At 40.4% G+C, this 118673-nt stretch overlaps 3 protein-coding genes across 3 annotated transcripts; 1 reads left to right on the top strand and 2 right to left on the bottom strand.

Annotated features, from left to right (window-relative positions):
- Nucleotides 1–2105: 2105 nt before the first annotated feature.
- ankrd11 (ankyrin repeat domain 11) lies at nt 2106–98156 on the bottom strand. The gene is made up of 13 exons (XM_079461537.1): nt 97276–98156; nt 66426–66507; nt 22554–22699; nt 20773–20911; nt 15742–15915; nt 14709–14909; nt 14404–14546; nt 14178–14325; nt 7024–14069; nt 6837–6935; nt 6440–6583; nt 6266–6358; nt 2106–5919 (listed from the first exon to the last, which is right to left on the bottom strand). The coding sequence occupies exons 3-13, from the start codon at nt 22638–22640 to the stop codon at nt 5734–5736; spliced, it is 8460 nt and encodes a 2819-aa protein (XP_079317663.1). The 5' UTR covers nt 22641–22699; nt 66426–66507; nt 97276–98156; the 3' UTR covers nt 2106–5733.
- Nucleotides 97793–106091, top strand: spg7 (SPG7 matrix AAA peptidase subunit, paraplegin). The gene is made up of 17 exons (XM_079461547.1): nt 97793–99340; nt 99581–99674; nt 99819–99902; nt 100169–100410; nt 100844–100983; nt 101093–101195; nt 101285–101410; nt 101500–101662; nt 101749–101922; nt 101991–102115; nt 102206–102308; nt 103199–103309; nt 103399–103514; nt 103610–103766; nt 104032–104195; nt 104379–104456; nt 105057–106091. Exons 1-17 carry the CDS (start codon nt 99203–99205, stop codon nt 105276–105278), a joined length of 2340 nt encoding a protein of 779 aa, XP_079317673.1. The 5' UTR covers nt 97793–99202; the 3' UTR covers nt 105279–106091.
- Nucleotides 106092–106253: 162 nt separating this feature from the next.
- cdh15 (cadherin 15, type 1, M-cadherin (myotubule)) lies at nt 106254–113303 on the bottom strand. The gene is made up of 13 exons (XM_079456525.1): nt 113142–113303; nt 112684–112839; nt 112277–112421; nt 111449–111630; nt 111199–111327; nt 110931–111116; nt 110594–110832; nt 109587–109729; nt 109264–109497; nt 108933–109172; nt 108683–108828; nt 108093–108287; nt 106254–107548 (listed from the first exon to the last, which is right to left on the bottom strand). The coding sequence occupies exons 2-13, from the start codon at nt 112798–112800 to the stop codon at nt 107348–107350; spliced, it is 2157 nt and encodes a 718-aa protein (XP_079312651.1). The 5' UTR covers nt 112801–112839; nt 113142–113303; the 3' UTR covers nt 106254–107347.
- Between the last annotated feature and the right edge of the window lie 5370 nt (nt 113304–118673).

Genomic DNA, 118673 nt, shown 5'->3' with positions numbered 1-118673 from the left:
AGAATCATCCTTCGCGAATCGGACCTCAGCGTAGCGAAGTCCTGCCTAGTGACGTAAGAAGAGAAACAGATGACACACTGATCCAATAACAGCGCGTCATTATGTATTCAGGTCCAGTATGACAGTTCCAGTAAAGCTGGTCTCTTACATTATAGGTTTGAGTTATTTTGGACCGGTTGCTCGTAACTAGTTGTCGTAGATTATTGGACTGTGTGGTTCTATATATAAGGTTTAACATTCACAGAACCTTTCTGTTGCTTAAAGGTTTGTCAGACTACAAAAAGGTAAGAATTGAATGAAAATGTTCGAACGATTATGTTGAATAATGTAGGAAATATCAAAGACAAGACCCCTGGTTATATAGGCTGCTATAAGAATACCATCTTTATTAGAATACAACCAGAAAATACAGGAAATGTGGGCAAAAGAAAAAAAACGCTTTTGTAGTGTTTAGCAAGACGTCCACTTACACTTGAACAATAGCGGAAAGCCGACTCTTCTAAACCTAAAAGGACCCGCATTTTAATTCTGATCCCTGCTGGAAAAAACCCCAATAGATGAAATCCAATAAAAATGGATTTACTGGTTATAATGGAAATTATAATGGTATGTGGTGGATTGGGTTGGATATGAAATTCTGCTAGAATAATCCCCAAAACGCTACAAAAACGAATTTTGTGGTGGTTCAAATGTGAAAAAAATATAACGGGTTGTTTTTCATGAGAATATCTGTGATGGTTTTACGGTTTTTAAGCGGTGCTTAGTGCCAAGCAAGGTCACACTAAATATGACGCAAATGCATGAAGAAGCATTTTGGCTTGATGTTAAAAAACTTTTTTTATAAAGAAACTACATTTATTCATTTGGCAGACGCCTTTATACAAAGCGACTTATGAGAAGGCGAGTTTATAAACATTTTGTTGTATAAGGCCATGCTGCTAGGAGGATTAAAGCTGGAGAAGGCAAAGGCGAGAATGAACAAGATTTTGTTTGACATATGGATGGTCTTGGATGGGCAAGGCAATCCTGTCAATTTGCCTTATTTAACATTAGAAAGGTAAGACCCTTCCTCACTGAGCATGTGGCACAACTCCTTGTCCAGGCCCTGGTCATCTCAAGGTTGGACTACTACAATGCTCTCCTTGCAAATGCTATCAAACCACTTAAGCTGGTTCAAAACGCAGCAGCACGCTTCATCTTTAAACAGCCCAAAAGGGCTCATGTGACACCCCTCTTCATCTCTCTCCACTGGCTACCGGTCGAAGCCTGGATCAGATTCAAGTCACTGATGTTTGCCTACAGGACTATCACTGGATCTGCGGAGGCATACTTTCACACCCCATCAAGAACCCTGCGTTCAGCAAACCAGCGGCGTCTGTGTTGCATTCTCATAAGGGCACTAAATCCCTTTCCCGCTCATTCTCCTTCACTGCTCCTTACTGGTGGAACATTCTTCCCAATGCGATCCGGTCAACCACATCTCTCACAACCTTCAAAAAACTACGTAAAACACAAATCTTCTGTGAATACTTGACTGACAAATGAAAAAAAAAACACTAACCCTCTCTCTTCTCTCAACAGGTAGTGGTCTAGCTCTTGAAGAAACTAGCAACTCCGTATTAGCAGTTCTCGCACTATTGCTCTTGTATGACTTATTTCTCATTGCTCCCCGAACTCTTTGTAAATCGCTTTGGATAAAAGCGTCTGCTAAATGACTAAATGTAAATGTAGGTCATGTTGCCACATTAGATTCTTCGTAATCTCATCCGTTTAGAAAACTGTAACTCTTTACAGTTTATTATTATTTATGGCCACAGCAATCTCATTATTTTTTTCACTTATATTTCATACATTGCTTTTTGGCCTCATTGTATTTTGATGTGCCGTTTATATTATTGCTAGAAAACAATGCCAATGTCGTGGGTTCTCGATCCCGGGGATTGCACATACTCAGAAACAAATGTATAGGATAATGCAATGTAAGTCGCTGTGGATAAAAGGTGTGATAACTTGCCCCTGCAAACAAAGCTTATTTTTTTGTGTACATTGATATTATGAACATGTAATATTGTTAGTGCTTGTCCCAAAAAGAATCACAAAACAAGTCATTTCAAAAATTTATTTACGAACATAATCTCTGAAGAACAACAGCAGTTCTCGCGCTCTCTGTACATGCAAGTGTAGAAAATAACAATTTTGAATTTCTCCTCTCCGTTTTCTTTTCATTTTCAGTTTCAGTTTCAGGATATCAACACAGCTAAAGGTGAAAGTACTGGATCTTTGACAGCACTGACGATAGCATCAACAACCCCTCCCCTCCCATAGCTGCTCCAACAATATGTACACAATTGAACTACATTGTACAAATAAAAAAGATACATTGTTACATCACCGGCAGCGAGCGCGACGCGTCTCGTTGCTGTAAGAACCTCACTTTCTACGCAAGTTTAGACTAGTACAAAGAGGAGGGTGCAAAACGTCCTGGAATATTATTTACAGTTATATACAACGTCTCGTTTACGCATTACAAGAGGAAAATATACACAGCGGAGACCTTCAACTCAAACATACCACAGGTGTCAGAAAGATAATAAATAGGTCATTATGACGTATTCTACATGACTTATGAGTTCAGTTCCATTGCAAGAAATATCTGTCGCTGAGGAAAACCAACAAATGTTAAAACGAGGCTTGAAATTGTGGCGTGATGCAAAAACCAAAAGTGAACAGCATGATCTGTAGTAAGAGGTAACGTGTTGCAGACGGAGATCAGTGAATCACAGACAAGCTTATGTGAAAAGATAACTACCATCCAATTTCATGGTTAGTAGAATTCCAATACAGTATATTTAGCCCAGAAGAACATCAGTTTGGACACAATTTCAAGCCTTTTAAAAATGGGATCCAAACAGCTTTCACCAAATCAAAAGGACATCAAATCTTGTAAACAATATCGGGGCTTCGTGATGATACATGCATACAACAAGCCATTATTTCGTTATCATGGTAAATAAAATGCACCAGATAACATCAAATGTACTTATAAAATCAAGGGTACGTGTCAGAGGATACTACACAACACGAAAAAAAACCAGAAAGCACTCAAAGAAAAATGTCATTTAAACACAAAGCCATTGATGTTGTGCAGACATTTCTTTTAGCACCGTACGGTACTCGCACGATACCAGGACATTGGTCATCCGAAACAACTAACCTGCGAACCTAGTGACACCTGTTGCACCCAGACTCAATGCACACATACAGAACTGCGTCATGTGGGATTTTCAGACTCACAACCACACACGAAACGGCTAAAGAAAAACAAAACTCAACAAAGCGCTAGCCTGGATGATTGCGCAAACGTCACACAACCACACTGAAGCACAGGCAGGTCATGAAGAAGGGTAAAAAAAATCTAACATTTTCAAGCCCCCCGCCCCGAAAAAAAATAAACAAATTTAATCATTAGAAACAAAAGCTCTTTTCTCTTTCTTTAAAACACAGAACAATCTTTAAAACAACTTGCACTAGTCCCCTCTGTGTTGATGGATCAATTCAAACGTCTAAATGCACTGTAAATGTTTACTGGGATAGTAAAGGGGAAAACATTGGTGCACTTTACTCAAAAAAACAACAACAACAAAGGATGATGTACAAGGACGAAAAAACAGTCAGAGAGCCCATGAATACAAACAGCGAGTCCAAAAACTGAGTTGTGTGATTTTAAAGGTCCACATCGGTACGCTTCTGAGAACGGAGGGCGGCGAGACAATCACTGCAAAGTGTCCTACAGTAAAAGTCACCTTGGAGCATTTTTTATTAAAACCTAATTGCTTTGGATTTCGTGAGAGAACAAACTGAAAAACATCCGATGCAATTCCTTTAGTTTGCATAAGATTCATCATGCTAGTTCACAATCTTACTCCGTAAAAAGAACAAAATAAACAGAATACTGAGAACTTGAACAGAAAGAAGAAGCCTTTACCCAATGAGAGGTCATACTCTTTACGGATATATAATGTAGAAAAGAGGGTAAAACAACAGTTAAAATCAAACGATGAATCATTTTAATAATGAACATGACCAGAGGGCAGCTGGAGCTGGATGGGGAAAAAGCCCTCCTATAATCACAATTGTACAATGTGTAATAAATTCAAATACTTCGGCTGTTCGTGTGGTGGCGTTACGTTTGGACAGACTTAAATGAAGTAGTTATCGTCTTCAATCCTATGACTTGTGCAGCTTTAGAAGAAAATAATCAGAGACGTAAAAATGTATAAAGGCATTTTCTTGGTTTATACTTTTAAAGATATATACTCGTGTAATAAAATGATGAATAATATACCTCTACTATTCTTTAAATAAATCCATAATCGCTCTGCTACATCTGAAAACTATAGTGGTGGCCCTGACAGGAGGGAAATGGTGTTCGCTAACAATGACAATCTACATATTAACTTTGACTAGCCTTGGACAAAAACCTTTAGGACCTTCGCGTGGAAGTCTTGAAAATACTGACGATGTGTACACCTATTTGGCCCGTGGGTATGAGGGGGGGAAAGTGCTGCCCGAGAGTGAACTGTACATACAATGATAACTTTTATTCATTTATTCTTTACACTTAACTGAGTGATGTTACAGTACATAAGTTATTTACAACTGTGCAGTAATGTGTGGCAAAATAAATTATCTAGAAGGCAGCGAGAATACATTGGTTAATGATTATAAAAACTGTACATCATTTACGGAATACATTTTTTTTTCGGTTTTGTATTTTTTTCCATTAAACTAATGTTGGCTCTGTAGTGTTTCAAGTCACTTCCTCAGAAAGGGAACAATGAAATGCCCGAGTAAAGAAAGACATAAACCAAAAAACATTAAAAGAAAAGGAAAAACTCTAGAGACCATCTTGTAAGTCCTCGCCTCGTGATTTAAGATGGCAACGTTCGCTCTTAACATCAGTCCTTTTCCTTACGCAATCCTTTGAAGGCAGGCTTGTTGGGCCTGGCTAAGGGACCATCCCGGACCGACAGATTCAGCATGTGGGACCAGATGCACCCCATTGGCCCGTATTGAGGGCGATCGAGGTGTCAAGCCCTGGCACTCCACTGTGTACTCTCTCCTCTCCGCTGTGTACACAGCTCCCCGCGCCCATGTTCTGGGGGTGCTGTACAGCAGGAATGCCGCTTTCTCCACCGCTGTAGTCGTGACAGACTCGGGTCCATTTAACAAGAGGGTTAGCAAAGCACTCCGTATCGCGCCCTACTGGGTCTTTTTGTTGTTTGTGCCGGCACATCGAGGTGTTGTTGGGGTTTTGCATCCACCGCTGTGCTGACTGTCCCCGGGTTCTGGAGCACATCGGTGGAAGAACCTGTCTTAAGCTCCTTGTTGTTATTTCGTTTGGGGGAGAGAAGAATCCTGTGCCCTGCGGTCACCCGAATCACAGAAGGGTTAAGTTTCAAGCACTGTCGCTTTTTAAATCCCAAACAAAACCATAAAAACTTGAAGGATGAAAGTGCAAGTCGTGTTCTTCTCCCGTAAAAAGACAGCCCCTCCTCAGGTAGAAAAGGACGAGTTGAATGTCATTTACCTTTTTTCTATAGAATATATATTTTTTCTCCTCAAAGAAATCTCCTCAAACCGGCTAGCCCTTACCGAACTTTCTGTTTGATGTCTCTTTGATAGATGATTAATATTAGACTCAAACTCTCAGAGTCTGAATGTGTGTCTGTGTCACGCGGGCAAAAGTACGAAGTCGTCGTTCACGTCGACCATTGGCACGTAGAAAGACGGGACCTCGTTCACGCACAGAGATTTGTGTCCGGCGGGGTCCAGCTCCTGTACCTTCAGTTGCCACTCCATCCTCTGCACGGCGTTGAGAGCGGCGGCCTCATGCTGCTGCCGCATTAACAAACACGTCTGTTGGAGGAAAATACCACTGATTAGACGATGCTACTTCTTACAGTACTTACCAGCTTCAATCTTTCAAAATATTATTTCATTTACCGTTTAAAACCGTTTTAGTTTTCACATTTTTGAATTATAGTAAACTCATCAAAACTATGAAATAACCCAAATTTAACTTTGGAAATTATGTTGTAGAAAAATAATAACATTTTAGGATCTTCAGTGTACTCACCCTTTACAAAAATTTTGTCTTGTCAAAACTTCTTTCAGACATTGAAGCACACGCCTCATTTTAAACACGTTTATGCAAGTGACCTTTTAAGATGGTCTATTAGGAATGGTGCAGGATATTTCTTACCTTCATGCGGTCGTACTTGTCATCCACATCTTGAATCCAGGATATAAACTGGCGAGCGTTGAAGCGATCCCTCACAGACTTGTTTTCATCCCCCTGTAGGTCAATGTTTATTACAGTTTAAATGCAGTCAAAAGACAATTTGACCCAAATATAAAAGTAAAAACGAGGACTTGCCTGGCTTTCAGAAGGCATGTTGTAGACTTCTGAATCCAGCAGCATAGTGCAGGCACTAAACGGAACGGCTTGATTTGCAATTGTTCTTGCTGCCCTGCAATGAACACGTAGCACCTCCTGTTCACAAGATACAATCAGCTTCTCCTGTAAAGAGACGTGACAATCAGTGTGAGGCTGGACGTCTGCTCCAAAGACACCCCATCAGCTTGATTCGACTGGAATATGCTAATTTTGTAATTTCTACGCAGATAATTCGTTTGTTTACGACACAAAGGCTTTGATGATTCTTCAAAGGTTTTGTGTTGTGTGATCGCTGAATTTGGAGCAAGGCTGATGTCTGAAATGATCCGAGGAGAAGAGAGGACAGAATTATTACAGGCAAAGAGAAAAAGTTTACCCTCTCAATGCTGTGCTGCAGTCTGAGTTTTCCCCGAACCGCCTCTTGCTGTCTGAAAAGCTCCTTCAGGGGCTCGGACAAAGATGGGGGTGGAGCAATCTATGAAAACAGAAGCAAAACGTAAGATCAATAAGATAAGATTGTGTCATCGTGAAAACGTTTGGCATCTTTCCGGATCAATTCTTACCACAGGGATATGAAGCTTGCTCAGAGGCTTGCCATCAAGCAAGTAGGAGCCCGTGTACGTCACATATTCTGCATAACACTGGGGAGCTTGAGGTGTTATGTAACACAAAATCTTCCTCTTCTCCTCGATTTTCTTACGGATCTGTAGGTACTCGAAATAAGGGTTGGAGCGGTCACTGTGGTAAGGCTCGATCTCATCCAGTTTGATGGCATTGACTATGACGGCAAGAGTCTGCTGGATCATCTCCCGGGTCTGTTTCATGGCCGTGTTGACAAGCTGCACCTGCACGTGCTGCTGGGACGATTTGGTAAACTTCCTTTTGCGTGGATGCTGTGTCTGGCCGCCTTCGTCGTCCTCGATGGGCCTGCCTTTCGTTTTGGTGATGAGTGCAGGTGCAGGAGTGGAGGCTTGAGCTGTGCTTGAGCTGATGAGCTCTTTCTCCTTCTCAACGCTGACATTGGAGGTGGTGAGACTTATGGTAATGGGCGAGGAGGATGCAGAGCTAGTGAGGCTCGATGAGCTGGACGCAGCGCTCAGCTTGTTTTGATTGGCTAGCATTTGAGCCATTTTCCTGGTCATCCTCTGAGGTATATCCTCTATTTTCTTGGGTGTCTCGGGCACCGGGACGGTCAGCGATAACTTGGCGGTTGTCACAAGGGCCTCTGACACTTGTGTGGTGGTAGTCAACGAGACAGTCGGAAGTGGAACAGTTGGAAGGGCAACAGAATGATGCGGGCTACAAGAGGGACCCAACGCTACCACTGGATTCTGTACTAACGGATATGGTTTTGCGGCAGCGAGTGGTTCCAGAGCTTGTGTTATAACAGGTGGCATCAGTGTTTCCAGTGTTGTTTCTTTTTGCATGTATTCAAGGTCCTTTTCAACATCGTTAGAAAACAAACTGCCACCGTTTCCACTGTCCATTTCTTCAAACGTCCCCTTCACCTCTGGAATGGTTTCTTTATTTGCAGCAACCTCTGGGATGCTCTGTGGTTCAGGCTGCAGTTCACACGGCGGTCTGTAGTCCTCCTCCACGCATATGGGAGTGACCAAATCCTGAGCGGGTTCATGAGGAGGCACAATTGCAGGTGAACAATTAACTTTGGACAAAGTTGCCAAGTCAACGTCCATCATTTCAACATCCTCGCTTGGCTCACTGACCAGAGGTCTTGTCTGAATTGGATGCTTGATCTCTACGATCTCTGGGGCTGTCATATCAGGCTCCTGCATCTCCTTCTCTTGGAAGGGAAGTTCTGGTATCGAGAAGGGACCCATGTCATCCAATTCATCAGCTGCACCTGAAAACGGATCTACCCAAGAAACGACAGGATCCTGGCTGACCGGCAGGGCTAAGGACATAGCGCTCTCAGCCACATAACCGGGACTCTCTTGCCTATCATCGTGCATCATACATGGGGCCTCCAGGTCCATGTGCGTCTCCTCGGGATTGGGTTTGCAGTCAGTGAAGAATGTGTCAAGCTGAGGTGATTCCGACTCCATTTGTTCTGACAGAGGTCTCTCTGGGGATGAAATGTCCTCCACTCCATCTTTGAAGACGTCGTAATGAGATCCAGAGTACGCTGTGGAGTAGGTCGAGTGAGGAGGTGTTGCAGGAATGACATTGGAGATATGTGACAGATCACAATCGGAGTGATGAGAATATGGACTGCTTATCTTCGAAACGGCAGCCTCCACTTCTCCATAACTGTCATGAGGCGATTTTGTGAGCTCTTCTGTATTCCAGCCAAGAGACTGATCACATGAGTTCTCCATGAAGCTGTCCTGTGGATGTGGGGGTGTGACAGGAACGATGTCAGGTTCTCTCCTGATATCCGGACACTCGAGCCAAGACTTTTTATCAGACTCGTCAATTTCAAGAGAATACGGAGTATCGTCTCTTGCCTGGATGGCTTTTTCCACAGCTCTTTGAACTTCTGCAGCATCCGCCCCGAAAACATCTTCCTCCTCTTCCTCCTCCTCCTCTTCTTCTTCTTCTTGCTCCTCAGCAACGGGAGGCAAGTAGTCACTCACGCTGCCAGGATGAGCGGGCATCAGACCAGGTCCACTTTGGTGGGGTTCTGAGAGATCATCAATATCCATGGGTGGCAGGGCAGCAGGAGCTGGAGTCGGGGGAGCAGCTATATCCAGACAAGGCTCTTGGGGGTCATGTCTGTGAACGGGAGTGGAAGGCTTCATAAGATAAGAGTTATAAATACTTCCTGAAGGATGTTCAAACTCATCATTGATGGAATTGACAGCGGAAGCTTCCTCTGGAATCCTGTCATGTTGTGACAGGTCAGGCCTGGGAGACATCATGTCAATAGTAGGTGAAAAGTAAGCTGGAGAAAGACAATTAAGTCTGTCGGCTGCCATCTTGTCCTCGCTGATCTGAGAGGCTGAAGACTCGAAGGGCGTGATTTCTGGTACGTGTTGCTGTCGCAGAAACTTCTCCGCCTCTGCTTTGAACTCCACCTCGAGAGGTCTTCTGCATTCGGAGGTGACAGAGCGACTCACAAGGGGTAACTGCATGTTCTTTGCGGGTGTTAAGCACGTTCCTTCTTGGAAGTTGTGGGAGGAGTTGGAATATCTGTCGAAGAAGGATGGGGAGCAGGCGTTCATGGTGGCTGAGGAATTTTGACACTCGAGACCATCGAACATGATATCAGGATAATCCTCAGCACTGCAGGATGGAGTGCGTGGCGTTTGCATGACTTCCTCATAACTCGGACATGATATTACAGAAGTCGGCGTTGGGACACCTGTTGGTCTGTTCTGATCGGGTCTAGGAGAAGCAGGAAGACTTTCCTTCATTTGATGTCCAGCAAGCCAGTCTTTTGAGTTCTGACTGTCTAAAGGTTGTGACTTTCTATCAGGAGACATAATTTGAGCTGGGGTAGCGATTTCTTTCTTTTTCTCCTTCAACACAGTTTCTACTGAAGCAGATTTTTTGGATGAGAGTTCACTGTGGTTCTTCTTCAACTCCTCGTTTGACTTGGTTTTTTCTTTGAGTTTTGGGTCGGCTGACCGGTGTCTCAGTTTTTCCATCTGTTTCATCTTCTCTTTGCGTCTCTTAAGGATCTCTTTTGTTTCCTGATCTTTTAAACTTAGCATTTGGCCGAAACTTGTGAGTCTGAGATCACCATCGACCAGAAGCTTCTCACGAGGCCGGGTGTCTTTTCGGGTTGTGTCTTTTGACTGGCTGAATTTGTCATTTTCGTCTTTGACCTTTGCCTTGTTAATGTCTTTATCTGTGATATCCTTGCTTCTGTCCTTATTTTTCCCATCAAATTTAGAGCAGTCCTCTTTAGATTTCTCTTTGAGGCTTGCGACTTGTGCGTTTTCTTTTAATCCAGACTTTTGTTCATCTTTGGAGTGCCTGAAGGAGCCAAACCCATCTGAATACTTATGCTTTTCCTCCTTCACCTTTTCCTTGTGTTTCTCTTTCTTCTTTTTGTCTTTTATTTTCTCGCTGTTCATGATGCTGTTTGTCTTGTCCTTTTTGGACATCTCCTTCTCAAACTCAAGTGTCTTGTCCAAGTCATCCTCTCCATCAGCTTTGGAACCGAATGGGAAAGTGTAAGGGTCCGCCTCCAATGGCATGGGCTCTTTTTCAAAGGGCAAGCTTTCTCTGCGGCCATAAGACTCTCTGATCTCCTCCGACTTTTCCTTTTTATCAGCCTTTTCTTTCTTGACTTTCTCCTTATCTTTGTCATGACTCTTTTTGGACGATGAGGATGAAGAATGTCTATGTCTCTCTTTCTCTCTGAACTTGTCCTGTGGAGTAGAGATGGTTATTGACTCTCTTCTCTCCTCTGACACATCGGGTATGCTGATGTTGGGGGAATCATAGAAGCTGCTGAGGACAGGCTCGTGACCTCTGTCTGTGAAACTGTCTGATGAAATTTCGCTGTGTCTGTCATTGGAATCATCTTTATAATCATTCATGGCCTCCTCCTCAAGTTTCTCCAATAAGGATTTCTCATTTTCACCGCTGCCCTTTAAAGGTTTTTTCTCTCTGAAGTGCTCTGGCTTGTCTTTGTATTTGCTTTTGCACTTTTCTTCGCTGGCATCTCTCTTGTCAAGAAGTTTCTGCTTGCTTTTCTTGTCCTGGTTAGAATCCAAAGATGCTCGGTCTTTACGTTCCTTGTGTTTCATGTCCGTCAAATCTTTGTCTTTTTTATCTTTGTGTTTATCCATGGAGCCTTTTCTCTCCTTTCCAGCATCAAATGTGGCCTTTTCTTTTTTCTTCTCTTTATGTTCCTTTTCTTTTTGTTTATCGGTGGAATGCGTTTTCACATCTGCAGAATACTTCTTGTGTTTGTCTGTTTGGAAATGATCCATTTCATCTCTGTCAGGTGTGGAATCTTTCCTGTGAGACTCTGAGAGTCCGAGAGAATCGCTTAATTTTGCCACACCTCCATTGTAATTGTCATCTTCATCTTCACTCTCGTCTGTAAAGATATCAGCGATCTTGTACCACGTCTTCTCTCTGCCCTTTTCAGGCTTTCTCTCCTCTTTTTTGAATTCCATGAAATCTTTTTCCCTGTCAGCATGTTTGTCCTGGGACGTCTTGTCTTTCTTCTCTTTATTCTGCTCAGATGATGTTGTCTTCCTGTCTTTGTCTTTGCTATGAGAATCTTTATGCTTTTCTTTAGCCACATCCCGCTTGTCTTTGGATGTTCTGTCCGGGTCTTTATCTTTTATTGATCGCTCAACCGAGTTCTTCTCAGGTTTCTCTTTTTCTTGATCTTTAGGTTTGTCCTTGTGTTTGTCGCCTTTGGATTTCTCTTTCTTCTCTACACCATCCATTTTCTTCTCCCTTTCTTTTCCAGAGTGGTTCCTCTCTCTTGAATCAGACTTGCAGGTGGTTTCATTTTCGGCTTTGTCTTTAAAAAATCCTTCACTACCATAGTCGTCTCTCAAGGATTCTTGCTTTATTTTTGAGTCTTTTCTTTCTTTAGTGAACTCATAAGAATCTTTTCTGTCTCTGCTACCATCCACAGCATCCTTCTCTTTCTTCTCTTTGACACCCTCTGCTGACTCCTTCCGTTTCTTCTCCTTCTCCACAGGCAGACCAGAATTGAATTTTTGTTTGTCCGTCCAGTCTTTTTTCTTGTCTGCATTCTTATCAGATGATTCTTTGTCTTTCTTCTTAGATGCATTGTCTTTTTCAGGACGCTTTTCCCCATGATCTGGCTTTTTATCTTTAACTTTATTTTCTTTTTTCCGCTCCCTGCTTTCCTCTTTTACGGTTTCCACAATTAACTTAACGGCGTTGTTTGCTTTGTATTCTTTCACCGGTACGTCCCAGCTATCATCTCCGTAAAGCGAACTGTCAGAAGACACATCTGATTGCCAGCGATCGTGGGGGTCCTCTGATGGACTTATCTTAGTATCCTCTAATAAGTGATTTTTGCTGTCGTAGTCATCATAATCCAGCTCCTCCTTAACAGCTTTATCCCTTTTGGACTTCTCTTCTTTTATACTTTTTTCAGATTTAAAATGTTTTTCCTCTTTCTGCTCGTTCTTTTTGTCTGTTTTAAGAGATCTATCCTTGGATTTTTTCTTTTTCTCATCTTTATGGGTTTTCAGTTTCTCCTCCTTGGCCTTGTCTTTGTCTTTTATGCTTCTCTCCTTCTCAGTCTTCAAAGGTTTGTCCCTCTCTTCTTTGCTCACCTTGTCCTTGTTTGACGCTTTTGTTTTCTTTGACTTCTCTTCCTTCGTTGCCCTTAGAGCCTCCTTACCAGGCCAGTCCTTGTCCTCAGACTTCCCTTTGGACAGTCTGTCTTCCTTCTTAAAATGATCTTTGTCATGTTTGGAAAGTTTGACTCTATTTTCAGAAGGCGACTCTGTCTCCACAATGAGTGACTTCTGCCGCGAATCGTCAAAGTCGAAAGAAAAGCTCTTGACAAATTTTTCGTTCATGTCTTGACTCAACACCACACTTGGAGCCTTATCTTTTTCCTTGCTTTTGTGTTTGTGTTTCACCTTGTGTTTCTTTAACACCTTGCCCTCTTTGTCCGTTTTGGAAATGGCTCCTTCCGTGCTGGAGTTCTTGTAAAACTCAGAGTTCTTTTTGTCTATTGCGTTGGCATGTGTGTTGTTTTTCTTTCGGTTGTCTTGCACCTTCTTTTTAACTTGCTTCACGGATTCAAGGCTGGAATCGGCAGAGGAGTAGTCGGACTCGCTGGATAGCCTTGTTCTGACAGAGTCTGAGAGGGAGCTGACATCAGACCACGCTGGGGAGGACACCGTTTTCCATCCATCTGTCCGCCACTGCTTTGGGTGCTGCTCTGCCAGAGACTGGGTGTGCTTCTGTGAGCTTAGACTCCCGTGTGAGGACGATGAAGAGGAGGCAGACAGAGAGCTAAAGACAGAGGGCTCTTTAAGGCTCAATGTTGAAGAGTCCTTAATACAGTTCGAGCTCTGCATGGAGCCTTTATCGTCCTCGCTTTCAAGGTCCGCGATTTCAGAGTCAGAGGTGCAGAACTTGTCGTTGACTTTACCGAAGCGCACCTCCTTACTGACGTTATTTTTTGTCTCCTTTTTCCTCTTCTTTTTCACTTTACTTTTCTCTTTTTGCTGTTTGGAGCTCGCTGACGTCGAGTCTCGGCTCTTGACATTCGTCTGAGGTGCAGGTTGTCTTGGTGTTGGCGTGGGCGTGAAACACAATGTTCTGTCGTCTTCGTCCGAGCTGTTGCTGTCTGACACGATCCGACGCACAGCCTTCTTTGGTGTTAGCGAGTTGCTTTTGGAATAGGTTTTAACCTCCATCTTGGGTACGGAGATGAAGTTGTTGGGCTTGCTGACGGGATCCTTGCGAAACTCTTTCTTGAGCAGATGCTTGTCATCCACGGGTGGGACCCGCTCCTCCTCGTCGTCCTCGTCGAACTCGTACTCGTCCTTGACAGGAGTGGTCATGGATTTGGGTGGGTCCATGACCTTCCCTTTAAGCTTCAAGCCCTTCTCGAACTCTGAGTCTGTATTATTGCCATCAACCGAGCTGGATGGGGCGAAGGATGGTGCATCTTCCTCTTCTGAAGAATCTGTTGACATAGACAAGAAGAATTAACCTACTTATTAATGCTGAGAAATGATACATATTTTGTCCAGTTAGTATTACATCATTTACACAAACAATGTACAAAACACACCTGAAGAACTCTCTTCGCTAGAGGTGTAAGTGCCTTTTCCCAGCAACAGATTAAGCATTGTTTGGGAGTTTGCCACATTTAACGGCGTCTCTCCTCTTCTGTTGCTTTGATGAGGATCTCCCCCATATCGTAACAGCAGCTTCACAACCTACAAAACAAGAATCACAGAGTCAGTGTCAGGAAAATGTGCAATATAGAAAAACAATATAATGTGTCGTCATCTTACTTTGAGGTGGCCATTGTTAGATGCATCATGTAGAGGCGTGTCATCATCCAGGCCTTTGGTGTTAACCTCAGCCCCGGCTGCCAGCAGCTGCTTGGCCACGTCATAATACCCTCTGTTGCAAGCCTCATGCAGTGCAGTCCAGCCTAAATAGGAACAGAATTCTACTTTTAGGTGCATGCTTATTATCCAAGGTTATGGAGAGAACTGCCACATCTATCCAATCATTTATATGTCACACTGTTTATTTTAGCTCTAAAAAAAACTAAGCAAGTTTTAAAGAAATTAGAAAATGAAACAGGCCTTACCTGCAAAGTCTTTTACATTCACATCAGCCCCCTCGTTGATGAGCTCTTTAATGCGGCGTGCCTCCCCGCGTATGGCCGCCCGGTGCAGCCGTGTCTCACCCCTCTCGTTTCTCTTGTTCACTTTGTCTTTGGTTTTTGAGGCAGAGTTTGGTGTTCCTTTCTGACCCAGACTTGACTGTGACTGGTGCTTTGGTGTTGTGTCTAAACAGAAACGTCAACAATAGCCAATATTTCAAACCAAGACAGACAATATTCATTCACCACTGTCTGATCTGACCCCTAGGTGGCGATCTTGCACAACACAAAAAATGATAGATTCACACAAGATCTTCCACTGCATTTTACCCTTTGGATGTGTGTTATTTATTATGATCAACGCTCACTATATTCATGTACAGGCCTCTCAAAGTAAACAAGAAAGTTTATTAGTGACCACAGGGAAGATAAACCACAGCTAAAACAATATTTTTTAAACCGTTAAATTCAGCACAAAGTAAAAACAAACACAAATATGCACAATGGCTGGCATGCTAAAATGCTCCACGGGGGGCTCAGTTTCCTGTAGCTTTGTTTTGGAAAAATTAATCTGTAGATCCATTTGAAGAGTCATTGCTAAATCTGATTAATGCAACAGAGAGATGCATCGTTGAGATAAACACAATAAACACAAACTTCGACCGTGAGATTTTGTGTGGTCTGGTTAAGACACCCAACAGAACTCGGGTAATTTCTCCAAAACTCCCTATAAAATCAAATGTGAATTGAAAACAACTCATTTGGGAACTTTAAGACTGCGTCCCTCGTTGCTCTATCAACAATACTGGCCTGATGAACAATGGTGGATTAAGATCACAGAGGTTCATTTCTCTGAAGTAATGGGAATTGATGAGGGTTATCTTGTTTAATTGAATTGTAATTAAGTGCGCTGGTGTGTGCTTGAAGCGCATCGCTCGTAGAAGCTATTGACTGGAGCCACAGAGTCCCTTTTTTCGTTTAAGCCCCCCGAGACGTGGCACCCATGACAAATACGCACCTGGACTGTGTACGGACTCCTCCGCCGTCATCTGCATGAGAAGAGCCACCTGCTGTCGCTCTGAGAGGGGGTACCCGGCCCGGATCCCTGGCATGCCCATCCCGAACGCCAAGCCTGACTTCCTGGTGTTGGTGGGCTCCTTTTTAATGCGCTTCCGCTCAGGACCTTGTTTTTCTGTTGTGTGAGAAAACGAGACAACATTAAACCACAAACCAGGCTCTAATAGACAGACAACATAACTTTTGTGGCCTTTGCAAATCATTCTAGGTTTAAGTTAATGTGCATTGAGTGCATTTCCCACTGTTGGTAACTTCTGAAGGTCAAGTGAAACCTACAACTCTCGGGTGAATTCCCGAACCCGTCTCCCCATGTCTACAGTTTGAAACCTTGCTGGTAGTTTGAGATTTCCCAGAGGCCCCACGGGGAGGGGGTGAGCGAGCCCTCTGTTGTAGCGTGTATGTTTCTTTAAGAGTATGACTTGGCAGGCTGTCGCCGATTACAAAATGGCTGGTGTTCACATTTCAATGTGGCTGAAGCAAGGTCACCGATGCAAACGGACAAAGGCAGCTGCTCTTCACAGAAATGCCCATCAATTACTTCAGTATGTCAGTGTCAACATATCGGCTTCACAATGCAGCCGTCCAGTTCATTGCTCAAGCTATCAACTCTGGCAAACACTAAGACGGCTCCCCACTGTATGAACCCGTGCTTCAACCAGTGCAAACATGCACAAATGTCACACACACCAATAAAACCAATTAAAACACACATCAACTCTTTCATCTAGAGATCTGTCAACACAATCTCACGTTGGGATGCTGTTTAACGAAGCAACTATTTGTATTAATACAACCATTTACGAGGTGGCTTTTGATTTCATTCATACATTGTAGAACGAATGAGTGAAAGGGGTGGTCAAATATTTTAAAAGTTGAATTCATATCTTACGAATTCGTCACCCCGTAAAATAGTTACGAGGTCAGGCTGGATCTGCTCTTGATCTCTCTCTATATATATATATAAACTTGCTTGTTTTTCCCAACGTAGCATCAATTAAACCCAGAAAGCCAGACAGTAGTCTTCACTCTTCATGGTTGTGGCTAACACCTGTAAACACTTAGGCCTAATGTACCCAAACCCCTCGAACACACGCATTTGCCATTTAGTCACATTCCTCAGTTTCAAACCTCGAAGTGCATGAACAGCAGAAGCAGTCTAAACATGTTTTCAATGGGTGGATGAGAAAAGAAAAATGCAGCGCTTGCTCTTTTAGCCTTAACCTAAAATAGACCAAACTGAAGTAACAACACTGGCACAGTTATAAGAGGACCAAACTTAAGATATTTGATGTTCTTGCTAGGGTGTAGTCCAAAACGAGCCATTGATGCACATGAGGCATGTCATGAACAATCCCTCGCTGTGGTCCCAAATAAACCCTGCGACCCGCACAACCTTCAACACGTCCTTCACTTGTTTATGTAACTTGCGAATAACTACCCATGGAAACTCACCATTTGAACCCATTGCATTGCATTTCCGAAAAGATCAGGGCATCTAAAAAACGAAATGTTTGCTTCTCAATACAAACGTGACATTAAAGAAAAGCTTCACCACTTTCACCAGTGACCATAACATGCATCTTCTGTATTGTCACAAAACACCACACAGTTAACAGATCTACTTCAGATAAGCGACAGGTACACAAACAGCACTGCACATGTTTGGGATTCAATTGCTAAAACAATTAATCTGCTTTTACCATCTCAACAAAATATTTTCAGCTTTTTGGGACGGGGGTGGCCGAACAAGTTTTTCATGACCTTTTACAACTTAAACCAGAAGAGCTGGCTGAGTGTTAGGTGTGTAATATTTTTAATCATCTAAGAGGGCAGGTTTTTGTTTAGCAGGTTGATCGGTCCTACTAGAGTTCGACTGATTTAAACTAATACGGTGCAGTGGAGTAGAGTTTCTTGGTATGCTTTCTGAGAGAGCTGCGTACTGTGTGTCCTTTGAGACAGAAGGCTGAAGGGAATCTAGGTCAGGGGCCGAGGGTGCAGGGACCATAGACTTAAAGCCGAGTGAAATGGTTAATTGATAAGTATGATACTTGCTTTAGCACAAACAACAAATAAAGCCAAAAGCTTCATCCTTTTTATAGTTACAGAATCACTAGAACAGCAAAACTACAACGTAGAAAAGTCTGCCCAGAAAAAACAGGAAATGAATGCAGAAGAGACAGGAAGTGCCCACGGGAAGTTGTGTCAATGCTTTGTGCAAAGCAATCGAAAGGACATTATGGGGGAGGACGTTTAAAAACAAAAAAAGGGGAAAAAGGCCTTTTGTCAGCCATGATGACAGGAAAGTCATCAACAGAGCACTTGAAGATTTTTCTAGAAGCGATTGTATAACGTCAATGAAACAGGCTCTTTAATCAGAGCAAACAAGATATGTTGGGTAAAAGCAGGCCACGCTTCACCTCTTCAGAATTCCAGGCCAGCTGCACACAGTAATAAAGACTAAAACAGACGCCTGGTGCAATTCAGGCACCACCAGATCTGATACATACAGTAAAAATCACATGAATAATTTATACGATCGCTGCATGAGAGAAAATGAAATACTATAAAAACATTCCTCCCTGCAGGAATACCAGCAACGCTCCAATGCAGGAGACCGCACCAAGGCCAAAAAAACATTGCCGGTCCGCTCCGACACACAATCTTCTCTCTCTGCCTAAAGCGAGCGGACGCATCTTAAATGCAATTATGTACAAATGTTAGCCGGAGACCGGCTGCGTGTGCAAGCGCACCAGCGCTCATGCCTGCCAGTGTAAGCAAGGCGTGGGCAGCAGCGGAGCAGCAAATATTGCCGTCTCTTATCAGCCAACCCACTCTCTCTCCACCCTTATCCCGTTCGTTCCCACGTCTACCGTTTCCCAAACGGCCAAAGATGGCAAATCACACATCGCAAACCACAAAAAACACCTCTGAAGCTATTTAACTGCAGTAATATCCTCTGGAAACGCATTGCTATTTGCAAGCGAAATGCATCGGCACAAGCAAACGCTGTGTTTCTCCAGAGCAAATGGCACTGCATCCGATTTCCATGCCAAGTTGTCTCGCTAATACATATTGCAGCAAAGATGTCTGTGGCCGGAGAAAGCGCAGCAGAGGTAAGCAAACGCAGAGAAGATGGAGGCCGGAAGATAGTAAGGAAATATCCTGAGTGCTCCTGGGCATTGTGGGTTTCTCCTGAGCTACAGCGAAGTGGTACAGATGATCGCCCAGGCTCCCTGACTGCACAATGCCCCACGAGAGAGATGCTGCAAAAATATACACTAAATAAATTATGCATTTCAAATTGAATCTTCCAGAAATCAACAGAGAGAAAACACTGAGGCTGGCTCTGTTTTACATGTGCTTATACACAGACATTACATATATCTCTGCATTTCTTTTAATTATCTCAGGCCCGTGTGAAATCTGCTGACTGTTTATGCATTAACTGCATGGGTTATTGTGGGAAACAAAGGGAACGAATTGTTTGAATACATGAAATGAGCAAAGAGCACTATCCTCTTACTGGCAGCAGAATTAAATTAAATAAAGTAAACGGATATGCTGAACTCAAAATTACAATTCTTTCCCATTCTGTATAAATCTGCTGATCTGCGCAGATTCTGTGTCAGTCTGTTTACTGATATATGCCTGGCGTTGGTGGCGGATCATATACCAAGATATAGGTTGTGCCAATTTAAACAACAACCCTTCTTTGCAGGTCAGATTTCCATTCATCTACTGGTTTAATCCATGCAATTTCATTTGATGTGAACAGTATTTCTGTTAACAAACAGAATGGATTTGATGGTTAATATAGCCTAAAGCAATTATTCACTACCAGGCAAAATTCCCTCTTTCAACCGTTCTTCTCCAGTCGTTCCTCCTTCTCTCTTATTTATCTTCAGCTATTTAAAACCCAAAACAACCCCAGTTCTCTACCTGCAATGGCTTTTTCCATTTCAATCGCATGAGAACTAAGTCGATAATGGTTTTCTTAGCATCTGCTAACGCTTCATAATTAAAACCCCCACAGCAGTAAAACATTAAACGTCAACTTTTAGCTGAAAGGGTATTTTGTACAAGCTGAATGCAGTAATGGAACAGTAATGGGGATCTAACTAGTCCAATATTGGAAATTTTGGGAGAGGAGTCCAACTACATCAAAAAGTCCCAGTAAGGAGGCGCAGAGCCATATGTTGAAGAAACACGGACACTATGATGCAGCAGAAAAACGTGAAGCAACCTTAACAGAGACTGCAACAGCATGTCTTCGAATAAAAATAAAAACTGAACTGGGGGAGTATTGTTTTCACTTCTGAGCTTAAAAAAGCTCATCTGACAGAGGAAGAAACACAAATACACTGAAACAGGCCAGTCAAAGAATGGCTGTGACCACACCCCCTATTAGCATCACAATGAGCCCTTGAGGCTGTCTCTCATGAGAAGGAAAACGGGCAAGATTTCACGCCTTACAGCCACGTCTCAAGAGGAGGAGGAGGGGGGGTTCTGCCAACGGCTTGATAAAAGATTACAGAGAGGCTGCGCTTCGGCTGCAAAAACATGCAGAAATTGCAGCCATAAATGTAAGTACTGCGTTTGTGTCCACCAGATACACAAACAGAGTTTAGTAGTTAACTGAACATACAATGTTTAGGCCTCAAAGTCTTTTAAATGCAAAAATCCTGACAATCTGGGCTAGAGGGAGAAAGCTAGTGTGCAGTTCTCAAAAATGAAGCTCGTGATAAATACGAGTCTGGTTGAACAAGCTAAACAATAAACAGAACAATAAAGCTCACCTTTCTGTGCATTTCATATCCAAGAAAATATCCAATAAACAAAGTAATAGTTTCTTCTGTTATTCCAACACACAGCACTGAAGTAAAACAGCATTGCTGCTCACAAACACACACAAAATCATTCTACTTCCTGTTACCCAGAGTGCTCTCCTGAGAGCTGGCCCCGCCCCCCTTACCCGAATCAGAATCTTTCTGATCTCCATTGGCTCCGACGGTGAAGGGCAGCTTCCTCTTAGGAGCCTTCTCTTTCATCTCTTTGACACCATCGCTGCGGTCCAATTTAGGAGTCTTGTTTGACGAGCCTTTGTCTTTATCCTGGAGGAACATGGGAAGTGTAAGTTTAGCAGGAAAGGCCATCATATAATTCGCCTCATAGCAGATGCGATGAAGGCCTGAGAAACTCTTATATAACGTTTTATACAAATGGAGATGTTTTAATTTTTTTAACATCTACCTGCAACCAGATACCGTTTTTTGTGATACTTTAGTGAACAAAAGACACTTTGGAGAAAGTAAGGAGAGGAGTCTGTAACAATGCCAAGACCCTTCACTTCAACAACTGGAAACCATCAGACACCCCAGAAACTATACATGTGAATATGTCTTTGTTTAAAACCATTAAAGTGCAATTCTCAAACACAACCCATTATGAACCAATCAAAAACTACGAACGACTCAGCTTTGTTTAAGGAAAATGCATATAAATACTGTAAATGCATACTTTTGAATAAAACACTTTTTTAAGATAATTTTAACCAAACAGAGAATTGATCAAGATTTCATCAGTAAAAAATCTAGTTGGGTCCAAAAGCCAGTTTTTTACCCATTATTAGTAAAACAATTCAAATAAAAAATATTCAAAAATGTCATCACGTCTTTGAACCTTAAATCTTACAGTTTTACTTATTCGCAAAGAAAGATTTTGTTGTCATTTTTAAATCCTGAATTAAGAATCTCATATTTTTAATACAAACACACAACACGTACGGTCGTCTTTATAAAATAACAAAGGTAAGGCACATGCTGATCAGTGATGGAGGAAGTGATACCGGATCATCTGTGTCTGGCTGCTGGCAGCGCTAATGAAACTGAATTAAAGAGCTCTTAGTGCCTAAATGCAGCGTATAGATGTTTCCACTGTGAGAGCCTTTCTGTCCTGCCCACATCCCTGTCATGAGACTATGATGTCATCCACGTGCAAACACGCACACACAGCTCGAGGGAGAGAAAGAGAGAGAGAGATGGTAGAGCAGGACTTCAAGCGGCAAGTAGAGAAAAACAAGCGAAATCAAGTAAAAAGTATTTCGCTGCTTTTCTTCAAAACCATCTGTGTGAGCGCTCTGTTTACTGACTGGTCTCCTAGCAATGCTTTCACTCTCATCCCTCTCTCTCTCTCTCTCCCTCCCCTTTGAAAAGTCTGATGCAATCCAACACAGAATGATGTACATACACACACACACCATCTGGACTATAAAGTCTAGCTGCTCTTACATCAAAACACTGACCACCAGACCCAAAAACAGTTATTATGATGAACAGAAAATAACTTTCATGCACATACATGTTATTTTGCCGTCCCATACTGCGTTTCTGTACAGCCATCCTCTTTACAGTAGCACTACAGCTTTATTTAACCTAAAGTACAGCTTCATTTACTTTTAGGAATTTCGAGTTTTCTTTGGTTTACCCGAAACGCAGGCCAAAGCTGTGATTACTTCAAAAAATAACTCCACTTTGGGATTAAAGGTTAAAACCTGAGCTTGACGTACAGTGTGTGCATATATTAAATATTGTAATTAATGATCTTCTCTTTTTCCTGTTCAAAAGAACGGCATAAGAGTTCGGCGAAATGTGAAGGCGAGTAATCGCCAATGTTGTGGTTTGGGTGAATTCACTCTTATCTGCTCTGAATCATCATTTGGGTTTGTGTGTTTAGATACGGGATTCGTTTTCTCACCTTCTTCCCACCCTGTTTCTCCACCATGTCGGTGTTGAGTGGGAAGTCCTCCAGCTGGGGGGTTTTAGAACCCCCACCCTTGGGCATCGTTCAGCTACTGCCACGCCAAACCTCATTCACGCTTCCATCGCATCGTCATCGACCGTCTGTAATCCAAAGAGAGAGCGAGAGAGACATTAGCACCTCAGTGTGCTCAAAAGACATTTTACTATGCACAAATCTCTTCATCTACCACCATTCTGCTTGAACCCAAGAAACCAGATTAAACAGAAAAGTAGAATAAATATTTACATAATGTCACGAGTTGGGAGTTGGTTTCGAAGACCTATTACTAGTTCCCAAACCCAAAATCATCCGAGATATATTTTATAAAACAACTACATTATCAATGAAAAGAAAAATACTTCAATTTCACACCTTTATTGCAAAAAGAAAAACTCAATATAAAAATGTTGATCTGCAATTCATTGTTACGCAATCTATATTTACATGCAGGTCAAATGCCACTGAAATCCCAGACCACGGACATAGTCCTGCTATAAATGCAATAATACACGTTTTTAGTATTTGGATCACTCCCCAGAAGGCATTTGATGCATTCAAGCAAGAACTCAAAAACACCAGCCAAGATTTATTTTTGGTCTCGTATCGGCCAGTTTCAAAGATTCCCATGAAAGCAAAGTGCTTGGAAAAAACTCTTAGCAGAAAGGTTGGAGTTAGTTGACTATTCTTAATCACAAACATGTACAAAAATCTGCTGATTATATAATGACATGAAGTCTTGGGGAATTGTATTATTTTCAGGTCAAAAGAGCACTTTGAGAAGTAACAGCACACCTCTTCTAAACATGCCACACAATATAAAATATCATGAATGTCTGTAGAGGAAGCGGCGCAAGAAAAATTACAAACCAAAGTATAACAGGTTTATATAAACCCATAACCTTAAGTACGAGCTAAAGTAATATGAATGCTTGTCTTCGCAAAAACACAAAACACTCCCACAAAACAACAATATAAAGATTTCATTTAAAACACATGAGGCAACACAAAGTACAGTTCAGTGGCGTGTGAAAACTACATTGGGCTGGACAAAATGATGTGCACATATCAGCGCTATAGGATGAACAAAAAGATGAACGAACAGACAAAAAAATTGATTAGCACCGCAGGGTGGAGATGACTGCTGTCAGAGATAAGAAAAAGATCTATACTGTAATATTGTAATACTGTCAACTTACTGAATTAACGTACAGAAAACGTGTAGGTCATTCTGCATTAAAGCTTTAAAAATGTAGAGTATTCAGAGCAAAAAGGAGTGGTTGCATGTCTACAAGACACCACAATCATCCTTTTCTTCCGACATGGGAGCAATTGGTATGCTGAACGTTCCCACAGCACGCCTGCAGTTTCAAGTCACCCAGTTGCAATTTAAATTGAGCATGTGGGTTCACTTCAGAGAAGCAGGAGATTTATACGACATGCAATTTGCCGGCGGTGCCATATAAACATTTCTTTCGCAACATATCGCAAGACTTATGGGCTAGGACACGCGTTACATCAAAAGCAAATATTGCGCAAAGGCATCGCATGGAAATTATTCACTTCCACAAGATCTAGAGTTTACCCACGATCTGTACAGGTATTACTTTGAAGATCATATCGACTCTGCCCATGATCAAATATTTACATATGTAGAACAACAATGCATCACATGAGGGCAGTTTCACTATAATCCTTCTCCATAATTCATGCGTTTTGGTTTAGTGAGCAGAGCTGGCTGGCTCGTTCCCTGCTCCTTTGCCTTCGTTCTGTATCGCCCCAGTATTGCTGGCGCTCTCCCGTACCACAGCGCCCTTCTCTATACCGCCCTCCGATTCAAAGACTGTTATTTATAACCCCAGCTAACTCACCGCATGCACACAGGCAGTGTGTAATATTGCTCTTCTGATATGCAGACGTATGAAATGAAATGTCCCTTACACGCACTTGGCCTATTCACACTAGGGCTGTGCAAAATTATCGATACAGCTAACTATTGCGACAATTTTTTTCACGATAGTGTATCGATAGTCCAACCTATAGTACCGATACCTTATATAAGTCATGTTTTGAATGGATTCAAAATGACGTTTCATCGCATAACCATTTTTTCCGTTCCTGTTGATGTCGCTGTGATTCGCTGTCATACGGACAATGTCTCAAAAGTAAGCGGGTGCGAGAAAGCAAATGGCGTAAAGTAGATTCATTCATATAATATCACCAACAAGCTTCCGTATATCTTAGCTCGTGCAAAGAAAATAACAGAGTCGGTGGTGTATTTTATTTGTAAGGATTTGCGACAGTGTGGTTGAAAACCCCGGCTTCGGGCATATGGTGAACACTAGCTGTGTTATGTGATTCCGATTCGCAGGCACATAACGGACGTAGAAGTACCGAGGATTTACGAAGAGGTAAAAAAATCCCTTAGCTCGGTAGAGCGAGTGACCCTGACTTGCAATGCATCGTATGTTAGGATTACATCACAACCACAGACACGTGCAATGCATGAGACGAGCCATACTGGCATAAACATTGCGGCGCTACTGAAAACTGCACTGGTGGAGTGGGATATAAAAGAGAGTCATACTGACAATTTCAGTTTTATGAATAGATTTTAATGTACTTAGTTTTTTATTAACAACATACTGAAAAAAATAAGTTTTTTGTGGCATTTGCATTTAAATGTTTAATGACTAAATATGCACTTTAAACATTATATGTTCGCTGTTCAGTAAAACTGTGTAAGCAAGATGACAAATACCTCTTATAAATAGCTTTGTTAATAAAATTGAATGGAATCTTTTGTGTCTGCAGAGTTATCACTATAATGTGATGAACATACCAGAATACCATAGATTGTACACACCAACATGTATTTTTAGCTCACTCTTAATTTGTATTTATTTAAAACAAATTATTGCAATATATCGAACGTTTGTATCGTATCGAATGTATTGTGATATATTGTATAGGGACCCATCTATCGTGATATGTATCGTATCGTGAGGCCCTTGCCAATACACAGCCCTAATTCACACCCAACATTTTAACGCCACACTTTAAAGTGGCTGAAAGGACAGGCTGATGGGTATACACAGAAATCTGACTTGCCGGCACTGTAAATGAGGTCAAAGCATGTTCCAGAAGAATACACAACCAAACCAGGCCTATTTTGAGATCAAAACAACCACAGGCCATTATACATCTATACATACACTGAGATGCTGTTTTTACATTAGGCACATGGAACCGTTCCCAAATGATCAAAACAAGGCATCGTGCAGTATATTCAGTGTCACTAAACTCATTCCCAATCACCTTTTTTAGATTTAGAAAGATACATAACATACACAGAGCATTTAATGCGTTTGGATCGGTATATGCTGTACTGTTTAAAAGGTGGACAACAAGACCACCTACTGCATTACATGGATTGCCGTAAAATCTCGCCCCTGCATTGACCAGATAACTCGTAATTTGTGGTAATTGAGTTTGCGTAAAACACAATCGCAAAATAAAACAGGACCATAAAGAACATTCTATTGCTTTCTATCGCTGCACATAGAAACAAATAAAGTGTGGTCAGATTTATAAACTGAACCAGTACTTTACAAAACTCAGGGGTTAAGGGGGTGTTTGCACTATTGATCGAAAATTTTGAGAATAGCACCACAAACTTTAAAATAACGGTACAACAGAACAGAATCGTTGGGATCACTTTCAGAGAGACAGTCAAAAAAAATAAAACATTAAACGCAGCGATGTGTCAAACAATATGCTTTTAATCCTATAATTTACATATTTACACACATAATACATCAATGTTTTTCTAATAGCAGTGAATGTGAATGATCATGAACAGAAAGACAGTACTGTACTGTATTATAACTTGGGTTAAACCACTTTAGCTGCATGCTGCTCAGAGGAAATAACAAATCTGTCTGGCCCTTACTTCTTTCTTCCTTGCATTTCCCTTACATTAACAACCCAGACATTTGATAATTCATTGAAACTGAAAAATTTGCAGTTTCTCTTTAAAAGCAGCATCACATTAAAACCTTGTGTTGAAATGAACAGCCGAGAGAACCTTTTTGCTCTTGCACATAGAGCTTTAACCAATAATTGGTTCAGCACTGGACGTATCGACTTCATTTCTGTTTCTATGCCTTTATTTTGTAGTAACAAATGCTTAGGGGAAATGTAGGAGAGCAAAAGTATACATTTTGTAGTATGGATGGAGTAAAAGTCTGCAGAAATATAGACTCAAGTAAAGTAGAGATACTAAAATCCTTAAGTATTTTGACTTTCTTACTTTACAACACTGATGTGTACGCTAATAGTTTTCAATATACTTATCGTTCTTCGCGTCAACGGACCTTTACTGGTTTACATCCGTATTAAGAATTACTCAGTCAAATCACATTCACTACCTGTAAGCTATGTAATGGAAACATTGTGGGAATTGTGCACGTCCTGCACGCTTTCATCTGATTGCTAGAAACTAAACGCAACTAGATAGGAAGCCCAACAAGATACATTCCAAAAACATGCATCACTTCCTCTGCCTTCCACCCCAATCAAAAGCTGCAGTACATCTGCCATCAGTGTGGGTGCTTATGTCAGACATAGCGCTTCTTGCCTGCAGCCAGCTGTAATTCATCACATATGAGATCTACTTTTAGCACTGTACTCTACTGTAGCTGCAGCAGACGGTGCATGGCCCAGGCTTCATCCTGAAAACTCCATGCATCAGACACAACCACACAACACGTGAAGAGTCGGTACACATTCACTGCAAGAGTCTTACACACTGATGGATTTTGGGCGAAAGCGCAAGATGTCATTCCCTATCCAGGCACAATGTGAGAAAGAACCAAGCAAAAAATCTACAGATACAAATGGAATCTCATTATTACAAACATTAATGTTGCCTTCTACACAACTCCAACTTACCACATGTGAAAAAGGTTGCCGGTTTGAATCTCAGTGCCAGCAGGTCATGACTGAAGTGCCCTTGAGCAAGACACCTTACCCCTGATTGCTCTTCAGTAATGTGCCACTGTAAAAATACTACTTGTAAGTCGCTTTGGATAAAAGCAAATGCAAACTTGGACTTCCATCTCCAATGTATGTGAACACAACAGCACCGGAGGAGCAGGTACACAAATAAACCTCATTTTAAACAAACATCTGAAGAGACATGGAAAATAATACTCAAATGTTGTTTATATCTGAGCAATATAACGCAAGAATCATACGTTTATATTTATGTATAGACCACTTTGGAGGATGTAAACGGGAGGTCCAGAAGCACTTCATGTTCAATTTGATTAAACCTTACATATATGACTAAATCTTAAAGATATTTATTTAAAATTTCATTTTGATTTGAAACGTTCTTTTGGTTGTATATTGTTTAAACATTTGTGTAGTGTTAAAAAAGGAAACAGGAAGTTCTTTTGGATCAGTTTTCCAAAACGATCTATATGTGATGCTAGCATTTAACACTGTAATGGTGTTCACGGTTTGTTTCTTTAATATATTTGTACTACATATAATCTATATAGTCCATTTCAATATTTTGTATAAATCAATAATATTCTTTCTATACATGCATACATTCCTTCTCCTGCTATATTTATTGATATATATACTCTCAATATCCAACATTAGCCTTTGAAATGCAGCTTAAACGGTCACGTTCCAAATGCAAAAAAAGACCCATAGCCCAGTCATCACATGTTGTACATACAGGTTCAACAGGCTGCAGTTTTCACGCTACCTGACGGCTGGCTTTGAGCCATGGGATTAATGCGAGTAGGAATGTAGGCCTCTTAGTTTGCAGAGGCCGGTGCTTATACAGCTTCCTCCCGCCTGCTGACGGTGCAGGCCTGCTTGTGCTCAACCGGGGACACAAAGCTCTCTCTAATCTCCAGCTTCCACCAGCCCCGGTCACACGCACACGTGCATACTACACGGATTGGGATATAACGTGGCTATTCTCCCTGGGAAAGAAAAAGCTAAATACAAATGCTGCTAAAAAAAGCAATCGCAACAAACAATTGCTTGTTAAATATCCCTGGGGTCGGTCACGCCATCGACAGAGGCCTGGTATGACAACCGCTCACGCCAAGGCAGTATCGGCAGATAGCGTTTGTCCTAAAATGAAATGAAAAGCAGGCTTGTTATATGTTCCAACAAGTCAGTGTTCCTCACATGTTTGAGACGGTTGTGTGAGCTTGGCTGTGTCATGTCCAGGCCTGCAGGGTATTTGAAGCAGGTACACATGTGGCACATATGAGTTCATGGGCGTTCACACAGACGCAGATTACATTTCAGCAGGTCTCTGAGATGTTGGTAGGCGTTTCTACATGACATCAGTACCAGGAGGTGGATCAGCGTTTGCCTTTCCATCAGAGGTTGCTGTTCATCTGCATTTAGAGTTGAACACAATGGTAAAACTTACAAAACATCAGTGTGAGAGGTAAGACTTCACTGTACCTGAACTCTCAGCACGAACACACATTAGTCGATCGATAGTAACTCACACCTTCTTTACACTCTTCTCTCTCTCTCTCTCTCTCTCTCTGCGGTCAAACAGGGGCCACTGCTATATTGTGCTTCAATCACCCCGGCACTGTATGACTACTATGGGGTGCTTTGGTAACAGTGCCCCCTGCTGAGATAAAAGGGGCCACAACCCCCAGCTCGGCACCAAGGTAACGTGTGGTGCTGTCGTCACATCCTGTGATATTTAGTCCAGATGTCTCTCACGGTTGAAGTGGAAGCGTTGATACTGCACAACATCAGTGCTTAAGTTCATCAAACAAATAGCTGTGAGTTTGATTCTTTAAAATACCAATGCTGCGAGTTATTTCACAGATTTCAAAATACACAGACAAAATATAAGCTGTGTTTCAGCAATGCTGTAAATATAATAGTTCAACACACATTTAAACGCAGTACATCACAGACCTTCCTCAGATCGGGTCTGAGCTGTAATCTAGCTGCATCAGGAACACGGAGATGTGTGGGCCATAATGAGGGCCATGATGGTTCCCAGGTGCAGCTGAGAGAGGCTTAATGAACAGAGCTCTGAGGCGTGGTGCGCTCGCCCTCCGCCGCGGTACTGTAACAGCCTATTTACATTTCATATGAGGAGGAACGCGGCGGCGAGCCCTGTTTGGTGTGCTAAAAGAACGCTGCAGAGGCCCCGCTGCCGTTTCCAGGCAACGGAGGGATGAGGTTGGCTGAGCAGCCCCTGACCCACACCAATTCACTTGATTAGAGGCTTTTGTGCCGAGAGGAAAGACGACAAACAAGCAGAGGAGTGAGGCGGCAGGCCACAATCTTTTTCCTGCAGTCACCCTTTATTATTATTCAACGGTGACGCAGGGACGCTGCATATACAGTATGTTTGTGTGCGTCCTGCTGTTTTTCCTCTGTGATTAAGAAGGTTGCGCTGCTAAAACAGTGGTGATATTCTGGGAAAGTGTGTTGCTGTTAATAAATGCAACAAAATAGAAGCTATTCCCACAGAATTGTGCGGAAAGCTGTGACTATATCCACAGAATGCCTCATTAAACAAAATGCTAATTATCCAACTATATATTCTAGCTAAAGGATGCCATTTATTGTTTTTAAAAAATAATAGACTGTACTGAACATTTTGTGAAAGCAATAAGAGATTTCATTGTTGTATACTGAGAATACAGTCATGGTGGGGGCTATAAACACAATAAAACTGGATTGTTTGGGCTAATTTGATCAATCTATTAATTGCCAATATGACCGTAGCATTCTGAGGTCCGTTGAACACATCTGAACATATTTTAAATCACAAAACTATGCAGATTTTCTCCAATCATCAAAAATTACACACAGGCGCACTAATACGCCGACTGACCGACTAAACAAGCTTTTGTACATTCAATGCTACTCGCTGACAGCGAAGTCAAAGTGTAATCTGTTCTAGAAAACCACGCTGACATCATTCACACTTCACTTTCTGGATATTCTCCTCTAACCACCATACAGACATTTCTTCATCTGTCGCTATCACTCCTCCCATTTTTCACAAGCAGAATTCTCTCGGGGAAGATCACAGTGCGCCAGCTGACACGCATACACACATGATATGCACACAAGGCCTGTTGCCTAGCAACACAAGGATGGGGCACGTGTTTTTGAGCAGAGAGAGAGGGAGAGAGAGAGAGAAACGGCAAGGTAAAGAGAGGAGGTGGACGCGAATGCTAATGAAGGTGTGGAAATACATGCAAGTGTGGAAAACCATCCGTGCCCTTTCACCTTCTGCCAGGATAACAAGAGTTTCCCACTGAATCGGCCATCTTAGGCTTTGCTTACACCAGGTATTAACATCCATCTCACAATTGGTCCGCATCACAATTGGAGACTGTTGGTTTTTACCTGCTGTCAACAGAACATCTTACATGCGTCTAAAATGATTTAAACTGGCATTTCGAAATGGCTTAAGAGATTGTTTAAACTCTGAATACACCGGACCAAATTAGTACTGGATGAATTTGAACCAACAGAAAAATGTGCATTTCATTTAGTTTAAAAAAGTATTTATTTTATTGTTTATAGTGTAAACAAAAGGGCTCGTCTTAATACGTTCTTATGATGATTTTATTGTGTACTAAGGACACTTTTATCATGTTCACAACACAATGTAAATGTATCTTTACATGAATCAATGACAAGCGAATGCTCTTGTTAAACGGATTGCAAATGAATTTAGTCGCAGTCTGGACCCCTGCGACAAGATTTGGGACGCTGTAGTAACATATTGGTAAATCAAGGACTTGACGAACTGACTATTAACATTTCTCTCCATTGATATTCAAGTCAAATGCGTGTGACGGCTTCGGTACGCATGATACAGGTTCATCCACGATTTATACATGACTGAAGATCAACCGGTGCAATTGCTCGGATCTAATCTACTAACACAAACAGGCCACAGTAGAGGTGATCCAAACCACGTTGTGGGATGTTGCAAAACAGAATCTCTCTCATCACTTAAGCCTGCCTGTAAAACCAATCAACAAACAGCAAACATGGCTTCCTTGTGACAAAAGCACAAATAACGGCAGTTAATAATGACAAACTGCTCATTTTTAGGTGAACTATTCCTTTATTGCTACTAAAAGAGCTCTTATCCAATCAGAAAAGCATGTAATTGAAGGATTATTGTTGTATAGCGAGAAAAGCCAGTAATAATTCAGCCCTGATGCTAAATTCAGAAGGGACTTCCCCCGTGTCGATCAAATCTGCTTATTAAAGAGGGAACATTAATCTTGCTGCAGTAATACTTGGCCCACAAGCTATAATCTGCAATGTAAAAACTGTGAATTCCCTTCCTATACAACGGTGATGGAGCACCTGGACGGATAAGGTGTCATATAATCTAGATTCTGAAGACAGGGTGATTTCAAGAGTCCTCAGAACAGAATCAAACTACACCTCATAGCCCAACCAGAAAGCCAGACCACAAATACAAAATGAGCTATTTTCACCTCTTAAGCACACGTGTCTATATAATACACAGTACAGAATCAACTGTAACGGCAAATGATAAAAAAAGTATTTCATTACAGCATATGGGAACCTGGACCACAAACCCAAAGGAATTTTTTTACACGGAGATTTATACAAAAAATACAATTATAAGAAAATTAAGCTTTCCATTGATGTATGGACTGTTATTTGGGTGAGATCAAGAACTATTTGAAAATCTGGAATCCGAGGGTGAAAAAAAACACTTTAAAGTTGCCCATCATATATTTTGGCCCTATGACGTACCAGTATTTGACTAGAAAATGTGTGTCCACTGGGCATGAAAACACAAACTCATTTTCATAAGTTTTGTTCCTTATAATGGGTGAATAAATGCCAAGCATGTCTCACCACAGAGGTCTAGAGCTATGACAAAATAAAACACTTATGGGTTAGCTTTTGTTAAATAAACTGTCTTTAATCTTTAACATGTTGCTTATGTCAGTGAGGAACAAACTAATGCTGTTATATTATGATGTAAAACACACTTTACTACAACTCCTAAAAATATTACAGTAAAGCGGCCAAACATTCGTTTTTACCATTTTATACATCCACTTATTGCTGAAAACTAATTTGCCGTAAACGTTAGTTCTGTCCCTGTATACACAGTAAACAGCTTTAATCTGATCTGAGTTATGACTGAAGTTTGACTGAAACATGCCTAGAATCAGTGAACCTACTTTAAATCCTGCAGAAATTTCTGCATCAGAACAAACTGATTTTATTGCAACATGAGAACATGTTATGCATTTAAACAGGGCTGCTGGCAGTCGTGTAACCACGCACAACATATTTAACAACATCCACTGCAGGCGGATGAAAGACCCTTTCTGAGCACGAGAGCACGTCACTACAGCAGCAAAAACAACTGCGTGCCGTGCCAGAGCAGCCATGCAACGCCGCAGCCCCTGCCAAGCCAAATCATGTCACTTGCTCTTAAGAGAACGAGAGGGTGGGCGAGTGGAAGGAGCATGTTCACTCAGCTACTCATTCAGTTACTTTTACCAAAAGAGCATTGAGTTGAGTCTCATCAATATGCAGCTCTATTTGGTAATATTTGTTAGACGTGCCTTTTTGTTTACAAAACGTATGTGGGTCCGTTGTGTATAATAGGCTGGGTGATATATATCGCGATTCACACTTATTATAACTAACATTTAAAAAAAAAAAGTATTAATAAAGATATTGAACACACCAATAACCCCGCATTGCCGCTCTTTTAATTTTTTAAGTTAAATACGTCATGCGCATGGCCACATCTTTGACCACTCCACAGCAAACCCCGGTGTCACATCGATTAACAGGTGAGAAAATGTCATCACCGCATCACCTAAGAAGTACTGCTCGATCTAAAATCACAACGAGGCTCAGTAGTTTACAATGTGCATTTGAATATGCACACGGGCCTAGTGTATAATAATTATGTCTATATAAATACACACACATGCATGTATATATAAATCTTTTTATTATTAATTATATATAAATATATAATATAAAACAAAATCCTTACAATTACACATGCACGTGTGTTTATGTATACGTAATTATTATAAACAATGCACCCATATATATTATGCAAAAGATTAATCACGATAATCGTCTTTAAAGTACTTGCGGAATACGTTTAACTTGAGAAAATGGGAAATTAAATATTTCAAATTGTTAGCTCTAGTCCTAAAGCTTCAGTGCAAATGAAGAAGCCACGCTGTGTGTTCTGATGAAGGAGGCTTGTAAGCTGAAGACATATTTGAGGTGAAGGCATCGGGTACACGAGAGGCGCAGCACAGGCCCACAGGTGCGGAGAGCTCCTGTCATGTGTGCCCTGAGGCTGGGCCGCAGGCACCACGGTCAGACTTTAACACAAAGACTCCAAAACAACCAATCACTCCAACACTGGAGACCAAACAACATGCACTCCGTTCTTTTATTTAACATTGCAGTGCCTCTGAAAAGAAACATGCCTCCTGTAGGGAACTTACAACAACCATCTAGGAGAATGTCCGCCACCAATCAAAACTCGATTAATCGAAAAGAAATCGCACGTGATTTGGCGGATGGCTGCAATGTTTTATGTGCAGCTTGTGAAGTACAGTTAAATGCAGCTGCATCCGAGAGCCAGCCGGCGCTCTTGCGCAGAAACTCCAATACTCCATAGAAGTACCACAAGTATAACCAGGAAATGCAGTCTTCCAATCATATTTTTCAAGCCTCCTCGGGTATTTTCATGATAATAAAGTATATGTATAATACTAACGTTTGACAGGTGTTGCTTTTTTAAATGCAGGTTTGAAATCTGAAGATGAAAATCATGATATTATGATACTATTTTGATGAAAAACACTCAAATCTATTTGTGCATCCCTAAAAAACATAATAAGAATATCACATCAACTATACAGTCATACAGAAACAAACATTATTTAAATTCACATTCTAATGCCTGAACGTTCCCAATCAATTTCAGGTCAAAATTAGGCTACAGTGTGTCCGTTGGTCCCGGACTCCAGACGATGCGGACATAGATCCTAGCCCCTGGCTAACAGAGAGCAGTTGGCGTAGATGCCAGAGGCGCGGGTGTAAACAGCAGGGGGGGTGTAACCTGAACCCCTCGAGTGGAAAAAATGCACATGCAGACGGAATGGTTGAGCAAACACCACCCTTTATTCCAAAGCACTCCTGATGGAGCCTCTTTGGCGGGGGGCACAGAATGGCAGGAATTACTGCACATGCACACGTGGTGGGTGTTGGTGGGCAAACAGGCTACGTAGTGGAAACTGACCGGAGCAGTTGTGTGAATTATCAGGAGGGGGAGTGAAATAACCCGGCTCACAGATAGCAGGGCGGTGCCGATGCTAGTTGCTCAAGAGATACATCGTACAAAGGAACATCTGTGAGGATGTTAGTCCTTGAAAGGAAATGCTATATGAATGCTACAACGCTCAAAAACATTCCAGTCAACAAAATGTCTGTCATACCTTCTCACACGGTATGTTCGGAATGACATACTAACATATACATAGAACATAGTAGCACTATTTCTGCAGTATAGAGTATGTATACAATACACAGTATATATCACAGTATATATCAGTATTCTGAATGCATGGCATGCCTAGAAACGTATGCTCACATGCAACTGTATACAACCTGAGCATATATATATTACTGAGTTCTAAAATTACTATTGAAAACTGAACACTAAACAATATGCATTTGATACATGACCGAAAGTCATTATTTAACTCAAAATTATGCTATCCCAGGTGCAAATAATTATATGGCTTCAAGATATATTGTAATATTACAAATATGCATTTGGCAACATAATATAATATATTTTAAAGGTCCAGTGTGTCATTTTTTGGAGGATCTATTGACAGAAATGCAATATGATATACATAACTATGAGTTGTATAACTATATTTTTTATATGTTTTTATTACCTTAGAATGAGCTATTTCTTTGTACATACACCGTGGGTCCCCTTACACAGAATTTGTCATGTTGTTTCTACAGTAGCCCTAAACGGACAAACTGCTCTACACAACGTGGAAATGGGGAGTGGAGGAGTGAGTCATTGGCTGCAAATTTCATACACTGGACCTTTAAATATACTTCAATTGAGCAGAAGCATTATATTTCACATATATGGTAAATAAATATTGCATCATCTTCAATATTACGCAGCACTACCGCCTTTCTAAGATTGAAAAAAGTGCCAACTGTAAGTCCAAAGCCGGTGAATCTATCTATCTATCTATCTATCTATCTATCTATCTATCTATCTATCTATCTATCTATCTATCTATCTATCTATCTATCTATCTATCTATCTATCTATCTATCTATCTATCTATCTATCTATCTATCTATCTATCTATCTATCTATCTATCTATCTATCTATCTATCTATCTATCTATCTATCTATCTATCTATCTATCTATCTATCTATCTATCTATCTATCTATCTATCTATCTATCTATCTATCTATCTATCTATCTATCTATCTATCTATCTATATCTGTAACAGCACAAGGGTGTGTAAATTTCTGAATTTTCGTTTGGATAAACTGTTCCTTTAAATGGGCAACAGTAAGGGCATATGACAATGTAGCACACCACTGTTCAAAATGTTAACTGTTGCATATAAGCCAACAATACAAAGAAACGTACAATATTGCATAACACATGCAGACAGCAGTGCTGAATGTAGTCGTAGGCCGCTGAGACAGAAGCTCACTGTGTCAACAGATGGCCAGCTTCTCATCATGATAATCAATATTCTCATTAGGCAAAGTAGAACTGCACCAATTAGCGGTTTGGACCGGTGCCTTCCAGTAACAGGGACACTGTATTCGTAACACCAGTGTGTGTAATCAATGAATACCTGGCTGGAGATCTGGAGGCCCAAAAACCCTGAAGCTCCAGTCCTGATGTGCCCAGGATATATTGCAAAATATGGACTGTGTGTTTGCGAAGGCGGCAAATAAAACTAACATGCTTCGACGCTATTTTAAAGTCAATGAGAAAACCCGTATTGTAACAACTGTTTACACATTGTTTTTCTATCCACTTCTCAAATGAAGCCCATACAAATAAACACCGGGCGATTATTAGATGCTTTACGGTGAGATCCATGGTGACCTTCTCTAATCCTGCAGCTCGGGGTCATGGGTGCGCGTGTATTTTAGCAGTGAGAGCACATGTCTCAGGCATCCAGAGTGCAGTATGATGCAGAGAGTGGCACGCTGTGAAGTAAACATCACTATATGGAGACAGCGACGGGTGCTTTAAAAACCCTTAGGTACGCCTGTCTCACACATACTCTGCAAATGGCGACAGGCCTGAGTGCCTCACCTATTTAATTTACAGCACGAGTTTACATAATATCCTGCGGTCCTCATTCAACCCAATCAACCTCTATGATGTACTAGCAAGACCTGGAAACTGGATGCTGTTTAAATGTGACTCTGGGGCCAAATGTGTTTCTTTAGCTTCTGTGTTTACGTTTGTCCTTAACAGAAAGGATGTGGCATGGTTCAGGTTCTGTTTTATCTGTTTAAGTACTGCTAAAATAATTAGGTTATTATGCAACCGCAATGTCCCAAGTGTAACACTTCAACAGCATCTGCATTTCTCCTGAAATCAAAATTCCACCAACTGTTCATGGACCTTGGATTCTGTCTCTACGTAGATCCCTTACAGACTGTTCCCTGATCATCCGATGCACACAGTACTCTCTTGATCTGGCAAGCGCTTATCTGATTGGCTGAGTTTGTGACTTCCTGGAGTGATCTCAAAGGGTATCCAACATACATTCAACAATGACTCATTTAACAGTAGCTCGAGCTGATATATATATATATATTGCAACGTCCAACATATTTGATCCTGTGTCAAAATATAATTTTAAAACTAAACAAACATTCACTACTGGATATTTATTATAAGTATTACACAATGTTTTATTTAAACTACTAAGACTAATCAGACCTCATTGTGCATTCTTTTAACAGCCAATGAGGCGCTATTACCTACAGCAAACATGAATAGATAAGACTGCCGGCCTTTTGGTTTTATCAGGTTTTAAACAGATGGGTGAACATGTATCATGCTACAACAATGGTCACTTTGTCTTTAGGCTGGCTGTGCTGTGCAGTGTTAGGCTGAGGGCTCATGGGTAACACGGGTGATTTTTGTTTGAAAAAGGCCAGGAGATGACCTCTGGGGGAAGGGAGGGTCAGCCATCTCAACTCAAATCAATATGTAACGGGTTCATTTTAAAGCCACTTCCATTACGCCGGTTCCTCCAAGAACAAACAATGGCAGACTGTGGATCTGGAGGCTTAATGACATGAATGCAGCAAGGTCTGCTAAACTCCACAATACAAAATCTTTGACATTTAGCTGAAACGTGACAAGATTCAACACGTTATACGTTTTAACTGTGGCAACAAATGGGCCTTTTCAAAACAATGTAAATGCAGTGCAAACAATACGCGTCGGTTGTGGAGACGCCCTACACGTCTGTGAAAATATATTTTTGGATGTTTTTACATCAACGTCAGTAAATGAGAGCCAGGCCGAGCTGAAGGGGATTGTTGTTCGACTCCTTCACAGGGTGCATCAAAGCCATTCAACACCTCCAGACTTCAAAACAAAGCATATGCATGCAATTTACGCAATTAAGCCCCGTCCCATCCAGCAGCCCAACTGCAATGCAACCGTGGCCAACAGAGCTCCAGCTCACATGAGCCCACGTTTTACTGACCAGTAGTTTAATCCAGAAGGATTTTTTCCTGCTGGCTGTCAAAAGACAAGCAGAAAGCCTTACGCAGCAGTGCTTATGCGGTCAACAACGCTCCGTTCTCTTTCCCCCTTTCGGTTTGGAATTTCCTTTAGATGGCCCACTGCAAACACCCCACACTCTGGTGGAAAAATGTGCAGCCAATAAAATTGTGGAAAAAGCAGGTATGTTAACATTTGAGGGTGCTAAAGCACCATGTGTTCAGATCCCTGTATGTCTCTATATCCTAACTTTCAAAATGGTCTACCAGTGCTGGGACAGACTGGTATCAAATGCACGCAATATGATATCAATGAGCACTGAATTACCATCAGGCAGGACTGACAACAGAATAATGGAGGTTGTTGAGCACCCAGAGGGACAGCAAAACAATTTCTTAACTAGGCCAGATTGCACGCGTTGGTGTACTTGCTAAAAGCCGGGTGGTGTAAAGAGAGCCCTTGGTCTCACAGAAGGAACAGCAGGGACGTGGAAGCCACAATAGCATGAACATTCAAGAACACAAGGACTGCTTTGAGCTTTGGGAGAAGGAAAGATGATCACCACATGTGTGAGATGCACATATAATGTTCGCTCCAGTTGCATTTCGCTCCCATGTTGAGTATCTGATCTCCCTATAGCATGTCTTTCCTGTAAACGCTGCTATTTTTGCTGTTGGCCGTGTTGCACGATAACCTTAGACTCAAATGGATTGTTTCCATACTGGAGAGAGGTCTCAATATTAAAATATTTGTGGCTAAAGGGGAGATGGGATGTTAGTTGATGTCTTCCAGTTCAGGGTTTGCAACTGTCTGATTACGACCTAACAAATGGTATAACAAATCTGTGGCGTCATGGAAAAAAAAGGAAAAGCCAAGGCTTTATGCAAATAATAAAATGAACCTAACAACATAATAGTGGATCTAGACGGCTAAATAAATACCTAATAGTACTTAAAAGCTAGCCAAAGTGGGCAGACGTCAACATTGACATACAGACAAGACAAATAATGTGTGGGGTCGCTACTAGATCTCCAAGGATTGAGTCCTGAAGCACAACCAGTTCTTATAATCCAGTGGCATCTTATATTAGAGTGACTCATCAGAATTACGCTCTGACCAATAAACACTCTGCTATGCTTACAAACTGACATGCTAGTAAACAATAGCCAAAGTAGGTCACAGTGTGCCGTGCACAGTCTCTCTTAAACATTCCTATATGTCTAACAGTGATAGCCCATCCCTTTTCTCTAAACCCAGCCCTCAACAGACCCTCCCCTTTCACCAGGACCCCATTTTAGCAGTGCCTCGCGCACAGGCACACACGTATTCCCGCTACAGAGAGGGGGATTGCATAACATTGAAAGGGCAGCGAGGGGCCCTACCGAGTTCTAGGGGACAATAGCAGAGTCAGGGCGCCTCTCTCCATGAGCAGAAGGTCTCTTTCATATGCAGATCCCCAACCATGTGTGCAGAGAAAAAACTTAGCTGGCTTTCCACACTGGGACCAATCAGCCCTTAACACTCATTGTGCACAAGAGAAAAATACCAGTTTTTGAAAGCGAAATTGTTACAAAACAAGATGACGCAGCGTTTTAATAACTCCTGTGGATTAGACTGAAGAAAACATTGTGCACAGGGTATGAACGTAAGATATATCAAAGATCTTACTGGCATCGACCATCAATTATTGATCTAAGCAGATAATCGAGAAAATATAGACAGATGTAAACACAGAACCTTGACGGTTTTAGCCATTAGACAGATAAAATATCAAATAAAATGCTGTTATTTCGTTACTAGAAGCAGATATTAGAGAGAGAAGAACCGTTACTTGGCTAAACTCGTTTCTCCAATATTTTGAATTTATACTGCGATACTAAGCTCAACCGCTAGATGTCAATGTACCAGACGGTTTGTTTAAATGCGACCAAACTACAGGACCCATTAAACAAATCGCTTATTTAATCAAATTAACACAAATTGTTTAGGTAATACAATCATTATAGAATAAAATAATAATACAAATTAATATTAACACACATGATCTTATTAGACAATACCCAAAGTTAACTGCAGTCCCGGTTGAAACGGTCTATAGATACCCTACATTTACTTGCTTAAGATGGTTTCATATCACAGGTTTTTCAATACAACCAGTGCACCCGTTTTCGTCACCAATCATTTAAGTATTACATAGAAAAGGATTCATTTAAATGTTTTAAATACAGTATTTGTTGACAAAAAGCAGTTTTCTAACATTACCAATCTTTGAAATCTATACCAATGATTGCCATAGATTTCAAAGCTTCAGAGCATAAAATCTTTCAGTTACATTTGTCAACAAGAACAACGTTAATAATTACATAATGGATTCAAGGGTATTTTTTGGCACTGGGTTAAATTGCCAGCGTCCGAGGAGCACGGTACTGTCAAACAGCAGCTCACCAAATTCGAAAACAAAAGGAAACCATCAGCAGAGAACTGGAATTGGTCTGATTTCCAGAGATGTGAGATTTGGTGGAGTGCACCTCAAAGCACAGGGATTTTCAAGCACTGCAGTACAGATGAAATTGCTTACTGACGGATAAAGAGGCAAAACCAATATCTGCTTCACCAACTAGACTGATGATGGGCACTGGAAGAATGACTATGGTTAAAATACTCAAGACCATTAATTCATGATAATTACATTTCTGCATAGAAAATTTAAAGATTAAAGATTAATTCAATAATAAGAACAAAAAAAAGAGTTTATTTTATTTTATGTAGACTTTAGGAGCACTAACCATATAAAACATGCCAATAGATAAACTCCCAAAATATCTTGGAGCACAGTACACCGTGCCATCATGCTAGCATGCTCTCAGTCTCGCTTGTGCCTCAACCCCTTGTTAAAATTGAGCAGTCGCTGAGTGCAAAAATCCGTGGGCATGTGAAGCGTAAAAAAATGAGTCATGGTGACCTACATAGGCAGCGTGTGGAAGAGAGGCTGAAGCTTCTGCATATTTAATTATTTACCAAGCCAGAATCTGCACCTTTCTGAGCGATTAGAAACACAAGCGAGGAGGAAACGGGTGCTGAGGCTGCCATTCCAGAGTGTTTTTAAATGACAGGGTACCTCTCTCACTCCCTCGAGCACAAACAAATCAACTAATCAGAGACTAAATATCTGTTGTCTCAATACTGCCCTCTCATCTCTTCCCCATCACTGCTCCGGCACATCAAACAAACTCTTTGAAAAGGCCCACACCATTGGTATCTACAACAAATACAAAAACTGTGAGGACAGAGCCGCAAGTAGCCAATGGGTATGTGCACGCCACGCTTACTATTTCTGCAGTGAGGCAGGAACAAAAAAAGAACAGTATGCACAGTATACAGACTTTCTTCATGCACAGAAACCTCGGATAAACCGCTACAGAGAGGGAAAGAATAATTTGATCCCCTGCTGATTTAGTTTGCCTGCTTACAAAGAAATGAAAGCATTTTATGGTAGGTTTATTTGAACTGACAGAGACAGACTATGTAAAAAAAATCAGGGTAAAATGTTATATAAAGGTTATAATTTGATTTGCATTTCAGTCAGTGAAATAAGATTTGATCCCCGAGCAAAACATAACTTTGTACTTCGTGGAGAAACCCTTGTTGGCAAGCGCAGTGGTAAGACATTTCTGATAGATGGTCACCAGGTTTGCACATCTGTCAGGATTCCTTTTAATCCACTTCTTTAAGCAAATTAGCCTCCAAATGAGTTTTAGTTTCCTTCACAGATCTTCTATAGGACCAGGGTCTAGAGACTGGCTAGGACATTTAATGTGCTTCTCCTTAAGGCACATCCACGACCCATCTTCAGTGATCAAGTTAAGATGAGGAGGTTCTCGTCCAAGATTTTGATCGTGAAAGCGATAGTAAAATGATAGTGTGATGAATTTTAACAGCAATTTTACACTAGAAAGATTTAGAAATATTTGCAAAGTATCCAGAATGTTGCCGATAATAATGGGATGTCACTTGCAGCAATGCTGTAACTAGTTTTCTCTGTACTATAATTAATAATAAATTGTCTATTTTGCCAAACTGTATACTACCATATCAAATACTCTAAATATAAATATTAGTTAGTATACAACGTTTAATGCACTCCACACTAGTATGTCGCAAAACAGAACCAATGTCTTCATTTGCATGGTGCTAGCTTGCCTTCAAATCCATTTCCACTTTTCAAAGCTGGCTGTACTGAAGGTTTTCTTGTGCAGCGAGAGGGCAACTACATTCCATCTTTAACCAATAGACTCTGCAGAGGTCTTCAGCGCTCCCTTTGAAGCAGGAGCCCGGATCTGGTTTCCTAATCACCCCCACCCTTTTTCCTATCCAATACAATCAAGCTGTTTTCACATACTTCATATGAGACCGGAGCTTACAGAACAAATGCCATTTCGGGTAGCAATTACAGAGAAAAAGGCAAGCTAAATTATTTGTATATCGAGGAAAAACATGCAGCCAATGCCGTGAAGGCTTACTGCCACCGTAGCCAAGAATTCTCCAATTACACAGTACAAAACGTCTAAGTGAGACAAAAAGTGCTTTGAAAAGGCAAAAGCAGGCCGGAGCGAGCTCGGCCCACGTGGCGTTCTTAATTGTCTAAGCTTTCTCGGGAAAAATCAGAAGAAAGGAAAAGCAGTGCATTGATCAGCCAAGAGGTGAGCACTAAACAAACCCAGCATGAGAAACAAGTTACCGCAGCGCAGCTTCAATGGGTCGACTCCAGACAAACCTCCTCACATCCTACCCGGCCTCAGGTGTGCTACACACCAGACTGATTACATCTTTTCACATTAGCCGGTATTCTGTCGGGATTCATTTCAGAGGAGTTTTATGCTCTCCATACACACCTTTTTCTCTGCCTCAGTGATTATAAACACTAGGTATCAGAGAATTTGTTAAATATTCATCATTTACATTTCAAAGATATATATTTATTCACTTGCTAGAGACTTTTATCCTCTATGTAAGTGACGTACAGTTAAATAAAGGTGTAAATTCTTTGTATGTATGAGTGCAGACTAAAATTCAAACCTATTGACTATTGAGGTGCGATTGTAGGCCGCATATAGCGCAGACAATTCTAGGCAAATTCAGATATATGGGTGAATACACTGTTGCTCTTACACAGAGTTACAACTACAGAACACGCACGCACACAGACTCACACCAAGCACAAACAGAAAGGGTGTGTGTGAAACTCTGCTAACCTTCCGTTAAGTCACGATAAACTCAATCAGCCGTTTTCTCTGACAATAAACTAATAAAGCGGTCAAATTAAAATGTAAAGGGGAATCATGAAAACTGTATTCATGGCAGCCAGTGTTGATGAATAAATCAATATGGGAAACAGACAACATAATATGTTCTTATGAGGTTACTTGTAAAGAAATTTGTCGGTTCGTTTTGAAACTATGGTGGAACAAACTGGACTATGGCGGTAATGAATTGGGAACACTGGTCTATGTAAAAATTAAAAATATAAACTGGTACTTACGGTAACTAAAGAAGCAATGGGTGTTATATAGCTAATTCACAGGATAACTAATATTCACGAAAGCTTTAGGAACACAATTCCCATTGGAAACATGCTAACAATGCTGTTTTGGATAAGAGCTAGTGTGGTACTCAAGACATCAATCCACATCCCACACATCATCATCCTTATCAGACAGCGTCAGCAGCCAAGTTGAGGGTAATTCGGGCCGGTGCTCTCTAAAGCTTATGGGTTAGTAGTGTTACGGCAATGCAGGCAGCAGTCTGCTTTCAATCAGACTTTTAAAGCAAACAGCAGCAAACCAGAGCAGGCCATCTACTTCGTCTGTCTACGGAACCTCTGCCTGGAGGGACTCGACGAGACTCATTACGCTCAATCAGCGCTCCCCCCACTCCATAAAGAGCTCTTACTATATGACCGCCTGAGTCCTCATTCAACCTTCCAGACGGCACTCCATTCAACACGATTTGTATCGGCTCCGATTCCAGAGCGGAGCGGTGGGTCGGCCTGGATATGAAATTCAATATATAGGGAAGATGATTGCTGCAGCGGGCCACGATGACTGGACAGACAGAATGGTGCTCGTGCGTGTACGATGCAGCCTCCACAGAGACGTGATGCATTATTGATGACAAATACAACAGGCCGAGCTATGGAGCACTAATGCAGAGAGCATCCATATAAAAGCAAAGCGTATTTCATTACACATTACATCACTCGGCAAGATCCCGTCTCTACTCCACTCCCTCATCCACAGGGATGCATATTTATTCAATGCTGGAGATCAAATAGTCCTAAAAATGGCCCTTACGGAAACAAAATCTGCTTAATACCTAATCTGTTTTTTGATAGTAAAATGTTTTTAAAAACAATTGAGAGGAATATGAGAATGGGTGCATTGTAAACTCACTGGTTCACCACAGAGTGGCTTTACGTTATGATCCCCGAGCCTTAGATTCTTATTTTAACAGGTGAAAAGAGTAAATCTCATCTGAAAAGTAAAACCAGCAGCCTACCCTTCTTTACCAAGCTGCATAATTTGAGGCATGATTAATGACTGGTATAAATATGGTTCAAATGGCTCCTTTTGTTCACGTTGTTCAATTCAAAATGAGCAAGAGACAAGCACAACTAAACCCGAGACGTTACATTCAAACACATCGCAAACAGTGTGGACACCTTTGAATCTGTCCCACTAATGAAACAAAGCAAGCCAAAGCGGCACAGAGACTTCTTCTTCATAAAGATGCAGGTGTGCTATCAATAAACAGAGGTGAAACAATCCCTCAAAACACAATATGGCACCGCACTGCAGATGTATAAAAGCCCACATGGCAGAGGCAAAGATGAAAAGGCCTGTCTGCAGCGGGTAATATTTATCTACATGCAAGGGCATGATTTCACATCCTGAAGCAATCGCAGTTCATGGACACAAACATGCGTCTCCAACTTGTTATTCCTCCGCTCACAGCGTTGGAACTGGGCTTGTTCGAGAGCATTCATAGACTGGGCGCTCAACACTTCAAGTCTCAGGAATGTTCTGGCTGTTACGAAGACGATACAAAACATGTTAAATTGTGTACAGGCAAACAAAACGGCTAGGCACATTTCTGTAGAGAGAAGAAACAGATGACAGGAAATCCATTTAAGAAGAGCTTTTAATTCCTTACAAACAAGAAAGAAATCAAGGCTAAAACGTGTGAGAGAAAGAGAGAAAGGAAACTGTGAGTCTTCGCACGACAACACTGAAGGCCACTCATTTCTATGAGCTTTTCAGTTATGCGATTAAAAAGCTCATGGCAAACACACAAAGCACGACGGCAATGTTGCGTAGATGAACAAGCACAAAGCGGTGTGTATGTTTGTGGGGACATTGCATCGAAATCTGTGCATTTTCTCAAATATGAAATCGCCAGAAATAATTTGAAACGTTTCAAGAAATTCCAAACATTTTGCTTCAGTGCGACCAAAACCTAGCAAACCCCTAGAATAACTCATTTACGGTATTTCGGATATCAAAGATTGACAGAAACACAGATGACAGACAGACATGAAGAAATGTTGCTCATTGCTGTTCAATTATACCATAGTCTGTCTGAATACTCGATTCTGATTGGCTTGAAGGTTTGATGAATGTTTTGAGTATAGTGACAAATAAGTCATTTTCGCCTGTCTGATCAAAAACCGGCCTCTAAACGTCAATAACAGCTTTAACTTGGCAAGTGACCGTGGTATAAAAGGAATAAACCACAGCTTGTCGTGCATTAAAGAATTTTAATGCACTTCACGGAGGCAACCACTCTCCGCATTGCGTCGGGTGGTTCTTGGCCTCCCCGTCATTTTCAATTGCATGGCATTTATTGCAACGTCACTCATTCCAAGTTGTGTACTAGTGCTCTGTCCATCAACTCTGGATGAAAGGCATCGCCAGGCTGCCGGATGATATAAATGGTCCAGAAATGCATGTCATGCAGAGAAAAAGCTGCAGTTTGGACTTCAGAGTATTTACAGAGTGTGACCATTAGAGTCACTGCTCGCTCGCTCTCTCGCTCTTCTCCCCCCGCCCCGTCGGGCTGCCATCTCCCCTCCCCCTCACTGCGGCAGGCAGCGCAGATGGTAGCTCAGTGACCTCGTCATTCCTGCCTCCTTGTTTTGATCCTGCAGTCCTGATTGTTCAGGCTAATCCTACACTCCCCGAGTCCTTGGCCGAGAGCCAGAGCTGTTATTAAGCACACAAAGGCTTTTCATTCCTGCTACCGTCATCGTGGCCGCCGCTTCTTTCTCTCTCCTTTTAGCCCGGTTCTTTTTCACTCGCTCTTGTTTGGTCTCCATGGCTGGGCCGGTTTCTTCTACCTCAGTCGAATGCAGACAGGCCTCGTCAGAAAGATCCAGAACTGGGGAGTGGCGACTCTCTCTTTCTCTCGCGCGTTTGTTGGACTTAAATGATGTGACGGTTACCGAGCATCTAGTCTTAATGCTGAATATGACACAGAAATCTAATCAGGCTGATGTTACAAAGTCTATAAGCATTGAATATGCTCTGATGCAGAGATTATTTTACAGGTATGACCAGAATTTTGACAATACTACACGGCTTTATGTAATACTTGATTTGTGTGTTGTACGTTACTTATACGGTAAAATATACGGTGAAATATTTTAGTACAAACAACCAGGCAACTGCATTTCTACATTTCAATGCTAATTTCATGTCTCATTCTGCAGTCTTTTTTTTGGTATGAAATCATGATATAACACTAACTGTGTATTATACCAAAAAGGTAATAGATAATACTACTGCAAAAATGACACTAAAACAGATATTGTGCACATCTACTAAACACCGCTACATTGCACCCTCGATCTCATTCTTGCTTTCTTTTCAGAGACCATCTGAAGATCTCTAAACCTGGGGACATTCAGGCATGTTGCTACGCAACCTACTCAACGCCACACAGCAGGAGAACATACGAGAGACACGGCGACATATCTGATGCCCTCTGGATCTCTAATTTACACTAACAGCTCAACACAGGACAGGTTCAATCGCTCGATCTTTTTAGATGTACTCATACACGATTGCTAGCGATATCATGCCATTTAATCCAATAAGGGATTAAGGCAGAACATAGGTTTTAAATAGAAGCAGGCATCTACTTCCTGAGGTAGAGGAAGGGCAGAGGACAATTAGCTTGTGAGGAGTGACGTCAATCTCCATGGAGACTCGACTCTGGTCCAAAACATTCGTATAATGGGAATTTTTCTAAGAAAGCAACATCCTGCTAACAGACTGTCATCTCCAAAAGCTTTATTAAAACATGTATTCTACTGTTTTGAGCATTAGCGTCGACCATTTTGCATGATTTCTGGGAAAAATAAAGAAATCATACTGATTATTAGAACAGGAGTACCATTTCTACTGCCTGCCATCGGAGGTATAATAACAGTAAAGTCAGTGATGGGAGCAATTTTGAAGATGAAGCGAGAACATGGAAGACAGGGAAGAAGAGACACAGTTGTGACATCAGAGGAATAAGAGGAAATGAGGGGCAATGTGTTCCGGCGCTTCTCAGTAAATCACACCTCGTAAAGCAACACAACCTCACACCTTCACAACCAGGACTCTCACACACAATGGGGCCTTTCTAAAAAACATTGCATAGTTAAAAACAATGCCACAGAAATGTAAACTGCAACGGCAGCCTGTCTGGCATTTATTGCAATGTCAAGCCTTACTCAAAAGCCAAACAGTTCCTACTTAGCACTTCTCCAAATTCTCACTTTCACTCTATTTCCATCCACAAAACACTTGCCCTCTCACATGCTCACAAACAAACCGTAACAACAGAACGTTGCTAGCTGCCAAACACTTGCCAAAGCTTTAAATAAGCTTACGGTTGAGGAGTAGGGTGTCAACGCAAGCGCTTGAGGCGAAAAACTGGACTGTCAAGAGCTCAACAAGAACTCCCCACATCGCTCTTCTCGAATATCTCGGGAAAGCAAAATACAAAGTGAAAAACCCTCACAAACTGGACTGTAAGGTAAGAGATGGTAGTGTAGCAGGGGAAATTATTTCTAGCGAGCGATCGCGGTTGCGTGAAAGCTGAACCAGAGAGGGCAGGCCAGACCTCACACCTGCTTCGCCAACAGCTGCTCTCCATGTCTGTGACACTCCCTATCCTTTGCTCTCGGCTCCACTCCCTTTAGCATTGCCCAACACCTGCAACGGCCCGCCCACCAACTCGTCGCCTGCCTGCTGCTTCCTGCTTCACTGGGGCCGAGGCGCTGTATGTGCACAGTAACACACAAGCAAGCAAACTACACAACATGGTGAGATCATTGCTTCATGCAAACCTCCAAAAGAGCTTCGCCTTTACATACACATCAAAAGAACGGGAACAGTCTTAACATAAATTTGGAGTTGCTAACTCAAGATAACGAAAGAAACAAAAGTGTTTGTTACGTCTCCGTTATTGGCATTAACTTTGTCACCCTTTAAATCTAAATCCCAAACATGTTACTTTGCACTAGACAAACAAACAACAGTGATGTTTGACCTTTGCACATACAGGCGTGAATGATTTAAGAGTACTTACTGGTAACCGATTTAGCACAATGTTAGTGAAGCTAACACGCAGGGCTGGTCAACCTTGTGAATGGCGGACGTTGCGTTTGACACTCACGTAAAAATCAGCCCAGTCTAGAGGCGTTAGGTCATAGTGACCTAAGGCATGTGGAGGTGCGAGCATGGCTTTAGCCCCGGCCCCAGATTACAGCACCTGGGTGCTCCCGTCCTTGACCTTGAGGAAGCCGTGGGGACTGTTATTGCATTAGTCTAGAGTAAACAACATCTCTGCCAGCTCTATTTAAACCTCACACACCACCCTGAACATATAATGACACTTCTACTTAAATAAATGCAGAATATCTGATGTTACAGTGTACAGCACTATAAAACACAAAGCAACACCACCCAAACACACCTAGATTCTCAGCTTGTCCCAACACGCAAGCAGGCTACTATCTCGTGGCGGTTAAAGATGAGAGAAGGTGATAAACAAGCAATCCATGTTCAGCATTTATTATTGATGACTCTGTCTCAGATATGCAATAACAATTAGCACGTATGACTAACTTTCACAATGATAAGTCATCATAAAAGACTCCAGAATGGTCTTAAATCAGCAAACTGAAGTTGAGAGCATTTGTATTGATTTAGGCTGACTAGACATCTTTTCACTTTCGTGGTTTTGCCATCCTTTGTGCCTGCACGCTCCAAACTTCATCCCAGAGAATCTACCAGTTCTCCAGCTATCTGCCAGACCATGACATCACTCCTCCGAAGCTGCTCTATATATAGCTTCTTGTCCAAATCCCTTATATTTTCATGTCCTCTGATGGCTCATCCCTAACTCTGATACAAAAATAAAAGGGCTGTAATGGAAAAGAAAGAAAGAGAGAAAAATAGAATGAAGGTCATTTAGAAGGCATGAGCTACGGTACCATAAATAAAATAGCCTCCACACCGACTGGCCTTGGTAAAGCTCCAGCCCTCCGTCCTGAGATCTCTCACACAATTTTATCACTTTGTCTAGCCGCATGAATGGTGGCTAGCATCGCCTGGCTACCAAGGGGTAGACCAAAGCTTCAAAAAGAGAGCAAAAGAGTCAAGCCTGTGGCTGGCATTTGAATTCCCCCCAGCACAGAATAACATCCTGGCCGTGCAACAAATCATTTACATCACCTTACTGCCGAGGATGAAGCATCTTGGTGCGGAGGCGGCGCTAAAGATGGCTGGGCCTAAAGTGCCACACTCAGCAGCTGTGCCCAGACTAGCTTTTTCCTGCCATTACTCGATCCTTCTCTCCACCTCAATCGTGTTGTTACAGAACGAAGCTCTGAGCAAAACCCCTAGTCTCACCTGGAGCTTTTAGATGTGTCCTAGCAGAGGGCACAAGGGAGAGCGTGCCGGCCAAAAGCGGCAGGCATATACTTAGCAGTCGTTGAAGGAAACTCCAAAAGCTCTGCCAGGGAAAATGTTACGGGAGGGCAAACTGGTTGCTGTGTAAAGAAACATTGTCTGTGACATGAGCAGAGGTGCAATTTTTGGGTTCATATAGACCTTTCACAGGTTACTTGCAGCACCACTTTTTTCTGATCTGATGAGAGTTATTCCACAAACCTCCTGTACTGACGCATATAGAAATAATGGTTTGGGTGATTCTGGATGGACTGAGCCACCTAAACAGAACTGCACTGTTTGTCAAGTAGTCTGACGTGGCGTAGCCTCAACCGTCTTGCCTTTGAAAAAGCAGTACACATGGAAGAGAGCTCTAGGGTCTCTCTAAAGGTCACAGCACTGGCAAAACTCAACTGGATGTGTCTGTGAAGGTTGAAATCTAATCTGAAGCAGACAGACTTGTCCTTCTGTTTCCCGCTGACCGCAGCACGATACCGTACGGCCATGTGAAACACAGTTCCCTCCAACCCTAGATGCACCGCTAACGGCTGTGAAAATCTGCACTTTCTACTTAAATGCATCCATCTTCACCTACCTTGAACAAGAAGAGACCAGCATTTAGGGGCAGAAATACCAAACTGGCGAACAGACAATGTTGCTGCAGATGGAACATTTAAGCATGCACTGATTGTACTCCGTTCAGTCTTAAGTCTATCAAATTCCCGTAATCAAAGTTTCATATAATTCACATGATAATTCAATGCCCCTGTACCAGCAGGGGCAGGTGAACAGTAGACCTGCCTCATCTCATTCCACATCACGTAGTGTGCTGATGCATACATATCTGCCCCCCATGCAGATTGTGCAGTCCAACAGGCTGTTGTCAAGGCAACTGCGAGAGGCCAGCCCTGTCGCATAAGGAAGACCCTTCCGATGTCCAAAACAGCTACTAGTAAGAATTTCAAGTGTTCAACGTTAAGCAAGACCGCTGTCTAATCACTCATTAGACATGTGTGGCTTACATCAAAGAATTACTTCTAAGAATATGTGGTACATTAACAACCCAAAAGGAAAGCTCTTGTATTCTCACATTAGCGCTGACACTAGCAATGTTTCTGTCCTTTTTGAAACCACTATGCTAAAACTACAAACTTCATGATCTTTAAAATAAAGCTACTTGAAGATTTGTGCAAATGAGATTGTGCTTTGTGAGCCTGTCCACAGTGAAATGCAACAAATACAACCTAGAGACCGGCAAAACGATGTTTTATGGTCACTGCTGGTTAGAACTAACTTTTATTTGATGCTTCACCTCATTGGGATACTATAGTAATCTTGTTTTGCTAGATAAACTGCAGACAATTATAACAAAATATCTATATCGGATATATGATATGATATTATACCAGGGGTGGGAATCGATTGGTCCCTCACGATTCGATTCAGAATTGATTCTTAGGGTCACGATTCGATTCAGAATCGATGCTTAACATGCAGAAAACGTCATTACGTCGCAGTGTTGACAAATTGCCCAATAAAGCCATTCTCATTGACATGATCTGTTGTAGACATAAACGCGAATCATTAGTGCCACATGTTAAACGGCAGTCACTTTCATGAATTGACACATTCTCTGACAAAATCATCATACACATGAGTGAGGGGATACTGTATTGTACTGTATCTATCTAGTGCAGCGCGTGTGATCTGGCTTACAAACTGTGCATATTTACAGAAGTATGACGATGTTCTTAAGTCTAAACAGTGACAGGTTGTGGGAAATGCTATATTGCACTCATTGACAATTCAGCTGCAGTATGGTCAATTGGACGTGCTGTTTCTCCCTACCGTTCACTGCCCAGAGTAGAAAGACCATCCTGAAAAGTATTTTGTTTATATTGTAGTTTTTGATTTGTGAATCGATTTGAATTTCTCCCACCCCTATCTTATGCTATCATAAATTAAAAGCATAACAATGCATTATCACTGATATAGGACTATTATTCTTTCTGATTGTTTAGACTGGATTGTGTATGTTCTCGTCCTTACAGTCTTAAGAGCACAAGGCCCGTCACTGACTGTACACAGAGATCTGATGGGAGACCAACATCCACGGAGAGCTGCACACCGAGGAAATCCTTGTTAACACAGAAACCATAAGAAAACACAGCAGCAGAAGCAGCAGGCTTAACAGAGGCCAGGCGAAGCTAGAAATTAGATTTGTATGTTTCACAACTGAGCCCTTTAAGATATGACAAGAACGTCAAGAGGAGGAGCTAGTTTGATGTTGAAATCACGAGTGAAAGATAATGGTTACATCAGGATAACTTCCTTTTATAAAAATACTGAGAACTTACAGACCTGTACTTGTACTTTACAGTACTTGTTGGTTGCAAAACAGACACTTAAACGGTCATTCTCATGAAGCCACTGAAACATTATGGCAGCAAAGATTTTGGTTATAAAACGTAAAAAACCATACTCCCCCACACGATGCATCCACTCTAACATTCTCTCTTTCTCATCGTGTCCTCTTATGCTAATGATATTATTATTGATCTTCTACCCGTTCACATCACATCGAGCCAGTATAATATTCAAGCCTCTAGTCTCAATTCCCCCGGCGGCTCCACTAGAACAGCAGGCAGCATTTTAAACCCAACATGCATGACACGCTCATGGAAGATGATCGGATGGATGAGTTCCGAGGTCTGGTGCGGTTTCAGAGGACAGCAGAAGAGGCGTGATGTCGGTGCAGATCGGCTCTCTCAATATGCAGCACGCATTCCCCACAGAGTGGAAATATTCATGATGCAAGCTCATGTCTTTCAATCGACAGGCCCTTTCAGCCTGATCAGCAATGTGGTTCTGAGAGCACAGGCAGCTCTGGCACAAGAAGAGACACCCAGATTAGACTGGCATTTCACTTTAGCTGATATAGTCATAAGAGAAGTGAGTGGATGACAGGGGAAAGGAGAGCGGGGGGAAAATTCAAGGAGAATATACAATGAGGGATAAGAGAAAATGGATGGAGAAGACTGCGAGGGTGAAAGAGGGAGTGATCATGTAGGGAGATATGTTACAGTATGAAGCGCATCTCTGCCTTCTCAGCACTTTAACAGCACACGCTCATTTAACAGTCATAATGGCTTTGATATTTATGATCAACTTTGAGATGGTAAAGATCTAACACCGTGTCCCATACAGGCTAGTCATTAAGGAATCCTCTGCTGTGATACAATCTTATTCCACTGTGCGGTGTTTCTAATCAACGTATTAGGATTTATTTTGCAATGAATCAGTTGACTGCACAGTATCCCTTACATATAGTGCAAAGAAAGTGTGATCATAGGTAAATAGGGAATATGGACACGGAGCGATAATGTCCCGCCGCTAAACTCGATGGTAGCATCCATAGGGAACAGAGGCATTTTTCACCTGGACGCTTCAATATGCACATATGATTACCGCCAACGGCACGAGTCATATGATTACCGCCAACGGCACAAGTCAAATTATTCAAACACTACGTCATACATCCACAACTAAAAAGGAGAAGTGCTTCAGGTTATCCGTTTCAAGCTACACTCACAAATATAAAAAAGAAAAGCTGAATAAATGTTTGCACTGACTCAAGGCTTGATCACAGAGGCACAAAACAATGCTCAGTCGTAGTGCTATCGATTCACTGAAATTGTAACGTTTTCGTCACTAAACTAAATTGTTTAACATCAATGGCTCTGACTTGACCAGTTGCTCTTATTGTAGGCAATGTTAAATGGCACACTTGATCAGAGGTCGCGTTAACCAGAATTTCATCGTTGTGGACAGATTTTGTTTTACCGGTGACGGGAAAATCTGAAGGCCTTCTGTCATTTTGGCGGATTACATTAAGGGACTGTTTTGTCATTTCCCTTCATTAGAGCGTGATCTTAGGCTACTACCCCTGCTCCTGAAGGCAAGTGTGTTTCCCATTCATTAGCTTACTTACAATGCCTGGTCCGTTTTGTAAAACTCACGCGTGGTCAGTGGAGACCAGTGGTGCAGATGCATCTGTCACTCAGCCCCCGTGTCGCATGCACTCATACATACAAATGCGAGTAGTGCTGCAGTTTTTCCCTTCAGAACTAGCATGTTTTTGGATAAACCTGATCTTTCAGTGAGTGAAATAATGTCTCTCTTGGCATCTTCGCTGTTCAGTGAGTGGCAGAAGCAGCACATTCATGACCAAACTGCAGCTTACTTGTGAGTGACTACAGAACACCATTTACAAGCACCTGTCATTTGTTACTGACTAGACATATGAACATAAACATTTGTCTGTAATTATTATTTTATGTCTGACAACAGCAACTTTAGATATATAAATAAATATAAACAACAACAGCTTTATTGGGCAATCAGTTGTATTAAAATACAGCAGCAAGTTCAGAGAATGAACGCAAGTACAGCGTGATGACGTCACAAACATGCCATGTAACGCCACCTTGCACCATAGTTTCCGGGTAATAATAGATTAATAATGGATTCTTTACAAGCCTGTCTGTCAAAATGGCGGACAACAAAAAAGTATTGCACAACCTCTGCACCTGATTATTAAATGTAACTTCACATTGTGACGGGATATTTTGCGATCATCCACAAAGCCACACAGATCACTGCAACAAATAATTGTATCTTTAGCACTAGTGAGACAGTAGGAAAAATCAATCAAGATCTCTGCCTGGGTCATTCTGTATAAAATTATTTTATTGAAAATAACGCACTATATTGATTTTACACTGACACACAGAGGATTTAAACACAAAAAAACCAGTAGAATGAGAAACCGTCCTCTCATAATTACGGTAATTCAAACACAAAGTCAACGCATCATTAGTATGCGAATCAACAGCTGCGCCCAGGTATGCTCCTATCCTCATCTCCATAGCACATGCGGTGAGAGTACATGGACGTGCTGACATGGCAGCAGTGTCACATTAATCATGGCTTTAGCGCATGGGCTCTAACATGATGCTTGCTATTCCATTTGACTGGCTGTATTTAAGCCCTTTCTGCTCCTACATCCCGCTCAAAGCCGTATTCACAGTGGTCCCAGTGAGACAGGAAAAGAAAGGAGAAAGAGGAAAAAAGAATGGGAGAGTGGGGGTGAGAGAAAGGAAACCCAGTAATAAATCAGGCTGATGCAATCTAATGGAACATTATATTAGGACGGGCTCAGTGCTCAGTAAATAATGGAGTTCTTACAGTCAGAAAAGATAATGCACCCACCCTGGGGACAGAGAGAGACGGTAAAAGACAGACAGATAGAAACACCATTAGGGCTGATCAGTGGATACTCTACATTATTGGTGAGTGAATGGTTCAGCTATGTCACTCCGGCCACATGGACAAGACAGACGGAGTATCCCAAACGTCAATATCTAACAAACACAAGAGTTAAAGAGTTCAGAGTCAGGGTTTCGGCACAAAGAAACCATCTATAACACCCAGAGTGCTAGTAAAAATGTAATAACATCACACCAACTGATGGAATCAGTCATTTTGGGAGTTTTTTTACCATCGCACATACTTGGGACAAGAGGTTTAAACAAACTGGGGCAGAAAATGAAACATGAAATTGGTCAAGTGCTGAAAGAAGTTGTGTTAAAAAATAGAATAGACAAACCCACAGACCCACTGATGGAGGCACCTGAGCCATTTCAAAAGACCAGAACATTACAGGTTCAAGCGCTTTATTTGGTCAGCAACCCCCTAGTTAAGACCCAGAAGACCGTAGCAACAACTAAGCGACCGTTCTAGCAAAGCACTGTGACTTTGGCATGGAAAACAACATTCAGATTTTCTTAAGAAACGTGTTGAAAAGTCAGACAAAAGAAAACTTAAAAAGCTAATTGTTTTTCCAAATACTGTTCACAACAGGGTGAACTTTTTTCCACTGAGACAACCACGAATGTAGACATTTACAGACGTGTTTGAATACATTTTTAAATAGAAACACCATAAAGCAATGCAATGATTAAAGCACATGTTCATACAAAGGAAAACAAAAACTCCCTCTCTTATATGCTAAAGGAAGCGGGAGATAAGGAATGAAATATGATGATTGTCGTGCTATTTCAGTTCAGAAACAGGCTATAAGCGCTGTGACTCACTCACAGAGTGCCTCTGAATTTCGCTTCCTGAACCCTGATCGCAGGGAAACTATATAAACAACACATCGCTTTAATCTGGAAAAACTGTACGAGACACTTTGCAATCTCATGATCCATTTCAGGATGCACAGAATTTATTTTCTCAACTATCTTAGTGTCAAACAGCATGATGATGATATTTTGTCCGAAAGAACTTGCGTTTACTGTTGATGAAAGGCACACACCCACTCTGTCTGAGGTAAAGAGACGCTGAGAATCTAGACAGACGAGCACGACTGCACAAATCTGTTGAAGAATATTGAGCGCGACGCTGATGCATTTATAATAACATTGCTTACACTTTTATAATACTTGGGGAAAAAAGACTTAATATGAAGAGTTTGGTTCCCAAATTAGAGGAGTTTGTTTTTAAGACTTTCCAAGTTTTTTATTGTGCATTCCAATTAATATCAATCAAACTGTACAATAATTCATAATAAATACAGCTAACCAACACAACAAAACCATGATAACATAATAAAAAACGTGATTTCTGAAAAAGTTTAAAAACTGCGTTCTCATTTTGGAACCAAACTCTTCCTATATAGTCACGCCAGCTGAAGGAAGTATGTGTAATGTAATACAATATTGTTTGAACGGTTAAGACTGGTTTAACTTGTTTAAATGTATACATTTTATTCTGATGTCACAGTAACTTTACATATGATGTATGATGTGATTAGAACTACTATGATATCTTAAATCCTCTGGATGGACACATTAAAGCACATCATATTTTAAGCTTTACAGTAAACGGTACTCCGCAAATTCATTTAGTTGGATTTTCTAACTGCACTCTGCACTAAATCCAAGTCAAACAAGAGCTGGTGACAAGGGTAGCAAACCATTTCCAAGTCTGACACTGCATGGGGTCTGGCAAACTCTGCTGAAGGGTGGCAGACAACTTAATCCGCAAAGTAAACCAAACAAAAAAGGCTTTCAATCACAGTCTTGTCCAGCCAGTTTCACCAGTCACTGACCCTGCTGGATCACTCATTTTAATGTCGCTCCAGTTTGTCAGGATAAACACAGCATTACACATTTTGATTCAAATTGTTATATTTCGGTTATATTATATAATATGCCAGGAGTGTCTTGCCAATAGTAGCTGAATTACGACAATTTAGGTGAAAAAAAACTTTTGGCAAATCTTCAGCTGTGGTGAAAGTTTTATAAAGACATTTGACAATTTGAAACCATGCATTATGTTGCAATTTCAAAACACTGTCACCAGTGACCTTGCCACTTTGTAATTTGCATTTGGCACTTGGCTAGTGTTCATTTTGGGCTCTGGCTGCAACTGTTCATTCAGGCATGCTGGGTGTAATCTGAGGCCTGGTAACAGCCGTTCCTCCCACATCTGGGCCTGAAAAGACTGTTTCGCCCTCTGTCCGTTGAACAATAAAGCAGGATTTAAGACGGGTGTAAAGCTCCTCTGTCCGTCATTGAGAAGTCAGGGGACCCTGTGAGAGGTCAGGGAAAAGGCCACTTGTGTCCTGAAAGGTTGCCAGAGTGAAATTACAACGAGAGCCACACAATGGCGATACGGAGTGAACTGCCGTGTGCTCCCAGCAGAGAAGGAGGGGGAGTGAGCAACGTGACATTGGCCAACCCCTGGATCTTCTTTCAGGACAAAGGTCAGGCTGCTGGACCTATAATACACATAGCCCGCAGAACACAAAAAGAAAACTTTGAAAAGAACCAAAACCATTTTCCTTCATGACACCCATCTAATTTACTTCTTTTCCAGGCTCTCCTCTCCTCCAAAACTTTATATCTTTTATTGTCACTTTTTCACACTGAAAAGACTTCTCACGGTTTATCTTCCGAACTTCCACTGGGCCAAAATTGAGATTTAGGATATTAAAGAAGTTAACTATATTATAACAGCTAGTAAGATTAATGTTATTCAAGGCTCACTGGTAAATAAAATGCAAAAAAAGTTTTTTATTACGTTCACTCATTGCACAGCATCCACAATGACAAACACATAACCTTAAAAGTAGTTAGTTTTAAAATCATCTAGTGGAAACAGCACTTTCCTAAATAGTTTTTATTACGTAAGAACTGTTTTATAAAAGCATTAAGGCACTTGGGGCTGTGCTATATTATAAATACAGTCACAGAAGAAGGTCAACTACATGTTTTGACTTCAAAAACAATGTTTGTAATAAAGCGCAGTTTCTCATGCCTTAATGTTGTATTGTCTGCAACAAATGAGGATAAGCACATTAACTGCCCTGATAAATCGACAACACATAATGGCTATTGTCATAGTTAAACTAGCATTACTGTATTCCCTCTTAGCAACACAAAAGGAATCTCAATAATAAGCTAAAAGTATACGCTCAACTGATGCTCAGCATCGGTGAAAGTTAAAGGCATAGCTAAACCAAGAGCAGAGAACAATGAGCGCTAACCTGCCCAACCAGTTCAAACACAAAGACTTTCACAAAAGACTGTTTTAAAGAGCAAAGACACAAAGCACAAGCAGAGGGTCTAAATCTTCCCAAGATCAATTACCCCGAGAGTCTATCAATCCACCCCCATGGGAGAGCGGAACCCATCTGTAACATTATCTTAGAAATGTCCGGAAGTCAAGCTGGATGCTGGTTATACAGCAACCAAGCAAACAATTGTTTATTAGTCATGAGTAAACCCTTAAAACAGCCCTATTGATATCACACAATGCAGTTGACACATAGAAGCAAGGCAAACAAAATCAAGTGAGACAAACTGGAATTTCATGTATCATCGCCCAACCTCTTCATGTGAACAGTGTTACACGAAACCGTTGGCTCTGCCACTGTGGGTCATCTGACCGAGATGGCTGCCCGCCAACCGGTATAACAGGGTGTGGCATGTCTGCACACAAAAAAACTAGAGCAAAACAAACCTCTAGTGACCAGCTTTCCCGGCATAGGATGAGGGGGGAAAACAGGGATGGACTGTACATATGAGGGGAGCGTTTGGACTTCCTCTTTAAAAAGGCGACATATGTTTTACACAGGCCTGATCACTCCCAAGCTTAAGTCAGCCACGGAGAGGCTAGAAGGAAGCGAGAAGGTTGAGTAAGATGGTGGACTTTGGCTGGACAGATGGGGCATGTGAGGCGTGGGAAGGGTTAAGTCTAAGGAGGCCCCATCTGCCGCCTCGTCTGTTGTGCAGGCTGGCTGCTGGCCCCTGCTCGGCTCCAACAGTGAGAACGGACACACAAAGTCGGACTGTGACTTCTCTTTCCATCTCCGAGCAGCTGATTACCCACAATGCCCAGCCCCTTTACTGATGAATGTCTATGGCCCTCATAAACAGGCTACACTGGTACAGAGTTCATTACAAAACAGCCCTTCACAAGTAGTGAATGTTTAGAATAGCATACTAGCCCAACTATTGCTGTAGTACACATCAAGTAAGCACATTTTCTGCAAGAACAGAGTATCTAACAATACACACACCATATGCTACAGTTATGGCACTAATCTGAAAAGAAATGGCAGTATTATATAGCAAACCAGCATTCTTTAGGGGAAAAGTGTGCTGTTGTAATTCCAAAAAGATGAACGGCCAAGCCAAAAAGGCAAATAAACGCAACAATTATCATTTCAAACATAAATTCCTCTCCACGATAACAAGTTCTGGCTCATTTCGTACTGGTTCTGTCCATCCAGCTGGCAGGAATCAAACCCAGGGAGCTGGGAGGGGGTACAAACAGACACAAAGATGGCTGCTGTCACTTTGAGCCCTGTGATATCAGGAACACCTGGTTCCGGAAGAGGTCGAACCATCTCTGGAGTCAAAACATGAGCGAGCGCAGCTCTTTCAGAGACTTTCAGCGCGCAAACATGCCCAGCTGCTTAAAGAATGCTCCGAGATAAGAGTGGTATTAAAACCAGTGGCAACAGAACAATACATCTATAAACTAGAAAATGGCCATTATACAGAGACCAAACGAACGTATATTAGGTAAATACCAGGGCGTGTGCAACAAATGTTTTTTGACTGCTGCAGATTACGTGGCGATATATACCATTGACTAACCAACAAAGATGTAAAGTATGAATGTAAGGAAGGTGCCACAATGCAGATAAAAATGTTTGGTAGGAAGGCAAACAACAACTTTACAACTTAACTTAACTTAACACTATAGTGTGGAAGGTTTATTGTTAACCAAATACACATTGTTGCATAAAATCTAACTTGCATTAAATAAAAGTTTGGATTCACATCTTACCACAACCTGTAACTCAGGTATAAAGCTCATACATTTATGCATTTGGCAGATGCTTTTGTCCAATGTGACTTGCATTGCATTATACTTCTTTTTTTTCTAAGTATGTGGAATCCCAGGGATCAAACCCATGACCTTGGCGTTGCTAACGCCATGCTCTAACCACTGAGCCACAGGGAAGCACACGTTCCAGTTAATTTGAAACCCGAGCGTTGTCACTTGAAATAGTTTGTATTAATACAAAATTTTTGCAAAAGGAGACCGGACACTTGAGGTAACAATCCTCTTCTCTTGTTTCTTGTATTCACATTGTATTGTCACAGCAAGCAAAGGTCACGCCTCTAATGAGAGAAAAGAACGGAATGCATGAACTCCGAGGGGCTGTGAACAAGGACGCTCCTTCCCAGGAGTGCGATTGGCTTGTGACCAGATGAGGGACACTTGATAGCAAGGTCACTGTGCTCTGTGCTGGCAGGAGTGACTGTGGGCCCAACCCAAGTGTTCGGGTTGCCGGTGTCCTGGGCTTTCATGTTACATGCCCACTGAACACGGCTCTCTGTCCTTTTACAGGATTTCATGTAAGTGGAAAAAACAGTCCTGAGACCAAAGCCTGTCTGAAATAAACAAGGAGAAACAGTTATTACAGCCATCATTACTGTGAGATGCAACAAGCTTTTATTCTCAGTTTGCCTCTTCTCAGCCGCCGCCGCCCCCCGAAAATAAGTGCTCTGCAATTACGGCTCTCAGAGAAGGTGCAAGATGTCACTGCCCTGCCATAAAACACACCTTTATCTTGCATGAAATATAAATAAGTAGGTTTTAAGTTGGGAAGATATTCTAACTCCGCCTTTAAAAAAAGCCATAATAAAACAGACCACATGTCATGAAAGCAGCAGGGAGGCGCCCATGATGCCCCAAAATCAGCATACTCCAAAAACAAAAACCGCAAACATTTATACTCCGTCTACACTAGTGTGTTTTCATTTGAAAACTGCTCATCATCCACACTAGCGTTCTCAAGTGTTTCCACAACTTAGCCTTATTATGATGTGGCAGCAATGTTTTTTTAATAGAAGGTCAATAAGGTAACTTAAGAGATGTTGCTGCATGTAACACGAGACTAAAAAGCTGCAAAAGCGGAACTTAATTCACTCTCCGCTGCCAAACCATAACTGCGAGAAATAAAATATTCCTTCTCCTAAAATACAATCTAAAGTATGCATGAACTGACACTACTGCGTCACATGACGAAAAACGCATTATCGTTTTTAAACGCTCGGTTTTCCTCATCCTCACTACAAAGCGAAAACGGCTTTTTCAAGTGTATGCACATTCGAGTGCGTTTTTGAAAAGCTCCTATTTAGTTGACAAAACGCAGTCTCAGTGTGGACAAAAGGCCAATACGGAGAGAATAATATGCATTTATAAATTTAAAAAAAAGTTGTTTTCAAAGCAAAATAAAAGATTTTTGGTTCACATGTATGAGTACGTGGTATAATAATTACATATGTGTAAATACACACACATGTACATGTTTCAGAAATATTACCATGCGTAAATATGTTATGATATTAATATATACGTTTTAATTCAATTATACTTGCATGTCTGTATGTATTTATATATATATACCTAATTAATATACAAAGTACACACACATTAAGTAAGCGAAAACTTTGAGTAAGTAATTTAAAAGTTTTACATCCTAATAAAGACTTAATTTCTGCTGCAATACAGGCAACACAATTTAAAACAATCAATCTAGTAAGCACAAATATGGCTGTCGATTCCAAACATTGACTGTGAGAACGCAGCCCGAGATCGAGGGAAACGTAAAGGGTTCTCTAAATGTCAGCAACATTTACGCGGCGCAGTCATCATAATTCAGCCAGTGAGAGGCAGGGGGTGGAGAGAGGGAAAGAGCCGAGGGGAAAACCAAAACGTCACTGAGGAATGGAAAGGAGGGGGCAGAGAGAGCAGGAGATGAAGGGGGAGGTTATGCAGCTGCATACACGCAAGCTCAGATTTATGCTGCTCGCATGCTTCATTCCTCCTCTATTTTAAAACAACTCACCAAAAGGTGCCTTCAAATGCATTTGCTTTACAGAAATGCTGCCGCTGCCAAACACGACTCCATTGTGCTGCATCTACGAGCGTCGCATTTTAAGACAACCGTAATCCACAATATAGTGACATTTCAGACACAGGGAACTTTAATAACATTGTTTAAAGCACATATGAGCTCAGCTGCCCTGAGAAACCTATCAGCTGCTAGGACAAATGGAGGAAGGGCACAGTTCATTTATCTACTCTGTGTGAAGGCGACACGCATGCGGCCCTGAAACTGATGCTCTACGGTCAGCATTGTGCAGCCCCAGCAGTTGACAATTCATACACTTCCTATATTAGCCAAAGGAAAGGAACTTCCTCCATTGTACTGTCACAGTAAAGATAAAACGCATTACATTTACAAAGAATCCAATTACCGCTCGCAGATTGCGTTGAAAGGGCGTCTATGGAAAACAATGCAACATCTCTGCGTTCTTTATACACCGTGCCGAAGCCCATACAGCTGAACCAGCATGTTAAAATCATGACTGCCCTGAGGCACCGTGGGAAGGCTTTTTGACTCAAGATTAGTACATGAAACTCTAATTTGTTCCATTGGGTTTAATAGTTCACTGGGCCTCTTGTCAGTCAAGTGGCCTTAGCATTTATCGGATACCGCGTAACACCATAAAGCGCGATCACGACAGAAGGACGAGGCTTACGACAGCTCAGCTCGACCTGTGGGAAATCACCCAAAAGTCACTTTCACAGGGCAGTCCTGAAAAGCAAAAGCAAAACAAGGCACAACTGCAGTAAGTCCCTGAACAAACCAAACGGAGCGTTAAACAGCAGTTTACATGAAAAGACAGAAGCTGAGGCTTCAAGTTTCTCAAGGCCGACAAGTTCTGGACCGTGCATTCTATATTTAGTTTGTAGCTAAAAACACAGGCTGAGCAACTTTTTTGGCATACCGAATCACACCCAGACACTATTGTTCGACTAACCTCCCCGACATAGTTTGTTATTTCTTGGTATGGAACAAACACTGGTTTGCCAACCGTGCATGAGACAAGCTCTACAGTCTTGGCAGCACATCTCTCTGGACGGGAGCAGAGTTTCTCTTCAATTACTAAATGGACACGAACATCCCTGTGCCAAAAAGGAGAAAAGTAATGACAAGTGATGTTTTAGAGGTGCACTTCGGCGCTCATAAGTGCTATATGCAAACTAGAGGAAGGAGACCACGCCTACAACAGATTTCTAGAGCTTCCTCTGAACCGGTGCTTTACAGCGTGGCAGGTCTAAACACAAAGTATATTACAGGGGTGAGGTAAAGGGAAGAAAATTAAATGAGTGGTATTGTCGAACCAAATGGGCATCTACAGCAATGAATGGTGTGTTGACATCATGCAATATTCTCCCAAATAACAGTGTTGAAAAAAGTATGCTATTTTGGCCTAAATCATACACTGCTACTAGGTAATGCGTTTAAAAAAAATGTGTTAGTTTAAAGAAATGTTTGTAATGCAAAAACTGGCAAACATGCAAAAGCAACCAGTGCCCTACAAACGGGTGGTCAAAATGCCATTTTACACCATATTAATAAACCCGGACACCATTTTTACATAAGACGTCTTGCTACATTCGCTAAGTATTCTTGTTGCCATCACTCGCAAACTTCTTTTAGTCCACAGAATAATGTGAACTTCAATGACTCTAAATTCTTCGAATACAGCATCACATCTGTTTCAAGTCCTCCCATCGCTGCACTTAAGCAGAAAAACGTCTGCTTTCTGCTCAGCGTCATCTCACATTACCATTAGAATGGCCAAGCGAAAGCATGAAACGGCGGAAAAAATGCTAAAAACACGGAACAAGCCCCATCAACTTGGACTGCTCGTGGAAAATAATTTAAAAGAATGACCCTCCTAATCCCAAATTGTCCATCACAGGAAGTAACAGATCTCCGGTCGACCCCTCATCTCAACACGCAATGATACGAGCGAGACGCCCTTGTGTAAGGTAATGATGCAAGATTTCTGCTCGCTCACCACAGAACCGGGCCTGTTTGCAGCACACAGAGTCTTTCAGAAGCAGATTACCATTTGGGCCACCACGAGGGGAAAAAGGGGGGAGAGAGTCGGAAACAAAGCCTCTATAGTTGTCTCAAGCCTGGCTATGAGAGTTATGTAATTTGACTGGCAAGGCAGCGTTTCCCCATCAGAGAGCTGCAGACTAATCCCGCTCCGGGACGAAGCTATGCTGGAAACAGCAGAGGCACAGAAAAACACGCTTGTAATGAGCTGAGGCATGGCAGAGGGCTTCCTTTCATATGCAGACGTGCCAAACGCCGCCCCTTTTCACAGCCGGCAGATATTGCTGCAAATATTATCAGATCTGTGGTAGGTGGTGCACAGGCTTCCAAGGACAAATGGAGGAAGAGCTGGCTAGCGCGAGCGCCTCTGCTAACCATCGCACAGCGGTTGGATTTAGAGCGGTTAAAAATAAGATCTGATTCGGATTTACTGCTCTGGGTGCCTGGAAACCATGTGACTGCCATCACATGAGGAGGAACAGAGGGGACGGGGGGACGAAAAACACACACACAGCACTGCCGGCATAATGAGCTTTGTGATCAGTCTCCTTGGTTTCCACTGACGGTAAGCAGATACGGTCCGATTTCAGAGGTAAACATCAGATCTCCGCTCTACAGAGGTCTAAGGGGACAAAATCATTAGGGAGGAAACGTAAGAAATGAACAGGGTACAGGAGGCTAAAAAAGTAGCTTAACTGCTGTTTAATATCTATAAGAAATTTTGCAATCATACATTTGATTGAGATGCATAACGCTACATTACACAGGGACTGCGTTGCTAAAGGAAAGACAGCGTTTCTACAAAGGTGTAGACTGCTGCTGCTCACTGATGAGGGGGCATGGACGCCAAGCTGTTTGCTAGAAAGGGAGTTTGGATTAGACACCGAAAGCTCACTGCAAGCGGTGACCCATTTTCAAAACAAGCTCTTCACACACAAATAAATATATATACACACAGAGAGGCAAAATCCACACTCAAAAACAAAGAGCCCTTAACAAAGAAGGCAGCAGGCAGGGCCCGGGCATGCAGTAAGCCCTGTTCTTAATGCACACATTCCAGAGCTAAGCACTTAGCCATCCACCCGCCTGTTGGTACTAGCAGAGCACCGATAAACTCAACGGCATCACATTCACATAAAAGCCACATGTTCTAACATATATACGCTATTTAACCAACGAGAGAAGAGTGATCTCAACATGTCCATTTACTTTTTTCACACTTACTATAAACAAACAACCAAACCTAACTCCAAAGAACAGCATCGTGACCTAGTCCTCTATTACATTTCCACGTGTTACATAAGCCAAACGTCGCTTCATATAAAAAAGGGGAAGCATTCGGCAACAGTCATTCTTCAAGCTACAAACAAAAAAGGTAGTCAGGATTTACCGATTCCATGGCCGTCTTCAGAGAGGAAAGATTAAAATCCAGCTAAAAATGCTGAAGATGGGGTTGCAAAGTGTGACGAATCCTAAAAAAAAGAAAGGAGAGACAAAGGTTAGTTTTATAAATGCTGACATTTCAAATATCTTACAGTACAAACGCAAACGTGGTAATTCACCAAAATATCTTTGCCAAAGTTACAGTTCTGCACCTTGTTAGCAAAGGTTCATCAGAGTTTCAGGGACAGTTGGAGAGCTCTCAAGGCTATCATCTAGGACACGACGGACACATTTATTTGATAATTGCTTTCAAGAAACCCGTGCGAAAGAAACAAGGAAATAGAGACTGTCTTTCTACGTTGAAATCTTTAAATATTGTGTGCATTGATCCTCGTACTGTTTTGAGTGTCCTGCTCCAAGCTTTCCATTTTAAAATGGTTTGTCAAGTTTAAAATAGTCAAACTTTAACTAGTCAAGCAACACGCCACCTAAACAGTTTGAAAAACACATTGTCTTTTCAAAATATACCCATGATCTCAAAATGGCCAAATATCAGCCAATTCACTGGTATCAGTGGAAATCACAGTAAAGATTGGTGGCCATGTTAAGGGTAGTCCTCAACCTAGAAACCCTGAGGATTCTCCCAGCCAGAATGTGCAATATTGGATTAATCCAGAGTGGAAAAAACTCCACTTTAATGGCCCTGCAAAATGAGTCTGTAATCCTACCAAGAAAATCTTCTAAATACACAGAACGCAGGTCATCTAGACATGGCCAAAAACATCCTAAGCACCTGGTTTAAACATCACAAAGGTCCACCAGGTTATGTGGGGATGTGCAAAATATATCTCTATGTAAAAATATCTACGAATAACATGTACGGAATTAAGACAAAACAAAATGGCTCTTAAATATATGACAAAACCAGTTTGAGATGAAATGGAAAAGCATTCAGTACTAAAAGCTCCCCAGACCAGTTTGCTGTCCTCATTAGATGGCTAGAGGTGAGGTAGTCTCTCGCTCTTTCTATCTATCTCTCCAGCTATACTCAGAGTCATGCTCGGCTGACCTTAAAAGGAAACTCTGGGCCTGAGGACAGCTAAAGCTCTTTAAATCACCAGTCAAAGGGCTGTTTATTTGGCAGTCTGAAAAAGATGCTTTTACAATTATTTGCAAGCAAAGGAAAGAAACACGACTGCAGAGGATGGGCTCGCCACATCCTGACCATCAAACTACGAACATTACCACAGAACAACCAAAACATGCAGACCCTGCTCGACACATAAGAGCACTGAGAGCAAAAGAGAAAACAAGTTAAGTATGCAGACGACAGTAAGCGTCGTCTGCAGAGAAAACAACTGATCAAAGGTTCTAGACTAGGCAGTCTATAATTTGTCAGCATCACAATCCTAACAAGAAACACCTCTTTGTGCAAAAATACCAAGACATCAAACTGCAAGACTTGCTAGAGATCCAACAGAACGCAAACCTTAGGCAGTGTAAAGACCATGTTTAAAACAGGATTTACTCACTTCCACATTTGTCAAATTTATAATCCAAATAATGTGGTGAACGGTAATAGCATCGTCTACAGTTCAGATAACACTGTTGCTTTGCTGTTTATCTTGGAACCTCGATCTGCAGGAATATCTTGAGACAATTTATTGTTTGGATTGTTCTTCAGACCAAAATTATATTTGCCTATTTATGTACACATTACACGTCTATAAACAAAATCGTATTTATTCTGGCTTAACATTGACTCAAGAGAAAAGGCTAACTTAACTCAGGTGCCATCCTGCTAACCAACTATGAATCCAGTTATACCTGTGGCCAGTTGCATAAACTGTTTAGACTAATCTTACAGGTTAGACATCTAATTTGTTTCTTCAATACAGAGGACTTCTTTAATTCAGTTAAACAAAAAGGAAGAAGGTTAAACTTTTACAGTCCTATCTCATTGCTAATCAGTGAGACTAGGGCCCAGTTTCACAGACACAGCTTTGCTTATGCCTTAGTTGAATTAAGATATTTACAGTATCTCGCTTTTATAAAAATGCATTAGAAAATACATGACTGGTGTGCATCTCAAGACAAAACAATGGCACTTATATATTTTAAGATATTCAGTTAAAACAGGTCACACCTCATTCTAGCCTTAAGCCTTGTCTGTGAAACCGGGCCTAGATGTCTTAACTGAGCGGCTAAATTTATGCAACTGCCACTAGGGGTATAACAATACATTGATGTGGATCGACATATCGATCAATTTTCTAACGACACGATGCATTGATGCTATATGACAATCTCTGTGTCCCCATTTCACGCAACGGCTGTATAAGTTTGTTTTTGTTTTTCAATTTTCACTGTATTCTTTTTGCCATGGAGCGCCGTCACTCCAAGAATCCTGATCCTGGCTGCAGCTTCTCGGTGACGCACTGTTTCCATTCATTCCTAATTTGTCTTGCCAGTTTGCAAAGTTAGCAACTCTTTCAATAGTTTGTGACTTTTGTTCAGTAGAGGTACCTATAGACAAACTTAGCGTCTTTTTGGATAAACCTTAGCTTTCATTCAGTGGGATATTGTCGATATTACTACTGCCCTGCGAGGAAAGGGTCCAGATATAGTTTTCGATCTCTCTTTAATAAGAATCTCTGAAGAAGCAAAATCCCCTCCATGATAAACAATTTCTCTGAAATAACTTGAAACTGACAAAAGTAATTGGCATTCCAAACCATTGTTTATTCCATATTTAATAGATAGTTAGCTTTTGATTTTATATTCAACATAATATTGTAAATAATAAAACAAATGAAAATGTCATGGACAAAAATGATGGGACCCTAACCTAATATTTTGTTGCACAACCTTTAGAGGCAATCACTGCAAGCAAAAGTTTTCTGTAGCTCTCAATAAGACTTCTGCACCTGTTAACAGGTAGTTTGGCCCACTCTTCTTAAGCAAACTGCTCCAGCCTTCTCAGGTTTGATGGGTGCCTTTTCCAGTCTGCAAGTTTCAGCTCTTTCCATAGATGTTTGATAGGATTCAGATCAGGATTCATAGAAGGCAACTTCAGAATAGTCCAATGTTTTGTTCTTATACATTCTTGGGTGTTTTTAGCTGTATGTTTTGGGTCATTATCCTGTTGGAGGACCCATGACATGCGACTGAGACGGAGCTTTCTGACACCACGCAGTACGTTTCGCTCCAGAATGCCTTGATAAGTCTTGAGATTTCATTGAAAGCCTTTACCTTAACCATGATTTTCTATTATTTTCTTTCTGAGCTCCTCAGACAACTCTGTCCTTTGCATTCTCTGGTCCATGTTCATTGTGGGGCACACAATGATACCAAACAGCACAGTGACTACTTTTCTCCATTTAAAAAGGCTGAATGACTGATTACAAGGTTGGATACATGTGTGACACTAATTAAAGAAACTCATTAATTAGAAAAGATAATACATAATTGGATTATAGTAATATTTCAAAGGCGAACCTACAAGTGTCCAGGCCATTTTAAATTCATATAAACAAAGTCAGAAACACTGAAAATCTGAGTGGTTACAAGAGACGGATGAGATTTTCCTCAAAGACCATTTGTGACTGGAACACTGGAAACAGATCTTATGACCACATGAAGAGGTCCTGAGTTTTTACAAACGACCAATGTTCTCAACTAAACCAACAGTCATACAAACAGACAAGAAATGTAATATGGCGTCCCCTTTGACTGAGGGTACGTCTCATGCAAACCTTACCTCAATTCTACTTCATAGAAAAAGAGAAAATAGCCAGTCACAAATCAAAGCAAGTTTACAATGCAAAGATTCATTAATATTTTTTTGTGCATTTTTGCCATACAGTTAAAGCTCAACAAACATCTCATATCGTGGTAAGATTATCATAATGCTTCTGCTGGTTGGAGGTTAGCTTACTTGTAGTTAACTTTAAGGACTGTAGTCGAAAACTGTCAGCAGCTTGCTTGCTAGCATATTAGCCCCAATGTTACAAGTAAAGTTTAATTTTTCCTGTTTCAGAGAATTTCACACTGTGCTTGGGGTGGAGAAGGCGGCAGCCCTCAAACACTGCAGCGTGATTAAGAGCTACGTTACTCCGCCCCGATCACAGACAGCACCGTGCACTACAGAGAGAGAGAGGCGCAATTCAGACAACGCCTCAACGGATGGATACATACACACAAAGTTGTTCAAATACCGGTTTTGGCAAGTATTCTGGTAAACACAGTGGGTTATGTCTTAAGTTATTTAATGTTAGTCTTAAATAATACCTGCTTCTGTCTGCTAATCATCTGTATTTAACTGCAGTAAGCATTATTGTGTTTTACACTTAACATTTCTTACTTTCTTGACCTACGTTACTTTCTTGATGATGTAGGCTGTTCATCTATGCTCATTTGTGTAATTGGTCTTGTTTTATTACTGACTTTAGCAGTTAAGCTAGTAGTTTATACAACTTTATTTGCTGATCCGAAAAATTATCCGATCTGTGACTCAAAAGCTGTATCCAAAGCGTGAGTTTTGTGATCCGTTGCAACACAAGTTTTGGTTCTTTTACCCATTTGTGTAAGTGTAATTGTTTTAATGTGTATCGAATATTGGAATAATAGACGGCATTGAAGATGAAGGCACTACTAAAAAGCTAACCATGAATGTTTCTTCGGTTTAGTAAATTGACGTCTGATCGCTGAACAAAATTCGAATTAGAAATGTTGTGGAAAAACCCGTATTGGTCGATCTCTACAAATGAACCCATTTGCCTTCTCCCAAATGTAGTGGATGTCTCCCCAATTAACACACCAATGCGGAGTTGATTCAGGTGTGTCATATTAGAAAAAGCCGACACTAGTCTCTACCAAGCGTTGAGTAGGCGGTTGGCCAAGGAAATCATTTTTGGGAAACATGAAAAGTGAGATATTTGCTTTTCAAATGTCGTGAAATACACTGAAAAGTATCCAGAAATAATTATACGCAAGTATAGAACAGATACTCAAAAGGTTTACTTAAGTACAGTACTCAAGTAAATGTACTTCGTTACTTCCCATCTCGGAACTAAAAATGACCTAAATCAGGGTATTTTGCCTATTATTTACTTTGCAAAGTGCAAACGCCACAAAATGGGTATTACTCATATAGTCTTTGTGTCATTTAAAACTCCTCTCCCCTTTAAACTTTAAAACTGCGTGGCTTGAAGAGATGCATGCAAAACACGTCTTGACTTAAAAAATGTGCAACTTGTGTCGCAATATATATATATTGCTTATACTGTTTGATTGATTGTTTTTGCATGAATCTAACCAAATATTAATGGTTGGAGGTACCGCATATGTAAAAACTTACCAAACGTAAACCAAAATGCCCAGACAAACATTGGAAAAAGCTATTGGTCAAATGAAAAACATCAAAACATAAGAGCTTATTTTTTGGATTTTTATCTTGACATTAAAAAGCAAAAGCATGTTCATGACAGATTTTGTGAGATACACTCAAAAATAGCCTGCGGAAAAACTGAGAACAAAGCTAAATAAACCACATTTATATGTTATACTATCGAGTCCAGTGGCAGTTTGATGAAAAGAGCTGCCAAAGGGCTCCAAAGCACCCATCTGAGCAGTTAACAAATGTCTACCAACACACTCTCGACAGAAATCTAACCGTCGATCACAAAAAACATTCCCACTAGGGTTGGGAATCGAAATTCGATTCCAATTCTGGAATTGGATCCATAAGAAAGGAATCGGATCCTTTTTATAAAATTACTGTTTCGATTCCGGATCGCACGATCACATCATTTTCACATCATCTGTCAAGACCTGAGTCACCGGACTTGACATATCAATCTGCGAGGACCTTCCGCTCGAATACTAAAAGTCACTTAACACTATGGACCGTGGAAGGCGCTCAAGTTTGGCTGCTTTTTTGCGAAATCTCAAAAAGACAAAGCTAAGTGAACTTATTGTGACAAACTATAATGTTCCAAGAAGAGGGGCACCAGCAATATGGCAAAGCATAATGCACCCCGTTTGATGCCTTGTGCATCCCGAGAGCCCACACTGCCGACTCCGAGTGCTCTTCATGACACTAGTGTATGCACCAATGGTGCTAGATGTAGGACCCCTTGTTTCAAAATGAAGGCTCGTAGGGAAAAAACTGTGTGAAAAAAGTGTGACAGATCGATCACAACATTTATAGTGAATGGGCTGCATCCATTTTCTGTTGTTGCGTCACCATCATTTAGTTAGTGTTGTGTTACATCACGGGCCAGTTAAAATTATTTAAAAATAATTTTGAGCTAGCCAAGCCATGTTTGTTTATTTTCAGAGCAATGACAAGCGTGCTCAACCCAAGTTTTTATGTAGCCTCCTTTGTTGTGTCATCTGGCTTGACTTTTATTGCTTTTTCACCACTTGAAACTACGAATCGTTAAGAATCGGAATCCATAAGCAGAATCGAATTTGGAATGGAAATCGGTAAATTTAAAACAATGCCCAAACCTAATTCCCACATGCCATAGAGTCAGCGACCCAATAGAAACCGCATTTCCTTGGCTAAAAGCTGCAATGCATGTTTGATGTGCTCTAGCGATGAAATTACCTCTAAGAACGAGACAAAACTCATCGCCACATCAGGTTACAGTTAAAGCCGTTCAAATGCAAGTATGTAGCAAAGATAGGCATGGGCAGGTATGATATTTTGACGGTATGATATACTTTAGCAACCCTATCACGGCTTCACGGTATTGCAATTGCAACACTAAAATGTGTTATTTTCAAACAAACAACAACTTTTCAACTGGACACAAATACATTATATTTTTTACCAACATTCATAGAACATACATGTCAGGCAAGCCTTAAATGATGATGCTCTTTCCAAAAATGTATTTGTCATAGCCCATATAAAAGGCCTAAACCTCAAACATTGCATAACACAACTTAATTATTTATTTTTGTGTAAACAATGCTCATACCTTTGAAACCATGACTCTTTCAAACCTCGGTATACCTTGAAACCGGTATTCGGCCCATGTCCAAGCAAAAGCACACAGAACTTGGGAGGGGCTATTGTACTTTTGCCAGCACATGAACAGCTGCATGGGTGGGCAGTTGGAGAATACATTGTTTTGGTCTAGGCTGTTGTTATGTGTCCATGGTCAGGCCTTTGGCTTTTGTAAACACACAGAACTATATGGGGACATGGGCATTGCAGGATTATAGAAGAGACACATGCTTTATTACAAGCCTGAGGGCACAGCCATCCTTTATATCACCTCACTTCTGATAGAGGTCTTCTCTCTGCTATTCCCCAGGGCGTTGGGTTACAGGAAGCGCCACCACTTCCACAACTCAGTCTGCTCCATTTATATGGGAAAATCGGGCCCTGGGAGTGAACCTCCCCCCGCCCTATGTCACAAAGTGCCTCTCTCATCAGAAAACATTGCCTCTCTTATCTCACCACATGTCTGACCGTGGTAATGCGTTCTCTAAATACAAAACAAAAGGCAGAATGAACAATCGCTGTAAACCTGTGGATAGGAGAAATAACGCACAAACATGTAGGGCAGTAGCTATCGATTATTTTAGTAATCGAGTATTCTACAAAGTTTTCCATCGATTGATCAAGTGTTCGGATAGTAAGTACTTTTATTTATTATAGAGCAATACTAAATATACAAGAGAAAATAGGACAGGTCTCTTCAAATGAACAACGAATTTGTATTGTTTTTCGGATAGAAAATTGTATTGCTGAAATTGCATACATCCATATCTGTGAAAATTGAACCCATTTAGTACATTATATTGCCATATTACATAAAAAATGCAATATTATACTAAATCTATAAATAAGAAACAAATAAAAATAGAAAGAATAATTTCAAAGGTAAATAACTAACTTAGTTAGTTTAGTTTTTAACATTTAGTTCATTCACTCAGACACGCATAACAGCCAGATGCCATGTTTAAATAACAGGATTGTTTATCTATATAGACTCAGTGCAGCTGGAAAACAAGTTTCACTCATAAAATAGACTAAACTAAGTAAAATAGTGGCGCGCCATTGATTAACGTCACACAGAAACAAGCACAGCGACAAACTCACTTCACACAAACAAGACGCCAAATTATATTTTTAGTTGCCACATTTTTAATTGACGTACTTTTAGTTATCCTGTTGATAGCAGATTTGGTTCTGCTTATTTAAAAAGAGACAGAGAAGCTTTGTCATTGACTGATGCTAAGACGACTAAATCCAATACACAAGACTAAATATTAACTCTGATTTTAGGGCTGCAACAACGAATCGATAAAATCGATAAAAATCGATTATTAAAAATGTTGGCAACGAATTTCATTATCGATTCGTTGTATCGCGCGACTATAACGCGCGCCGCATGTTTGAGTGGCGTGAGCGTGGCGTTTCTGTTGCGTGTCAGCTCTGTGGCGGCTGCGTCGTGTTTTCTGTATCTTTGCACACCAGCACCGTGCCTGACGCGGCGCTGGCGCGCTGCTGCTGCTATAGGTGACATAGAGGGAGGCCGCCGACAGACAAGGGTCTTTTATTCACGACAAGTTTAAACTTTTTTCACATAACCTACACCTTCCAAAATCCGAAAAATGAGTAAGTAGGCTGTCTGTTTATTTAAATAACATTTCCAAATGTTTTGTAGCTTTATTTCCTGATGTTGGACCGTCACTCAGATGACACACTAGACTACGTTGTTATTGTAGTGTGTCATATTTTTTTCCATTTTTAATCACATTGTTAAGAGCATAAAAAACAAAAATAATTCAGTCACCAATACATTTTGGGGTTTAATACGAACCACAATTCGTATTAAGATGATTCTCAGATATGTTATTAAAGATGTAACGTAATCAATTGATGCACGTGTTTACTTTATGCAATATGTGTTTAAGATGGACATAAATTAATATTCCCATTCAATGTATCTTTTCATTGGATATAGCCTAAGCATTTTCTTGGAGGAAGATTTTATGGAAAAAAGTAGTTAATTGGAGTATTCATTTGCAACATTTTAGTAATAATATCTCATACTTTATTGAAATAAATTATACATTAATATTCCTATTTTCACTTGTTGTTTCTCCAAAAATGCATTATAAACATGATTTAAGTCCTGATGTTTTCTACAGTGGACATGTAAACCCCGTAACGTGTAGATGTTGGTTTAATGAAATTCAATTTGAAAATACGATCAAATAAATGATGATTAGCTTTCAAACATCAAAATGGCATTCATTAATATGTATTCGTGTACAAAATTACATATAAACATCTTTTCCTATTCTATTTTGCCTGGAAACGCTTCCAACACGCTTGCGTGTCTCGTGAAAAATAGGCGTCGATTCAATTCCTAGCATGCACGCGTTTTCCGTGCGGCTCGTCTCACGCAGGCAGTGTGCAAGCTCTAACCTGTTAACATGGGAGCCGATTTAAAAACGGTCACGCCAGGCTTCTGAGACGCTCACGCCACACATCTAGTGTGTCACAGGACTAAAAAAAGTTGATCGCGCCGCGCAGCATAGCGGAGAAAAAATAAATTAAAAAAGCAGAGCGGAGGTAGAGGAAAGACCATCAGAGAGACCCGAAAAAATTCCAGAAAAAAAAAGCAAACCATGAGAGGCTTCTTGATGGGAAATGCATCATGTAAACCACAGCAAGCTGTAATAATAATATAATAAGTAATAATAAAGCTTTTGAAATATGTTTTGCAATGTCAGTTCTATTTTTCAATAAAGGGTTGAAAATGAATGCTTTTAAAAATTTGTATCCGATTCATCGATTAATCGAACAAATAATCGACAGATTAATCGATTATTAAAATAATCGTTAGTTGCAGCTCTATCTGATTTCATTTGAACCAACAGAAAAGGTGCATGTAAAGAGCATATTCATATATTATATATACTGCATGTAAGAGTAAACAACTTATTGCTTATAGGGTGTAATGCAAAAATAACTTAATTACTTTCATAGTATAATAACAAGTAGTAAGTAGTGCAGCACAGTTTGTCTAGCAGTTGTGAAGTTGATGTCTTTAGAAGCATAAATCGTTTTTTAGTCAACTTATTTGTTGACCAGTTTTGATCTGTGCGATAAATAGTAAAAGTTCTGAACTATTCTATTGCGTTTAAATGTTATAGTAAATACTATTTACAATATTTAAAATATTTATATGTTGATATATAAAATATTGAATTTAATAGATTCAATAGCTCTCACATTGCCCCACAGCATCATTAACATAGTGTAAATTAGTGTACAATGTTATATCATTTTTTTTTCCGATTTAGTTTCCATTTAATTCATTAAACATATTTAATATTGGGGCATCAAAGTTATCTGAACTTTTTAAAAGGTAACACAATAGTTACTTTCCCTGGCAATTAGTTACTTTTACAATGCTGAAACTCAGTTAATAACTCAATTACTTTTTGTGAGAAGTAACTAGTAACTATAACCAATTACTTTTTAAAGTAACGTGCCCAAAACTGGTCTCAAGTAATAGACAGCTTAATTACGTTCCCCAAACTTGTGCGTGGTTAGTTTAGTTTTAAATGTCTCAAATATCACATTGTTTGTGCTAATAGAGTGTTCACACCAAACGCAGTAAATCGCGCTATTCGCGTGTAGTTGGACGCTTTAACATTTTGAGTTTACACGCATCGTTTGCACGTGAAATACGCTTCATTAAAGAAGCAAATTTGCGTCATGGGAGGGGCTTCTGCCGTTTGCTCACGGTCCTACTATAGCAAGCTCCTTATCGGTCAACGCGTCGCGAATTTAAAGTTCAGATTTTTGAACTTGCGCGAATCATTCACGCGAATCGCACCGCAAGGTCATCGCGTCTTTGCATTGACTTAACATGTAAATAACTCTCGCTTAACGCTTCATTCGGGCTTGGTGTGAACACACTATGAGGCTCACTAAAATCTGTTACTGCAAACAGCACATCATAGTAATACGCTCATGTTGTGTGTATATTTGTAAAAACAAGCGCTGAAATCCGCAGAATTCAATGGAGTTTTCTGCAGAGATCTGCGGTCGCTTATTCCATGCTGCCTTATCGTGCTCTGGTGCGCTGATTGTTTTAAAAACAGAGCAGAGCGCTGGCACCCCTGCTACAAGGAAACAATTTAAAAACAAGTAAATTAGCATGGTCGCGGGTGGCGATCTCTGCAAAAGATATAAATCGCAAATGAATTTTTTAGTCGCAAATGCCGACCGTTTTAGTCAGACAGTAGACGGTCTGGAGCACTGCAAGCAGCTCTGTTTAATGCCCAAAAAAATTGCCTCTATGATTTTCTGTATTCAAGCTACTCGAGGAATTGTTCCAGACCTTCAAACACAGCTCTTTAGGAGACACAGAACCATATAGTGTGCATGAGTCTTCTCTGGTGTCTCCCATCTGCATTTGAAAGCCAGCGCTGCGCATCACAGAAGCCTAATATAACAGAAAGCAACAGCCTGCTGGATTTCAAGCATCAAGTATCTGCGACGGCAGCTTGCTTATTGTAATATCTTAGCCAGGCAAATTAAATTCAGCCATCCTATCTGTCCTATACACTGGAGAGGAACCTGACACTATCTTCTGAGGAGCAAGGATGAGCCAGAGAATGTAAAAAGGCATGTAATAAAGTAGCAAAAGCTGCTCTCTGCTCCTCTTCAAAGACATCTACATTATTGATCCCACTGGCTTCTGCTGGGACCTTTCAACCTCCCATTCACATGAGATATCAATCCCATAAACATGGGCAAAGGGACAGAAACGTGTACGGCGTCTCACAGCACAACAGTTCCACATTTATTAAGCAGTTATAGCTAAACTGATGTTACAATACAGCTATTAAAAACCAATAACATCTCGCAGCTTGCTCATACAGGACTAGAACCAGTAACCTTCCAGCTATAAACTTGAGTCTGCATGCTTGTTAGACACAGGGCAGTTTTTTTTCAAGTTCTCGCGCATGTGTGATCTGCCAACTTGGATTTTGTTCTAGTTGATGAACATTTATGTAATGTTATATTTACATCGTGTTGTGAACATGATGAAAAGTGTCCTTAATACAAAATAAAAGCATATTAAGAGTATATTAGTTTTGCTTTAACACCATAAATAATAAAATATATACTTTTTCATACAAAATGACATGAACGTTTTCTGTTGGTTCAAATCAATTCAGTCGGGTGTATTCATAGTTTAAACTGTATGTAAGAGTAAACAACTTATTGCTTATAGCGTGTAATGCAAAAATAACTTAATTACTTTCATAGTATAATAACATTTATGTAATGGTTATATTTACATCGTGTTGTGAACATAATGAAAAGTGTCCTTAATACAAAATAAAAGCATATTAAGAGTATATTAGTTTTGCTTTAACACCATAAATAATAAAATATATACTTTTTCATACAAAATGACATGAACGTTTTCTGTTGGTTCAAATCAATTCAGTCGGGTGTATTCATAGTTTAAACTGTATGTAAGAGTAAACAACTTATTGCTTATAGCGTGTAATGCAAAAATAACTTAATTACTTTCATAGTATAATAACATTTATGTAATGGTTATATTTACATCGTGTTGTGAACATAATGAAAAGTGTCCTTAATACAAAATAAAAGCATATTAAGAGTATATTAGTTTTGCTTTAACACCATAAATAATAAAATATATACTTTTTCATACAAAATGACATGAACGTTTTCTGTTGGTTCAAATCAATTCAGTCGGGTGTATTCATAGTTTAAACTGTATGTAAGAGTAAACAACTTATTGCTTATAGCGTGTAATGCAAAAATAACTTAATTACTTTCATAGTATAATAACATTTATGTAATGGTTATATTTACATCGTGTTGTGAACATAATGAAAAGTGTCCTTAATACAAAATAAAAGCATATTAAGAGTATATTAGTTTTGCTTTAACACCATAAATAATAAAATATATACTTTTTCATACAAAATGACATGAACGTTTTCTGTTGGTTCAAATCAATTCAGTCGGGTGTATTCATAGTTTAAACTGTATGTAAGAGTAAACAACTTATTGCTTATAGCGTGTAATGCAAAAATAACTTAATTACTTTCATAGTATAATAACATTTATGTAATGGTTATATTTACATCGTGTTGTGAACATAATGAAAAGTGTCCTTAATACAAAATAAAAGCATATTAAGAGTATATTAGTTTTGCTTTAACACCATAAATAATAAAATATATACTTTTTCATACAAAATGACATGAACGTTTTCTGTTGGTTCAAATCAATTCAGTCGGGTGTATTCATAGTTTAAACAATCTTTTTATTTAGCCTTTAAAGTCCCCATGAAACACAAGTTGTTATTTGACGTCTTTTCCATATCGTGACGTGTATCCGAGTAAAACAGCTTCTGAAATTTGATCAAATGTAGGGCGGGCCTGATTTTGCCTTTTCCTTTTTGTTTGGTCTGTTGTAAGTTGGGCCTGGAGGGGAGGGCTAAAATGCCTGGCCATTGAACAGTCAGTATAGTCCTTCCCCCTTTTTGTTGCTCACGTCGTGTGGAGAAGAGTATTTATTGAGAGGGGGAGAGGAGCTTAATGTTTTTCTTTAAAATTTTCTTTTTATTTATAATAATTACTGCAACACTTTGTAAAACACTTTAAATGTTCCTGTTTGATTTCATGGTGACTTTAAAGCTTCTGTGTAGGCTCTGCCCCCTTTTAAATGAACCAAACCATTATCACCTGCAGTTAAATGCAGAGACAGGTTGTATTTTACAGAATTCTGCAGATTTTTACAAAGTTTTAGCATCGAATTAACAAAAAGTAATTTCTGCGAGTTAAGTCTATTTACTTAAAGTATTTGTAAGAAATACAGCTATTTTAGGGAAACATTTCAATAACTGAATTGCAGGCCAATTTAAGGTGTGACCCTAACTGTTCTGCTGTCAGGGTCTACAGTGCTCCTAGTAAATAAATTGAGTCTGTAGCCCTGTAGACATGATCGTTTAGTGCTACTAAACATCTTTAAACGTAGCCAAAACCTGCAGGACGGACGGACAGGGGTTTTGACTCGGGCAAGCTCATGGAGAGGGTGAAGGTGCGCAGATTAGTGCATCTGGCATACATATAGCTCAGCTTTGCAACAGCCTACACTGCTGAAAACAAGCCAATCAATGAGAAGAGAAATTATAAAACAAGAGCAAAATATGAGGAAAAAACCCCTCATGGTTAGTGGATCGAATATAAAATATGTGATAAGACAGACAACTGCAGAAGAAGAGGTGGTTTAATAAAGAACACCACCACTCCTGACACAGTTCACAGTGAGGCTTTTACAGCACAGCCGTGCTCGGCTCAATCGCTCACCAAACACCCAACATTCTCCTGTTGTCAAGGCAACCGTTTTTCTGGACTACAGGAAGAGAAAAAAAGCCTCCTACATTCCTGGAAATTTAGACACATGGGCCTAATCCTGTGATTTATCTTGGCCGCTTTTGTGCGTAGTACAAAAACTGCATTTCTATAACCGTCTTATGATGTAACCTTGATATAACCGTTATATACTCATAACATGACATTATTCCTTGTTTCCATAGCAATACAAAAACTAGCATTTTTTTTCTGTACTCATGTAACAGAATATCTGTACTGTCATAAGGTCTTTAGGTTGAGCTTTAGCTTTTAATACATCTAAACATTATTTTCTCTCAAATGCATTAGTCTGCGGCAGAAAGTCTAATGAACCAAACTGAGCTCAGCTTCAGTAAATGTATGTGTCTAAAAACTAGGACTGGTCCGGATACCATTTTTGGAGCTTCGGTAGTAATCAACACAGAATATTCAAAGCTTTTATTATGTCGCGAACCGTTCATGCAACAGAACTCATGCATGGCTGTTGTGTTGCTGTGGACCCAAGGGAGTGCAGTGTCGCATTGTAGTGCGATATGGACAGGTGACACGTTCAGAATTAATAAACTTTGAATAATGTACAGAACAGCTCGAGCCGGAAGTGGCGTGCCTCACATTAAAATAGTTCTGTTTTGTTTTTAATGGGAAATTATATATCATTTAGTTTCTGTATCAAGTAAATTTAGAAAAAATAATTTGTAAGAAAGTGTTTTTTATTTGTGGTTCAGGTGCTAGCATAGTTTGATCGCCAACTGTGATGGAGTGCGGATTTAAAACATAACATGAAGGAGACTCTGTTTCAGCCATTGAAATAGTTTAGTTTTGATTTCAATTTCAAAACAAGTTTAAAACATAATTTTTGTCTTCTCTTTCAGATGAACTAAATCATGACGTTCAGTCATGGGCGACTCGTATTCAAGCGTGAATGAGAAAAAGAATATTTGAATCAAAATTGAAAATCTAATGCCAACACATCAAACGAATATTCAAATATTCTGGTCCAGCCCGATATTAAAAGGTTTCTATTTCAACAACAAAGTTTGAAAACACATCAATGACCCGTTTACTTGAGGGAAACATTTCTCACATATCTTCTTCTGTGTTCCGCGGAAGCAAATCACAGGTCTGCAATGACATGAGTAAATATTAAACTATAAACTCATTTCATGATCCTGAGGTATACAGACTGGAGTCTAACTGGATACCCTATAGTAGGTTTGGCATCAGATGATGGCTACAATGAAGTATTGCGATGTGTCGTTTTAAAGTGTGGCGCGTCTGGCACAAGTTGTGCTCTTTATACAGCACAAGCTGAGTTTATCAATTCCAGCGTGTTTCTTAACTGTACAGCAGAAGCTTCAGACTTTAACAGGAATAACGCTGTTTCATTCATTGCAACACACAAACTAATGTTCAGACCAAGCAATGACTGAATAAACATCGGAGCCAAGCACGGTGCAGTTGACGCTGATTTGATTTAATTCTCCATTTTTAATCTTCTCTCAGATCTATTTCACCTCCATTTCTGCTTTAAGAATGGACCCCCGTCCCATCCTCGCGACGCACGTTTTTTTAAATCAGAGTCTGCCTGATGAAAATGCACTTTTTTTAACCTTACCTGACCGACCAACGGATTAACCACATCGCCCGTGGGTATAACTTCAATCCGTGCATCACTGCTGTAGATAACTTACATTTGCATATTGGGTGAACTACTACCATAAAAAACGTTTTAATAAAATTGTGCAGCTAATATTTTTATTTTATAGAATCCTTATTAACGAAGCAATAAATGCAGTCAAGGCAATGATATATTGCGACTACAGTCATGGCTGAAAGGGTTGCTGGCACTCTGCTGCACATTATAGCAATGTAGCAGCCTTATGTACCATATTGTTTAATTAACTTTGGTAAGTAAATCTGATATAACATCTATGGTCAAATTTCTCAACTCAGGGAGGAGTACAACTCTGAATATTGGACAATAAATATGTGTGCTCTCTGAATGCTGTGGTTTACCCTCCATTAAAAAATACAAGGCTGCATCTGCATAGCTTTCTATCGTTGCATGTTACATAAACAACTGGAACAGAAAATGCTTAATAAACATTGTCTCTTCAAAAATAGGCAAAGAAAAGCAGGAGTACGAAGGCGTGAGCATCACGTTGAACAGCAGAGAGTGGGACGGAGTTTGTGAAATAGCCCTGTCTATTTAATGAGATTCTGGTACGAATGGGACTGCAGAAGCATCGAGTGGTGCATCAACACGGAGGCAGCAGGCTGACTAGCCAACCAATGATAAAAAAACTCAGCGCTGGTTAAGGTATAATGCTCAACAGCAAGGGCAGTGTTTGAAGGAGCAAACAAACTCGAAGAAAAAAGCTACCATTAAACTTCAAGTATTCCACATTTAACCTTCCTCACATTGTACCTAACAGGGTATAGCAGCTACGTGACACTTAATCTCCTCCTGTCAGCTCTCCTCCATCAACCAGGCCAAGGGAAGGCTTGTGGTAAATGGGTCAGAAAAGAGTTTCTGGTCCTGTCGCAAACTGTGACGGGCCAGAATCTCAAGCTAATGGTAGTTGATGAGCAGGGCAAACGAAAGGTTTCAGGAGCGTGTGGGCCGACAGTCACCTTTTCAAACACCCCCGTCTACGGCATGGCCTTTACGCCAAAACTAATCCCCTCCCATCAGGCAAGCACCGCACCACCCATCGCCAAACACACCCCAGTTCCCCATTTCTCTTTATTGGAAACCTGTCTCCCCAGGAGAAGAGGATATGCATGAATTAATGCCGAGCAGAATTACGGTCGAGTTAACGCAGGGGAAAATGAGTCTGGCGGTGGAAAGAAGGTTTGCTTGTACCACAAAAGTAGCCAATCAAAAAGTGATTCTGGACCAAAGGAAAGAGTGCTGTCAAACCCTACTAACTTAAAACATGGTGACATTAAACTCTCTTGCTTAAACTAAACCAAAATAGATCAGACTTGACAAAACACACATGGCCGATACATTACCATTAGAGGATTGAGCAAAATTAGTACATTCAAATCCAGGTTTGGATCCAGTTTGCAAATTTACCAATTTAATCCAACTCCCTTCAATTTCCAGTCATCTCACACATTGCATAATAATAACATGTACATTGCAAAAGGAGAAATGTCAACCTGAGAGATACCATGTATATCTAGGGCTGGGTATCGAGGTCGATACTCTTTAGGTACCGACCGAATTGCTTATTGAAAATAAGATGCTTTGTAAACCACGTGGAGACACAGATTGTCACTTGCGCTTCACCTTCTCCCTGAGCCACAGGAAGGCTTTATAAACACAATCATATATTCAAGGGGTTTTCCTGGCTCAAAATGAGGCAGAGGTGGTGCCAACCTGATCTTGTACACACGCACACACGTGTTGGCCTAATGTACTCTTAGGTGGCTTAACCCTCAACTTTACATATTAAAATATATTCAACGTTTTGAAAAAGCAGATGAAAATGACTATTAAGTTACATAAAATATTACTTTGATTCAACCAAACAGAAATGTTCTTAAATAAAATACTGGTTTTCAACAAACTTTTTTAACACACGATAGCCAACTAGATTAACCAGCAAAGCTCATTCACATCCTGCGTTCTCTTGTGGTTCACTGATCTTTTATATTCGCTAGTGACTGAAAAGTTTAAACGGTTTAAACAAATCGGTTCAAATGAGTCATTCTGATCGCGATGTGCGTTCGTTCATACTGACGCACTCGCTGTGAAACGTACAGTATAACGCTGATTCAACGAACCATCTGCACACCTCAAACCATTACATTACTAACATTCTTCCAAATATATTTCTCGGTGTTCATCGAAACAAAGGAATTAATATAGGTTTCAAACTATCTGAGGGTGAGAAAATACATATTTGGCTAAACTATCCCTTTAAGACTCACAGTAACGGATTAAGAAAATGTAAAGACATCCTATTTTTACATTTCTTTTTCAGAACAAAATTAACTTGTTTTAATTTACCTCAACAGTGTTTTATATTTTGCTTTATTTGTTTACAGAGGAGGCCAAAGCTCCCTTAAAAAGCAGTTTGCTGTGGAGGACAGAGATGACTGCCAGCAGCACTACAGAGAAGATTCAGATACATAAAACACTACAGAGTTCCATCTTTGCTGTCCTCATGAGTCCAGTAACATGTGATGCTGTCTGATGTGCCAGCACCATCCACGCCCTCAGAGCGTACATGTTCTACTGCTGGGGACATTATCAGTCAGGAGCACTCTTGTTTGTCTCCCGAAATAAGCAGACTTGCTTAGTGATTTAAAGAGCATCACACACTGACTAAAAACGGTTTATTTCACAATAAAAACATGATGTTGTTTAGATCGCCATCGCCGCAAACAATGATGTGACTGGTGCTAGCACAGCTGACCGGGCTAACATAACCACATCTGACACGCGATGCGTGACTGAGTTTATTTCGTTTAAAAAAGCAGTTAAGGAAATACGGTCTCTTGCCAACGAGTGATGTGGATGTTGTCACGTGACTGCATTTTGGTAAGTTTCAACTTGTTCGAACCAAAGCAATAAGTGTGGTGTGATAAGGAACATTGCATTGGCATTGGAATGGAATAACGCGTTCTGTCTGCAGCAGAATAAGAAAATCTGATGCAAAGCAGAAACCTATTCCTGAATTCAGAAAAGGTGCGTGTCAATGCCATATTAATATATCATATATACTATATTAAAGAGTGAACATTTTATTGATTATAGAAGTTTCAAGCGGAAAAAGAAGTGGTTGTGTTAATACGTTATTATGTTTGTAATAATGAAATTTTTCTGCATGTTCACAACACAATGTAAAGATAACTTCAAATTAAAGAATGCAAGATAATTTGCATATTGTTTCTTCTCGCTTTAACGGATTTCAAATGATCCAGTGGTTTCTCAAGTAACGGACAGATAGATTACGTTCCCTGAACTTCTCCGTGGTTAGTCTCGTCTCAAATATTACATGTTCATCCTAAGGCTCACTAAAATCTGTAACAGCAAACAGCGCATCATATAGTAATACGCTCATGTTGTGTTTGTATATTTGTCAATCTGCGGGCGCTTATTCCACGCTTCCAAAAAATAGAGATCAGAGCACTTTCTCGCACTGAAAACATTTGCTAGTTCGAGCTACTTCAGTGATCGCGGATCAGTTGACGGAATAGGCATTTGCTAATTATTTTACTCGCATGCTCTCAAAAGACGATCTTCAGTCAGTGCACTCAGGCAATGGACGCACGCGCACAAGGGACACAGCCGCCACTCAAACTGCTCGCAACAAGTGTCAGGAAAGGTTTACATTCCTTTTAAAAGATCGCCACTCCGAGGATAAACATTTCATTGTAAAGAGCGTCTTTCTGACAACTATTGTCTGTTGATTTCCTTACTGTTTACCATGGTGTTACTGTAGTAATCATGGTTTTGGGGCAAAGTTTTGTCAGAGCTCGTTATTCTTAATTTTTAACATATTTTTACATAAGACATGTATATCGGCTCAATATTGGTTATCGGTTTACTTGAACTGTAATAATCGATATCGGCCCTGAAAAACACGTCGTTTGTTATTTGGTTTGAGATTAATTTAGGCAGACTGAGAACTCGAAACGTGTGGCTCATGCATGCTACTTGGGTCTTTCAGCACTCTTACGAGCATTTGCAGTACATTCACAGACGGAAGTGCCGCTAATGTTTGAAACGTTGGAAACCAAACTAACGGTTCAAAACCATACTTGTATAAAAGTGACGCGAGCAATGTTATGAATTTTGACACCTTCTCCTTCATCGTCATTACAAGTGACAGGATAAACAGCTGCGGGCTGATTACGCAAACGACGCAGGCTGATGATGCAAACGTCCCACGGTTCCGACCCAAAAATAAAAATATGAACGCAGTCCAATGGGTGCTGGGGGAGGGAGGGAGCAATCGAACTAGGGTTTGGACCAGGCAATCGAACTAAATGGGAAACCGACAAAACAGCAATGCCACCAATTGTTCACTGCCATGCCAAGATTGGCTGTCAACGCATACTGCTTCAAAACAATTGTCACCAAACCAATCTTCTACAGGCAACACACAAACAGCATTGAGCTCTCACGTGTCCTATCAAATCAGCGAGTGATACCATATAGAATGGAGTTCAATAGGACATACCATTATGAAAGGTAAGAACATTAAGCCGGTCGAAATCACTATGGCTAGTACCATTATTCACACTGTTCGGTGACAAACAAACAGCACCAAGAGAACTGAAAAGCTGAAAAGCATTTTGACAGACTGAAATGTCCTCGACAGAAAAAATCCAAATGAAATATATAGTAATACATTTCTGAGAGCGGCCATAACAGTGCCTGACAACTCCAGCCGGCAAAAAGAAAAGGTAATTTCTTCAGAATTCATGCATATGTAATCCCCAATGTGACCCTGGGGCACGTCAACCCCTCATACAGCCACTAAAATTCAAATGAGAACAGGCTTTATTCTACAGAGGGCTGGAAAAATGGAACATGGTGACTGAAAGAGGGAATATTCCTGGAACTTTCTTCGACATATATTATAGATTTTACCTGAGATGTGCCAAATTAAGCTCGGCTATATCTTGAAAATTCTTGGCTAAAGCCAAATTAAAATGAAACGCATGAATTTCGAATATCAAACTTTTTTCCATTTCTTGTCATTTAGCCATTCATTTACTTGCAAAACAGGGTTCCAGCCATTTTTTATTTTATAGATATTGAAAATATTTTTAGGGCAAGTTATTTATTAGTATCAATAGATGTGAAGTTATTGGAGTTGTTTCAATGAAACCTTTTTTTCAGGGTAGTCACCTAAATGGTCAAAATGTGCTTTTAAATATTTTGTCTTATGTTCAATATAATACATTTTAACTTCAAATAAAATTGAGCAAAACAAAATTTTTATAAAATGTATAACGACTACAACAAAATAGTGCATTCAAATATGTCATTCAACATAAGCCAAAAATACAAATAAACTAAAACTGCTGGATTATTATAGGCTGCACTACAAAATGATTGAAACAAAAAACTTCCATGGAAGCCAAGCACGCTGAAGCTGACTGACAAGTCTTTTTAAACTAGGGATGCTCCGATCCAATATTTGTATCGGGTATCGGCGTCAATACATAATAAAATTCTAGATCGGGTATCGGTGCAATTTGTCACCGATACCCGATCTGACATCAAATTTGTGTTAGACGATGTAAAAGCTTATGGAGACACCGGCGCTTAAACTCTCGAGTGGGCGGCTGTGCTTTGCGCAACGTGTGACATCATACGCTAGCAACGTGCTCTGTACGTAGTGCACGTGAACAAGTGAACATATAGCAGCGAACAGCATGGAGCGAGCCAAAATATCTGTCATTTGGAGTTATTTTACAACAGCTACGCCAATAAGTTCCACCGCTTTCATTGTTATGGATGGGCAACCGCTGTCCGTCGTTGCGAAAAATGGCTTCAGACTCCTTATAAACCACCTGGAGCCGCAGTATGACACGCCGAAGCGTAAATATTCATCTGATATTTATCTCTACCTTGAACTGTACCGAAAAGTCTGCAAACACATATCAGAAAAAATTTAAGATGTCAATGCGGTGAGTTTTACAACAGATATCTGGAGCTGCGACGTGTCCCCTGTGTCGCTTTTAAGTTTAACAGCACACTGGTTGGATGAGAAATTTGTGCCACAAAATGCCACGTTAAATGCAACAAACATGTGCAGTTTTACTAAGCTAGGGAAGCTAGTGTTTTATTCATCTGTTTCTGTGTTGGATGTTAAATTTTATTTTCACTTAACTTTAGTTTAGTTAAGTGGACTTTGCTTTAGTGACTAAAGCATTAAAAAGATCTGATTCGTGTCATTTTGAATATCTAAAGCAGTAAAGCTATTACTTTTTTGCTCGATTTCAAATGCTTTATTGCGAATTGATTTTTTAATTATTTTTGCACTTTCTTAAAAATTATTAAGAGATTTTGTTTCCATTTATTTATACCCGTTTATCAAGCTAGTGAAGCTGTTGTTATATTCAGCTACTTAATTTGCTATTAAGTAATTGTGCACTTTAAAATTTTTACCTTAGTATCGGATCGGTACTCTGTATCGACCAATACTGAATCTCAGGTATCGGAATCGGAAGCAAAAAAGGTGGATCGGAGCATCCCTACTTTAAACCCCGCCCACAAAAGATGACTGTTCTCTCAGAAGGTGCACTAGGGATGCACAAACATAGCTTGACATTCCAAGCTGTTTAGTACAGGGAACTGTGAGCACGCCACCACTGTAAGATGTCAAAGGATGTCGGGAGTGGCAGGGCTTTAGACTGTCCACTCCCATCTTATATACACCATCTTGATCACAACAGACGTCATGTTCGGTAAAATTTATTAGGGCAAATTTCACTTATTTTTTGCCTAAATAATTTCAGTTGCCGAACATTCGGTTGATTGTAGTGTTGTCCGATATTCTGTATAGTAAGCTCGTTCTAGCACCAGCCTGTTCATCACCAATACACGACAGTATCGAGGGGTGGGGCAATTAACATTAACAAGTTAACTTCAGCAGGTGCAGTATAAACGGCAAGTTTTCATGCTGTGCCGGTGTAAGGCTTGACGACACGTCAACAGCACCAACTGGATAGACATGTAATCCAGGAGTAACCTAGAATATGTCAGTGGAATAAACATTTCCATGCCAAGAAAATGAACGTTCCTAAGACAACTATTACATTTTCAGCTGATGTAGCTGATACATGGAAATTTATGCATTTGGCACACGCTTTTATCCAAAGCGACTTGCATAGAAACAAAATGTATAGAAAATTGCTAAGTATGTGCAATCCCCTGGGATCGAACACACAACCTTGCCGTTGTTAGCGCCATGCTCTTACCACTGAGCTACAGGATTATGACCTTTACCAGGATTACAGAAACAAAGTCTGTATGACTTTGACACATTTAACATTAAAATATACATCTAAACCATGAACTACTACCTGTATCCAACACCAAAGCTATATTATTTTCTTCTGCCAATATCACCCTAATCAAACAATACAAAAAAACTATATGACCAACAATGTGTGCCATTAAATACAAAGACAATGCTTTACATATAAAAACATGCTATAGCCAAGATTGCAAAACAAATGTTACATCAAGTCTCTAGACTGTGAGGATATATTAATCTGCTGGAGTTTCATGACAGAGCTGTACGCCGCTGTGCTGGGCAATACGGAGCTGTGCCGAGCAGCCCCTATAGAGAGACCACTCTCTGCTACAAAAATAACCCCTGTACGAACGCCTGAATTATTCATTATGCAGAATATTAATCATGAATGGCCGTTGCTTTAAATAGCTTTCCATTTTAGTTGTGCAACTTAAACAGTCAGGTGCAATGAAAGTGCAAGAAATTAAAGCAGGACAAGAATGAACTAGAACAGACAAGGAAATGCCCAGATAATAACAAATTATTCTGTCCATATCCGCGAACTGTGCTAGGATATGTGGTTTGGCACAAAAAAATGCATTTTAGTAATATACAGGACACAAATAAATGGATCTGACGTAACTCATACTTTTTTCCTGCCGTTGAAAACAAACAAAAAACTGTTGCTGTGATAAAAATCCAAAGTCCAAAAGCACAGGGAAAACAATCTCTGCCTTACACACAGAAGACAAATGTGCTTCTTTTAAAAGCTACACAGCAATGTGGAAGTTTGGCACTGGAAGAACACACGGATTCTATTATGGGATGTGTATCGGACAGTGACAGCAGTGAACAACACACACTATGGGTCCTGCTGATAAAAACCTGCTTCTCTTATTACAATGACTACATATACATGCACCATTATAATGCGATTTAAATAGGGTTTTGGCAATACTGCGATTACACTTTACCTCATGTAAACGCAATCATTAGATTTAAATAATGCGATTAAGCTCATAATCACAGTGAGCATAATTGAAGTATCATATGTGAAGTATGTTGGTTTGTAAAACGGCGTGTAAACATCTTAATCACATGTATGCTGCTCTGATCAAGATGCGCATGTGCTTCTGTCACGCACCTTAAGCGCAAATTCATGGTAAACATGACTAGGGCTGGGTATAAACAATCAGATTTTTGCATTGGTCCATGCATTTGTACTAATCAAGTTAATGTCTCTGTGTGTGGTGATTTATTCATGTGAACTGAGACCTGCGTAATTGTTTGGATCTATTGCTATATATAGTTAGCGAAATGCTAACTATAGGCTAAAATGCTAAACGTCCACACAAAGATCAGAAAAAGTCATGAACGAGTGTTACCAAGTGACACAACAAGAGCTTAATTTAAATAACATTAAAAGACAGCTCTGTCATAGCTCTGACTTCTGCATTTTGCACCCCTCAAAATATTGTTTACTTCGTAATTAACTTTATTGCTATTGCAGAGTACATCGCTCAGCACATGTTTAGCCATATTAGCATTGTAGCTCTATAAAGGCACGTTTAACGACACAGGAGCTGTATTACTACATGACATATACACAACCAGCCACACTAAAGCATCCAGCTATCCCCAATACTGCATTATTTGATAAAAGCGATGTGACCACGCGATGTGATCAGGTTTATTTTAGGGCTGCAACAACTAATTAATAAAATCGATAATCAAAATAGTTGTGAACGAATTTACATATATGCCACACTGCCTGCATGTGTTTAAACAGCCACAAAGGCTTTCAGTGTTCGGACATAATACATACATACATACTGTAAACCTTATAGGGACGCCAGGCAGGATAAAGTTTGCCGGCTGAAGTCCTAGAAGTTCAGTGTACAGATAAGGAACGTACCGAGCACAATTTTCTTGCATCATTCTCACACGCCAAAAAAAATTCCGATTATTTTTTTTAAATTCAAATTACTCAACAAATTGTTCCAGCCCTACACAAAAGCTCATCTGGGTTTGGAATAGCATGACAGAATAATCATTTTTTTGATGAAGCGTTCATGTATAATGCATGTATAATGCAGTGTAAATAGCAGCACCAGACTGGAGCCGAGTGTTCAGATCTGCTGCTCATCCAAAGGGCAGCAGATGGGCACAGCATCATGCTGCTATAGAAAAACACTCCCATGTAACCACAAACTGGTTTTATGTGCTGTTGCACCAGGAAGTCACAAGTATTTGGGTTCAAAACAATCTGCGGCTCACTTCAGCAACTCGGCAGCAAAGAAAAAAAAAAAAAGAGCAAAGCCCCGAGGGTTTAAGATGACAACCTCACCAAACCTGTCCCAACAAAGTGGAAAAACACACCCCCTTTAGATCAGACCTTCCTGAACAAAACCAGACGAGCGAATTCTGATAAAGACTTAGATAGGCTGACAAATTAACATCACAACAACTTTAAATACATCAAGAGCTTATTTACAGCACTCAAAACACATGTTTTGCTACAATTCAATAACCGCTACGTTTTTAGTCTAACAAAAGTGCCCCCGAATAGTCTACAGACAGCGTGCATGAAAGAAATGTAAAAAGCTGAGTAGTGGAAATGAGTAGAGTGGTCAAAGTAGGGTGCTTAAAGCCTTTGTGCGACGCTCTCGGGACCAGGACCGCCGAAAACAAAGAAGTGTCAGAGCCCCGCAGTGGACCTCCTCTCTTTGGTCTTTGGTTAGGTATGCTTTTCAGTCAAGCACCGGCCTCGGCCCTCCCCCCTTCCTGTCCCCGCATTTCAATGTAAATAGGCCGACTGAATGGCTGCAGCTGCCCTATCAAAAGGACAGTGCTGCTAAAGGGTCCAGTCATTGAGATTCAGCCAGGCCACATATCCCCACCCCCACACATCACAAGAGCCGAACGGCAGCCAGTGGCTCGCAGGAAGTGCGCTTCAATTTAGAAAATGGCCCCTTATAAACCTAATAAATATACGGTTTTATGACACATACGGGAAATGATGCAAGACCAATTTCTAACGGTTCCTTTTACTTGTCTTTTTTTAATACAAGCCATTATAATGCACTATTTTTTAGTTGCATTTTGTGTGAAAATAGCTAGGCTGCAAATGACTGGACACAAATGCACAATTATTTGTTATCCTTAAAATAAAAACACTACAACTAGTACACTATCCAGAAGACACATGTGTGGCTGCTTCCTGAAAACGAATACATTTGTGATCGAGGTATCGGCATCAACCGAATAAGAGATTTCGCACCATATCGCAAAGAATTCGATAACGAGATGTTTAGATCTTACATGTCTGCAACTCAAAATAAATCTCTGTAAGAGGAGAATGCTAACAACAGTCTGTGCAGCTCATATGGATAATGCATTACTCAGCCCTCAGCACAACCCGCACCAACAACACCCCCCCCTCCTCCCCATGTTCTCGACCCTGTTCACATTTGCCCACGCGAATGAGGTTTCTCCACCCCCAGCATCCACACATTCCACGTTTACAGCTGAAATTCACATCATCAAGAGGGTAAGAGCTAAAAACATTGGAAGTCAGAATTGCTTGGGAGTCATTTTCAGACTTCAATTACCCTGAAATGATTAAACTTAAAATATTTAAAAACAATTAAATAAAAGCTTATAATTAAATGTTTCAATATTTGTTTATGGAAATGATGTTTAATGAAATAAACGTTGCTTTTTTAATGATGTCGCAATTTAAGTACATGTTATAATTAGGGTAGGCCTATAGCTTATCAAAAAACAAGATAGCCTACATCATATCATGTTTTTATTATTAATAACGCAAAGCAATGCGAGTAAACAAAAAAGCAAATAGAAAGCAATGGACAAAAAGTACAGAACATATTTGATCTTGCGCAGGGCGAATTAAAAAGCCGCTAATAAAGCATACTGCCAATATTAGCTTCCTGATATACTTTTAAAGACTATTAATTCTTTTTTTAAATATATTGTTTTAGTAACTTAAAAGGTTTTAAATTAAATATTAAAATGAAAGTCATTAAAATTATAACAGTTTTTGTGATTTTTTTCGTATAATCGACTTTTGTTTTCAGTGTCGACTACTAGGAGCTGTACTGTTTAAATGAATAGTCGATTAGACTCACACATGCCTAATGTAAACACAAGCTTTCATTCTGAATGCTATTGATCCTTTGACAGGCTTACTTAATACATATATTAACATCAAGATGATGATCATTTTTTAATGCAATTAACATGAATAAACTAGGGAAATATATGTTGTTTGCAACCATGGCAAGATAAAAAAATATCGTAGACCAAGCAGCACATACTATCAAGCCTCTACATAGGTATAAAAGATAAGCCTCCATTCAGAAGAGCTAAAACTAAATGATAAAAAAACCACTGAGTGATAATATATAGAGAGAAGAAATGCGGCAAAGAAGAGAGCGGGGAGAGAGAAGCATCTCTTTTGATGTGTGAGAGTTGGAAAGAAATGTTATCAAACGCACTGCGGTGGAAGCACAACCTCCGCCCGAGTGAAGAGGCAGAAAAACCTTCAAACCTCGAATCAAGTGCCCTGTCTTAGAGGATGGCCGATGTGGATGACATTCAGTGTTATGTGCATTTGTATGCGTGTGCCAAAGTAAACGAGAGTCTCAGAGGGGTTTAAATGGCATTTGGCTGTCCGGGGCATGTACAGAGGCCTATAAAACATTTACAGTGCACGAGAGAAGCGAAACACAAGCGAGAAGAGCAAGCTTTCCTGTTTACAGACTATCGCTATGCAATGAGAAAGGGGAAGGCCAAAGGAAACCAGCACACAATAAGTCATGTGAATGATGACTCAAACTATTACAACCCGCCTTTGGCATTTCCCACAGTGGGAAGTAAGATTACTTCAGCACTCATTCTGTTCTGAGAGGTTGCTGAGATATGTCAACACTTCAGGTAAGAGCTCACTGATAAGTGTTTGGTACAGCATACGTAGGGCTTAAGTCATACAAGCCTTCACATACAAGCCCTTGAATTAGTGCTAGTTGATAAGCCCCTAAGAAACAAATTTCCTTCCTGACTTTTCCCAAACTTGTGATCACCGAACAAGGAAATTATTTCATAAATATTGCAGTCAGATTTCCATTTATGCTACCATTACTAGATTAAAAACAACGCATGTTATAGAAAATATCCTATAACATTACAAACACATCCTGAAATGTGCAAGGAGCTCAATGGAGAATTGCTTACGGAGCAATATTCTTGAGGATTAAATGTTTTAAAACAGAGCACCACTAGAAAAATGCACAAGCATTCACTAGAGCTTCTATTATTCCTCATAACTTTTCTAGGTCAGAAAAAATGACTGCTTTAACATTCCCTGATAGTTCCAGGTTATCCATGGGAACCCTGACATTTTCCAAGTATCAGCAGAACAACATGGAGCGTCCTACTAGATAAATCAAGCCAATATTACAGCACACAATTCAAAGAACAGCTGTCTGCACACGCTTTAATCTCAAACACATACAAACCAGTTTATCTGAAGGCATATTCATATATGTAATGCAAGTACATTTAGTGGAAGACCAGGTTTAAATCACACTGACCTTTAAGATCTTGTATTCGCTAACAAAATGGCTAAAAACAAACCATGACATGACTAACCGCTGGCTAAAAACTGTGTGCATCTGCTGACCTAAATAGGCCATATTTCTTATGGTGACCAAGCAAAACATGGTTTTGCATCAAAACCACAGAAATACTTTCACATTAAACATGCTGCCATTTAGAAAGCACCAAGATGCCATCACAAGTTCTGAACTTTGTCAAGAATTTGTAATCCCCGACCACAGGATCATGGAAGAATCCAATGGCATGGCTATGTTACGTACTGAACAGAATTTGCTCAGAAAATGCAGCACCGAAGGAAAGATAAAACGGTTCAACGTGACCCCGCAACCTCAACAAAAATCCATTTCCCTTTAGGGGAGAAGAACAATGACCAGTACTCTTAAAACACAATAAGAATGAGGTAGTGAAACAGGCCTGCAAACCACAGATTCAATATACTATTACCCAAATATAATACTTCAGCTAAACCCCGTATCTCGGAAAGTATCTTTCAACGTGATCTGGAAAAACAATCAGCAAACTGGCAGTAATCGGCGAGGCTATCTCACGCGGTGAAATGGAAAGAGGTATTTTGCAATGTTTCTACTTAAGGCTTGACTTCAGGAGACATAAACACAACAGCCAGTAAGGCAGGGATGTAAAGTGGTAGCCGAGTATGAGAAGAGAGGGAGAGAGTGCTAACGCCCCAACATCGCCGCAGTGATGTTCCACTGCACCAAGAGCAAAACTACTAGACCTGTTTACACCATCACAAACTTACATTTTCCTTTCCAGTATCCTTTGGAGAACTCTGGTAAAGCCCTGCTACAATGGATGTCAAAGTAAACAAACCAATCTCTGATGAACCACAGAATATATAAACAAGCACGTACACATTTACACATGCCCACAAGCCAGCACAAATGTGTGCTTCACAACAACAAAGTTCAAGCCCTACATCAAAATCGTGGACCCCATGATCATAGTTACAGATTAACCACACAAACAACACCACATTTACATTGAAAATGCCCTTTATGGTGTTAAATTGTACATTTTAAAACTGAACAAGGTTTTTTTTTTAACAAAAGCATTCAAGCTTCACGTTTTTCTTAAATCTGCTCTAATTCCCAACTTAAACATCTGACTATCAAAAGGCAAACCAGAGAAAAATATACACATTTCCATAACAATATGACCAGTCCTACAAATCTATATATTACCATCATATCTCAGATTCAAACTGCAGCGATGCAGAAGTTTAATATTTACAAAAAACGTTAGCCCGATTTTATATCGTATTTACTTCGTTGATCCAGCAGTTGACCTTATAAGCATAAAAATCAGCATATGACGAAAAAGATTTGCTCTTACATAGGAAATAAACACGAATGCCCTTGAAAATATATGTATACTAAACTGCCCATCCCAACGGATGATTTCTGCAGGGCAGCAGAGCTTGTCTGGCCATATCCGATTCCCAAAGAGAAAACGACAACATGACGAAGATCTTTCCATTTCTCACACTTTTTCAGGCTTGTGTTAAACGCACACCGTCAATTTAGAGCCACGCAACGCTTTCTAATGCAGAAAGCAGTTAAATCCGACAGAACTAACAGAGATTTGTTGCAATACGCAAACATTTCCTCGACTTCTGGGTGGGGGAGGGTAAATAAACTCCAGTTAGCAGCGGGCTAAAGCCGTTAGCGGGCTAATCTTGAAAGTCGACGACTGAACGAACTGCCAGACGTTTTTCACAGAGCAAACATCGTTATAAAAGTGTAATTAGCAGATAATCAAACGTACCTTTTCCGAAATGTGAACTACATCTACAATATTATTCTTGGTATTCCTTCCCGATGCTTGTTTTTCCCATTTGAGGCCTTCTGATTCAACAAGCCCCGTTGGAGGAACATCCGAGGAGCGCGACGCTCATCTCAGTTCGCGCTGCGCTCGAGCCAGCGTGCTAAGCTAATAACCGAATACCTCCTCCAAAACGCGATGGTTAAAATCTCTCCGGGACCCGATAGACTAGTTACAGAAGGGGCGATAGACTCTCCGCTCGTCCCTTTAAAAACCAGCTGGCCTCGGTAACGTTAATTTCACCGATTTTGCTTGATTTGACACGTAAAAATAAAATTCCGCTTCGAGTTAATCCTCTACGTCCGTCTCCTTGCGAACCGTTTCGATCGGCCTTTGACTCGCGCTGACGCTGAAAGGACGCAACGCGCTGATACGCGGATCGTGATAGGCCGACGCGTATGGGCGGTCACTGTTTGTTACCCAGCGCAACGGTGAAGTGAAACCGCTGCCATCGTGGCTCAAGCGAAGGGTGCTTCCATGTTCTTTTCAACGGCGATTTCGAGCCAAAATGGCGCAGTGGCGTGTATTTTGCGTTAGAGGAAAATGGAGATTCTTGCTGGATGTGTCCAGAGAAGTAGGCTGAGCAGGATTTGTTAGAAGTCGAGCGAAAGAACAAGCGCGATGATATTTTCAAGACGTCACGTTAGTTCCTCTTGTTTGGTTCGTACCGGCTGAACGTTTAACTGTTTATTCAAGAATCTTCTTTGATGGAATGACAAACTGTTCATCAAGGACCGCAGTGTAACTCGATGTTTGCGACATTGCGAATTAGATTTTTGTTCAAAGCCGTATTTGTGTTTATATATTCAAGCAATTTTCTCACTTATTTTGCTTTGACGTCACAGTTTATGTCTTTCTTGACCGAGAGAAACACAATGGTGCCCTCTGCTGTATAGAGCCTACAAATATATTCGGTGACTGTTAACAAACTTGTAATGTGAATATATGAAAATGATTATTTTATATATTTTCTTTTGAAATCAGAATAAAAATGTACTTTCTCTATTTATTTATAATTTCTTATGTTTTCCTCATTGGGGAACAAGACATTTAGTAAGAGAGGTTGTAACAGATGACGCAAGTAACGTTATAGATTGACTGCGCTGTTATTTCAAATCCATCTGCAGATAGTCTCGAATCGACCGCACAAAGACCCGCGTGTGTAAAGTTTTCCCGGATTGTTTCTCTTTCGTGCACGTTGTAATATCATTACAAATGAATAATATTTTGATGAAGAATAATAATGGTCTGACTTCATAAACACGTTTAAGGTCGCCCCTCTGACGACCATTCCGGTGCATTATGGGATTAATAGGGAGCGTAATTGCACTTGTCGACAAAACGAGTTTGAGAACGGGACAGCCCTAGACATGCTGATACGCAGGTCATATTCAAAAAATAAAAAGTACGGAGACGACAGTTTTCAGTCCACATCCTGCGCTTTCTCGCGTCGTGCCAGGCTGAACTACATTTCCCATCGGCCCTTTCGTTCATCTTCGTCTGACATGATTGGCTGAGCCCGAGGGTGAAAGTTCAACAGAATGTGTTTCTGAAGCCTGTAAACATTAGCGTCGACGTATTCGCTAGTTAAAGCCGCTTTAAACTATGCCAATAACCGCGCCAATTAAATAACCGACACGTGTTTTATTTGCTTATCATACATCTGGAGCGAAAGACGAACTTCTTCGTGTTAGTGCAGGGATATTTAGCTGTGCTGTGTTGGGTAACAGCACCAGCAGCTGAAGCACAACGACAGCTATGTAACAGCAACTTTTCAGAGAGGTCATATGAAAGGCTGACATTCATTGTAGTATTAATACTAATTGTAGTATGCATGTAATACAAACAACGCCATAAAGCAGCGTTTAATATGGCAGCGCTACTTCTACATCTTGGTAGTAAATGTTACGGCAAACGCGTTTTTTCTCTGTCATCTCGCATCATCTGCTTTCAAAACAGAAAACTGTTTGAGAGCAAACACGTGACTATAAAACCAGGACACGTTCAGGTGAGAAACCAGCTTTGATTCATTCGTATTTGTAAAAGTTATATGTGCTCATATTTGAATTTCAGAGTAGTGACGTCAGTCTGTGCTTGATATAACGTTCGATGATGTCATTTTAATTTTATAATTGTGTGACGTCATATGGGGACGATTGATTTATTCATTTCATTTGATAGCTATAAAGTCTTGTCAAAATATCATCCACCATTATCTGCAAGACCCCAGCTTGCCCTTGTTTTACAGGGCAGCCCACCTCTGATCCCAAGACTTATTGGACTAGATTTCCAATGCGGACAAACCTTAGCCACAAAACCTGTCAGGTTGTGGAAACTATTGGGTAAGTGTTGCAGAAGTGTTTGGACATTCGCGCTTCATGATGCAGAGCTTAGGTACTTTCAAGTGTTTATGCAGTTGTACATTTCAGTGCTGGTTGTAGATTAGTCATCGCACATTGTTACAAATGTGTTTTCACATCCGTCAGGTGCGACACGTTATTTCAGCACATCCAACAGAAAACATGAACAAAAAGATGGAGGAAAAGGCAAATCTCCGGAGGAAGATGAAGGTATTTTCTGGATTTTCATTCCTGACAGGACCGTGACACAAAGAGCTTTATTTCACAATAAAAACGGAATCGTATTGCCTACTTACCAAAGAAATATACATAACCTAATTTTTATTGTTAGAGGAAAGTTACAGAGTGATTTGAGAGACTTTTGTAACAAGCACTTGGGACAATAGTCTAAAACAAGTTTGTTTCAGAGAGCCATGTAACAGATTAAACCCCCATCAGAATAGTTAAACTTAAAAATAAATATCTTTCTTTTCTAGAGGAGAAGAAGAGACGTGAGCAGGAGGATCAGATGTACAGGGAGAGGCTGCGCACGCTGTTTATTATCGCGGTCATCATGAGCTTACTCAACTCCATCAACACCAGCGGCGGGAATATATCCTGGAATGATTTCGTCAATGAAATGCTGGCCAAAGGGGAGGTGTCGCGGGTACAGGTGGTGCCAGAAAGCGACATTGTTGAGATCTACCTTCACCCTGGGGCGGTCATCTTTGGCAGGCAGGTATGTCACGTCATTTAAAGGGATACTTCACCCAGAAATAAAAATTCTGTCATCATTTACTCCCCTTCGAGTTGTTCCAAATCTGTAAATGTATTTGTTCTGATGAAAGATATTTGTAAGAATGCTTATAACCAAACATTGACTTTATACATTAATACATTATCACAAAGGAAGACATTTCGAAGAATGTAGGACAGCAAAAAGTTCTGGGGTACTTTTGACTACCATTGTATTTTTTCTAAGTGGGGGGGAAATCTGTCTGGTTATAAGCATTCTTACAAATATCTTTCTCTGTGTTCATCAGAACAAAGATATTTATAAATATTTGACACAACTTGAAGGTGAGTATCCCTTTTAAATCCGTGTGAAACCTGATTTAGACTGGTGGATGCCAGTTTAAACCGCATAGATATCCTCTATCAATCTGTTACAGAGACTTGCCCTGATGTACCGGATGCAGGTGGCCAATATCGACAAGTTTGAGGAGAAGCTTCGAGCGGCTGAGGAAGAATTAGACATAGAGAACAGAGACAGAATACCAGTCACCTATAAGCGCACAGGCTTTTTTGGGAAGTGAGTAATTCTCTGATCGACCCAGCAGGACGTGATTAATTCCAAATAACTTGTTCAACTCTTTCACCTCACACAACGAATAGTGCCTTAAAAACCTGTAATATTACAGTGCCCTGTATGCCCTTGGCATGGCTGCCATTGGGGTCGCAATCCTCTGGTACATCTTTCGACTGGCAGGAATGGGCGGCAGAGATGGCGGCTTTAGTGCATTCGTAAGTGTAGTGTCCTTCAAGATTTCCACTAGCCCTTCTTTATTGTAAATATGGTTTTCTGGTGGCAATTAATCTCCCTGTACCATCAGAATCAGCTGAAAATGGCTAAATTCACTATTGTCGACGCAAAGTCTGGGAAGGGTGTGAGCTTCAAAGATGTTGCGGGAATGCACGAGGCCAAGATGGAAGTCAAGGAGTTTGTGGACTACTTAAAGGTAATGGCATTGTAACGGCAGGTCTGTTTTTTGGTTTTCCAATCGCTCATCTGTCATTCTAAGTATTGAATCTGTTTTTCTGTTTGAAGAATCCAGACAGATACCTTCATCTTGGGGCGAAGGTGCCCAAGGGCTCTCTACTCCTGGGACCTCCAGGCTGCGGAAAGACTTTGTTGGCTAAAGCTGTGGCAACAGAGGCTCAGGTTCCGTTCCTTGCTATGGCAGGTTCAGAGTTTGTTGAGGTGATCGGAGGTAAACGAGACTGAATATGTAGATTATTTTGTAATGGGATAATCGGTTCTTTATATTTAAACCTGAGATGTACCGTATTTGCGCAGGTCTTGGTGCGGCAAGAGTGAGAAGTCTATTTAAAGAAGCCCGTGCCCGAGCGCCGTGCATCGTCTACATCGATGAGATCGATGCTGTGGGGAAGAAACGGTCTACCAACATGTCTGGCTTCTCCAACACGGAAGAAGAGCAAACCCTTAACCAGTTACTAGTAGAGATGGATGGTGAGAATCTAGACTAGTCTGATAAATATATAGTCTTCAAACGGACACTGATGTTTGTGTTTTCTCAGGGATGGGTACCACAGATCATGTGATTGTCCTGGCTTCCACCAACCGGGCGGATATTTTAGACAATGCTCTCATGAGACCGGGCAGACTTGATAGACACATATTTATAGACCTGCCGACTCTTCAGGTAGTGTAGGTTTATAAAAGATTACATGTGATACATAGCACTGTTGAGGCAATAGTAACGCATGAGGAATATATTTTGATTGTCTTGTAGGAGAGAAAAGAAATCTTTGAGCAACATCTGAAGATCCTGAAGCTTACTCAACCGGCGGACTTCTACTCTTTGAGACTGGCTGAGCTGACACCGGGCTTTAGTGGTGAGTGGTGTTTTTGATGATTCCAGGTTGCATATAGCTTTATTTTTTATGATAAACAATGGCAGTCAAATGTTTATTCACAATTTTACCACATTTTGGAAAAATATTTAAGCTCATTAAAACTGTGGAATTACACAAAAAGGGAACTTTGAGAATTTTCTGGCGACTAAATAATCAAAACAAAAATAAAGTTTGTTATATTTTAGCGTCTTCATTGTAGTCAGCTTTTGCCTGGAATTTGCAGAAATGTTAAATTGTCATTTTATCAAGTAGCTTCGTGGGTTCTACCCTGAGATGCTTTTTAAACCATATTGAATGATTTCACGTATATTCTGTGCTGTTACAGGCATTCAAGTCATTCATTCATTTCAAATACATTTTTATTTAAAAAGTAGTGAAAGTGACCTCACAAGTCACTTTGTAGTTTAGTTTGTAGTAAAAAGAAGTTTGCATTTGCAATATTATATTTTTGTCTACAAAACAAATTTCAGACATTTGAGTACAGCCCACTTTGCAAGATTTAAACACTGGTCTAGATTAGAAGCACTTCCGGTTTTAGCTTCAGATCAAAATCTTTTAAGATGATGGGAAACATTTTCCTCAAATATTCTAAAACTTTAAACTAACTAGTAAAAATATACTATACCAGTCCAGAACTTTAAATAGTACCTTCACCAATTGCAGATTTCAGTACCGGATGACAAAACAATTTGCCAAGAAGGTTTCAAGACAAAACAATGTTATAATCATGAAATAAATACAAAGATTGTTAAAGTCCATTTGAACCGGATCGTTTTTACTTCTGTATTCCGAATCATTTCTGAGTTAGATTAAAGCTCTCCCCTGAATACTGTGAAAGAGTTTACAAGTGTGCGTTGTTCGTATCACAGGGGCTGATATTGCCAACATCTGCAATGAAGCTGCCCTCCATGCAGCCAGAGAAGGATACAAGTCTATCCACACCTTCAACTTTGAATATGCTGTGGAGAGAGTCATCGCCGGTACACAGACGTCAAATCCTTCCAGTCTAAAATAATCCCAAGGAGAGGTCTTCATAATTTTTATTGTGTTGTGTATGTGTGATGTGTAGGCAGTGTGAAGAAGAGTAAAATTTTATCAAAAGAGGAGCAGAGAGTGGTGGCTTTCCATGAGTCCGGTCATGCTTTAGTGGGCTGGTTACTGGAACACACCGAAGCTGTTATGAAGGTAAACCCTGAACTCTTTACACTTCATAGCAAATGCTTCTCTGTCAAAGTGATCCAGGTCAAGTATCTGAGTCTACGGGCTTCTGCTTCCATCAGGTTTCAATAGCTCCCAGGACAAATGCTGCTTTGGGCTTCACTCAGATTCTGCCGAAAGAACAGTTTCTGTTCACCAAAGAGCAGCTGTTTGAGAGGATGTGCATGGCGTTGGGTGGACGAGCCTCTGAAGCCATTACTTTTAATAAAGTCACCACAGGTATAACACCAGGACCTGGCAACTGGCTTGTCCATGCTCATATTTCTTTGCTCTTTGTGCTGTATTAGATTTAAGACTATACCTTTTCAGCACGAGTATGTGTGTAGCAAACAGGAATAAGAACTGCTTCTGTGTAAGAAGAACTGCTTCTGTGTAATTATTACAGGCCCATGACCCAATGTTGCACACATAGAGCTTTCCTGATAAATATTTATAGCTAGCACCTGCCCATTAACTGCTCATAAGTCTCTAAAACTCGTCTTAGGTGCTCAGGATGACCTGCGGAAGGTGACTCGGGTCGCATACTCCATGGTGAAGCAGTATGGCATGACCCCCAGCATAGGTCATGTGTCCTTCCCTGATTCTGAGGATCAGGGGGCTATCGGACGTAGACCCTTTAGCCAAGGCCTCCAACAGCAGATGGACCATGTAAGTCCAAGAACTTCCCCTGCTTCTCATCTGTCTAGTATGAAGTTGTGTAAATGTGCTTGCTTATAGGAACACACGGTTTAATATCTATAGTGTGTGTGTCAATAGGATTTAGTTCAAGTAAGAGGCACAATACAGAGCGGAGGTATGTTTTGTAATTACTTTTCTCATTCTCTCTGACAGGAAGCTAAGTTACTAATAGCAAAGGCCTACAGGCATACTGAGAAAATACTATTGGACAACCGAGACAAACTCATTTTGGTAGGTTCTATCCATCACACAGTCCTGTCGATAGAGCTGTATAACCGCTTCATCTTAGCTGTGCAGTTATTGCATCATTTTCATAATGTGATCTCGCATTATTTGGTTACTCGTCTCACTTTTTGTGAGATCTTGATGCCGTTGTGGTCACAAGATGGAACAAACATGGTCAACAGGATTTGATGTAAATGAAAAAACTTTCTAAAACCAGAGGCGTTTTTTTGACAAGATGAACATGTCAAGCATGAGAAGACCACACGTTTAACATTGTAAATAAGTCAGAATGCATGAAACACTGTTGCATGGCAGCTTTAAATACTTTTTCTTGATCATAATAAATGTAATATACCATTTTATCCACTTTCCCTCAATACTTCAAACTATAAAGAGCATTAAAGCATGTTTTTCTTTCCTTTTTTATTGATGCAAAACCCATCACTTTCTTTAACGTTAGCTTTTCTACCAAGAAAATGAACCAGCCGAGTGTGCATTATGTGTTGGTCAGACAATTCTTTGCTGGGCAAATTCACAGGACAAAATTCACCTACAATTTTTATAGGCCTTAAATGTGAAAACTGATTTCGTTTATGGTGTTTTCAGCTGGCTAATTCCCTGCTGGAGAGGGAGGTGGTGAACTACGATGACATTGAAGCTTTACTGGGCCCTTCTCCGTTTGGACCGAAGAAGATGATCGCTCCTCAGAGCTGGGTGGAGGCTGAAAGAGACAAGCAGGACACTGGTGAAGATGAGCCGCGTGGATCCCAGAGACCCCTGCGCAAGAACAAGGATGATGATGCTGATGTCAACATGAACCCAGCATGAGGCTTGCAAACATTATGATAACTGGTCTTCTATGGTCACAGGTGGAAGCCCAGAAGTGGATCGCTTGCCTTTGAAGATCTGTCTGATTACCAAAAAGGTTATTTTAAAGGAAAATGCTTGAGCTTTGATTTGTAGTTGGCTTAGATGGTCCAGTTGGACTATTGGAAATAGTAACATATACACATAGTTTATCTTCCAGGCGGTTCGTTTTGACAAGTGGTTATATCTGTATTTAAATCTGTGCACTTAAATGCGATCCAGAATAGTTTTTAGTTGTACAGACAGAGGTATTGGTATTGTTAGATCACATGTCAGTGAACATGGAATAAATTATTACATTTGTGATCAATGTCCAAAGTGTGTTTATTTACCGGACCCTACACCTTACAATTACAATAGCGGTCAAAAGTTTAGGCTCACTCTTTCTTTATTCATATTTTTCCACAGTTTAGAATCATACTAACCCCATTAAAACCATGAAATAACACAAATGTTGCTTTGGGAATTATGTTGTGACTAAAAGCATCTAAAATAAATAAACTCTTTAACATCTTTAAAGTAGCCACCCTTTGACTAGAATCGTACACTTCGCATTTCATCATCCAGCTTCTTGAGGTCTCAACCTGGGAAGCTTTGTATACAGTACTGAAGGAATTTACATCTATGCTGGACTGTTATTGACTGCTTTTTATTTATTATTTGGTTAAATTCTTAAACCATTTCAAGAATATTTTTAGTAAAAATCTGTTTTTTTTTAATAAAAATAAATGTTAGCACAGTTACAAATCACAAATAAATGTGTATGATACCGTGTCCATGGTTTTATGTAGTTTCTGGTGTGATTCTGTGTTTGAAGTAATAATAATACTTTTAAGTTTAATGGTTGAATTTGACCAAAACACCACTGCACGCTCATTGTATGCGCCTCAGTTTATATCTTTACTATGAACACATGTAATGAATAACAGAGCCATCGACATTTCATTCTTTTATTTGCAACTATAAAGATGGCATTTCACAATTTATAAGAAATAAATAAAAACGGTGTGTAGTTCAATATTAAGAAACACCTAAACCGAGAACAAAAAAAGGAATTATGATTGTTTTTATGAAAAGAATCTGATCTTTGAGGGAAGGGAAGCAAAAATATTTACAATTGAAGAATCATTCATCGCCAAACTGCTATTGTGCTGCATATGAATATTATTATTATTATGGAAAAGGCTTGTTTTTGTGTTTGAATTTCAAGCGACTTACCAACGCAGGAAACTAGTCACATAGAAAAGAATGTAAGTACAAGTATAAACACACGTAATTTTGCCACTCACAAAAGTACAAAACAGTACCTTTTCCAAAAAGATACATTTTATGTTTGTATCTGTAAATGTAGAAAAAGGAAACCAATCCAGTTTTGTACTTTTTTAACGGTGTTCAATCGAACAATTCAACAGATAAAACACAATGTGCTAATCCAAGTGCATATGAATCCATAAAACATCATGACAGAGGAGCAAGCTCCAATGTGTTTGAGCCATACAATAGTTTTGTGTGAACTACGTATGTCATTCTTTGAAAGAAAATGTGGGATAATATGCTAAACTTAATTTGTGTTCCGCCGGAGAGCTCTAGTCTTATGGGATTGAAACTAAATAAGGGTGACATGATGACATTTTTGGCAAAACTACTTTAAAATGTTGCTTTTGACACAGGTTTTAAAGCCCTATGCTCAGCAAACCTCAATGGTAGTCTTCATCAAAACGAATCCCTCAAGAACATGACACACGCTTTAGAAACAAGCCTTCTGGATGCACTTCCACACGGTTCCTCTCTCCAGCTCAATATGAACCATTCTTACATTCTCGCCTACACCAAGCACCTGTCACATCATCATGTTGAAATAACTCGCTGATCCATGAAGCGACGGAAAGAGAAAGACTGTGTGAAGTTTCTCTAGTGACCTTTAACAAAAACATCATACACCATCAGCACCTCCTCAAGCAGACGAAGAGAGTTCACGTGAAGGTTTGTAGGGCATGATAAGATCTGAATGTGTTGAACGGCGCCAATCTTTAACGTGGGTCATACATGTTAGCCAGCTTTTTAAAGCGTGGTCCCCAGTCATTGAGATAATCGTAGTCCTGATCGCCGTCTGAACTGGTGGAGGCGATAGAGCTCAAACTGCCTGCCACAGACCCATCGCCCTCAAAGTCGTAGATCAAAGCCGTGTCGTAGGGCGGGACGTTCGGGTCGGCGTCTGCGGCGTCAAGACCCTGTTGAGGTTTAAAATCGAAATGATCAAAATAATTAGATTTTTGTTGACGCTTACAAAAAATAAGTATACTTCAAGTTTATTTAGTCAAGTGTACCTAAGCAAAGGTCCAGTATATTTTAAGTATACTTAAGTATGAATTTAACAAGTATATTTAGTCTATCAGCAGCATACTCTTTAACTTAAGAGTACACCTTTCTTTTCCAACTCATTTTATGTAATAGTATACTAGTTTGAAAGTAGTAACTTGAATAAACTTGGGGTACGTAAAATATAATTCAATTGTGTCGTCTCCTACTGGGTACTTAATTGAAGTGTATTTTTCTAATCCCATCTGCATGTTTTTTAACACATCTTAGGTCACTTTGCTTCTTAAATTAATGTATCTTTATTGATAATTTCTTTGGATATTTTTACGGAAAACAAGGCACCAAAACCCGAGTAAGAAATTCATTTTTTGTACTGTAACTCTTTCTCTTATTAAATGAATGTTTATTTGAAAATAAAATGGACCACTGAGGCGAACCCTGTGCAGTCTCACTTACAACATTAATAAAATCCTCGATGTCCGTGGGTTCTCCAGCGAGTTTGCGTGGATATGTGGGAGAGGGGAGGTTATGTGGAGCATCTTTCCTCAGAGGTTGTTTTCCTCTCGGCAAGCTGCGGTTTTGAGGGAAAAACCCGACGGGTGGAGGAATCACGTCACTCGGGTTCCTCAGAAAATCTATGTTAAATGCATCCTAGGGGACGAAAACATCTTTGTATAACTTATAACTTCACAACGTTTGTTGGATTGCAATAAGAAGGGTGAATTTTGGAAATATAATCTTAAAATGAAATCAAAATGGACTCAAAAATAGAGATGCAGCCGATTACTCAGAGTGATATCTGCCGATACCAATTCTGAAAATGTAATTAATATTTCTTAACTCTGAATTCATATCATCACTTATAGTATTGAACATTAATACATTAAGAATCAAATTCATTGCATTTTCCTGTTCTGTTTTGATTGACCTGATGTATCAGACGATAGTTACACGGGTGCATCTCTACTTAAAATATATATCTGTGCAATCTGTCTATAATAATATAATAAATGACACTTGATTTAATAATATCTAATGGCTGTCACCTCATCCTCTTCTCCACCTCCCTGCTCATCGTAATAAAAGACGTTGTCTCTGATGTCCTCATCAGACGCCCCGACCAGCAGATCACCGTCTCTCTTCATGTTCTGTCTCCTGCAGCCCCTCACAGCCACCGCCAGGAGAAGCAGCACTGACCACACGATACAGAGTTCAGACAGCTAACTACAGTACATATCTGACACATGACGATTGTACAATATGAATCCTGAGATCCTCTCACACGTATCTACTTACACAACAGAAGAACAATGCTGCCCATAATGAGCATCAGCGCAATGAAGCTTATCCCCATTCTGGTTCCAAATATGGCTGCTGTGAAGCTCTTGCAGTCTCCGAAACTATCGCAGGGACACACAGTGACATTAACCAGAGAGGATGAGGAGAGCGGAGGAGAACCAGAGTCTGACACGAGCACAGGAACGGAGAATTCGCCGCTCTCGATGTCTATCAGGGGCTGAAGAACAGCGTGCGTCTCTGGATGACATAGAAATAAACACAACGTAAACTTTATGCACCTTTGTTTGCATTTCAATGAAATGCTCATGATGTGTATCTTATGTTTTACCATTCAAAGTTATTATGGTCCAGTTGGCTGCCACGCTTTGGTCAACTATGTAAAAAGTGAAGGGGTCAGATTGAGGAGACATGTCCCGATCCACAGCGCTGAGCAGGAGACCCAGTTTATCTCCGGCTTGATCACTGCACACCGTCCCGCTGGAGGGGATCAGGACGGGTGCGTAATCGTTGGTTTCCCACAGAGTGACCTCCAGCGTGGCTGTCGTAAACACCCCATCAGCATCTGTGAGGAAATATCCTTGTTATTATAGTAGTGCGGTCTATCAGTCTTCTTGCGTTCCATCTTATGTTTCTCAGGTCAGAAGTTCTCACCCTGATCTATGACCTTTACGACGGCCGAGTAGATGTTGTTCTTGACATGTGGGGAGCGGATATTGAAGGCTCTCCTGACCGAGATCTGTCCAGTTGCGTGGTCGATAAAAAGCCAGTTCTCGGGATCCTCGATGATTTCATACCTGAGAGAAAATACAGAGTCTGTCTCATAAGAATACTGTTATTTCATCTCAAATTTAGCGATTTTAGGTTTGAGAAGCGATGCTGTAGAAGAACCATTTTTGGTTCCACAAAGAACCATTCAGCCACAGGTTCTTTAAAGAACCATCTTTTTCTTCCTATTTTATAATAAGAACACGTTTGACTTCTTGCAGGATGCGCAGGCTGTGCAGACAGCGTATTACATCGTAGAACTGCTCCGTGATCTTGAATTACTCTCGTGAGACTTGGAAATCTCACGTGGATAGAGTCTGCATCCATCCATGAAGTCAAATATACATATATAATAGGGAAAATCAGCCAACTTTTATTGAAAATAATATTTTACAGTTTTTAAATATTAATTTTGACGATAATCGTGGTCATCACAGAAGGCCCTGTTGGTTCCCCACTGATCTAAACATTGCTAACACAGATTAAATTGAAAACTGGACACGCAAGTGTTTCCTCAATGGTCAAATAAAATGTTTGCATGAAGCAAGGGTTTGAAAGATCCCAGCATGCATTGCGACATGTTCGAGTTGATGATGAATATTAAAGAGTATTAGTTTTTGGCTCAAATGCTGTTGATTGTCACCGTGATGGAGGTTTCATGAGTTGAGATTCACCCTCACGTTTCAAAACATGCATCAAAACTTTTTTGGAGCACAAAAGAAGACATTTTGAGAAATGTTTTTGTAATTTTGTGTCCATATAATGGAAGTCAATGGAGGTCAGTGTTGTTCAGTTACCGACGTCCTTCAAAATATCTTCTTTTGTGTTCTACAGGAAAACTAAAATGTCATACAGGTTAAAAATCACACAATGTTTTAAGGAGCCAGTCTCACCGTAGCTTGGCGTTATCCGGATCATGTGCGATGTCTGAGACGAGGACGGTACTGGGAACGGCAGACTCAGCGACAGTCACTTTAATGGGGTTTTTATAGAAGATGGGGGCTTCGTTTTCATTCATCACGATGACTGTGACTGTGGCGCTTTGTACTCGCTCGTACGGACCTTTGACATTCACTGCATTTTCAGCTGTGACGGTGAGCCGATGCTCAACCTGAGACTCAAAGTCGAGCGGCTGAAAGAAAACACGGAGGGTATTGCGATGCTGAGATCAGTTTTGGATCATCAAAAAAAGCAAACATTTCAAACCTACGAAGGCGGCGGTAATCTCACCTTAACCACAGAAATGATGCCCTGGTTGGTCACAGGGTCTGTGCGGACACCGAAGTGTCCTGCCGGATCTCCGCTTGAGATTTTGTAAATAATTTTCCAGTTTACTCCTCCTCTCTGGTCTTTATCCGTCGCATTGATCATGCCCACCTCCGTGATGTGCTTGTTCTCCAGCGCATACATTTTATACTGCGGTCAAAAAATCGTAACATGAACTTCAAAGAACATCACAGCGCACATGTTTTTGCAATCGGCCTCGGCTGCTACATACCTCTCCAGGCTGGAATTTCGGTGCGTGGTTGTTAATGTCAGAAATGCTAATGATGGCGCGGCTGACCGAGGTAAGACCCATTCCAGACATGTCAGCCACCTGCAGAGTCAACCTTATAGACTGCACCACCTGAGAACACAGCACACATCACTTGAGGTCACCGGGTCACGTCGCAGCAGGTTACCGTTCGTCTCGGTCAGAACAACATTTCTGTCTGCTGTTTATGTTTTATAGAGAAACATAAACTCACGTCTCGGTCTAGCCCCACGTCTCGTATGTAGATGACTCCTGTTTTATTGTTGATGCCAAACATGGTCTTGTTGATGCTGTTGGGTGGGACGGTCTCCTGGCCAATGACGGAGTAACTCAGAGCCGCGTTATCTGTCATAGGATCATCAGCATCTACTGCCGACACCTGCATCACTGAAGTACCTGTGCAGGAAAAAAACAAACAACAACAAGGTGATGTCATTTCCTGTCGTGCAAACAGACTGCCTCACTTAGAGGTAATGTTTAAGCAAACCCTTTCCAAAAAGTACGCTATAACTTCTTTTATTTAAAATAATAATAAAGTATACATCCAGTCTATATTTCGAGTATATACCACTTCAGAAAACGCAAGCAAACTAAATACAAACAGCATATATGTATACATTTAAAATGTCATTTGATATGCAGGATTAAAAAAATCGAATAAATACAAATAAAACCGGAGGTGCTGCTGGATCAGTGTTTACGTCTTGTGACGTGGTCTATATTTTATGTATACTTCTAAGGTAGTTGTACACTAGTTGTGTAGTCAAAGTTGACTTCTGTTCATTTAATGACTACTAAAAAGTATACTTTCCCAAACGGGATTGAAATAGTAGAATACTAATACTTTTTGTATACCTAAAAAATACTTAAGTATACTTAATAAAATAAACGAAAAATTGAATAATGACAACGTATATCACAAACAAATGTTTTTAGGAAGAAAAACAAAAAGGAATTTAAGAACTAAAACTAAAGCTGATTCTTCAATATAAACTCCTCTAGAGGATGATGCCCATATAGTTATACATTCTGTATATCTTACCTGGAACAGAGAATTCTGGGATAGAGCCGATGAACTCATTCTGTGTAAATACAGGTCTGTTGTCATTCTGATCTAAAACATAAATCTCAATGGTGGTGGGACTCTCCAATCTCTCTCCACTCGGGGAAAGTGCAAAGGCTTTGAGCTGAGGACGTATACGGCATATAAACGGTTGTTATTCACAAAGCAAAAATCCTTCAAAGGTTCATTAAACTCATTAAAGATCGTACAATATTACAAAACGAAACAAACTGTTTGCAAGTGTGCTTGAGCTATCTTTAGATAAATCCTTTTATTGCTTTGATATTTTGGTATCTGATCATTTCCTTTCATTCAATAATATACAGTTTAAGTGTCCAGTTGCTTTGTATGTATTGAAAACAGATACACGTCATTTTAATGTTTACCTTAAAGCTCCTGTGTTTTTCTCTGTCCAGTGGCATTTTACTTTTGATCCATCCCGTTTTATCATCAATTTCAAAGAGGCCTTTGGGGTCCTGATCCACCCCGGGACCCTCCAGCATGTATATCACCTCCCCGGTGAAAATCTTGTCAGATTTGATCTGTAAAAGTGGAGGTGGAAAGTGTTCAAGACACATGGTAAACAGCTTTTCTCTTTCAGAGAGTATGAGGCCTGTATGTCATGCTTTAACAGATATTTAGCATGCGTGTGCTCAAACACATGTGCCGTGCTAAAATCCTGTGAGTGTTTTATACTTTACTGCCGAGCTCTGAGTTTAATGCTCCACATGTTCAGTAAAGTCTACAAAAATATTTCTTGGGTCGAAACACATTTTCGGAGTACTTGATATATGAATTTGATATCTTTTTCAGATCTATAGTGACCTGGTGGCTGTTTGTGTACCTGCACCAGATCTTCAGGGACCTGTTTGCTGTTTTCCAAAACTCTGATTGGTGGAATGATCCAATCTCTCTTCACTCGGACCTGTGTACCTGGACTCCTGTGACGCCATGGATACAGCGCCGCTGGGTTTAGATCTCTCTGCTTTACCTGTTTACTACCGCACACCTGCAATAAACACAAGTGATCTTCAGTAACACACACATGATCTTATGCAGCCTCTAAACCTCTATTTTAAAAACATTATACAAATAGGAAAGGTTAGTTTACATAGTGTGTATTACACATTTCATACAGAAAGGTAATTAAAAGTGATTGACATGGAAATGATCTAAAACTCACTTTGAGATAAGGCTATATAAACCCATAATAAACAATACTTCCACAGCATTTAAAGTGAAATAAAAAATTACAATACCTATTTTTTCATTAAATATAACAGCGTTTATTGTAAATAGTTTATCGATGTGGGCCATTCTCTTTTTAAAATTCGTTTGCCCTCATAATCTTTAGTTAAATCTGAAAATGCACTTCTGCCCTCGAGTGACTATCCATCTCAAATGACGTCAGTGAGACGGCTTGGGAGGAGCATCCGGTAACTCCTCCCCTTCCACTGTCAGTTTGCTGCCAGTTCCATTTCAATATGCAATGGCTCCTTTTATACATCAAATCGCAGTCAAAAAACAAGCCACGCCCACTATTTTCAGAATATGGGATCAGAATAAGGACTCTAATAATCTTTTGTCATTGTTCATTTTAACATTTACAAAACGCAGTTTAAAAAACCCAAAGTAGTTGATAGCATTAACAAATATGAGTAAATGCTAAAAATTACATTGCTTACTTCACTTTGGTAATGCATTTACGTTAACAAAAATATGACTTTACTGTTGCTAAATCATAAAATGGTTAAAAAATAAAGATATGCAAAAAAATTATGAAATATACAAATATATTCATGGATACTTATATTAATTATTTCATTATTCAATTATTTCAAATTCCGCAAATTAAACAATTAAGTGAATCATACTTTTTTATAATCAAAATGTTTATTTAATACACTTATAATTTATACATACAAAAGGTATTGCATTATAATTTCTTTTTTAATTTAAATGACATTCTCTATGTGTAACTAACCTTCACTTTCACTTTACACCTCTTGCCGACTATAGCATGAAATCATGTAAATGTGGTTAATTGTTTTTCCAGGTTTTCTATTAGTTTGTCATTGTGATGTCGGCTGGTGTGCTGACCTCAGATCAAAGAAAAGCTTCACACCATCCCTAATGTGGAATCCAGTGAGCTTTTCAAGTGGCGGCATGTCTTTCATTCCCTTTCCCGTTTTCAATCTTATATTGAAATATAACCACACTGCAATCATATATTTATTCTTAAGGACCATACACCCCCCCACACACACAGCTGTTAAGTAAAGAAACAAGCTCGGCATTCCCACCCACAGTCACTGTGAAACACACGCTCCTTATGTCTTACTCTGCACCTGACCGAGGTCAAAGGTCAACTCCTAAATTTGCTTCAGTGACAATATTCTCCACACACACAACGTGTGTCAGTCACACAAGATCAGTCGTGTACTCAAAGAAATTGTGCCACATTTTGACTATTGTGGTGTCTAAAATGTAATTTTGTATTGTATGTCTACCAGCTGTAAATATTCCTCACCAAGCCTGAACTTTATTTTGCATTACCATCATTTCTTACCACCATCAGTTGTTCTCATACAAATGAAAATCCAACATGTGCCACAGATGAAATTCTCATGGTTCTGTCCTCTGAGATGTGCAGAATGTCAGACATTACAGGCATGTACATGCTAATCTTAGAGCCGGCTGAATTCTCCATACTACATGACACACTCCTTCATTCCACAACAAACATGAACCCCTCTCACATTTAAACAACAGGAACTATTATTAGTTTTAAGAGTAGGAAAGGAATGGTAAAAATAAACTCTCTCAATGTGAGGTGAGAAACACATGAGGTGTAAAATGAATGAGGTAATATACTCTTGATTTTGGTCAATTCGATGAGAAATGTTCGAGGTCATAGTGAGATTTGATTTGATAGTTGACAAATCTGAGCTCAGTTTGACATTGTTGAGATCTCTTCTGAAGTTCCAGCAATTGTTCTCAGTCTCTGTTGGGACAAACAACTAAGATATTAAAGAGATTTGATCTGTTTTTCTTTTGGGCAGCCACTTTTCAATCGCAAAGATTTTTAAAAGCTTTCATGGGAGGATTTTGGTTGTTTGGCTTTAGCCCAGTCAGTTGGGTGGTCCCGTATGCCTCTCACCGGGGTCCCTTAATGCCTTTAACAGAGCTGCACAGTTACATTACCACTCTCATTATTTACCCCCCGCATCCGTCTCACATGCACTGTAGGACATTTCTCATCAAATCTTTTCAAGTCAAAACTATGAAAAACATTGCAAACGGATGCGAGAACACAGCCTGTTTAAACGCCCCCCAAGAGCTCCATTATGTCTCCTGAGTAATGTGAACACTGAACGGTAAATAAATTGTGTATTCATAGAAAGAGCTCGTCTGAAAATGACCTGATCCTCATATTAAGACCCTCAGAGACAACAGCTGCCAACTTTAGCCTGTGTGGTGCTAACCCCCAACCTTTTACCCACTATAAAGTACAGCTTTCTGATGACATTATGAATGACCAAGACAGAGTCAACTTTTAGTGCTTTCAGTTCTTGCACAACATTCCTGGACGCAGTTGTTCCTCCCTGTGTCACATTTAACCACTTTTACCGGAGTAAGGCATTCCCAGAAGGCCATGCACATGTGTTAGGTTCAGCTGTTCTGAAGTATGGGCACTGATGGTGTGGTCTGTGACTAATAGAATAAGATATGCTACATTACTGACGGGTGAGTGTGAAACACACTATGCCTGTGTCCCATGGACTGCCTTTAAATCCTGGTTATCAGTCTCAGATGTTTCTCTGAATATTGCTTACGGAGAGAGACAATTGAGAGAACTGTCGTATCCATGAAGATTATAAAGGGGTAAAATGAAGTGTAAGACATTATTCTCATCTGAAGGAGGGAATATATGAGACGAGATTAGATTTAAAAGGGACAGTTCAAAATCAAAATGTTGTAATTTTTTACTCGCATTGCGTTCTGCACATTTTCAGACCTCCCTGCTTCTTCGGAAAACAAATAAAGATATTTTTGATGACATCTAAGACGCGCGTTCATGAGAGCACAACGACGCTCGATGCGTCTACCATCATGCATGTGCCACAAGAGCACCATGACGCACGCGCATCGGGTGTGTGCGCTCGTACGCTGCATAGTGCATGGGTCTGCCCTCATGCAGGCGCTACAGGAACACCACGGCGCATGCACATCTGGTGTGTGCGCTCGTAGCTGCATGGTGCAAGGTCTGCCCTCATGCATGCACAACAAGAGCACCACAAAGCATGCACATCCGGGGCGCGCTTGAACGCTGCATGGCACATGCGTCTGTAGTGCTTGATAAATATAAGCAACACGGTACAGAAGGTGTGTTTGTCTTTTTGCGGCACTCTGCAAACCGGCTGGTTTATGCATGATTGTAACCTTGGTTTGTGAAGTGGGGGACACACAAAATGAGGAAAATGTTTTTACTGAATGAAAATCAGTACCTCCAAATCCAAGGCCATGGTTCTCAGTCGGAAAAGGGTGGCTTGCCCACTTCAGGTTGGTGGAGAGTTCCTGCCTCAAGTGGAGGAGTTTAAGTATCTCGGGGTCTTGTTCACGAGTGAGGGAAGGATGGAACGGGAGATTGACAGACGGATCGGTGCAGCTTCTGCAGTAATGCGGTCGATGTACCGGCCTGTCGTGGTGAAGAAAGAGCTGAGCCGCAAGGCGAAGCTCTCAATTTACCGGTCAATCTATGTTCCTACTCTCACCTAAGGCCATGAGCTTTGGGTCATGACCGAAAGGACAAGATCCCGGACACAGGCGGCCGAAATGAGCTTCCTCCGCAGGGTGGCTGGGCGATCCCTTAGAGAAAGGGTGAGAAGCTCGGTCACCCGGGAGGAGCTCGGAGTAGAGCCGCTGCTCCTCCACATCGAGAGGGGTCAGTTGAGGTGGCTTGGGCATCTGTTCTGGATGCCTACCGGACGCCTTCCCCGGAACGTATTCCAGGCCTGTCCGACCGGGAGGAGACCCCGGGGAAGACCTAGGACACGCTGGTGGGACTTTGTCTCCCGGCTGGCCTGGGAACGCCTCGGTGTCCCCCCGGAAGAGCTAGAGGAAGTGTCTAGGGTGAGGGATGTCTGGGCATCTCTGCTTAGACTGCTGCCCCCGCGACCCGGCCCCGGATAGCGGATGAAAATGGATGGATGGATGGTTTTTACATTTACGTAAGTTAAGGCCCCATGGTGATAAAAAAACAGATCGTCCATTATAAGAAAACAGCTCAACATAGCCTATCGAAACACACAACTACACAAAACCAAATATCTGTTAAACCTTAAATGTGAAAAACATTAGCAACTGTTTAAAGAACAAGCACTTATTCTGGTGATATTCCAGTGGCGATGTCGGCATGCGGTTAAAGATCATAACAAACTCATTTGAACAAACTCACCCCTTGAAAACATTTTTTTACTTTGAGATTTTGATGTTTCTGTTCATTGAAATCAGATAAAATATTGACCTTAAAATTATTGGGAAAAACTTAACCAAAGAAAATTTTTTAATGTTGCCAAAAAATTTATCGAAATGAGTTTAAAGCACAAAAATTTATAATAAACTAAAACTAAAGTAAAAATTTTAATTAATTAATATTATATAGCAACATAAAAAGACCAAAAAGCTCATTTTAAATATTCATTTAACTAAATAAAACTAAAATCAAAACTATAATAACTCCGATTGAAACCCCGTGACATGTAAACACCAGATCGCTTTACTTCACATCTCAATTCAATTTATTCATCAGAATGATTTTAATCGGAATGACAAAACGTGTCCCTGTAGACGTGCCTGTAGTGAAGAATATGTTGATAAAAGTTGGTATTTCGGTTTCTTTTGCGCACATAATGTATTCTAGTCACTTCATAAAAAATCAATTGAACCACTATGATCAGATGGACCATTTTAACAATGTTTTTACTACTTCTGGACCTTGATAGAGAAAATTAAGTCCATGAGGAGGCCTGGAAAGCTCTCTGATGCCATAAAGAAATATCATTATGTGTGCTCTGCAGACGCAGGGAGGTCTTAAAACGTAATGTGGGTGAGTATAAATTACCAAAATTTAGATTTTCACATTTACATTTAGTCATTTAACAGACGCTTTTATCCAAAGCGACTTATCCAAAGAGTTCAGGGAACAATAAGTGATAAGTCATAAAAGAGCAATAGTACAATAGGTGCTAATACAAAGTTACATTTTGGGTGAACTACCCCAAGAAATAATTGCGATCTCATCTGTGGTTTTCTTTCATGGGGAATAACTTCAAATATATATATATATATATATATATATATATATATATATATA

The sequence above is a fragment of the Barbatula barbatula genome (genome assembly GCF_947034865.1).
Source record: "Barbatula barbatula genome assembly, chromosome: 1".
Classification (NCBI taxonomy): Eukaryota; Metazoa; Chordata; class Actinopteri; order Cypriniformes; family Nemacheilidae; genus Barbatula; species Barbatula barbatula.
Note: the sequence above shows the minus strand (reverse complement) of the source record. Positions and strands in the feature narration are given on the sequence as shown.

Coding starts and splice junctions, on each gene's coding strand:
- ankrd11 (XM_079461537.1), bottom strand. CDS start 22,640: ATGCCCAAGGGTGGGGGTTCTAAAACCCCCCAGCTGGAGGACTTCCCA. Junction 15,916..20,772: donor TCAGAAAGATTCTGATTCGG/GTAAGGGGGGCG, acceptor CTCACACAACAG/AAAAACAAGGTCCTGAGCGG. Junction 14,910..15,741: donor GGAGTCCGTACACAGTCCAG/GTGCGTATTTGT, acceptor GTTTCTGTTTAG/ACACAACACCAAAGCACCAG.
- cdh15 (XM_079456525.1), bottom strand. CDS start 112,800: ATGCTGGAGGGTCCCGGGGTGGATCAGGACCCCAAAGGCCTCTTTGAA. Junction 109,730..110,593: donor CCGGATAACGCCAAGCTACG/GTGAGACTGGCT, acceptor ATTTTCTCTCAG/GTATGAAATCATCGAGGATC. Junction 108,288..108,682: donor GAGGTGGAGAAGAGGATGAG/GTGACAGCCATT, acceptor TTCGTCCCCTAG/GATGCATTTAACATAGATTT.
- spg7 (XM_079461547.1), top strand. CDS start 99,203: ATGGCAGCGCTACTTCTACATCTTGGTAGTAAATGTTACGGCAAACGC. Junction 103,310..103,398: donor TGTGGAGAGAGTCATCGCCG/GTACACAGACGT, acceptor TGTGATGTGTAG/GCAGTGTGAAGAAGAGTAAA. Junction 104,196..104,378: donor TCCAACAGCAGATGGACCAT/GTAAGTCCAAGA, acceptor TCTCTCTGACAG/GAAGCTAAGTTACTAATAGC.